The 104,892-nt window shown below is 39.1% G+C and overlaps 9 protein-coding genes, 1 long non-coding RNA gene and 1 other non-coding gene across 16 annotated transcripts in view; 5 read left to right on the plus strand and 6 right to left on the minus strand.

The window, feature by feature from the left end:
* Positions 1 to 3,449: 3,449 nt before the first annotated feature.
* swap70b (switching B cell complex subunit SWAP70b) lies at positions 3,450 to 35,692 on the minus strand. The gene is made up of 12 exons (XM_038705823.1): positions 35,522 to 35,692; positions 32,846 to 32,986; positions 21,942 to 22,115; positions 20,135 to 20,362; positions 18,194 to 18,340; positions 17,490 to 17,598; positions 16,586 to 16,767; positions 12,450 to 12,557; positions 10,666 to 10,832; positions 7,947 to 8,145; positions 7,364 to 7,460; positions 3,450 to 5,325 (listed from the first exon to the last, which is right to left on the minus strand). Exons 1-12 carry the CDS (start codon positions 35,615 to 35,617, stop codon positions 5,207 to 5,209), a joined length of 1,767 nt encoding a protein of 588 aa, XP_038561751.1. The 5' UTR covers positions 35,618 to 35,692; the 3' UTR covers positions 3,450 to 5,206.
* LOC119893577 lies at positions 12,511 to 13,986 on the plus strand. The gene is made up of 2 exons (XR_005442821.1): positions 12,511 to 12,594; positions 13,621 to 13,986. It is a non-coding gene; the product is annotated as an uncharacterized LOC119893577 (long non-coding RNA).
* Positions 35,693 to 38,837: 3,145 nt separating the features above from the next.
* Positions 38,838 to 45,466, minus strand: wee1 (WEE1 G2 checkpoint kinase). Its single transcript, XM_038706520.1, has 10 exons — positions 44,491 to 45,466; positions 43,588 to 43,802; positions 43,114 to 43,180; positions 42,478 to 42,650; positions 41,752 to 42,020; positions 41,469 to 41,558; positions 41,272 to 41,357; positions 41,002 to 41,172; positions 40,492 to 40,637; positions 38,838 to 40,004 (listed from the first exon to the last, which is right to left on the minus strand). The coding sequence occupies exons 1-10, from the start codon at positions 44,977 to 44,979 to the stop codon at positions 39,848 to 39,850; spliced, it is 1,863 nt and encodes a 620-aa protein (XP_038562448.1). The 5' UTR covers positions 44,980 to 45,466; the 3' UTR covers positions 38,838 to 39,847.
* Positions 45,467 to 46,139: 673 nt separating this feature from the next.
* On the minus strand, positions 46,140 to 57,828 carry znf143b (zinc finger protein 143b). 2 transcript variants are annotated; one of them, XM_038706543.1, is made up of 15 exons: positions 57,698 to 57,828; positions 56,117 to 56,232; positions 55,169 to 55,357; positions 54,834 to 54,914; positions 54,104 to 54,300; positions 53,700 to 53,768; positions 53,503 to 53,619; positions 53,251 to 53,326; positions 52,757 to 52,882; positions 51,752 to 51,931; positions 51,181 to 51,408; positions 50,411 to 50,559; positions 48,768 to 48,920; positions 47,682 to 47,810; positions 46,140 to 46,484 (listed from the first exon to the last, which is right to left on the minus strand). In XM_038706543.1, the coding sequence occupies exons 2-15, from the start codon at positions 56,220 to 56,222 to the stop codon at positions 46,401 to 46,403; spliced, it is 1,884 nt and encodes a 627-aa protein (XP_038562471.1). In that variant the 5' UTR covers positions 56,223 to 56,232; positions 57,698 to 57,828; the 3' UTR covers positions 46,140 to 46,400. The 2 variants fall into 2 exon arrangements, with proteins under 2 accessions (XP_038562471.1, XP_038562470.1); XM_038706542.1 differs by having other exon boundaries at positions 46,348 to 46,484; positions 56,117 to 56,229; positions 57,698 to 57,717.
* A 1,696-nt stretch (positions 57,829 to 59,524) lies between these two features.
* On the plus strand, positions 59,525 to 62,851 carry LOC119893085 (nuclear receptor-interacting protein 3-like). Its single transcript, XM_038705014.1, has 7 exons — positions 59,525 to 59,825; positions 60,589 to 60,762; positions 60,946 to 61,028; positions 61,112 to 61,251; positions 61,348 to 61,400; positions 61,615 to 61,703; positions 62,128 to 62,851. Exons 1-7 carry the CDS (start codon positions 59,658 to 59,660, stop codon positions 62,150 to 62,152), a joined length of 732 nt encoding a protein of 243 aa, XP_038560942.1. The 5' UTR covers positions 59,525 to 59,657; the 3' UTR covers positions 62,153 to 62,851.
* Positions 62,852 to 67,020: 4,169 nt separating this feature from the next.
* cunh11orf16 (chromosome unknown C11orf16 homolog) lies at positions 67,021 to 69,969 on the plus strand. Its single transcript, XM_038706969.1, has 4 exons — positions 67,021 to 67,195; positions 67,685 to 67,915; positions 68,505 to 69,020; positions 69,669 to 69,969. The coding sequence occupies exons 2-4, from the start codon at positions 67,783 to 67,785 to the stop codon at positions 69,890 to 69,892; spliced, it is 873 nt and encodes a 290-aa protein (XP_038562897.1). The 5' UTR covers positions 67,021 to 67,195; positions 67,685 to 67,782; the 3' UTR covers positions 69,893 to 69,969.
* akip1 (A kinase (PRKA) interacting protein 1) lies at positions 69,963 to 73,889 on the minus strand. Of its 3 annotated transcripts, none has more exons than XM_038706970.1 (5): positions 73,720 to 73,889; positions 71,695 to 71,890; positions 71,516 to 71,590; positions 71,291 to 71,431; positions 69,963 to 70,394 (listed from the first exon to the last, which is right to left on the minus strand). In XM_038706970.1, exons 2-5 carry the CDS (start codon positions 71,854 to 71,856, stop codon positions 70,245 to 70,247), a joined length of 528 nt encoding a protein of 175 aa, XP_038562898.1. In that variant the 5' UTR covers positions 71,857 to 71,890; positions 73,720 to 73,889; the 3' UTR covers positions 69,963 to 70,244. The 3 variants fall into 3 exon arrangements, with proteins under 3 accessions (XP_038562898.1, XP_038562899.1, XP_038562900.1); XM_038706971.1 differs by having other exon boundaries at positions 71,312 to 71,431; positions 73,720 to 73,884; XM_038706972.1 differs by lacking the exon at positions 73,720 to 73,889 and having other exon boundaries at positions 71,516 to 71,615; positions 71,695 to 71,874.
* A 463-nt stretch (positions 73,890 to 74,352) lies between these two features.
* Positions 74,353 to 78,080, minus strand: rpl27a (ribosomal protein L27a; the record flags this gene model as incomplete). The annotated part of the gene is made up of 5 exons (XM_038706069.1): positions 74,353 to 74,527; positions 75,857 to 76,031; positions 77,045 to 77,120; positions 77,206 to 77,269; positions 77,928 to 78,080. Coding segments are annotated over 5 exons (597 nt in total), but the record flags the coding sequence as incomplete, so codon positions are not given.
* Positions 76,513 to 76,642, minus strand: LOC119894484. Its single transcript, XR_005442945.1, has one exon. It is a non-coding gene; the product is annotated as a small nucleolar RNA SNORA3/SNORA45 family (small nucleolar RNA).
* Positions 78,081 to 79,640: 1,560 nt separating the features above from the next.
* LOC119894418 lies at positions 79,641 to 87,537 on the plus strand. Of its 3 annotated transcripts, XM_038707156.1 has the most exons (10): positions 79,641 to 80,038; positions 80,139 to 80,184; positions 80,328 to 80,519; positions 80,703 to 80,839; positions 81,912 to 82,095; positions 82,194 to 82,792; positions 83,775 to 83,898; positions 84,198 to 84,272; positions 84,985 to 85,136; positions 85,848 to 87,537. In XM_038707156.1, the coding sequence occupies exons 2-9, from the start codon at positions 80,158 to 80,160 to the stop codon at positions 85,105 to 85,107; spliced, it is 1,461 nt and encodes a 486-aa protein (XP_038563084.1). In that variant the 5' UTR covers positions 79,641 to 80,038; positions 80,139 to 80,157; the 3' UTR covers positions 85,108 to 85,136; positions 85,848 to 87,537. The 3 variants fall into 3 exon arrangements, with proteins under 3 accessions (XP_038563084.1, XP_038563085.1, XP_038563086.1); XM_038707157.1 differs by lacking the exon at positions 80,139 to 80,184 and having other exon boundaries at positions 79,642 to 80,038; XM_038707158.1 differs by lacking the exons at positions 80,139 to 80,184; positions 80,328 to 80,519 and having other exon boundaries at positions 79,646 to 80,038; positions 85,848 to 86,567.
* Positions 87,538 to 95,515: 7,978 nt separating this feature from the next.
* LOC119894267 (ras-related and estrogen-regulated growth inhibitor-like protein) overlaps positions 95,516 to 104,892 on the plus strand; it is a 9,698-nt gene continuing 321 nt past the window's right edge. The window contains exons 1-5 of the mRNA XM_038706931.1: positions 95,516 to 95,796; positions 98,009 to 98,065; positions 98,844 to 98,917; positions 100,149 to 100,297; positions 102,662 to 104,892. The exon at positions 102,662 to 104,892 is cut by the window's right edge and continues 321 nt beyond it. Coding sequence (XP_038562859.1) covers positions 95,745 to 95,796; positions 98,009 to 98,065; positions 98,844 to 98,917; positions 100,149 to 100,297; positions 102,662 to 102,947 — 618 coding nt within the window. The 5' untranslated portion in view covers positions 95,516 to 95,744 and the 3' untranslated portion in view covers positions 102,948 to 104,892. The remainder of the gene's footprint in view (positions 95,797 to 98,008; positions 98,066 to 98,843; positions 98,918 to 100,148; positions 100,298 to 102,661) is intronic.

Raw genomic sequence — 104,892 nt, forward strand, 5'->3', positions numbered from 1 at the left:
CATTCAGGTGTGTAGTGAATATGACTGCAGGTGTGCATTGAGATGCATTTGTATGTGTGTGTTCACATCCAGGTGTGTACGCTATGCATTCATGTAGGCATGTGTGTGCGCATTTGCATATGATTTATAGTAGGTAAGTGTGTATGTGCATGTACTTTTACATATATCCACAGTAACCTCTGACCTATGAGGATAAAAATACCAATGAGATGTCAGAGTGTCACCTTTAGCTTGGCTCTTTGCATTGTCAAAAGATATTTATATCTGGAATGAACAATTGAGAAAGATGGGTTTGATTTCCCCGCTGTGGCCTTGGGCTCGGCCTTCCTGTGGGTGCAGAGTCAACCTCAGTCAGATGCTCTGATTGGAGCCAGATCCTTTGTCCCAGATTCCGTCTTGCACCCTTAAACCTCACGAAATCTCTAAACTAAAACCTTCAGTCATTGGTGTAAGTCCCACATTACACAAATCCAGCTCTAATGTGATCTTGTGAAATGTCAGGAGGGGGATACGGAGAAGTTTGCTGGTGGACAAGAGGGATGACATGCAGGGGAAATAAGGTTGAAGATGAAATTCCAAGCTTTTTACAGTAATAATCGCTGTAGTTGGTGTGAAGTGGAATGCTCCAGTTAATTCCTCACTCTCTGGACCCACTTTCTGCATTTATCATTTTTATGAGGCGGAGGAGGACATCTGTTTGTATCGTTGACCCTTACTGGAGTTCTCCAGGGACCTTTTAATCTTCCATAGAGCTCAATAAGGTGAAGATGTAGTGATATGCTATTTTTGTGTACTCTTTCCAGATGCTTCCCTGAATACTCTTAATGCGGCCACATTGCACTCCTGGGGTCCATGAATTGTCATAGGCGATACTGCGAAGAAAGTTAAATGTTGTGCAGGCATTTTATTTTACTGTCCCAAGAGCACCCCTCTGCTCCGTAAACCTCCACAGGCCCTGGGGCTACAGAGAACCCCATTCGCTGTAAATACCCAGAATTCCTAAAACTTTCGAACCCTATATATTATAAATTCCTCAGACACCTTCAGACACTTTGTAAATTCAGATGCTCTGGTACTCGAGGGGGTAGTGAGACCCCTTAACCCCGCCATGTCCTTATTTTCTAACCAAACCCCACCACTGACTCACTCTCACATTCACACACACACACACACACACACACACACACACACACACCCCCTGCGATGGATTCCAGATCGGGAATTTAATGCATTTCTGTTTCGCATTACATCCCAGGAATGCGGCACGCGTGCCACAAGCCTCATAACCTCAGGCTGATGAGTGTGAGGATGTTTAAAAGAGAGAGGGATGATGGGATACAGACGCTGCTGGGGGTTGTGGGGGTAGCTGGGAGGCGGGGGAGTTGACAGAGCGCATCCGGCGCGGCACTTGGCGTTAATGACAGGCCATCTTGTTGCATAAAGCAGTGTTAGTGCAGCTGTGGAATGTGCCGAGCGCATCTGGAGTGCAGATTTTTGGGAATGTAGTTTGTGTGTGTTTGTTTGGTCTGTCCCGTCTCACTCAAATTAACGACTGTTGCACGATACGAAGAGAGGATGGAGTGAATTAACTTTGTTGGGGATATTTTGACAGGGGGCTTATCTAAAAGTGGAGATTTTACAATGTAGTCTGTTTTGCATAATGTTTAGAGACTGTTTTCAGTCAGAATACGCATTTTGAATCTTTTCAGGATTAGACACTCATTGTCAGGTTGCTTGAAGGGAATGAAAAGTTCCTGACCTGCAGATTGACCACAGTGAAGCACTGCGTGACAGTTAGGTCATGGTCAAACAAACTCCAAATAATTCTCAGTTTGAGTTAACATGCATGGAGCATCTTTGTTGGGAAGTCTATTGGCATACCTGCTTAGTTCATCACAGGAACGTTTTATTTGTTTCATGTTATTTACTGTCTTATGAAATTAACTTCCCTGTTGGTACTCTGAGCAGTAAGCAAACTAATACAGTTTTTTTTTTTTTATCCAAATCATGGTCAGGTAGGTCTTGACAGCAAGGATGAAATCAAGATCGTGATGTTGATAAGAATAATTTTCTAATATTGATACATAAGAATATCACTCTGGAAAAAATAAAAACTAACATATCATTATATTGTCACTTGGTATCGAACCTCAATTTGTTTGAAGCTGTCCGAAATGTATCTGTAGATCCTAGTATAAAAAGCTTGTGTCGAAAGCTTGGCTAGATTTGTAATCTTGTTGTAATAAAAAATCTTGACACTTATTTTTAATGATAATTAATAATACATTTTCTTACAAGTCAATAGTGATGTCTTCATATCGCTGGTAATGTCTGACCCAACAATCCAGAACCCAAAGATTTTCAAATCCTCACATTTGAGAAGCTGGAACCTGACGATGTTTGACGTTTTTGCTTCTTAACTGATTGAACCAATTTATCGATTATAAAAAAATAGTTGGTGCTTCAACACTAATCTTGTTTACATAAGCGTTCATCAGATAGTTGCAAATCTTGTACGCCATAATTTAGAAAAACAACTTTTATGTTTCTCTATGGAAAAAAATATAATTTTGGTATTGTAGCCAAAACTCAGGGATTGTCACACTAATGTAAAAAAAATGTTCATATGATACCCAGCTCTAATCATGACAATATGATTAAACTGATACATGATGATATTGAATTATTGTCCAGCCCTTGTTGTCCATAGTAGAAAGAGCTTTATTGCCAAGTAGTATTTTACACGTATGAGGAATTTGCTATGGTGATTAGGTGCTAGACATAAACTATACAGTTGACATAAATAGATTTAAAAATATATAAATATGGAATAAACAGATGCAAGTTAATGGCAAAAAAAAAGGTAAAACACAGAAATGGCACATAAAATACTTTGCATACATTACAAATACCCCCCCAACATCCTTAGTTTGATAATTAATAGTTTGTTGCACCGTCCACCTGTGATTGGCGGGGATGTTTCATTTTCTGTCTTTATTAAACTTCCTCGCTTGTCTTATCAGAGACCAGATATTACAGAAAGAGGATGACAATTTAATTACACATTATTACAATTACACAATTATAGGACAGCAAATGATCCTGATGATACTGCCTGTATCATGCATAGCCAGACAGGAGACAGTGATCAGCTTTATTTTGGAAAAACGAAGGTCTAGACAGTGAAGTCATGAAAATGAAGTCACCATTTCCCTTAGCTCTTGCCATTGTCTTATTGACAGTAAATGGTGTTCTCCATCAGAAATACTGTACTTTTGTAACATGTCATTGTACTGATTTTGACGTTTGTTGCACTCTACCGCCATCTGGGGAACAAATGAGGTTTGAATGCATTTGTAAAAGTGCAGCTGCCTGTGGATTTGTGTGTAGCACTGTATGTTTGTGTAAGTTTTTAATGTAGTTTTAAACAAAATAGTCAATACAGTTAGCCACTTGTTCAGCATGTTTATTACATAATTCAGTCTTCAGCTTTTTACATACGGTACATATATATATATAAAACACCAAGTTCAGGACTCATGACGGCATCAAAGGCACTGATTGTGACAGTACAACAACACAGTACAAATGTTCTGCAGATAGCATTCCTGTTTGGAGTGAGACTTTAGCAAAATGCCCTATTTCTGACAGCATTCACAAGCAGGAAATGTTTAAGCCAGTTCCTTAAACAGGTATAAACCTAGGGCAGACAAACCAGAGAAAAAAGCATTTTGATAAAAACAATAAAAGATTTAGTAAATTGTACATGGTATGGTGTTATATTAGACGACAACTTTGTTTAAAGATAATTGACTTTACATTAAACATGTCATCCTCAAGTGCTTAACTTTACGGAAAACAAAAACTCTGACAAAACATTGTTAAAATGTGTTTTATTTTTTTTCAAACATGTAAAAATGGTCCCAAAGGGTTAAGAGGAAAATAGTCACATGAAAGAGAGTAGTAGATCTTACAACTTGGTAGGTGTGGTTCACGCTCTCTTAACATTATAACAGCGTGAATCTAAAACATGGTCAAGCAGTTTGCGTTGGACTGATTAGACTCTAGTCAAAAGTAGTGCATTTATTGTTAAGACAGGACAAAGTGGAAGAAAAAGATAAAAGGTATTTTACAAGACTTAATAAGCTGCACATCTTAAAAATGAATAGATTTAAATTAAGTATACTGTTAGCTTTTAGCCTTGGTCAGCTATTCTATACAGGATGTGAGTGTCCACTGTTCATAGGCTGTGAAGTACTAACAGCGTTGTAAAAAAGGGACTTATAGCTTCTATAGTGAGCTGCCCATTGGTCCTACAGAAGACCCGAAGGTCTAAGTAGATGGAGTTGTCTTTTAAAATTTGGCCAGCTGCTGTAGTCAAGTCAGTTTTATTTGTACATCCATATATCGCAAATCAAGATTTGCCTCAAGGGGCTTCTGGCCCCCCCGTCCTTAAACCCTCAATTCCGATAATGGAAAAACTCCCTTTTTAACAGGGGGGAAAAAATGGAAGAAACAACATGCAATAGATGTTGTGTGTACAGTGATACATGAGGATATACAATATCGCTGTACACTTTATTGTAATATCAGGGCTGGTGTGTCATTCAATCTGCTAGCACAGTAGGTGAATATTGGATCAATGCTAAGCCACTGAAAAATAAAGAAGGCCAAGGCACCGTTTAAATGTATTTTCCTGCTCTGTAGCCTAAACTGTCTGTAATATACTCTACCTATGGTGGTTGTTAGGGTTGACCCAACCTTGCCAAGTGAGCTCTGCTGCCTTTACAACTTATTTTACATACTGTACACAGTTTTGGAAAAAAAACTCCCTTTAAACACATCACCAATCTACATTTTTAGCTGCTTAGTTATACAACACCAAGTAGCAAGGCATAGCAGTCAATATATTTAGCAACAAAGGAAGACACACATCTTAACAGCAAAGCTATTTTTCCTGGTGTTATCACGTCAGCACTTAGTATTTTTGTTGGCTGCCTGCTAGAATTAGTGAACTTTAAGGTAAAAATGTGAATTGAGTCTACTTTAATCTATGGTGACTAACAATGACAGACTTGTTCAAAGGTATACCAATACACTTATCAGTGCTGGCTCATACTGAGCAATTATGCCACTGAAAACCCAGTTACCAGCAGTATATTCCAGCTTCCCTTCTGACTTGTAGACATGTTTAAGGTTCAAGGCTCTACTGGGCCTGGGTCGCCTGGTTCTTCGTCTCCTGCCACTTCTTCTCTCTTAGACTGAGCTCTGCATCAGAAAAGGCTGCTGGGCCCCAGTTGGTGATCCGCTGCTGTCCCTTGGAACCTGGAAGGGAAGAGAAAGGAAAAATTCACCATAGTGGTAGGAATATTTCATTCAAGGTGGACCATAACCTTCAGTTATTCACCTTATGTGCAATTATAATTAAATAATTAAACATGGCTTAACATGTGTGCTCTATGACTGATGTAATGAAACTCAAAAGTGATGTCATGTTGCACTAATCACAGCAGCAAGTTAAGCTTAACCACTGGAGGTCAGCAAAAACAAGAATTTGGGATACTGTGAAAGGATGTCGTTGTACCATGTGAAGCTCAATGCTCTGACTCAGGTTGCTGTGTCCAGCTGGAAAATGTAACTGTTTTTGGTAATCATGGCCCTTTAACAAAGCAGGATGTTGTTTGCAATTGCTTTTGGGGTAATTTCCTTTTTTTTTGGATACATCTCTCTCATTAAGTTTTCCTTTATATTTTTATTTAACTCCAAAATGCTATAGTTGCTCCCTCCGGTTTTAAATAGAGGTCAGGCTCTTAATCATTAACCAGATGTAAACATACAAATGTGGCTGAGAAACAAAGGTGAGCGCCGTTATGGTGATAAATCATCCATAAATGCTTCAGTTACTTTGCAGTTATGTTTGGCCTTAAAAGTAATCTGCACTTTAGGTTTCAACTGAACATGAGCGTACTTATCAGATGAATTGTTGAAAGTGTGCTGCAATTTAAATTTCTTAAACCTTCTGGCCCCAAAAGAGTTTGGACAGACTGATATGTCTATAGAGTAGTCATCTTACTTTGTAGTAAACAACATTCTGAATATGAAGCCTCCAACCAAAATATCTATGGAATTTAGATATCTCATTGTTATGTCTTCTCCCTCCAGCATTTTTGCTCAGCTGTAACCAGCTTTGTGGGAGCAGACCGTAGCCTAAGAGAGTATGACAAAAGAGTGTCAGGTTTACAAAGAGCCAAATTGTTTCTCCTCGACTAATTTCACTAATGAACTCTACTGGGAAATTAGTAGGAAGAAGGCGCCATTAAATTTATTCATGGCAGGAGTTGGTTTGTAGCTTTGGGGGGAAAACATTTCAAGCAGATCATGCTCTGAAACTCTCAGACTAAAGCTGGAGATGTTTACAGTATTTTATTCTTTTGCAATGTTTCCCAACAATTAACAGTGTAGTAAAAGTCAGATAATGTAAGAATTTATCATGGTTGCCAAGAGACACTCTTCAAATTGGTCCTCCCTGACGTAGCACTTGGTCAAAGGTTGTCCGTGTGTGTTACTTTTAGTGTGTGCAAGCAATTGTCAAACCACAACAATAGTTCAGTGATATGTTTGTGCTATTATTAAATTATTTAAAGGAACTATTCCATATTTTGTCCTTTAAAACTGTCGGCGCCAACAAACCATGTGCTAAGAGGATTTAATAAAGCGTATTTTAAAGAAGAACCACACACTTCATTATTATTCTTTTGCACCGTACACATAAAGTATTATTGAAAAAAAGTTAAATTTCTCTCCTTCCAGCTTATTAAATGTGAATATTTTCTGGTTTCTTTAGTCCTCTATGACATTAAACTGAATATATTTGGGTTGTGGACAAAACAAAACATTTCAGGAAGTCCTGTTGGGCTTTGGGAAACACTAATCAACATGTTTTACCATCTTCTTACATTTTATAGACCAAACCGCTATTTGATTGATCGAGAAAATAATCGAACAGATTAGCCGATAAATGAAAATAATTGTTAGTTGCAGCCCTAATGTAATGCACTTTGAATTGGCTTTGTCTATGGAATGTGATATATAAATAAATTTGCCTTGTTCCTGTACTGGCTATTGTCTTCTGCATTACGTGTTTGTGGCCTTGCATTTTGAATCCTGCCCAGCTTTACTATTAAAGCCCTTTTAGAAATGGAACAGCTGTCTTTATCTGTCCGAGGTGCATGCCTGAACAGGGCTATAGAGTGGCAAATACATTAAGTCTTACCCCTCAAACAGTCCTTTATGAAGATTAATCTGCGTGTTAGAGTCCGTTCAAAGATAGAAGTACAGACAGTGGTCTGTGTGCTGTTGTTACCTGGTTGAATGAGCCTTAACAAGCCCTCGTGTTCAGCCACCTTGTGCTTCCAGGTCTTGGTGTTGTTGGTTGCGTCTTCCAGCTTCTTCATGACCGTCTGGCTCACACAAGGACAAGGAGAGGGTTTTTCTTTTATGACAACACTCTGAAAACCTAATTTGTTGCGGTATACTTTATCAACAAATACAATTTAATTAGTATTAACTTCTTTGTATGGTTTTATGGCTAAATAGCTGCCTCCCATTCAGCAGTCATACAGTGATGCTGTGTCTTTACTGAGAACTTTTGAGAAGTTTTTTAGTAAATGTAAACCGATTTCCTCAACATTGTTTACAGTTGAGTTCCCAAACATCACCAGTAAGCTGGGAGGACATTTTCAGATTTTGTGGTGATAATGTGTGTGTTCCTTTAACCAAAAACAGGCATCTCTCATTGTTTTTCGCCTTTTATACACTATTTAATAGATTACCCAGCCCTGTTCAACTGAGCCATACTGTTGTATACTTCATTGTAAACTGATTTAGAAATGTCTCTTGTGGGCTACTGCGCGTCCCCAAACCACCACCACTTTGACTGCTCTGACCTGGTACTGCTCCAGCGCCCCCTGCCTCTCTATCTCCAGCTGGTCCAGTTGTTTCATTGCTGCCTGCAGGGCACTCTCCTTGGCCAGACGTTCCCTCTCCAGCTCCTGTTTCTCAGCCTCTGTCTCTGAGATGGCGCGCTGCTGCCGCAGGTGGAACTCCTCCAACTCTGCCCTCTTTGTGGCCTCCTCCTCCAGCAACCTGCTCCACACAAAAATTAACTTAAGTGAGAATAATAACTCTGTATAATATGTACAATGTATTACAGGAAGGCATCTTTCTCGTTAGGGACATTATTAGCCGCTGTGCAATCCCCAAATTTTTACAATTCCCACCATCAATCCATACTGTGGTAGCTGTGGCATTGAGTCAGCAGATGGCGCTATATTACCATTGTGGACTGTTTTTAAAATTATGCTTGAAGTAAATGTGACTATAGATTTTACTTCTGGATAAATGTAGTTTGTATTGTTTATATTCTTTATCAAAACATGCTTTATATAAAAAGGCAGACAAAAATTTTAACGCTTTTTCAAAAGGCAGAATCTAAGGCCATCATATTTGATTAAAATAAAGTAAATTAACATTTAATTGTTTTTTGACTGCATTCATCTTGCATCAAAATATAAACAGAAAAACTTGGGAAAGCACCTTGCATACAGGAGCTACAGTGGTGCTACTGACAAAATGTACAACACACAGAAGTCAAGTTGGCTCAGTGCCCAATATGATATTGAATATTTTACTTCAAATCTCCTCTCATTATCTCTGTGATTCCTGGTGGGCATGTTTATAATCTATTTACTATATGTCTATGCACAAGTAACTCAAATCGGCCCTTAGCCTATCATCAAGCCTAAATATCTGTAAACTGCTTTCCACACGTTTGTAAGCTTTACTTGAAAAGTTCAGTGTGGTAGAAGACTAAATGGCCTATGTTACTGATTGCTGTCTTTTTAACAAAGTGGTTTAATTTGAGCACAGTGGTGACATGCTCACTGCTGGTTAGTCAAACGTAAGGTGGAAAGTAAATGTCAGCAGAGAGGAAGGAAGGACAGGGGAGAAAATGTGGTGTAGATGGAGAGAGAGGGAAGTAGAAGTTGAATGTCTGGCTGCCTGTGAGGAGCAGACTCAGCACATGTGGCTGCTTGTAGATGGTTTCATGCTAAAGGATTAAAAGGTTCAGTGTGTAATATTTATGATAATCTATTGACAGAAATGCAATATAATATCCTTAGCTATGTTTTCAGTGGTGTATAAAGAGCTTACATAATGAACCATTATGTTTTTATTACCTTATAATGAGCCATTTGTATCAACATACACTGCAGGTCTGTTACATGGACATTGCCAAGTTGCGTCGCCATGTTACTACAGTAGCCCAAACAGCACTACAGAGCGCATTTCATCACTACGTTGAAGCATGGATCTAAGTTACTTCACTGTAACTTATGTGACCCACATAAAATACAATAATGCAACATAACGGCGCAGGACAACAACACAGTAGAAGACCCATTCACTACAGTAATGTTACTTACTGCGGCCTAACTGTTAAAGTGTGTCAACAATCTTATTTATACTATTCAGCCTAGCTCACTAGCTGTTTTGTTATCATCCAATACATTTAGCTGTGCTGCATTGGTGAACCTACGGCGAAAGATAAACAGATTGTAACGTTACTGAAAAGCAGACAGGCGAGCTAACGCTGTTGTATCATGTCTGCTAAATGCAGTCAATGTAACGTTATCATGCAACGAGCATGGATTAGTTAAACCTCAAGCTGATAAAGATATTTAATGTTGCAGTGGGAGTTTAACTGATTTTCCAGCACGTTGTGTCTGTCTATAGCCGCTGTCACACTGACTTATTTTGCGGGAGTATTCAATATGCCAATATACTGTAGTACTTTCTGTCTGAGCTGGAAACGTTGAAGTAACAGACCATTAATGTGTCTGTGTGAAAAGCCACAGCCGCATGCCGGTGTTTCCGCGTTGATTGTGGGAATCTTTTGTGTGTTGGCACGGCACATTATCTCTTCCATTTTGTTTTCAGCCACAACAAGCTGTGTGAAATATGGTCTTTCTTAGTTTCCCATGCTGTTGTTACACAAGTATTTTGTTCACTTGCTGCTAAGTTTTATGTGCAGTTTTGTGTGCCAACTTGAAATGGATTGAAAACCACGTGCAAAAGGCTCAAACTGTCCCCGTCTGATTTTTTTAGAGTGCAAAGAGGGCAAATTTAGCCTCAATGTAATAAAAAGGTGTTTTTATAAATGTGTGAATGGCAAAACAGTAGTTGTGTCATCACTGAAATTTGTAAGCATGTCACTCGTAGCCACATCCAGTCAACCAAGATTAGAGCAGTTTTCTCTCCTTTGTGATTAAGTTTAGATTATTGTGGGATTTTTAGTCACCTTAGTTTGTTCTTTTGCTAGTATTAACATATTTACATTGAAAAATGTTGCATTGTTAAAGTAACCTGCTGGTTTCTAACAACAGAAAGTATGCTTTTCTCAGCTCCAACTCAGTGTGCCCTAAATAGAGACCAAGACTTTAACAAAGTTTCATCTGTAAGATTACTGAATTGCCTTGTGCCAACATAATTTTTTAAGTTGTTGAATATAATTGTGCACAGACACTTCTCAAACAGACCTATTTAATGAAAATGTTTGAATCAACATCGCAGCGCTTTGCCCTCCTCCACTCTTCATTAACTGACCGTGCCTGCAGCTTGCGGACGACCTCCTCGTCCTGTCTAGCACGCCTCTCGTCCTCCAGAGCGTCCTCTAGTTGACTGTACATGTGCTCCAGCTCCCGAACCCGCTGCAGGTACTGCTCCAGCTCAGTGGACTTCTGTGCCACCTGCTCCTCTACCTGCTGCCGTACCTATTAAACCAAGAAAGTACAGAACAATACTGGAAGTCAATATCAGATTGAACAGTTTTATTCCATAACTAGTCCTAAATTAGCAGCTTATCCTCAAAGTGACTATTTCAGCCCAGCCTATGTTAGGTAGGTCATGTATTCTGGTGCTCTTTGTGAGCTCTTTAGCACTGTGGTAGTAGGTGTAGAAGTACAAAGGTGCTAAGGTGTTTATGAATAAGCACACACCAAAAATGACCAACATTAGCCAGTTCTAGCTTTTTGCATTTTATTCCACTTTGAATTGAATAGATTTGGGTTTTGGACTGTGGGTTGTCCAAACAAGCATTTTTTTTTTTTTTTTTTACTATTTTCTGATATTTTATAGACCAAATAAATCATTCTAAATAAAATAGTTATCAAATTAATTGCTAATGAAAATAATCGCTCTATGAGCTGAATGATTTAGGGATGTAGTTTGTATATTTGTAAGTTAACTTTGTACCGTTTTCATTCATAAACGTAATAGTAATAGATTTGATCAAACTCATGTTGTCTCTTCTTGTAAACAGCTGATGGGGAAGTCAGTGAAGAGGAAAAAAGCTATAAAGTCACTGATGGATGATAAACATCATCCACTGGTGTGTTATACCACTTCCATGCTGTGCACTGAGCATGTCAAGATGTTATCTCCTAACGCAGTGAAGCACAGTGTAGATGCTTTTTTGGTGGTTACATTTACCAAATGTACCTTACAGTAACAAGTACGTATCTGCAGTTACAATCAAACAGCAAATTCTTTTAATGAGCTGAGCTACATTGAAATACTGTATTATTAAATGTGTAGTGACATTAACACTCAAAAGGACTTGTCTGCTGTCAGGTTTCAGCTTTAAGTGACCTTCACTCTGAGCTGTAGTGTGTCTTAACTTTCAGTCTATATTGTCTGTGAAGATTCTCAAGGTCATCCAGGTCATAGTTATCCAAAGAAGGTTAAAGTCGAGAGCAACTGGACTTGGTTGAAGATACTAGGAGACATTTTGTCCCTCATCCAAGGGACTTCTTCAGTTCTGACTGACTGGTAGGGAAACTAAGCTACTGAACCTCAGTGGGGTCGTTTGGTAGGATTGTCGATATCGCTGGTTCGTTAGTGTTCCTGGCTGCTGTAACGACAGTCGTTATGGTCATTAGGACTACCGTTGGCATCCTCACCTGAGGCCAATAGGTTACGTTTTTTGAGTTTCCTGGGAAGTGATGAAAGAACCACATTGTAATTGTTCCTTGACACCTCTTTCAAACCATCCATCTTCTCTGTCTAAAATGTGCACCTCTTGGTTCTCAAACGTGTGTCCTTTGTCCTTCAGATGTAAGTAAACTGCAGAGTCTTGACCTGAGGAGTTGGCCCTTCTGTGTTGTGCCATATGTTTGTGTAGTGCTTGTTTAGTCTCCACAATATACAGGTCTCTGCATTCCTTACTGCATTGGACCGCATACGCTAGATTTCAGTCTGTGTTGTACTTGCACATCCTAAGGAAAAAAACCTCTACAGTATACCAAAAAGAGTGAGTTGTATTTGAATTGCTCCTTCTCCACCACTTGTTCTGATGTAATGACTCGGGAAGATGACAAGGAGTGGCATACCATTTTCTCTCTCTCCAGGTCCATCCTGTAGCGGTCCTGGAGTTCAGTTTGGGTCTGAAGACGCCTTCGTTCTTCTGCTGCAGCATCAGCTGCCGCCTCCTCCAGAGCCTGGCAAAAAGAAAAACAGATGGCTATCAAAAAAAAGGTCAGATACTCCCAGTAGATAAAAGAGCCTGTTAACAGGGCGGCATCCTTAAATTCAGGTTAGATATGTTATAAGAAATATGGTTATTTTAGTTTGAAGGCCAAGAAGCAAGCTGTGGCCCACAGCTTACCTTTAAATAGGCATTTAAAAAAAAGAAATAGGGATATCTAAAGAGATAGGCAACCTCTAAAGAGGAACTGAGAGTGAACATACGTAGTGGCCACTGCTAAAATAGAAGTGCATATTGAAAAAGAAACCCCCTGAAAGATTATCACTGTAAAGCAGCAAGTCAATTTAGGTTATTTTCTGACAACAGATTGCAATTGAATTGTGGTGGATGTAAGTCTAGGGTTTCTTACCTAAGAAAACTATGAGAAGTTTTAATCCTACTTATAAAAGGGAATTGAAAATACACTTAAATTTGCTTCAGTGTTTGCGATCTGATAGTCAACCTGCTCCTCTATGGAGATCTCTCCAAACTTCACATTCATACACACAACTCACTAAACTCACTACTCAACTCACCAAAATATCCATTATTCACCGTGTTCTCATTCCACTTTTGAACAGCAATTACGTGAGATTAACTCAAAAGTATGTCTAGAAACAGATCTTTAACACACTCCAGACTGTAAATCTTTGTACAACACAATGTGTCACAACCTCACTTGGCCACTCTATATTTGACACTGTAAAGCAAAACAACCTTAAAATGTGAGAGACCGGCGTGGTGTGTAAGTACAACAGAAAGTTAAGACATTTAGCAGACGTTTGAGGTCTCCAATTGCCTTTCAGTTATTTCAAATTTTCTATTTTTACAGACTTGTGTTACCCAGCTGTGACTTGTCTTAAGACTGCGACCGTCTACTACCGTACTTATAGCAGCATAGTGTGAGAGCCAGAGTGCCTATTGTGTATGTGTGTGTGTGTGTGCGCGTGAGCCCAGCGACACTGCAGATGACCCAGTGTGTCTCTCTCTCTCTGTATGTGGCTGTATATGTGTGTGTCCATTGTGCATTCATGCAGCCATCTATGTGTGATGGGACTTTCACCTCAATGGCAGATTGTTGCGCATTCATGGGAGAGCAGCAATGTCTCAAACAAAGACAAAGCCTTGTTCTCTGCTGCACTGTTTCTTGCACAACTACAACGTGAACTAGTCTGACTGACTGTTGCTGCATCTACCCGTCTGTCACAACCACGCTGATGGCTGCAACATGTCTTGTGCTGCACTGTACGGTCAATGTATTAAAGGGTAATATCCTCTGAGAAGATTTCTTTGATGTTGTGAGCTAAAAGTACGCTTTTCTAGACATGTTAGATGTAAGTGGAGACGGAAAATAAATCTCTCTCTAAATAATCTAAATAATAAACATTCCCCTCCCCCCCCCCTTTCCATTTCAGATTGCTTTTTGTGATCACTTTTAATCACACGCATCACTATATTTCACATTTTAATTATTTGTTTCTTCCATCTCCCATGGTAAAGCAGTTCATTTTGATATCGACACTTGAGAATGATTGAAAAATCCTGCCAATTATTTTCAGGTAAATGTGATTAATAATCCAGGTGCTTATTATTATAGCCTTAGTTGTGTGTAATTATAGCTGTGCTTGCCAGTGTACAAAAACTTAAGCAAATTTTTTCACCTACTCTTTATTGACAGGTCTAAAGACTACAGTAGTGAAGAAGGCAGAAGTACTGATATGGGTATGAGTCATTAAGGCCATTTATTTATGGCATACTGTGGGAAATGAGGTTTGTGTGTCCAGTTTCACATTGTTTGAGATCTATAAGCTATCCTTACTACTTCATAGCTTCATAACTTTGACAAAAAGAATACATATGAAGACAAATTGTTTTACTTTGAAGCAACTAATGTCCTAACCTGTAACAACTACAGTGTGTTTCAATCAACTGTATGACATCAGCTCTTTACTCATTGTGAAGCTGACACTTCCTGTTAACCTCACAGCCATTTACCGTATTCACAGGAACCAGCCTGTCGTCATCAGCAATTAGAGAATCCACATAGACACTGAATTTTAACACGACCAGTCAGTTAGCAGTGTGAACAGACAGGAGTGGAAGTCAGGTTTAGGGAGATTTACTGGAAAAACGTGTTTAACAGAGACTTATGATGTCCCTCTGTCCCCTTCCTGGTTCAATACACATTCCTCTGTTTGCAGCAAGTGGCAGACTATTCATCAGCCGGAGGCCACAGGGTGGAGCTCATCTGTTATTGGTATTCATGAGCCAGAAACATGTTTCAGAGAGCCACTAGAGTTTTTAGGTGACCCACTTTAATTGTTTTGTAAAATGCAAGTGTTGCATAGTATATATATATATATATATATATATATATATATATAAGAGCTTTACAATACACGTTACTCAGTTAACTCGTCTTGTATTTGTTATTTTAAGCTGTGACATTATTTATGGGGAATGTTGTCGAATCAGTTTTTAGACTTTGTTTAGTGACTAACTGGAGTACACATCTGTTTAGCAAGAATATTTCCTTCTTTTGATTTCCAGAATTAACAAGCTCAGTAGAAGCAAAAGATTTGATGATGCTGTGACCACGTGTTTGAAGGTTTATCAGACGCCAAAACACTGCACGGAGCTTTATAATGTTATAAGAAGGGAAAGTTATCATGCCAACAACTACTTACTATCTTATCACAAGGTAAACAGTAGAAATACGGTGTCCATGTTACAAAGTAATCTACCAGGAAATTGCACTAGCCAAACTTTGATTGCATTGTTTTTACAGCGAAGTGTTGAGCCAGTGGCATCACCACTGAATTGTCGAATTAAACTCATGCAAAGAAATGAGGAGGCCGCATTTTTTCATAAAGGGCTAAAAGTCGGTCTGAACACGGTTGTGAGGATTGACCTTGGCGTAGAAAAACAGACAGAACTCCTCTTCACAGTTTAAGGTTCTTAATTGTGTATCTGAGTACAAAAGAAGCCCTGAGCACAGTGGATGCATAGAGATCCCATGAGTTTACGTTCTAGCTGAGGAAGCTTTCCCGATAAAGGAACAGAACAGACACTTTGTACCCAAACAGCTGAGTCAGCTAGGAAAATAACAACATGTGTGTCTTAAACACCCACGCATCTTTTCAAACTGCAAAGACACTCAAAATAAATTTGGAAACAACATGTCTTCTTCTTCCAGGTCACTTCATGCTTGGAAGGGGAATGCCTCCGCTCCCTCCTGTATTTTTTTTTTTTTTTTTTTTTATTGAGTCGGATGCTTTCTATTTTTTATATTTCCTTTATTATTAGAATATTATTTTATTCTCACAGGTTCAGAAACACCCTCTGGGAGAATCCCTCAGGTTTCATTCACTAACAAATTCCAGTGAATTTCCTCCTAGATGGCTCTTTCCTTTTGTTCCCCTTTTGCTCGTCACAATAGAAAATTATATAGACATTTGTGTTTATAACTGTGTAAAAGTTGTGCTCTATTTTCATTGCCAACCCAACTGTTTGTTTTGTGTTATTTGTCTTGGAGTGGTTTTTCTGAGCCCCTTATCTTTGTGTTTGTTTGGCTAAAATTTTTATCTCTTCAGTGTTTTTAGTCACGGCAGTTTAATACAGTTTTTTTCCTTTTTATCAAGGTAGGTATTGTTCATTTTAATAACTCTACAACTGGCGCACATTTTCTTTCTTTGTCCAAATAAAAAACAACATGTAGTCAGGACATCCTTGACAGAGTCAGATTACACAAAAGTAACGATTGCTGACACTCACACTAGACTGGAGGATAATCTGTCCAGTATGCACTTCTGTTTGCATTCCCACATTATGTTGACAGGTCGTCACAGATCACTCCAACCCCTCTCATGTCAAAGAAACACTTCCACTCCACCCTGAGTTATTTTTATATTCATGCCACAAAAGGAACTGTTAATGCACCAGACGTTTCCTGACCAGACTGGATTCAAAGAGCAACATTTAATGTGTGTGTTTTCTCCTCACCTTCCTCATGTTCTCAAGTTCCAGCTGTTTAGCCTCATTGGCCGTCTGCAGTTCCCTCATCCTCAGCTCCAGCTCCTCCTGTTCAGCCTGCTGCTTCAGTCGCAGCTCACGCCGCTTCTGTCGAGCCTCGCGGTGCGGCGCCGGCCGCCCCTGACGCAGCAGGCTCACACAGGTCTGAATGGCTGCGAGGAAAACATGGAGACGTAAAAAATAGTGTTGTGATTTCATTCAAAGCTGTCTGTAAATGACGAGAAAAGAGCTGTGACTTATTTTTAATAATAATGTGTCAAAACAATTGTGACAAAATTTAAGTAAATAACTGGTTATCAATAGCATTCATATTAGAACTGAAATGAGAAGTTGTTTAATAGATTAGTGGGCGGACATCAGTTCTTCTATGTTTGTCATGTATGACTTGTAAACTGAATATCTGACTACAAAAGTGCATATTTAACTTTTCTGACATTCTATTGAATAAACCAATTGTGAAAATAGTGAGTTACAGCCCTACTTTGTATCCTAACAGGACTCATGTAATGAAGAAAAAAAAAACAACACAGGATTTTATTTCTAATTTGGCTCTTAGTCAAAATTGTAAAACTAAAGTTTTTGTGGAGTTTTTAAAACTGACTAAAATGCGATATGACAAGAATTTTGCATTTAGACAATTTCCTGTTGAGATTAATGAAATATCTTAACTTGACACAACTCAAATGAAAACGTCTTATATTTACAGAGAAAACCAAAGCATTCGCTTTCACTGAAATGCAGAAATGTGTCTCTTTAAAAAAAACATCAGACAGTGCAATCCATGAAGTGGGAATGAATGAGACACAGTAATCTCATTGTCACCACATTGGAGCTTATAGCTTCAGAATTTATTAATGATTATCCGATCTCTCACCCTGGATCCATTCCTGCTTCTTCTTCTTGTCCGACACACTGATTTCAAAACTTTTTTGCGACGACTTGATGAGGAAGAGACACTTCTTTCCCTCTTTATCTTGCAGAGGCTGCATTGAAAACAATAAAAATGAATTATGCCAGCTGATCAATGTGAGCAAACATGAGTGAAGACCACGATATTCAGTTGCACAATCAATATCTACAATTCAATTTTATTTATATAGCGCCAAATCACAACAACAGTTATGTTCTTATGATATCTTTTTCAGAGCTTTCAACTGTACTGACTGTGCCCACTGTTTAATCAGCTAGGAAGGCAATAAAATGCAATACTGACCCCAAGGTCAAAAAACAAATATCTGTATTTGTTTTTTAACCTTCACACGATTATCTTCTCTACTGAAATTCTCACCATGACTAATGTAAGATAACACAGGAATCGACCCCCTAATGATCCAAAAATGTATTTTTAATGCCCAACTAATCACTATATCTGTTTAGCTAACATAACTGTACGGTTGTAAAAACACACGATTTGATTGACCTATGATACAGCATCAGACATGCACTTTAAGCTTAGATTTTCAGGCCTTAGATTTTGTCCACCCTTGTTTCAGCTATTAAATTGATCACTACGAAGGTCATGAGTTCTCACAGATGTAGAAGAGTTCTCATAAAAATAACAGAACAGCAGGTTCTTGCCTCCACACCGCAGTTTCCATCCAGTAAGATTTCTCCTTTCAGTTCGGCCAGGTCCTCACCGACATAGTAGGAGATGGAGTTTGGCTTCAGCACGAACCAGCGCTCCGTCCAGTTCTTCCTCTTGTGACCTTTCTTCATCATGTAGCCCTGCAGAGAGAAAGGAGGACATGAATCAGGGTAACACAACCAACCTTTTATTTTATCCCTCACGCAATTGTTTGATGATTTCATAAGAGATAACCGGTCTACTGGAAGCTCCTATTGGTTTCTGTGTTTAAATGTGTTGGTTGCATGTGTTCAGTGTTATGTGTATTTGACGTTTTTATTTCTAATGAACCAGGTGAAGCCATAGACAAGTTTCCAGAAATGTATCTTATTTAAACCAATAAACACTCTGACATTATTGACTTTGTTATAAAAAAGGATAATTTAGAGACTGGATTCCACATGGGATACTAAATATTAAATCGAGGCCCACAATGGAAATAAGTTTGTAACTTTTTTGTTATCCTCAACAGTTCTGACAAATGAATAATGTCACTCTGGAGGCATCTTGTTATGCAAGATCTATCTTATCTTAATATTTTTTTTTTTTGTCTCTGCGTGACCCCAGTAACACATTCATGCATGCTTTCACATGAAAATATACAGCCCTGCCCCACATTACCACAAACTCTCACTTCCTTATTTTTGTATATATTGCAAAGGGCTGTTGTAACTTTTAGAAATTTCTTCTATCATCAATCCACCTGTGTCTGTCTGTTTGCCTTGATAAAGTGTTTGATGAGCCCCTTATTTTATTTTTACACATCTTTAAAAACAGGTCACAAACATAGTTTCAGTACAAATGATTAATAGGGATTGATTAATCAATTAATTAATCAATCAATCAATCAATCAATCAATTAAGGACAGTGTATGTGTGATTGAGTCAAAATAAACTACAGTGTGCATGTTCATGGTAATGAAGGAACAGGTCACCCAGTGCATCAGTGTGGCTCATTGCTTTTTAATAGTTTTTGGATCAGTGGAGCTCTATGCCTTATATCAGACTTTGGATACACAAATAATACTTCGTTGTTGATTTTGGTCTTTTCATGGGGTTTGTTTTGTGTTTTGAAAATGAGAAAAATACAGAATATCACCAGACTCATCCTTTAACTGAAATCGAATTTCAAAAGATAAATTATTCAGCAACATCCACACACTGAAGATCTAATTATGTATCCGCTGCCAAAGACAATCCTTGAATATAGATGAACACCTGTTATGTGATTTATAGTGCGTTCCATTTGTACTCTGAACTCTTTTCCACCTTATTTCTGAGACCGGAAATGACAAATGAAACGCTCCCCCGATGTCGGAGTTCATGCTCATCATCTCGGTCGAACTCAAGAGGACCTGAGTTCAAAGCAAGATGGCTGCGAAAAGCATCGACTGTAGTCAAAGCTGTGGTATTAAAGTAATTTTTTGCACTTTTGTCTTTTTTGTGTCATTTATTAAGTCGTATACACAAGACTGTCTTACCGTTCCCTATATGCATGTTGCTACAATCCTGTTGTTATGCAGGAAGTACCACATATCAACCGGTGCTGCTACAACAAAACTGGTTGAGGTGGCCTTGACTCATCGTGTGGCAAATGAAAGACATCCAACTCGGGGTTCCTTGTTCTTTATATGGCGTTAAGATTACTTGACCATAATATCACAAAGACGCACAGTGTGTGCCAATAGATAGGGGGAAACATTAAGCAATTTATTTTTTTAACGACATGATATTTTCTGTGGTAAATCTACCCCTGTTATCCCTGTAGCAAACTGCATTTGTGGGGCATGAGAACGGAGAGCTCACCAAGCGTAGCGACTAAAGAGATGGAGCTTAGCGAACGATCAGTCACAGAGACTGTATCAGTGTTCTGTCTGTACATGTGTGCTGCCCACCTGTTTGAGCACGTCCAGGATGAGCTCCTGGTAGACATCAGTGATGCCCATGGAGAGCGTTTGGCGGTCCATGCCCTTACTGAAGTGACCCGACCCCACCAGGCTGATGAGCTCCCAGGCTTTCAGACTCTCCTGGTTTGAGTTCAGCTGCAGCTTGTAGTCCTCGAAACGTTCCTCCACCCAGCTGCCCCCGATCGCCTCAGTCAGCTTATGCAAGAAGTACTCAATCTGTGCATGGAGACACATGCAGAGTTATAAACAAGAGCATATGAGTGTGCAAAGACAAAGCACACACCATACAAACAGGCAAAATAGAATTTTTCCTACTTTTTTAATAAAACATACTAGTCATTCAACTATTCATTCATATAGAAGATAACTGTCCCCCTCCTGTATTTATCCTACTGCTCATCTCAACATGGGTGCATATAAATATACATTTCTCTTGCATATAATCTTCCTGTGATTCAGCTCTGTTTTATACCCAACAATAAATCTTCCAGCGTTTGCAAAAGAACAGGAAGCTGGAAACTTCCTTTTCTGCTCTTGAGCAACGGACGTTTTCAGTTGACCAGTTACTGTAGCAGCAAAGCGCCACATACACATAGTACAACTAAAATCCAATTCTGAGTTCACGGCTGACCTGAGCTTAACATGAACAAGAGCCCATTTAAGTGAGCCGTTAACTGCAGTGGGAAGTTAATACAGGCAACCAAACAAATGCTGGCTAATTTGAGTAATTGATAACATTTACATCAATAACTTCCCCCATTTTGTAACCAACCATTTCAAAGACAGTTTTTTTTCCAGAGTAACAACGTAGCAGACAGTTAAAGGGGAAATTGCTTTCTATACAAGTCAGTAAGCTGCAAGTTTACACGTTGGTACCCAGCGATAGTGGATTAATAAGGACCCTCAACAATGGACCTAAAATCTTCCTCTAAAATCAAAAACAGAATTTTTGAAAGTGTGCAATCCTGAAGTGCAGACTGCAGACGTCACTGACTAGCATTAAAAACGAGGTTTCATGGAAGACATGAATGGTCTAGTCTGAGGTTGTAGAGTATCCAACTATTACTAAGCTCCGTCAGGCTTGTTTACCGACCATTTGGTCAGACCTTGCCGGATCTCAATCAGATAACGTTCTTATCTACGAACTATATTTTATTTCAGCAAAGTTCTTTATTTAACACTGATACACTAAGCTGTTTGGCAAAAACATAAAGAAGGGGTTGTGTTGATAGTAAATGGACATCGTGTTACACTATAAATGAACATATCTTCATTTACTGATGCCAGTGGCTACCACACAAGGTGGCAAAAGAAACAAACTAATACATTCACATACACAGACGGCACAGCCATCGGAGCAATTTGGCTTTTGAGACGCTAACTGGAGGAGCCGGGATCGAACTACCGACCTTTATATTAGTGGATGACCCACTCTTCCTCCACAGCCACCCCTAATATGGTATAATGTAAGGTTACGTCATGACAGGTAACGTCTTGCCACTGATATATTGAACATTTTGAAACAAACGGCCGTAGCCCCTTTTCCTTAAGTGCTGCTGAAGCTTGAAGTTGTGAATTTGTACCAGTCATTTCAGGGCCTGGCTCAGGTTTGTAAACTGCTACATATAGTCCACTTTGTTGAGGGAGCCACCTGCAGTGTTTTAAATCGATCAGTGTAGTGGTTAAAAGATGTATCTTAAAGGAGCCCAAACAGCCAGTTTTTCTTTAACAAAAAAAAAAGGAAAATACCCGTCCGTTGAAGTTGCAGCAGTGAACTACTGTAGTGAATATTTACCTCCTCAGTGACGATGATCAGTGGGTATCTGTCCTCAGACAGGAAGTTGAAGATGCACCAGATCTTGAATGCGTCGTTGTTGGAGATGTACAGCTGGTTCAGATCCAGGTTTTTCCTGGAGCACAATGTCCAGCACATTTTGTTGAAGTCCTGACGATCAAAGTTATCTGTCACCTGTGGCAGAGTAGAACAACAGTGGTGAGTCACAGAAATAAAGAAATCTGAGTCGGCAAACATTCCCCCTGTTGACATTTCCATCAGTAAAACATGCTGGTCAGTAGTTCCCAGCATTTTTGGTTTACCACTTTCAAATCTTATAAACCCTGTATTAAGGGAGGTGTATTAGAAAGAAAAGTAAATTAAATGTTTCCAACACACAATATCCTGAATCCACAGAGTTTTACTTAACATACTGAGCTGCCAGTAATGACCAAATATACACGCTTTCATTTATATACTTTGACAGTATATTATTTACTCCCAGAGAGACAGCACGAATCCTGTCTGTGCAAAAGGAAAGTGGTAAAATGTGGGGAAAGCTTTTGAAAAAGGTACAATTGGTGCTGTGCGGAGAAATGTTCTTCTCGACCCGGTGAACAGGAGCATCTCCATGGAGACTCCTTGCAGGCCGACTGTGCAGTCGTGTGGATAAGAGGAACATCTCGTCCTGCTGGCGAAATGCCACCAGCAACCCCCCCCCCAAACAACCTTAACGCAGTCCCTAACTAAGAACTGATCTGAACATGAAGTGAACCCTGAAACTGAGCTCACCAAGCATCACATTTTTGGCTATTTAAATACTATTAGAATAAAACAATGTGAGAAATGTGGTGCAGCCGTTATACTTGTGGTTTGAGCAGCCAGCGATGCAGAACCTGGTTTCACAATGTTCAGCTGTTCTGCTGCATGCACACACTTTAAAAGATAAGATGAAACATTCAAGTATGTGAGCAGTGATAAAATGCATCATTGTGTGAACACCAGATAAAAAACATTTTACTTGTACAATGAAGAATAGTTTGAGTTTAAGCTAAGATGGCATTGTAAGTTATCAAGAGTGCACTACAGTGACACAGCAAGCAGATAATAATTATGATAACACTACATTGAAGAACAAGAAAAACGACCCTCATTACCTTTAAAATATGGATGTATTACATATTTTCAGAACAACCAGGACTATTTGAAAATGATATACATAATTTAAGAAGATTTATTTGAATTGAACAGTTGCAGTCAGGATTTATGAATAACGCAGGCAGCTATTAGTGAACTCTGTACAGCCTCATTTCCCATTAGGGATAATGAGAAACAACCAAAAGTGATGAATGCCTACGGTCCACAGGGACTGATAGTAAGTGAAATTTAGAAAAGAAAAACACAAATGGTTAAAATTTGACAAAACTAAAAATAATTAGAATGTAGACTCAAAGTCCCCATCACAGGGTTAACATCGTCACGTGAGACAGGAATCCTTGAGATAAGACGGCTGAAGAATGTTGATACATTTGGATGCTACACTCAAAGAAATCCAGTAATTTTCCAAAACCTTAAAAAGGTGGGTTACGCGATTCTATTCCAGTACACGTCTGTCATATTTAGGGAATATCTCCACACAGTGCATTGGCAAAAAAAAAAAAAAGAAAGAAAGTCCACTAGCTATCCATTCTGTGTGTGCGCCAAAAAACTATTCAGTATTTGTGAAGCCTGGACTCTGTAAATAGGAAACAAACAAGTGGGGGCCACTATTCCATCCATGATTCTGTGTCAGGTAACGTTTCCCACGGACATTCAGCTTACTTTATAGTCGGCCAAGACATGCTGTAATGTTAGCTGTAGTAGCAAGAGAGTTGAGTGTGTCACTGTCTAGAACTTGTGTGCTATCATCTTGTCCTCTCTGCATGTTAGCTTTGCAGCATCAACTTTTGTGACAACTGGGTTTGCTAACCCACAACTTAGCTAATGTTAGTTTGAGTCTTAATCTAAATCTGATATTCATATGGTGCTTTGTTGTGTCTTAGGCTTATTATCTGTTTGCAATGTGTCACTATACACTTAAAAGTTTCCATTAAAGTTTCTTTCCTAAGAGCTGAAGCTCTGTGACGTCACATCAACATAAAGCCAAGAAGCTGCCCAATTAGAAATGAACAGAAGACTGACTCAGTGGTGCTCTGCAAAAACAAGTTATCCTGAATTCTCTCACGTCCGTTTAATTATTTTCATTTTCTGTGCTGTGTGACAGAGAGAGAGAGAGACACACATTCAGCCCAAGTGAATGACTGCAGTTGGGGTGAACTTTTCTAAAGGCACACAGGATCTGATGTAAGTCTCTATTGTGCTAACTTGAGGGTGAGTGCTTGTGTGGAAACCTGTGCTGGATGTTAAAAGTCCCCCACCTAAAAATCTCAGAAACAACTTTGCTTGAAAGTTAGCTTTAAAAAGGTTTATAGTTTAGTGCTTCAATTATTCATCTTTTTTCTGTAGTTTAACTTTAACAGTGCAATTCAAGAGGGGAGTATTCATTCATAGATTTGAAGTCATGCCTAGATGTCACTGCTCCCCTGTACAAATTGAGTCATCATACAGCATGTCAACATCTTTACCAATCCAATACATCATAATCTGCGTTTCTACCAAAGGAACTATACCCCGGAACTAGGAACCTTTGGGACGAACTCACTGTTTTTCCACCAGAGGGACCAGGGTCTAAATGTAGTTCTGGGGTCTTCATTTTAACCCCCAAAAAGTACCTGCTCGGGGGAAAGTACCGGTACTTTGGGGGGGGGGGGGTTCTGAATGGGCGAGTAGAGGCTACTAGCTTTAAACATAGCATGTGGACTGTTTCTCTACGACTGCTCGTCTCTTTTCCACCTTTCTTTGCAATCAACAGTCAAATAGCCACACAAGTCTCCCCGATGTCAGCCTGAGATCTTATGTGGGCATTAAATATATTGGAAATAGCCAGCGTGCAGCTGTGTGTTTACGCTGTTGTACGTTTTCATCAGTCAGCAGGTTTTTAGACAGAGCCGAAGTTGGTCTCCTCCTCTCCAAAACGAGCGGAACAGCTGATTACAGCAGGTAGGCCTAATTAAGCTCGTTAAACATCACGCTCCTCCGACGCTCAGGTGACAGAGTCCTGCAGCTGATCTGCACCTCTTGTCGCTGGAAATGTTTTAATAACCTTCCAAACTGTCGCAATTTTATTTTTGTGTTGTCAATTTTATTTTTGTGTTGTCTATGAAGATTCTCAGTCTGGACTTGGTTGAAGATTCTTCAACCAAGTCCAGTTGCCCTTGATTTTAACCTTCGTTGGATATTTTTGTGTTGCTTTCTCTGTGCTGGAGTTATTTTAATAAGAACTTGATGGTTTTATCCAGTTTGTTACCACACATGTCTTGCTGATGTCCGCCTGAGATCGTATGTCAGCATTAAATTTATAGCTGGGAAATAGCAGCCAGCTGCAGCGGTGTGTTTACAGTGAACAGCTGATGGAGTAACGCTAAATACTGGGTCAGAAGTTGTTGTTTTAAGTTATCATCAGCCAAGAAGTTTCTAAATGGAGCCGAAGTCATCTCTTCTCCGAAACAAGCAGAACATCCCGTTCGTCCAACGCAAGCGGACACAGACGTGAGTGCTGCAGCTGATCTGCAGCTTTTGTTGGCTGGAAATGTTTTAATAACCTTCCAAACTTTCGCGATTTTATTTTTGTGTTGCTTTCTCTGTGCTGAAGTTATTTTAAGAACTTTATGGCTTTATCCAGTTTGTTTGGCTACTATTAAATTTGTAACGAACTTTATAATGTGTCTCTACATTATAGCTCCCACACAAAAAAGCTGCTTTAATGGTCGAGCATAGCCTATAGTTTTTCATTATAATCCAGTCAAATCTGATCATTTATAATGTTGTTCATGGATAGTAGTTACAAATAATGATGCCTGTGCATAGCTTTGTATGGCTACAGCCTATGTCAGCTGGTCAATTTGCCTAATCTTCGCAGGTCTTTAGACCACGGTGGAAATGCACACAACAGTGGGCTGAGGGAACCTTTTAGTTCCTTGAAAAGAGATCTGAGGACTTAAAAGTCCCCGGTACCTATGGTCGAAAAGCAGCTATACACAATACGTAATGATTGAGCTGCTTTAACTATTAATAGACATAATGTTTATTTATGTAATGCGTTTCCTTTAAAAGGCTTTCATAATACATTGAAGGGTTATTGACCTTGAAGTTTTTCAAATTACTCCTGCAACCTAGAATACTTCTCTGCTGTCTGTTTATGTGCTCAGTAGGTCCAAAAAAACAAAACAAAAAAAAACAATATTTCCCCAAAATATAAGTAAATACAATGCGTCAAAGTCAAGCTGTCACATTCCTCAAAGCTCAGAATCTCCATTTGGGAATTGTGTTCAGCCGTGTTATGGTTATATATAAATAAGGATAATAGCAGCACAAACTACAACCTCCAAACTGATCATACAGTAGAATCAACACCTCACTTGAGACTTTGAGCATTGCACTTAGTTGAAGTGAATATTTTTCATGGGTGCTGTATTTGTACTGCTTGCTTATTTTTAAACTCTCTCTCTCTCTCTCTGAGGATCAGTTAAAGCCGCTTTCTTATCTTCAAATTCAAACCTGAAATTATGACCTTCATGAACATAGGATTGATAGGAAGGTTGTTGTATAAGACTACATTAGTTTTAGCTAATGGACCTGATAAACCGACAAAGAAGTGCACTGAAGTCACAGTTGGCAGAGCTGTAGACTCACCTATACTACTACTAAAAAAAGGACTTGGTGCCTGACTGAAGACTTTTATATTTTGATGCTGTCATTCTAACATGAACATTTGTCAGCATTGGAATCCATTAACACACCCTTCAGATGTTTTACGTGTGGTCCGACATTTTGTCAGTTTTTGCTGCATTTCTCACAGGCTGAAAGACGAATAAAACTTCGACATTTGTTCAACTGCGGAGTTTTTTTGAAAGATGAAACTCTTAACACTCTGCTCAACCTACAGGTGGTGTATAATACTTCAAAAATTTGGCATGCTGCTGTGACATTGCTCCTCCCCTCATAAATGTTCTGTACTCACATTTCAAACTGCCACCAGATACAGACTCAAACACAACTAAAGTCTAATCTGGTCTGTCATGTTGTTACTCATGCATGATGTTGTGGAGGCTGAAGTAGTCTGTATCATCCTTTTGGTTTGAGACTTGTGGTTTCTAACGATTCAGCGCTGACTGACTGTACACTGGCAGGATGACAGATGGGGAGGGGACAGTAGTTAAGTTGTGAAAGTAGGGTTTGTTATGAAAGAGCAGCTCTTCGTCTAACATTGTTGTGTCATGCTCGTTTTGTTTTTCTTTGTCCTCGTGGCTCGCTGGCTCTCTCTCTGTCTTTTTCTATTCCTCACTCACTTCTTCCATGAGTCTCTCTCTCTCACTTTCTTTCTACACTTGAACAATGAGAGCCTTGTCAGCGCTGCCTCCCCTCCTCTGCCACATGTTCATTAGGATTCAGAAGCCTTATCTTCTGCATCCCAAACCTGCAGAAGCATTTACAAAACAGAAAGTCCACTGAGCAAAACTAAAGTCAAACCAATGTTGTCGGTTTGCAGGACCTCAGCAGGACAATTAAAAGGCTTGTTCAACAGGATTATCAGGTTGATAATCAACTTGATCAAGGTTTTTTATTTTGCAAATGACATCTGCACCAGCAATGATAGGAATGGTTGAGTGTTCAGCAGATTACAACATTGCATGAAATTAGAGTCATTTAAAAAGGAGAAATGAGTAGAGTTTGTTAATGCTCCAAAGCACAAAACTAGCAAAACACCCTGCAGGTGTTGGTGGGGTTGTTGGTTCAACTTCAACAATTGCTTGACTTCTGACTTTTAAAAAAAAAAAAAGAGAGAGAAAAAAAAAAGGTACAGTTCACCCAAATTACAAAAATAAAAATGGGGCAGTTTTTGAAAAGTTGATATATTTTGGAGATTCGTGGCATTATTTTCCTCACTCTAATTCTCACTGGTCTAGCAGTTAGTTTTGGTTTGATTTGTTTATATTTTGATGTATCGGTTTGAGATTTCTGCCTCCACAACAATATAATTCAACAGCAACATCACTTTGTAGAATCACTATATCCATTATATAAGGCCCTGCAATAAATCCTCCCTTCATGAAGGTTATAATGTTCAGTTTCTAACAGTTTTAGTGAGGTCTTGATTCAACTTTGTGGTATTTTGTCCCTGCTGTTTATATTAATGAGGGTGACAGTTTAACAGAACCACAAATGGCAGCCTGCAAATGGCCATACAGTTGAATCAACATCTCTGTAAAACAGAGAAAACTGAACATTATAACTTTCATGAAGGTTCGATTTTTTGCAGGACTGTTATATTAGACGGCATTAGTTTTAGCTTGGTTAACCTAATAAAATGGCAACTGAGTGTACTGAAGAAACAGATTCTTGAGTCACAAAAACACAGCAACACAACATGCTGCAATAAAATATATTTATAAAATAGCAACAGGCAGGCCTTTCATGGCCACACCGCTTGGATATCTTATTATTAGACCTATAAAATGTAAATGGATGTTGTCTATGTAGAAATTATTAACTTCATTCATCATCATTTATTCTGCATGTCAGAATTAAGGGACCTGAAAGACAGAAATTGCTTGTAAAGACTTGCAGCTTGTCCTCAAGACTAAATTATACAAAATATGGGAAACAATGCGATGTTTAAGTAAAGCAGGTCTGCAGCTGGTCATTGTGATGCTCTCTCACTCTCTAAAACACACACGATTATGGTATTTCAGGGTCACAGAGGATCAGTTGTTTCAGTGGATTGCGACACTCCGTCAAACCACAAAGTGCTGAGTCCTGAGATTTTACGTCATTTGTATCTCTGCTGCCGAATCAACAGTCTTCAGTGTTTCAGTGTTGAATTTCTGAGCTCTACAATCACATCTGCGATTGTCTATGTCCTCAGATAAAATAAAATGCTCGTGGTGTGCTTTTTATTTTACTGACGAGTGAAGTGAGTCAGTTAGGATGACACACATTCTTTGTCTAGCATTACTTCTTATTTGTATTATTAAACACACACAAGGTGTAGCTTAGGTTTTCTGGTTTTTATTTTTAAGCATTTTACAGTACTTCGATCTTTTATTTAAGTAAATAATAGAAATACTTTTAATACTAGTAATATTTCCAAAAAGTATACTTATGGAACCAGAAGTAAAACTATTCATTAAGTAGAATGGCCCACTTCAGAATGATGTATTTTATATAATTGGATTATAGTCTAATCATTGGTGCATTACAGTGTGAAGGTAACCCATAATAATAAGATATGTTGAATTATTAATCTAAAATCTGCAAAGTAACTAAAGTTATCAAATGAATGTAGTGAAGCAAAAGTACAATATTTCCCTCTTAAATGTAGTGAAAGTATAAAGTAACAGAAAATGGTACTTGAGTAAATGTACTTAGTTCCTCTCCACCACTGATTCCTGGTTACAACACATGCAAACAGACGCGTGTAACTCAGGTTTTGTTATTGTTAAGGATTTCGGTTTTTCTAGACTAGCAACTCTATTCATGTGTAAATTAAGATTCCTGTCATCCTGCTTTTTGAGTTTGTGGTTACACACACGCACATACATACACAGTTTCCTTGTGTGACCGGGTGGAGTTTCCTTAGGAGTGAGAGAAGTTGAATGTACTGAGCGACGCCCTCGCTCCCCAGCGGCTCCACTTCAATGGGTGGGTGGGATGGTCGTGCAGGAGTGCGTTTGGGAAAGTGTGTGTGTTGGAGAGGTTATAAATGTCTGCCCATGACGTCATGTCTCTCTTCCTGAACCTAAATCCACAATGTACACTTCCTTAAAGACAAGTCCCTGTTAAAAAATGAACAAAAGGTGCTGAACCTCTTAATGTCAGCGATCCACCAGGGGTCTGTCAGTACAAACTCACACTGACTGCATTTTGGGGAAATGTGTATATAAATCATGCACAAGGCATGTAGAAGATTTCCATTTGAGAGAGAGATGCAGCTCTGAAAAACATGAAGTCTTGGGTTTGAAGATTTCAATCAGAGTAACAATCATGTAGCTGGAGAGCAAGACAATACTAGACGTATACGATGCGTCACACACAGACCGAACTGATGCACTGTTGTTGGCTGTTAAACACGTCAGACAACTTCTTTTTTTAAACTACTTACTATCTTAAGAGTCATGAACAAGGAACTAATGATGTAACTGAAGAGCAAAAGAAACCCCAAAGTTGCTCAGACATTGCTGAGTCTTTTGAGTCTTCATGGAACAGAAAAAAAGGCAAATCATTTCTGGCTAAGAAAAAGTTTCACAGCTGACCATGAGATTGCTGCCTGCATGTTTGATGTTGACAAAATCCTACAGGGTAAATACACTGTTAAGATCTCCAAGTGTCAAAGTGTTATTGTGTCTCAGATTTATCACAAAATCTGAGACACCAGTACAGCACTACTCCATGATGTCACATGCAAAGCGCCACAACCCTTTGGACATCACAAAAAGAATTTGACTCTTTAGCTGATAAAAAAAAAATTAAGACAGAATAACCTTGTTTATATCTTGTAATAGACTCTGCAAACTGCAGATCATTCAACACTCACACACTACATTGTGTGCCCCAAGAAAAAAATATAGATTTTTACAGTGTTTTTCATCAACTCGACACAAAGTTTAAAAAAACTGAATTAAATGTTATTTTAAAAAGGCTTTTAAAAACTTTACTTTATTGTTCCCTTATATTTACTGTTTATCATATTTCAGCTCACGATTAATTTGCTTGCTGCTTTAAGATTTACAGTTTCCATTTTGTGATTCATTTAAAGCCGGCTGGTTAATTTAAAAGACAAGTTGGCAGTGGAGCTCTGTTTGGCCACAACCTTTCCAACACATGGCAGGTGGCCAATCAGAGCTCCCGTTTCTTCTCTGTGTTGGATTTAATTAAATGTTTTGATGGCACATTGCTCAAGTTAAATAAAAATAAAAAAGTTAAATTTAAAAGGCTATTGAAAAATTACTTCATTACTACTCCATTTGAAAATTAAATAATACATTTATTTTTTAAAGACAGAATAAGAAAATAGTATTATTGAAAATTATAACAACTTTTTTTTGCTCTGCTCGTCAGTCAAACGCATAAATACATTTATCTTACAAATGCATAATAACTGATTATGATCCAACACTGTAAAAGTCTATAATTATTCGGTGGCAAACTCTGAACTCCATCTAATTATTTATCTAATACAAAAACTGCTGAGAACATGGAATGACCTTAAAAACTATGTTTAAAACAACGATCTTTGACCAAGCTGCTGGACTAAAGATTAGAAACCGTCAGCGCTTGTAGAAGCAGCAACCCGTAGCGCCAAAGTTTTCACCTTATTCCGGCTTTATTGCCGAAACATGCATTACCTCTGACAGAAATATTTGAAAAATCATTGAAAAAGTTTCAATGATTTTTTCCTGGTTTTTGAATTAAAGAGCAGTTGATCCACCAGATCAACTGGACCAGGCGCCACGGTGGTGTTCGCTCAGAGGAGATGAAAGAAAGCCTCAATAGGAGCCAAGTTGGTCCAGCTTTGACTGAAGGCTTCACCTAAAGATCCAGTCTGGACAAAACGGGACTCAGTTTGACCAAACAACGTTAAATCAGACACTGCTGTGCCCACATCTTCAGAGACCTGCCTCATCAACACAGTCTGGCCAAGCACTCAGCAGGCGATCCGTGTTCTGAGCTGTCAGCGCAAGACTCCAGCAAGATGAGAGGAGGCTGTGTTTTACACAGATGATGCTTGGTGCTTAAGCACAGTCAACCTTGAAAGTCACATGGTCTGAAAAGACAATTACTGGCTTTGTTTGCTGTCTGAGCTCAGTACAATGTCTGATGGACACAATAGAGTGTGTGTCACCAGCACCGCAGTGAACATTTCATCAGCCGTGCCTTAAATGAAGATTTGCTGCATCATCAGACAACAGATAACGTTTCAATGGAATTCAAATGAAAGGGAAAAAAACAAAAACTTTTGGACCAATCAAATTCCTGAACTGTAAGTCAAGTAAGCCAAAGTGTTTGCTGCAGTATTTATGCACTAACTCAACTTATAAACACATTTCACCGACAGAGCTCGGATACTTAACAGATTATGCATTTACTCTTTTTAAATCATTTGAAAAAAAGCCATCATTTACTGCCTCAAAAAGAAACATGTAGAGGAGGTTGAAGCTACGTATTTTTCCATCTTAATAATGTTTGCAGAAAGCCCCCTCGCCCTCTGCATTACACCCCAAACAAGCTCCCACAATCAGAGGTTAGGGCAGCTTGCCTGAGAGACAAAACCCAGGGCAAAACAAAGGCTGTAAAGCACTTGCTGCTCCTCATGAAGCTTCTTGCTGTGAGCACAAGCTAACAACTGCAGCCTTTTCAGTCCTTCTGTATTTTTGTTCTCCTGATTATGTATCCTTGTCCATATAAAGAGATGAATAGTCACTTACAGCACAGACTGGTGACTCACTTAGCCTAAAACAAATCTCTGATTTCAAAACCATGGACCATTATTTTCGCCTCTGTTATGTGGTTTGTTAATTATAATATACTATCACTGAAGACTGCAGACCTTGCATCTCCAGTTATGGTGGCGTTGATCAATACTTTATTAATCCCATTGGGGGAATTTGCCCACTGCATTTGACCCATCTCTGAGGTTAGTGCCTTGGCACGTCATGTCATGGGCAATGGAACATGTAAACTTCTCACAGACGACCCTTGCATCTACTCTGTCGGGAGTGTGATAGTACTATGAAGTGTTATTCCAGCAAGAGTCGGTGTAGGCTGACCTTATCCAGGATGAACTTGTTCAAGTACGGCATGTATCCCTGGGTGGAGACGGGACCCTCATCGTCGTCTTTAAAGTGCTCCTCCAGCGCAACAGGGTCATGCGGGATCTTCATCACTGTGCACAAGTTGTGGGACAGCACCTGGAATAATGGGAAAAATCTTCTATCATTGATCATATAACTGACTTTTTATTTTAAAATAATCTGCCACTACGTTCAATTAATTTCATTTAATCAAGGTTTGAATGAAGGTGCAGTTTTACCTTTCACCTAAGGACTTAGGAGAATCCTACTAGAGCCATATTTGAGGAACTCATTTTGTAAGAATAGGTAAATATTATAATCAGTTAGATGGTCAAAAATATTTCTGTAGCCCTTGTTCTATTGAAATTTGATGCGTTACATATCTTGCATAGATGCCTGGATTTCCCCAAAAAAGGAGGACCTTAAAAAGAGTTCTCTAGATTTTCATTTTGTAGTGGATGCGGCTGACTTTTAGTCCTTTAAAACGACCGAGCTCCAAAACCGCTGGTCCTATTTTCCATTATGCAACTCCACAGCAACTTACAGACGCCCTCACTGCCTGGTTAATTGGCTGTGTTATGCTTGATATACACTATATTGCCAAAACGTTTAGGACACCCCTCTGAATCTTTGAATTCAGGTGTTCAATCCCTTTAATGGCCACAGGTGTATAAAAATCAAGCACCTAGGCATGCAGACTGCGTCTACAAACATTTGTGAAAAAATGGATCACTCTTAGGAGCTCAGTGAATTCAAGTCTCGTACCGTGATAGGTTGCCAACTGTGCAGTAAGGCCATTAGTGAAATTTTCTCACTACTAAATATTCCACGGTCAACCGTTAGTGGTAGTATAACAAAGTGGAAGCGATGATCAGCATAAACTTTGGAAATGAAAGAAATTGAAAGAAGTTGCCTGATGACATTTCACTGTGACCTTATATGATTGCATGTGACGAATAAACTTGACTCAAAAGTACATGAAATATTTACCTATTCTGATAAAATAATTAGTTCTTTAAATGTGAAAAATGTGACGTGCTCCAGTAACTTAGTGCTACTTCTTATTTAAATCCCACCCTTGGATATTTGGGTATATTTCCATCCATGAAGTCCAACACGTGTCTGGAATGACTTTGTTGATCAATTTGTTCCAGTGAACTCACATTTTGTGATTTCCCGTATTTCCCAGTTTACCTTTTGACGTTTGTTGCATTCAGATGACATGGGTCGACACAGAGGGGACTATGTAGACAGCAGAGTGTTAGCAATAATAACCAGTCAGAGAAGAGGGAGTTCCACCTCTTTCACAGCTGAGGAAACCGGTCGGTGTAACGACTGTTACGACTGAAAGTATTTCAAATTCAGAAGCTGCTGACCTCAACACTTGACCTTTATTGTTGATTTTTGCTGCTGCTGCACAATGTTTGGCTGTCACAGAGCTTGAAATATGTGGGTGTGCCATGAAGTTGTGTACAACATAGTACTTTACTTTAGTGTGACCATTGATCCAATTGACTTCTGATGAACAATTATTTAACTTGTTTTCCCTCTAAAAAGCCAGTAAAAGGTGACATATCTGACATGAATACAGGTCAACGATCCTGAGAATAGTTTGCTGACATGGAGCTTAATTATCATGTTAACATAACAATGATCACATATGAGCTCTATGGGCAGATTATTCAGTACTGTACTTAACTACAAATTTGAGGTACTTGTACTTAGAATCTTCTTTTCATGCCTCTTTATACTTAAATTGTGTACTTTTTACTACACTATATTCATTTGACAGCTTTAGTTACTCTACAAATTAATACAGATTTTGGAACACATCGATGATACTTGGTGCTCAAACAGCCAAGATGGACCAAAATGTCAGACTGTTGTGAAGATGAAACTTTCATACTATCATCTGGTTGCTGCTGTTTACATTAACCCCAGATGCAAATTGAAAAAACGCACTGCGGAATGTTCTGGGTGTACCGGTGTGTGCATAGCATGAAGGGACTACAAATCTCGTTTCGTTATGCAGCCTTGTGCTGTATAATGACAAATACACAACTTTGTACTCAGATTTTTTTAAACAAACCAAACAATGTATTTATTATTCGAGAATATAATTAGCAGAATAACCCATAATAAAAATAATCATTAGTTACAGTAACGGTAAAATTCTGCTTTAGTGGACGAGAAACACTAGGCCTACTCTTATGATACAGTGGGTTTTACTGGAGTAAAAGATCCGGCTTTGTTATCTCTGTTTGCATCACTTTAGCATGTCTGCATTGTCATAAAGAGATTTAGGGGCTGGTGCTGTGATGCGGGTAGTTTTAATATCGGAGATTAAATACTATTCTAATTACTTCAAAATAAAAACTTAGTTTAATCTTAGATGGTTTTACTTCAATAACAGTCAAATGCAACATGCAGAAGTCACATTAATCAGAGTAAAGACTACCAACAGGTGCGTCTCTGCAGCTCCTGTCGCTTCACGCGCACTTTGTGTTTTATCCCACAAAGAAATTTGGTTCAACATAACTGATCATTTTTAAATGTACACAAAAGATACCAAACGCTGAGACTACAGTGATGGGAGTTTCCTGCTTAGCCAAACACAAGCTCCTAAACAAATGCGTAAAGTAGGTAGATTACCTTCAGCTGAGATTTGGAGACTTTCCCGCTTTTGTCCACGTCCAGTGCGGTGAACGCGTGCCAGATAGACTTTAAAAGTTCGTCCCGCAGGGCCATGATGGTGAACTTAAACTTGTCTCTTGTGGTTGGTGTCTGACTCCTTCCTCTCACGGTCTCCGAGTGTCTGAACTGTCTCAGTTGGAGACCATGAGGAAAAGTCACATGACGCGCTGTCAGACACTTTTTTCTGCCTGATTATGATTGAAGAGCTGCAGCACCGCTCAGCGAGAGAAAAAGCACGCACCGAAAACTCCTGTCTGCGTCATATGAGGAGTGTGTTTTATGTCCATATAGATTTTAGCCCTTCAGCCTGTTTTACAAATCAATTCTGGATCACTCACACCTTTAACTCCTACAGAGCTCAAAATAAGTTCCACACGTGTACAGAAAGCATTTAAAATACAGGGGAAAGTGAAAATGCACAAGTGGAATCATATCAGTATAATAAAATGCAGTACACAAAGCGCAGATGATCATCAAGGAAAATCAGCATCTCTCTAAATCAGTTTCAACTCAAATTGAACATGAAATCCTTCATGGAGGGAGGATTCACTGCAGGACTGTTGTACTACATCAGATTTAGCCAAGTGTCAGCCAATGTAAGAAACAAGTGGCAAGTGAGTGTATTTATTTACCTTATACCTGATATACACTGCTCAAAAAAAAAGGGAACATTTAATAAATCACACATCAGATCTAGATGAACGAAATAGTTCAAAGTTCAAAATATTTACTGTTTGTTTTATAATTTGTTGAGAACAATGGCCAGTGGAAACTAAAATCACCAACTGACTGAGGGCTGGAATCAATCAATCACCTGCCTGTATGCACTCATGACAACATCTGGCTTGCTCCTGATGAGAGGGTGGAGGGTGTCCTTCCTGGGGGATCTTCTCCCAGACTTGGATCAGGGCATCAGTGAGCTTAGCAGTGTCAGATCCACCAATACATAATGTCCCAGAAGTTCTCATCTGGATTCAGGTCTGGGGCCATCTATGGGATCAATTACTTTGTAATCCAGAAACCGCCTACACACTCGCATCGTCCTGCAACAGGAGGAACCCAGGGCCCACTGCACCAGTCTGACAATGGCTCTGAGGATTTCATCCCAGTACCTAACAGCAGTCAGGTTACCATAAACTAGCACGTAAAGGTCTGTGCGACCCTCCAAGCACATGCCTCCCCAGACCATCACTGACCCAACGCCGAACCGGTCATGCTGGATGATGTTTCAGGCAGCTTAGCGTTCACCACGGCGTCTCCTGACTCATTCAACATGTGCTCAGTGTGAACCAGCTCTCAGATGTGAAGAGAACGGGGCACCAGTGGCGGACCTGCCAATTTATGGTGAATGCCAATCGAGCTGCACGGTGCTAGGCTGTGATCCCACTAGAGGACGATGGGCCTTCATGCCACACTCATGGAGTCCGTTTCTGACAGTTTGGTCAGAAACATGCGCACCACTAGCCCGCTGGAGGTCACTTTGTAGGGCTCTGATACCGGTCCTGCTGCTGGTTTGTTGATGCTCTTCAACGGCTCATCTCCTGGTATCTCCTCCATGCTCTTGAGACTTTTGAGCAAACCTTCTTGCGAAGCCACGTATGGATGTGACATCCTGGAGGAGCTACCTGTGCAACCTGCATTGGTTGCAGGCCACCAGTAGTGATAAGGACACTCGCTAAACACAAAACTAGAGAACAGTCAGAAAGGATAAGTAGAGAGCAATTGTCTGTGGCCACCACCTGCAAATTTACACCAAAATAAGTGACCCTGATTGACACTACTTCTTAACTGGACAGACTGATGTCCCTGAAGTTAAACTGGCATGTTATACTGTAATTATTAAGTGTTCCCTTATTTATTTATTTTTAGCAGTGTAGTAAGTAAGGTAAGGTAACTTTATTATCCCCGAGGGGCAATTTGCATTACAGCCAGCAGTAACAAATATATTTATCAGACCACAACAATAAACACAACCACAGTACAGTATAATTTAAAATTGAATTTACAGGGTATTATAAACAATGGTGATAACAGCCGGGATGAATGACCTTTTTAATCTGCTTGTTCTGCATCGCGGCAGACTATATCTGTGCCCGGATGGCAGCAGCATAAATTCACCCCACAAAGGATGACTGGGATCAGCCAGGATGGCTCTCGCCTTCTTCAAGGATCTGACCTTAAACAGGTCATGTAGGTCATCTTCAAGGGTGTGCCAACAATTTTGCTGCATACCTTCACAATACCTTGCATGCGATTTTTCTGTTTAATGGAAAGTGACCCGTGCCAGCAGATAAGAGGAAGTGAGAACGGATTCAATAAAACAGGAATAAAACATTTTCATAAAAACAGTGTCAACATTAAAACTGCGAAGCTTACCAAGAAAGTGCATGCGTTGTTTTACACACAGCATCAACCTGGTACTCAAAGCACAGTTTACTGTCGATCACAGTCCCAAGATATTTGTACTGCCGCACTAGTTCAACTGGCTGGTTGTCCATTACAACAGGGGAAATGACGGTGGGGTTTCTACTGAATTCGATGCACATCTCTTTCGTTTTTGCCACATTAATATTTAAAACAGAGGATTTACACCAATCAATAAAATCCTTCACTACAGGACCGTGTTCAGGGTCATCACTACTGAGGAGGGACACAATGACCGAGTCATCCGCAAATTTAATAATGTGGCGCCGTTCATGATGGCTTTGGCATTTATTTGTGTATAAAACAAATAACTAGTTAAAATAGTGATGTTTTCAATGTGGCCCAAGACACATCAAATTTGTGAATACTGACTCTGTTGTAATGTATGTGTGTTAACCAAACTACTGTAGATGCAGCACTTTACTGCACTAAATAGCACTTTAACATAATTAAAGTGTACTTAATTTCATAGAATGGCACTTTACTGAATAAACATCACTTTAAATCATATAACCCGTCTACAAAACTGTGGTATCTTTTAGAATATGATTCTGAAAAAATTGTGGTGGCGCTTAAATTCTGTTGTATCATACATCTAATTTAATGTTTAGCCGTGTTACCTTGTACTTTGTGATGAGCTGCCGGGGACTACAGATGTAAAATAGCCATCGGGCTAATTCTGGCATATTTACATTGCTGAAAAGCTAAGATATCAATTAATATGCACGGTCCCCTTTAAATAAATAAAATAAATGTGTGTGCTGACGACTAAAACTCTTTAATAGGACAGATTTACGGTCTTTGTGAAGGGGAGTTCCTTCTATAAATCACAAAACCACACAGAACAAAGTGTAGATGGTGAGAAGTTTATTAAAAGAACATATGTACAGGTTACAACAACGGTTTTGTGTTAGAGGTTAAAAGAACAAGATGAGGAATACCTTTCTAAACAATAATTAAAGAGGAGCCTCATGGAAGGAAAAGACACCTAACAGAACACATGAGAAAGAACAGGACAATGATTGTTCTAATGCTACAGGCAGGGTTGGCAGCACCAATCAACAGGGACAATTGAAACAGTACAGATCGATGCTAATGAGTTAGCTCACTGGTGTTTGTACTTCAAAACAAACTGATGATTTTCCGTAAATGGCATGATCCATTTTGTTCTGACCAGAATCATAAGACACTAAATGGGGCGGAAACGGAATCCTGCTACTTGAAAATAAGAGCCAATAACCTCTAGACTGATCCAACCTGAAACTGGCCAAACCCTGATACACACAAAACATCAATAGCAGCAGGTTTGTTCTTTCTTTAAAAAAAGAAAAATTTGGCAAGTTCCACGTGTTGCCTCCAAAGTGCTCCATTACACAAACAGACACAGTCAGTCCTCAGATCCTCTGGTACCCAGCATCAGGCATTTGACAGGCAGTAAGGTGCGCACGCCTACGGCAAGTACATTCGCACTGAAGAGAGCTTCAGTGCGGGTTTGATCCGCTGCCAACAGGCTTCGGCTTTGTCGAGGGAAGTGCAAGGACAGAAACGGAGAGAGCGCCTGACGTCTATGCAAATTCAAGGAATGACAAAGTGTAAAAAGGTACAATGACTACCTTTGAGGAATGACAAAAGTCCATCGGAAAAAGGGCCGGACTACGTTGGCAATGAGAGTCTATCGACATGAGTTCCAGTTTGGTGCGGCAACAGTCAACACCTTTGATTGGGCGGAGGAACCCAACACCACAACTGACAAGGTTCTCCTCAAAGAAAAACAAAAGAGGTTGTTTCATCTCAACCAAGTCTGTTTAAAAAGGTCCACGAGCCTTCGTGTTTCACTTCCTGTCAGGGTGGATTAAAGTCTTAGTAGATGGTGAGGCTGACCGACCGGTTCATCTTCTTGCCGATGAGTCTGGAGGTTCTGGGGTTCGCCTGGACCGTGGAGCGGGTCAGGATCCTGTCGGTGGACAAAACCTTCTCTTCTGCTGCAGCTCTAGCCATCTGGGCCTTCTTCAGCTCCCTGAGGAAGATAAAGGAAAACAGTTAAGCATTAATGAGACCATTTTACATTAACATTATTTTCATGATCAATTAATCTCCAGTGGTGCTGCTACTAAACACTAAAGTCAATTCACAGATTTAAAAATGTATTAATATTCCATATAACACAATGTGATTCAGATTATCACATAAAACAAGGAAATTAAGAAAATTAGAGGTGCAGCAAACAGTTTGTCAATTAATCTAACAATTTTCAATTAATCGTTTAGTCTGTGTTAGAAGAAAGTGTCTTATTTTGTGCCTTAAAAGTTTAGAAAATTTTACCATTTTTGCTTAAAAATGGCTTACGTGAATATTTCTAAGAAAAAATGTTGCTGATTAATTATCTGAACAACATTTCAGCTTTACAGAAAGCTGGAACACAGAAATAATAATTGGTATTTTTTTTTTTATTGTTTAAACAATTTCCTCAAACAATATTTTTTTCTGCGCGGTTCTAAACTTACTTCTGGAGCAGTGCGTTCTTGAACTTCTCTGCATTGAGCTCAACTCTGAGCTGGTCAGCGCTCATTCTGGCAGCAGTGAGGAGCACCGGGTGTTTGATGAGGTCGGACGTTGATGGTCGTCTGCTTTGATCGGGGTGGATCATCAGCTGAAAGAAAAAAAAAATAAAAATAAGATTAAGTCAATGAAAAGGAAAAGCACAAACCCGTCAGCCTGTAGAAATGACTCAGTTTATTTAACTGAATTTCCTGTTGGTCAACTAATCGGCTCAGCACCAAGGATGTTTCCATTAACTTACTTTTGTTCAAATAAATGAATTAAGTTATGTTATAGATCCCTTTACCAAAAAAATAGTTAACATCTGCTTTAGGGGCTTAACCCAAAACAATTTCATGAATTTAGAAAATAAAATGCAGACACACTGACAGGAGATAAAACAAGGCCCAAATGACAACTCCAGTCCTCACATAGCTGAAAGAAAGAGATAAAGCAAAGACAGACTTGACTGTTACCTTGAGAAGACTGAGAAACTCTGGAGAAAGCACTTGGGGGATGGCGGGGAGTTTGCCCTGTCGGATCTCGTGCCATTTGTCTCCGTTGGTGGGAAGAGGCTCCGCCCCCGAAGCGCTGACAACAGTCAGAGCCAGAGCAAAGATGTCCGCCTTCGTCAAGTTACTGTAGTCCTACAAAGAAAAATCACACAAATAAGGAGAAATATTAGGACCCCTGTGAAGCTCTATCATCCCAAATTTAAAGGCAGTTTTTAAAGCAAGATGACAAACCTCTTGTAAAACTTCATTGGCCAGGTATCTGCTGTCGCCCTCCTCCACTTGTGGATTGTTCACTCTTGTCACATGACCAAGATCACCTGGAGAGGGAGCACATACAGTACAGATTTAAGCAGAGTACTTTAAAAAAAAAAAACAAATCGCTCAAAATGAACCACAGATATTACACAAAAACTGTTGAGGTAGCTTACCTATTTTGTAGACCGCACTGGTGATCCGTCCGTCATCGTCATCACATTCATCGCAGTTGGCTAAAGCCTTCCGTGAAATAAAGATGTTGCCTGGGACAAAGATGTTAACATTTCCATTAGTTTCTGACCAGAAAACATTGATGTTAAGACTCAAGCTCCAAGTTGTGTTCTTGTCATTTTGATGCACAAGCTAATAATGTCCAATTCCTCCCTTCAAAAGGTCTTTACAAATATACTTATCTCTACTAAAATTACTATCATTATAACATCCTTAAGTACTCACTGGGCTTGATGTCCATGTGTACCAGAGAAGTAGAGTGGATGTACTTGAGTCCGCGTGTAACTTGCAGCAGCAGATCTTTCAGCTCCAGCTCGGACAGGTAACTGAGCCGCCTGTAGTTCTCTGCGATGACGTCAGATAGCGTGCCGCCGTTGCAGTACTCGTTCTGAATGAGCATGTGGTCGTCCTCGGCCCAGGCCGAGTAGTAGCGCACCACGTGGGGATGTTGGCCGAGCACAGCGTGGGCATACACCTCCCGTAAGGCGTTCTGTCTGCGGAGGAGGGGAACAGGTTGTGTAATTAAAGACACGCCTGGTTTTGTAGGTAAAAGAAAAAGGAGCCTCAGTCTTTCTAATTTAGCAAAGGATCATACAGAACACTGAGGGAGAAAGTCAAGATTTAAAACATCACATCTGACGAAATTACATCAGCTTTAGACCATTTTCAATTCTTGTCCCTTTATAACATAATTCAACTCACTAAGACCTAACTTAACTACGGTCTTGTCCCCCCCATCCCCATTTTTTCTTCTTGCTCAATCACCATTGTTGTTGTTCTTGTTGCTTTCTTTTATTATTGAACTGAAATAAACAATTTGAATTACATTTTATTCTAATATGCTGAATCACTTCACACTTTGGACGCTGGACTTCAGGTAACAACAAGTACCCAAAATAAGATTGCAATCCTTTTGTAAGAGTTTTTCAGATTGTTATAAACTCAACTTACTCGTCTACTGATCCTGCCAGAGGTTTCTTTGATCTCTTGATGGCATAAATGCAGCCATCGATTCTCTTCACACACTTGAACACAGCACCAAACTCCCCACAGCCGATCTTCTCCAGCTCGAGGAACTCTGAGGCGTACCTGGACATCATGTTGCTTTCCATCATGGTGATTCTCTAAAAAAGGGCAGAAGAGTTTTACAACACATTTATTAAAAACATTAAAATAGTTTAAAGCTATTAGTTTCCACTTGCTTTACAACAGCACATTGGAGGTTTCCTCTGCAAATTGGTTTGATTTAATCCACATATAAAATTATGTAGAATAGTGATTTTGTTCATATATTTTGCACTTAACAAAATATATTAAATTATAAAAATAGGGATGTAAAAACAACAATTTTAAGACATCAACTTGCACCCTAGGTAATTGTATTATGTCTTTTAGGTTTTCATAGGCTACATATCAGTTAACTGACTAAAAAAAACAATCAACAGAATAATAAATAATCCAAATGCTGCTGCTCTAAAGCAAAGTTTTGAGCTTTCTGCAAAATGTTACAAGTGCCTACTAAACTAACTATTTCCCTCAATGTAAAAGGTATGTGTAAATAATGCAAATAACATGAACATGTATTACCTTTGATGGCGGCAAAACTTCCTCCTCTCCCTCACCGTCACTTGCCTCCATGTCTTCTCCACAAGAGCTGACAGATCAAAGACAATAGAGGCTGTTGGTTAACATTCTGTACAGCAGGGGGCAGCACCTGGGGCTGCACAGGCACATGGCAGAGTTCACCACTAACCATGAGGTCTTGGTTCCCTGCCAAAAACCCCTGGCTTTAGTCAACGGCTTTAACGTATCTGGTTATTACAACAATGGGTTTGGTCTGTGTTCAAGAGAACAGGTAAAAGTTGTGCAGCACAGCTCTGACTGGTGTGATTAACAGCTTCTGAAACATTATTAAACAAACTGACCAGGGTGGGAAGTATGCAACCAAAATATTGACTGCAGCATGTCAACTCCTCCAGCCATTTTGAAAAAGCACTACAGTATGCAAATGTTTTAGGTACAACATGTTTTGGGGATTTCATCAACATCTGTGCAACTTACTCATTCCAGTGCGACCGCTTCCTGTTGTTTCTCTGTTGTGTTGCAGACTGGATGAGGAGGGAATCGGGTGTGAAGGGGTTAAAGTTGACCAGAGGGGTCTGCTGTCTCCTGTTGCTGTCTGTGAGTGACTTTCCTGAAGACTCTACATTCTTGAACAGGGCAACTCTCCTGCTGGAGGATCCTGGGCCGGAGGTCCTAGCTCTGGACAGCAAACTCTGGGGGGGGGGGGGGGGGCAGATTTATTGTTAATAAAGTATAAAATAAATTTTAAATGGAGACTATATACTACATGAAAAGGCTAATTAACAAACAATATGATTGATAGCTCCTGAGTAAAGTTTGAGGAGTATCTAAACTTGGGTGCTTGTGTTGTGTAATGTAGTAATCACTGATAAAAAAAAAACATGCCCAGACATAAAAACTCCAGGTGACCAAATTATATGGCTGGCTGACTACAGTGAGACCATTATGCAACAGTACAGTTGTACTTTAAGTGGGTCACTGTGGTTAACTGACACAGCATAACTATCCCCTGGATTTAAAAGAAAAAGAAAAAAGTACCTAATTGTTTGTGCAGTCTTGGTTTTAATCAGATTCCAGTTCAACATCTGATCCAGAAGCAACTGAATCAGTGACTCAGATACATTGAGATATTTCCATAATGTGTTTCACTCAAAAATGTTCTGTGAAGTTGTTTTGCAAGTACAAACAGCTCAAGATACTTTGAGATATTTAGAGAAAACATTTTTCTACTCTAAAAAAAAAAGGGGAGTTTTTTTTTTTTGCAAGATTACATGAGCTGACACAAAAAGTTTGCAAACATTATTCAAGTAAATCCTGCAACTGATCTCAAATAAACTTTAGACTGAACAACTGATATGTTTCATATCAACAAATACAAACCTTTGGCGTGTGCGGTGTGTCAAAAAGTCTGAGTTTTCTGAAGGTTTTGTGTGGAGGTGTGTCGGGACAGTCTGGGATCGGGGAGCTGGATCCTTCCCCGTCGTCCTGGATGTATGACCGCTCCGGTGACCCTCCGTACAGCCGAGAAGTTTTCCTCGGTGAGGGCGAGCAGTTAGCGAATATAACGCTGCTCGGTGACCGAAGGTGGGACGGGGAACCAAAACTCTCTTCGTCCCACAGCTCCACGTCGTCGTCCCCTCCGGACTGATTCAGTGGACTGCTGCTCCCTTCCAGCCGTTTCTCGACAGTGTCCCGTCGCGCAGGTGTCGGGGAATCCATCTCCGTGAAGCCAGACTCTCCTCCGGTGCTGTTGTTTACGTCCTCAATGGGTTCGTCTTCCCCGTCGCTGGATATAAACTGTAATTTTTGACGAATTGGGCGATCTTTCGGGGACGGTGATCCGTGCCGCTGGCGACTGTAGCTCGACATTTTTCAGGATTTAAACCCCGGCTTCGTCGACGTGAAAAATCACGCGGTAGCACCCCGACTACTACTGTTGTAGTAGTAGTAACGTTAGCGTTTCTCGCAAAAAAAAACAACACAAAGCTAGTCAACTTTTAACTACCTTGAAATGAAGGTATCGATTGAAAAAGAAAAACGTATCCAAAAACGTCTAAGAGACGGTTAAAGCTCCGCTAGCATCCCAGAAAAAGTTAACTTGTTTGCTACACGCCCATCCAACGCTGAGAAATGGGGCCCAGACTAGTAGAAGGATTCACCGTAAGAACAACGTCCGATTGGTCTTAAAGCTATAAACAAATACTACCGGGTCCAGTCGAGTATCGGTATCCGTCACCACCTTGTTGATTGCTCACCGACACAGAAACACGTCTTCCCGCAATAAAACCATACCAATGTTTACCAAAAAAAAAAGTTTGAATGAGTCAGGAGCTGTCCTCTTCCTATCACGCGCGTGGCAAAGGACTTCCCGCGACCGTTGGTCACATGTCCCAGCGCGGCCAATCAGCGCTCGTCTCGAAATTTTGAAAGCTGGGCGTTCCAGAGAGGTTTCGGGAGGCGCTTACGTCATCGGTGTCTGAGTGGCTGAGCAACAACATGGCGCGAAGGCGTGCTTTTCATCTGGCCGGCGGAGTCACACTATTACATTAACTTCGAGACAACGCACCCATTATTTACACGGCACCATATAAACATGTCAAAGTCTAAACGGGGTATAAACTTCTTTCCGTTCAGTTTACGACAAAATAAGCCAATTATTGAATAGGAATGAAACCGGTTTCCAACCACCAACCTCAAAATCATCTGAATGAGACCGAGCTAAATTTAGCACCTTTACCTTTCTTTAAAGTATAACACTGCATCTTTTATAAGATGATCATATGGTTTATTTTAAATAGTAACTGTAGCTGTCAAATAACTGCAATGGAGTAAAACATACAAAATATGGAGCTATGAAGAAAAATAGTAAAAGTGCCCCCAAATTGTACTGAAGTATAGTTAAGTGCATGTACTTTATTAGTTTTAATCACTGTCTAAGGGGGACATGCACATTTTCCAATTCATGGTGGAAAATTTGCAAACTGAATCAACAGGTTGTTTCACAACAACCCTCAATTAATCACACAATCTTTTTTTCCTTCTTTTATTAGAAATAGCATTAGCTGTACACTGCACTGTGCACCATAAACATTATAAAGCTTTCTTTTGCCTCTCCCATTTTTTTTGGTTGAGGGACAAAATAGCATAGCAGAACTCCAGTTATCAAAATACTATTTACACATAAAAGCTTTAATGGAAAAAAACCCATGGAGGAAGACTCGTGATTTCTCTCATCGATACAGTCCAAGTGAGATGGTTTTAATCCTATATTATAGTTCATAATGAGTCCATCAATCATCCAGGCCCGGTGACTCTCCTTGCTGTATTCTTGATGCTATTCTGATGGCTTCCTCCAACGAAGGCTGATCACTGAGCTACAGAGAAAAGGAAAACAATGCGCATAATTCAAACATTGATTGACATACTGATAACCACTGTTAATCGATCACCACTACGGATGTAATCTATTTACTCTGCCACCTCTTTAAAGGACAATACCACCTATGACCGTGTGTTAAAGGTTGCTGAATTTCCTTAATGACTGTCACATGGTGGTAAAGGAGTGTTTGCTTTGTAATTAACATGACAGAAAGAGCAGATGGTGGTACGTGAACAACGTCAACAGTGCTTTTCAGGATAAATAAAGGTTGGTCATCTGATCTGCAACCTTTGATGCACACGTAGCCCCTCAGGGGTTTTTAGGCCTGACTAGTTAATATAGTATTATAATTTCCTTCTGCTTGCCTTTGTACTTGTATCAAGGCAAACAAATAAAACCACAAATACAAATTTGTATTACAGGATTGACTTTATTTTTTGGCAGAACGAGTGCTGGTTATCATAAAAAATTTGAATTACATGGAAACTCACACATCCTGTGATGTTTAAGTTTTGGTTTAGTTTGATTCCTATTTAAATGCAGCAGCAGGAGGGCAACAACGCATCTACATCCCCTAAACTGAGCTCCACCTACCCATGAGTTTTAGTTAAGCGTTTAAGTACATAGCTCAGTAGGGTGGGATCTGGGGAACTTAAGTACCTGAAACTCCTGTCAGTTTCAGTTTGAGCAACAACAAAATTGATCGATGAAGAAATGCAGATGGCAGACTCTGTAGAATCAATATCTGGAACCAATCCCAGCTGACATCGGGCAAAAGGCACGGTACACCAGAGAACCCACGCAGACAACATGCAAACTCCACACAGAAAGGCCGGGGTTTGAACCCACAACCTTGTTGCTGTGAGGCAACAGTGCTAACCACTGTACCACCGTGCCGTCCTAGAATCAATATTCAAGATGTATCAAATATTCTTCTTTATAAAGTGAACTAGACAAATTCACATTGTGAAAACCCCTAACCAGTCGAGGCAGATGGCTGCCCACCCTTAAAAGATTTTCCTTGCCTCTGTCGCCTAGTGCTTGCTCATGGTGGTGGCTACTGTATATGAAAAGTGCTATCAGAGAACTGTTGTTATGAATTGGCGCTATATAAATAAAACTGAATTCAACGGAAAATTAATTGAAACTCGCCCCATCAGTCTATTCAGTCTTATGTTGTCATACTACTAACCTGCACAGCAATGTGAGTGCCGTTGGATGTAGCCAATAATGTGACAGGATGAAGGTCATCCTGTTCTTGGCTGTAGGCTGCCTCCTCCACAGTCTGAAATGAGGCCATGTCGGGTGTCATGATGGCCACCTGAGGGAGACAGAGACATTGTTCAACAAATCAACCACCCGCTTTGGTGTTGGCTCACAAATCAATTAGCAGCCACATCTGCCGCCATCGTGGTGGTCCAGCAGTGTACTAATTGTGCACCATGTTGGATGTTCAACAACCACGCTAGAAATGGGAGAAGACACCAGAAAAAGATGTTGAAGATGTGGTGTGGCTGTTAATTTGAAGTAAAAGTGTCTGGTCTTCGAAGTACACTTTTCAAACTGAAGTTAGTGTACCGGTGTTTCCATCGTTTTTTATGCACATTTTAAGTATCGCATTATAAAATGTTGATGGCAGCAGCAAACTTTGAAAAAAAGTTTTTATGCTCACTTTAGGTGGGGTTTTTGCCTTTTTCAAAAAAAAAAAAATTAATGCACTAAATGGGAGATGGAAAAACATTTGCCGAGTAAGTTCTGACATAGCGAACATGTAACTCTAATGACTGATCAGCTGTTTCCGCTGTCTGCGTCATCTCGGATGTTCTCGTAACGCGTGAAAACATGGCTGTTAACAACTTGTCCACTTGAAACACATTCCTGAAGACCTCTCTCCATTTTTCTCAGAGCTGTGGCCCTCAGGTTCATGCGACTTGTTTATTACAGCCATGTGTAAAATCAACTACTAACATAACTACGTTTGCCGTAGCCTGGTTTATTCGCTCCAAACCAACCGATGGAAACGCACCTAATACACATTTTAAATGTTTTTTCCTTTTTTGCGACATTAAGTTTGCTTAAAATTTGCATGTCAATCAGATGCAAACATGGTTTGTGATACAGTAAACTCTCGTATTCCTAAGTTTCAGTCTTTTTATTTCCTTCTGAAGTAAATTAAGTTAGGCACGAACACGTCACATGAAAATACACAAAAGCCTTCTATACAAAACTCCACACATTATACATTACTCTAACATTTTGTACTCGGGCAGTTGTTTACCTGTTCATCTGAGCCGTCTGTTGTTACCATGGTAACTGAGTGAGAACCTTGCGTTGCCAGTTCGTGGGCTGGGATGGTTATGGTTGTGCCTTCTTGGGTTACCATGGTGATTGTGCCACCCATAGCTTGTAAGTCTGCTTCAGAGATACTGACCTGATGCGAGACACAGTACAGAGGGGGGAACATTCAGTTTCACAATAATTCGGACGCAGAACTTTTGCTACGTTTACGCCTCCCGTCCAGACTAAAAAAGTAAATCCGATGACCTAAAATGGAGAAGTTTGAAAACCATGTCGACTCCTGTTTTTACTTTAAACGGGTGCGGAAAATGATTATGCAGACACTCACATTTGGCTTCCTGATTAGGTTTTATCAGTCATGCAAAGCAAAATCCTGATGCAACTGACAGAGTTTATGTTTTGGTATTTTAATTAAAATATTTGTACTGTGCAAATACCAACATAATAGTTCCACCTCGTTGTCAGCACCACGCAAAGAAATTGCTGGTGTGGTTCTTCGTCTGTAGTAGTACTTTCCACCATTTAGCCACTAGATGTGCATTCTCAATCATTTTAATATAGATGGAGATCAATTCTGATGCACAGATAAAATGCTAGTGTGGATGGAGTAGTGTTGTAGTCAAGACCGCCCAAACCAATGCAGCCTTTAATGTCCCCATGAAACCAAATAGATGAAGTGTTAGTGTTTTTATATGATACTTCATGTGCAATCTGTCACTTGTATGCCAGTATGTGGCCCAACAATTACAAAAAAGTAGTTTTGTAGGTATTCTTAATGGTATTTTAGAGTTTGCCATTTCCTGGAGAGAAAATATGTTGATGACTCATCCTGCACTTAGGGGTGTGTATTAATTTAGCATCCAATAAAATGCTTTCTCGATTGTTATGACTCCGCCAGAGCAGAGTGTTTCTGCTTGTTAGAGAGGGACGCCCCTGTTCTGGCGGCATATGGTAGCTTGTTCCACCATCTGACACCACGATGGTGAAACGAACTACCACATGCCATCAGAGCAGGGGCGTCCCTCTCTAAATTCAAGAAACTCATCTACTACGAGAACACTTCGTCTTATAACACCTCTAACATGCACTTCCTGTGCTCTTCTTCTATCTCCTTACAATCCTGTTGTATTGATTGCACTATTCGTTTACTCTGACTTCTTTCCCTAGGTATTTACACCTAGGTATCGATGCTGTACGCGCTAATATCTCTAGTATTGATTGCTGCTGACTAGTATCTATTGTCACTTGTAGATCTCTTACTTTATAGCTGTGTTTTTGGTGCTTGTATGGTGTTCCTCAAATATTAAGTTGCACTGGTTAAAACCATCTGCCAAATGCCAAACTTTATATACTGAAGTGAGTGAAACTGGGTTGTATTTCATGGAGAAAAATATTGGTTTACCCATATACTGGTTTTCCCTCTGATGTCCTCCGGCTGCTCTGCCTCAAACGTCGATGATTCACCGATTGACAGATAGCTTTACTTGTTGCTAAAATAACTGCTAACTAGCTGATGTTAGACATTCTTCCAATGACATTTTTCTTTTAGGTGGTCCCATATCAACTTGGGCTCTTATTGGCAGATGTATAGTTCATATTTGTGATGTAATTTTGTTCAATTACCTGCTGTTGCGTTCCGTCCTCCTGCGTTACCAAGGCCACGTGCTGTTGACCAACCATGTCCGAGCTCTCCACGGGCACCTGCTCCGAGCCGGAGTCATCTGCTTCAACCACTGCTGCCGTATAGCTGACGTTTGGGTCATCAATGGCATCTGAATTGAGATTGAAAGACGTTGCTTGTCAGTATCTGAGACAAGCCTATTCATATGTAATTTCATAGTTTCATTCTGTGTATTTCTCCTGTACATTTTCATGCTGTAGTTACTTTAGTTTTATATTTTCCTTTCGTATAAACATATTTCTGCTTAATATGTTATAGTGGGATATTTTATAACATCTCATTTTAACTAAACTCTAATACATATCCCAGTGTTTCTTGTTGATATCACTCTCATTTCTCGAGAGTATCATTCAAGTAGGGCAGCAACAATTGATTATTTTCATGAAGAATTAAAGTGAAAAAAATCCCAACTTCACATATTCCAGTTCAATTGTTTTGTTTAATCTGACAATCAGTCCATATTCTGTTTATTGTAAGATATGACAAACTGTAGCATCAAATAGTCACATTTGAGAAGCTGGGACCTATTATCAATTAGTTAGCGATTACACTGTCAGTTATAACTATAAAAATTAGTTTTCATTAGCAAAAAATCTGTCAAATATAATCTCAATTACTCATTACTCAGTTCTAAAAAACGTTAACAAGTCTTATAGGCTATATATTTATATATATCTATTTTATACACACACACACACACACACACACTGACCTGTTGGAGGTTCAAAGTAGGCCTCCTGCTCCTCCTCGATGGGCTCTGTGTCGTTGTGGGCAGTGCGTTTGTGCATGGCGAGTGTTGAGATCTGTTTGTAGGTTTTCCCACAATGGTTGCAGTTGTAAGGTTTGCAGGGTGTATGAACCACATGGTGTTTGTAAAGGCTGGAGTATTCTGTGAAGCGTTTTTCACAGCCAGGCACTGTGCACACATATGGTTTCTCTCCTGGACAAGCAGAAATGTAGTTAAGACAATGGGAAACATGATTTTAATTATTTCATGTTATTATATCAGAAGTTTCAGCCTTTATTGAAATGCTGAAGTACTTGTGACCAGTTCTTTCTTGTAAACAAATTGTACACAAGCAGAACACTCAATGCTGGAATCTTAATGTATAATCCATATTTATATCTGCACACAGTTGCACAAGAACTTAAGAAGAACTACATGCTTAACTTTAGGCTCAGTACAGGTACGACACCAAACTACAGTTTTAATGACCCATTACAAGTTGGTAGGCCTGGGACGGACAGAATGAATTGCCAGATTATGATGCAAAAGGACTCACCAGTGTGTATCCTCATATGGTTTTTGTAGTTGGTGGCACTGGCGAATGACCGTCCACAGCTTGGCTCAGAGCAGTAGTACGGCCGTTCTCCAGTGTGTGTTCGGATGTGAACTTTGCGAATGTTTGAGGTGGTAAACGACCTGCCACAGCCTTCCACCGGGCATTTGAAAGGCTTCTCTCCTGCAGACAAGAAGTTGGATTTCATTCCAGTTTTAAATCGCCATCATTTCTCAAAACTTATCACGTGGGTCTGTTGGTATTTCTTTGCATTTGAAAGGGGTATTTTAATTTTAAAATTTTTTATTCTTGACTGTGAATTGATTGTTTCAAGTGTTTAACGTCACATGTGCTGGCATATTCTGTGAAATACATTTACATTACATTTACTCATTTAGCTGATGCTGTTATCCACTTACAATTGCTATATATGTCAGAGGTCACACGCCTCTGGAGCAATGAGTGGAGAAGTGTCTTGCTCAGGGATACATTGGAGGATGTGTCACAGTGGGGGATTGAACCCGGGTCTCTCGCACCAAATACTGTATCTCTCTCTATTAGGCCATATTTTTTTATAAACAACAAATGAGATTAAAACTGCAAAAAGATCTTTCAAAAATAAACAACAACCCCCCCCGCATGCTTCTCATGACGACCATGTGCCTGAAAACCCCTCTAGTACTTTAGTGGCTTTGTGGAAAAATTCAGCTCCACATATCCAGCTAACAAAACCTTGTGCTCTGTTCAGTCAAGTCTGGAGGCACTGCAACCCAATCTGTGTTTCAGAAAACAGTGGTGCATGACTCTGGCCTGGCAGTTTGGACCAAAATAGCATCATTTGAGCTGTGAACAAACTCCTGTATTAAACAAACAGCTCTGAGGCTAAGAAGCAGTTATCATTTCAGCTCCCAACAGTGGCAGTTTAACCTTGTATGACACATCCATAAGACATTAAAACACGTTTCAGGCATATGGCACAACAAATTATGATTCGTGCCGAGTGTGTACCTGTATGAGTCCTTGTGTGCTTTTGAAGGTCTCCGGAGGTTTTGAAGGACTTCGAGCAGTTCAGCTCTTGACATCTGTATGGCTTCTCCCCCGTGTGTGTGCGCGAGTGACTCTTCAGTCCATACCCTTAAAACGCCATAAAAACAGAAATTGAAAGTGACATTCAGTTATGCCTTTATTCCTGGTTAATGGACTTTTTTTAAATTATCATTTGTTGATTTGTTGTAGCCACATAAGAGCACCTCAAGCCAATTTTATTTTGATATCAAAGTGTTGTCAAGAAGGTGACTATGGTAATTATATCATTTTTATCAAGGTGTTCAATGAAAGCGTCACAACAATCAACATAGAATTCCAAAATAATTTGCTAAAATGTCCCGACGTAGGCTGGATTTCTTTCTGCTCTGAATTACACCATCTGGCAAAACATTTAATAAATATGACATGTTTCAAATGAAGTGGCCGAAACTGATAACTGAATTCTTCACAGCTACCTGTTGCAAATTTCTTCCCACAGCCAGGATAGTCACAGATGTATGGTTTATCTCCAGTGTGGGAGCGCTCGTGTACCTGCAGGACACAAACAAAACAGTGTAGCAGTGAGGCTGAAACAGCATCACATGAAGGTGCTGTAAGGGAAATATTTTCTTCAAATAATCCCACACTTGAGGCACAAGCACAGCAACACAGCAAAACCTTTATTTCATTAAGACATATATGCGTGTGCACACAACACCCACACTTACCTTAAGATGGTGGGCAGTGGTGTACAGCTTTCCACAGCCCTCGTATTCACAGCGGAAAGACTTCTCGCCTACATTTGAGCCCCTTCCTTGCCTGTTGTCTTGGCCCTGTAACACAATCTGAAAGAAACACGAATTAGACGAAGGAGAAAAAGTCATGAGGAGAAGAGAAAAAAAAAAATACAGAAAAGATCCTCTACCCGCATGTGGACGCCATTGTCTGCTTCCACTCTGCCGAAGGACCCCAAGGGGTTCTCTATATTCTCCACCTGATAGGGTGGAGAAAGGACAATTTCTATTAAAGTATATGATTTCAGAATTATGAACATTTACAATTAAGGGAAATGTAAAGAAAAAGACATACAGGTGTACATCTGCAAAAACGTTGCACAAGATGAACAATGGGAAGATATCAAAATGTTATCTATATTATACAGTCTATATAAGCACATGCTTCCCAATATACTGTCTATTCAGATTGCATAAATAAACACACACTGGGATGGAAATGCTGCTAATGGAACATAATTTCCAGTTTTTGGATCTTGATTCTGTGTCCTGTTACCACTCTAGTGCTACACCAGTATAATGATGTATATAATACCTTGGTGGTGTACTGTTCCAGCACGCTGATGGTCTCCGGGTCAATGGAAGTGGCTTCGGTCTGCAGGTCTGCAATGGTGCCGTCAGCCTGGATGGCCAAGATGGTGTTGGACTGGGGCATGTGCACTGTGTGCTGGATGTAGGCGGTGCTGCCGTCCTCCAGCTGCACCTCCTGCAGGCCGCTCTGGTCATACGTATCTGCACCGACACAGGGAAAAGGATGTTCAGTTAGCGAGAGAGAAACTGAATGAGGAAACTGCTCCGGTCCAGTATGAAAAATGACATGGCTCAGGGAGGATGGATGGTTTCTTACATGAGCGAGAATTATTATTGTATTACACATTTCTGGGTCTATATCATATTTCTAAACATTGGGTTTTGGTGTCACTCCATCAGAAATGCAACAAAGACCAATTTCTAGATTCAAGACACTGGATGTTGTGTTTAAAGTAAAGTGTGCCACATGTTTATGAACACATTCCAATGTAGTGGTCTACCAATATGGGTTTTTCAGTGGCTGATGCCAATGCTCTTCATCAAAAATGACTTGTAGAATGAACTAGATATTACCAAGTGATTAAACATAGCAATGTAATTTTAATGTTTAATTACCTTGATTGGCCATTCATTTGCTGATGTGTAATATGGAGAATCATTGAAATGAGACACTTTACATTTGTTTACTTTCTAAGAAAATCATGCTCTGTTAATCTGATTTAAATATTTAGTACCTTTGGGTGTATGAATGTAGGCTGTTGTTCCATCTTCTAGCTGAACTGCCTGTCCGTCTTCAAGCTGTAAACTGTCCCCTCCTACAACATAAAAAAATCATTAGACACAATGACTTCACCAACAGAAACATCTGCATAGCTTAATTTTCTGGACATCTCTGTGAATGTTTTCAGTCCTGTAAGAAGGCATTTTGTCATTCAGATGAAATACAAATAAATTATTGCTTCCCATCATCCCACACACTGAGGCAGTTTGCATTTTACTAGACAACCGAATACAACATGAATACTGTTCTCTCTGTCCTGAGATATATTACCAGGGATTTCTGTTTTACCTCCTTTAGGCATCGACACATGCTGAACGTAGGCAGCAGAGCCATCCTCCAGCTGGATCACCTGGCCGTCCATGATCTGTCCATCTGAAAAGGACGTTTTGGAGTCGTGCTGGATGTACGCAGTGGATCCATCTGCAAGCGTTACAGCCTGCAGGCTCACCGTATCCATGCTCTCCATCTGATCACCCTCTGGGAAATGAATGGACAATGACAATACCTTAACTGCCGGCTTAAAAAGTAAGAAGATCATGTTGATAAATCCAACTTTCTCTAAATGAGGAACTCACCAATGGACTTTACTCTTTTAACTAAAATAAATCTCAGAGTGTCTTAATTAGGATGTAGTGAGATGTTTTTTTCTATTGCATCCCCTATTTGGGTTCAAATACAGTATTTCTATGGGACTGATCACATCCCATCAATTCCCAAGTTATGGTTATTCTTGTAAAAAGTCTAGTCTAGAAGATGACATCTGATGAACAGTGTTTCCTCTATGAGCCAATCACAGTGCCGTAAGTGGGGTGGTGATGGAGCAGTGGCTAAGACACTTGCCTTTGGTGTGAGAGACCCGGGTTCGAATCCACTGTGAGACACCAATGTGTCCCTGAGCAAGACACTTAACCCCTAGTTGCTCCAGAGGCGTGTGACCTCTGACATACTTAGCAATGGTTAGTTGCTTTTGGATAAATTAATTATTATTATTAAGTGCAACATTTCCTCACTTTATTTGTGGACATTTGTCTCTCAATTCACCTTCAGGGTTAATATTTATTGTCTGGTGTACACACACTTATAAATAATAACAGTTTACTTACATAGCACTTATCAAAATCAGCTATTACAAAGTAGTTTACAAAGGGCAAGGAAAAAGGCAATAAAATACATAGTAACTATGTCTTTTATATTTACTTTTCACGCCTCATAATGTTTAAAGTAAGGGGAGCTCACCTGCTACAGTCACGGCCTCTGTCAGACAGAGAGTGACCGGCTGCCCGTCTGCATCGTGAAACTCTGCCATTCCCTGGGAGTCCCGGTTTATCTGAGCCAAGAGCATGCTTTAGCTGCTGTAGGGACACACACATACACACTTGAATCCCATACTTAGTGTCCACAGGTCACAGAGACACACTGACACAAGTACTGAAGATGGAGATACTTTGCGAGAAGTGAAAGCTAGTGATGCCCTATTGACAGTAACTGGGGTGTAGCCAACATTCATAAATTATTTCCAGGGCCAAGTTCACAATCAAAGCTTTAACACATTAGGAATTTGCAGCACATACATACAACTTTGTAATGTTACACACTTAAAGTTATGGCCTCCCGTTCAGGTAATAAAATAGAACTCAACTCAAGACTAGGGCTGAACGATTTTGAAGAAATATCTAATTGGATTATTTTGCCTGATATTGCAATTGTGATGCGATTCGACATATTAGAGGAAATTATTTACATTGTAAATGTAATGTAGGTAAGTCTGTAAAATATGATGTGAACGCAGGGACATATTTGAAGCAAGACTATATTTCATTTAAAATGGTATTTTGACACACATTTTGCCTTTTACTATATTGCTATATTGGAAATTGCTGTAGACCATATTGCAATTTAAATTAATTGTTCGGCCCTACTCAAGACCCTAATATCGTGTCACTGAGCTTCGTGGTGCATATTCTCAGGCAATTATTCTATTAAGTATAACAAACCTGTTAACAGACAAAACCCTGTGAGTTTTGGGGCCCCTGGGGCTCTCGGGACACCTGGGGATAGATGCTACTTGCTTGTGCATTTGTTCTCACTCAGGCTTTTTGTGAACTTATTCGAGATATATTTGACTTTTTAAGAACATTAATGCTCACTACCTGAATAGGCTCTTATTCCATCTACTGTCACCGATGCTCTGTTTTTGGCGCTTGTTGATTTGAATATAGCATTAGGGGCTAACGTTAGCTAGCTACGATGTAACGGTAGCGCAACTATGACTTGCCACATTTGTCACTCTGCAATGAAACATTATCCAACAATCGTAGTGAACAGGCTCTGCTGTAATGCTAAACCTACTCAGTTACCACACTGACAGCATTGTTTGGATGTCCAAAACACCTCACACCGGCCGTGGGGGGGTTAGCCAACATGCTAACAGCGTTGCTAACTACGCCAACCAGCGCTGTCACGACTTTTTAGCGGTTATCAGCAAACTGTGTCTTAAAGATTGTCTTAAACGAGAGTGCAGCGATGTAAAGTTGGTATGTAAAGTCTATGCTGAGCCTGTGTCACCTGCCGGGCTAGCTAGCTGTCTCCATGAAGCTCCCAGCTCGTCTAACTAGCAACGCAGTTACGAAACAAGAACCATGAGCTAATTAATGATAACATAAGCATTTTGACTCGGTGGGTGTCAATTTTATTTTTAGGGTAAAACAGTATTTTCCATTCTTCTTTTCATTCCCTTGCAGCAGCCGCGTCACTCCCTCTCCTAGAGATGGCTGTGGGAATAATGCATACTGGGTAAAAACCAATTTATATACTAACCTCCGAAATTTCCAACAATTCCTCCTGTTCGACCACCATGCACCAGTGCAGGAAACGCTTCGCGATGTCCACACACCAGGAACATGTATGACAGCATACTCCTTCACGCGAGGCACCGCCTATTCCAAAATGAGATACGGTGATTGGTTACAGTGACCCAATCGCCCACTTCTATTCGTCAGCCAGTGTGCCTATCGTTTCCTACCCAAGCCTGTGTTTCTGTTATTCAGCATCCCGGGCCCCTGGCAGACGCCATTCCGCGTCGGTTTTCGTATTGTCTCGGGCTTTTGACTGAAAATGCGCTGCGTTGTCGTAGAAAATAAATATTTATGCTTCAACATAAGACGCCAGTCAACGGACATAGTGGATTTCGAGTCACATTGTGCCACAGGATACGGTTAGATTGGTTTTTCAGCGAAATAAACAGCCACTTGTGGGGATATATTTCGGCATCCATGTTGAAAACAAGGTCGTGTGGGAAAAAGAAGGGGAATCTGGGCAATGCAGTGAAGAGATGCTCGGAGGGATGAAATGTCTTGCTGAAATGTCACAGTACAGACTACACATCCGAAAAAAACAAACCCAAAGCATCGTCCAAGTAATCCAACACAGGACTTCAACTCAAGATAAATAACCTGACATTTTCAGGCTTAAATGTATGAACAACACTGTCAGTAATAATAAAATAGTAACAACAAATCTATTCAGGACACTATTTCTACAATCATTCATTTTAGTAGACCCGAGCAAACAAAAGAGAGACAAACTCATTTTGTTAAAGGAGCAAAAATATAAATGGAGTTCATTTCCAAACATTCATCTTACTAAAACAAATAGCCTCTTGTAGATGCAGATAGATAGATTCTATCTACACAGCTAATAACCTATACTGGTATGTACAGGTACTGTAAAGATAAGTGTGTGTTAATAATAATCATATTTTTCTTTATATAGCACCTTTCATTTAAAAAAAATGTAATTCAAATCTACAGAAAACAAAAGATGGAAAAGAAAAGAGCAAAAGTTACAATTTAATCAAGTGTTGAGATTTATAAAGAAATATATAAAGAAAGAGGAGGGACGACAACGACATAATAATAGCATAATTAGAAGTAAAGTAATTGTTGCAGAAGTGTAGAACATAGGGTAGTAAAATTAGGTTCTAGGTAAAAGCAAACATAAAATGATGAGTTTTTAATAGGCGCTTATATTTATGTCATTTGTTGCCACCATCCTCACGTTAAGAGAAATTGTATTCTTTAGTATTGTGTTTATTAAATGTGCTGTGTTTTCTGCAGCTATAAAAAAATAAATTATAAAAAATTCTTAATAAAAAAACAAATTTAAAAAATAATAATTATGTGTTCAGATTAACTCATTGCTTCAATATCTCAGTTTGAGAAATTGTATGTTATCCCCAAATAAGTTATTTGTCCTTTGTTATGTCAGCATTTGTTGTCTAACATCTTTGTTGAAGTGTAATTGAAATTCTATAAATGTATATACAGTTCTTACAGCATCAAATGTTAAATACAGGGAGATTTAGTGTCTCACTTTCATCACATTGGTGAGTCAGGCTTCAATAAAGTGATGTAGCTTATTTGTTTCTGCTTTATGCTATCTGTTCGTAAAACATTGCAAGAGGAAATGATTCTGTGGTCTACAACGCTGTCAACACTTCCTCACAGATGGATCAACCCTTGTGTTACTCTTAATTCACACATTCAGAGGAGGAAAAATGTCAAATCATTTTCATTTGCCTCATTTTTTTTATTAGAGTTTTTATTTTGAAGGTTTTGACCAGAAGTCGTGTTGTTCACCCGTGTGACTTGACTACCTCCTGTGACAATGGGGGTGTCTCCTCTTCTCTATTAGCCTGACCTCATCATCGGGGATTCCTTATTAGCCCCAGTTGTGGACAGACTCCCACAGCCTCGGTCTGACTCAGATACCCGCCGACATGTTCACAGGGATGCGGACAGAGAACAGGGGGGATTCGGGGGTCCTGGATGCTGCGGCTCTAAGGCAGCAGAGGAGGCTGAAACAGGCGATCCAGTTTCTCCATAAAGACTCAGCCGATCTGCTGCCTTTGGATGGACTGAAGAAGCTCGGGACATCTAAACAGGGGGTGTGCCTCTTATTATAGGCCTTACATTAGGCTACAGAGTAAATGTTATACATTTTTGGGTTTATGCTTTACAGGCTGTATCGTGATAGCCTATGGCCAACCGAATCCACGTTATAACGATGGGGGTCACTTGAGCTACTTAATCTACCACGAACACGTATTATTTCATTATTTAAAATGTAGTCCATGGAGTGGTAACCTATTTAAAATATACGCTATACAAATAAAATAAGATGTCTAAAAAGGGCGTTTCAAGGAAAAATAGGTTATAGCTAAATGTTTCCACACTTTTACTATTAAAAAATAAAGTCCCACAGTGAGAATTCGACCTTAGGTATTGCCAGTGGACAAGAGGCTATTTTTTTAGTAAAATAAATGTTTATTTATTTTTTGCCTCTTTAAAAAAGTATTCTTAAAAACCTGTGAACATATGAAATTAAGTTTGTCTCCCTTTTGTTTGCTTGGGTCTAAGTTTCTAGAAATGGTGTCTTGAATATTAATTAGTTACTATTTTATTATTACTGACTGTTGCCCATACAGTTTGCCTGTAACTGTCATTTAGTTCTTATGTTGTATAGCCTACATATTAACTTTCAACATCTTTTCAATTTATCTACATGTTTGTAGGCACCGAAAGGTCTCATGGTCATCATGTCAGCGTTTTACAGATAATGGGTAGTTTTTTTTAAAACTCCAGCTTCACAGGAACGAGAAGAGAACTTGGCCACGTTTTGTAACTGTATTGTTTTTATTTTTTTTGCAGCAGCCACACCACATTCTCCAGAAGCGCCTGCTGGAGGCCAAGATGTCCCGCGGACGGATAAACATGTGTGGAGTGACGCCAAACAATGGAGGGGTCCTTCTGACTCGTGACCATTTAAATTCACATGAGGATGAAGAAGAAGAGGAGGAAGGTTTCATTTATGTGCCCTGCAAGGTGAGTGGAAGTTGGTTTCAGGTGCTTAACAATAGATTCCATTACAATTACTTATAATCAGTAATGGAAGACATATATCTGTACAAGTATCTCCAATCAGAATACTGTACTTTATTCTTGGTAAAACACATATTTTTTTAAATTCAGAACAAGGCTTTTGAAACCTCTCCACCTTGTTTACAGTGTTTAGGGCAGGAGGTGAATGTGCTGATTGACACCGGCTGCAAACTGAACCTGATGTCCTCAGTAACTGTGGAAAGATCAGGGTGAGATGCTCATTATCTGTCAATTTGACTTACAGCAGGCTACTTTCTGTATTCAGTGAGTAATTTTTTTGTCTCACTCAAAGTTTGAAAGAGCTGGTTGAGGAGAACAAAACGGAGATGGGTGGCTTTCCATTTCAGCGGAAGTTTTGTATTAACGGACACATCAAAGAACTCAGCTTAAACATTGGGAAACTCAGAATAATGTGCTCCTTTGCTGTAGTAGGTAAGAAAGAAGAATAAAGCTGATATTAAAGAGTACATAGGCACTTTTAAGTATTATGTTATAACATTATTGTTCACCAATTACATTTATTTGCAGAAAGTAACAGACCACTGATGTCCCTAGGCAACAAGACATTAAAGTCACTCAAGGTAAATCATCTTCCCAGGAGGAACATTTAAATATAATAATGAAGATTCAAAGCTCTAGATTACTGTAACTAAGAGACATAATTACTTTGATAATTACTAGATCCTTACCACTAGTGGAGCAAAATGAGTAAAAATATGGCCAGAGGAAAGGCCATGTTGTGACCTACATGTACAGTAAATGTGTGATGTGTTGGTACATCATCTTTTCTTGCAGTGTGTAATTGACACTGACAAGCAGATGTTGGTGTTTGGGACAATGGTGAGGGAGCAAGTTCAGTTTGCCAAAAAGCCATTCAATGAAAGGTAAGATTGTATTACATTATTTGCTGAGATTGCATGTCCTTTACGTCCTAATTCAGGGCATCTATACCCTGAATTATACTCCATACACAGACCCTCAGTTCCACACAATCACACTTATTTAGAATGGTTGAAATATAAAGACAATATCATCAGCTGGCATTGCATGTTGTGCACTGTTGAAAGTAAACTTTTCATCATCAGAAATGCTGCAAACCAGTGCAAAGTGCATTTCTGTTGCAACACGTTATATTATTTATATTTGGAAATGTTCCTACAAAACACATTTATTTGAATCAAAAAATGTAACATTCATCGGCAGAAAGACAATTATTGGACAACGGACACTCGTGAAGTTGTGAAAACCAAATATTCTACAAATGAATCTCACCAAGCACCTTTCTGCTCCTTCTGTTCTTCTTTTCAGCTCCTCTGACTTCCATGACCAATGATACTGACCTCCCTTCTCCCCAACACACACAGTGACCAAAAGCAATAGAATTATTTACTCTTACAACTAGATGCCTCATCGTGGAACTTCACATTTTTTTAACCACATAAATTCTCACTTTCTCTCTGTTTGTTTGTTGCATTCATGTGTCAGATAATCCACACTGACTTCACTCATTTTAACATCAAAGCAGCAGTTAACCCAGCAGCTGCTCCTCATGTAGCACTGGCAATAAATAGCATTCTTGTAGCCTAAGTATGATCATGTTCAAGCTGTCACTATAGTAGTACATGTTGTGCAGCTAGAAAACAAATTATGAACAGTACTTGCTGTAGACTTTAAGATTCTGATAGAATTGTGATTTATAGCTCTTGTATCCTACAAATTAGTACTGTTCTGCCAGACATAGTAACCTACATTTATAGCTGGAAATTAACCTTGGAGAACAAAGGTTGGAGGGTTTGTATTTCACGTATGGCTGATTCGCTTAGCACAATCTGTTGCACACAGAACAACTGTTTATCTACTGTATTTTATAATGTTGTAAATGTATTTTCTATAATCCAAAACATGTTTGCATTGAGGTCACTGCCTTTTCATGTTTACAAAATGATAGTGACACTTGTGATATGTTTTATCACAGGACTGTAGCAAAGCAGAGCACTGAATATCAAATAAAATCCCAAATAAATGTGAAATATTTTCTGTTTTTTTGCATAATTTTTCAAAAGGAAATGTAGCACTTTGGACAATATATCATAACTAGCCCTTGTGCTATTTTATATGAGAGCCATTTATGAAACTGGGCCAGCCAAAGGTAGTGTGACACAATTAACGCTATTGGTAACAAGTAAAACAGAAGAAATATCCTGACACCTGCAGATATCAGTGTCATTTCTCACCCCTGCATATTCAGGAAGGGATGGAGAGCAGCTTTAATTGCTCAGCTGATTAACTACTTTGATGGTACCATTGCAACTGTGCCATCCATGACAGTAGTGTTTGGTAACTACCCCTGCAGCTGATTGGCAGGCAAACAGCCCCTCTAGTGGCCACAAAGAAGACTTACTTGGACTTGAACATTTCTCCATGGAAACCAGCATCAACAGTGAGGCGAAGTTGTCCTCTGCAGCTGACTGTGAACAACAGAAAAACTGCAGGTAAAGTTCCCACTCACTTTATCTGTGTAACTTTCAGATCAAAGAAAAAGTACAAGAAAGGCGTCATCTATTTAGCTGCTTCCTTTACAGAACATAAAAATATTAATTGAGTTCCTGTTATTATTATCAGACAAAGGAGGATAAGTTCTAGATGTGTGTGCAGAGTGTTTTGTATTGGTGGATAAACATTTGATAGCAAAGTGTTTTATGCTCTCACAGAGACTCAACAAAAAAAATGTGAAATGAGCTTAATATAGTAAAACAAGTTTTAACATAACAATTTAGGGGAAAAGAACATCATAACAGCAGCACAAAGTAATATAACTAAAGTAGATAATCACATTTTAATAAAGACAAAATTAAACTGATTAAAATGTGCAACATATTTAGATACTTAGATGAACCAGTTTATATCCTTTTGCTGTAATAATTTTTCTTTTTTGTTAAAGGAAGTGAGCATGTTTCAAGAGAAAAGATTAAATATATTTGTATGTAATGCTAAATCTGTAAGTGCACCCCACATTTAAGTTCACATGGAAGTGAATTTCATTTTCATTGTTATGTGTAGAAAACAAGCAGATATTTTCAGCATTGCTGTGTTTTGTAAAATTGCAACATATTCAGTTTTTTAATAGTCCTAAACATTCCACGTTATCCCTGTCTTTCTCTCTTTTCCAGTTATTCTCAACTATTAAATGATGCAAAAGCCACTGAATTTAAAATAAAATTTCCTGACATTATTGCGGCACAGGGATGGCTTTCAGGCAGACGGTGGCTTCTGAGGCAGCGCTGATTCCGTTGTTTCTTGGCAAACAGAAGTGCAACGTCACTTTTGTCGTGGACAGTTCAGAGAGCATGAGACCTGTTCTGGGGTCAGTGAAACAACTGCTGATTCAGACCCTGCTGAACAAAGCTTTGCTCAGGGACTCTCTCTTCAACATCATCACATTCTCAGGCAAGGTGAGGTTGGATGACATAACAACACCAACATCAGACATAATGCACACAGAAAGGATATTACACCTCAGAAGACAAGGAAAGATGTCTATGGTCACTCTAGAGGTTGTATTGTTCATTATAAGCAATTTATTTGGCCAAGGAGCTTCCAGGAAGGAGAGGGTTTGTCATCTAGGAAGTATTATAAAGATTCCAAGTCAATTTGATCATCTGATTTCTATGTTGAGACAAAAATATTGTCCTAATGGTGTTGCCATAAAAAAGGTCATGGGTTCACCAAAACATAGGATTCTTTCTCTATAAGAACATGAACATCTACTGTAAATCTCATGAAACCCAACCTTTAGTTCTTGAAATACCTTGTGGGAAAAAGTCTTGCCAATGAAATCTCATGTCCAGACAGATAAGTTCCAATTTTTCCAAGTTTTGAATCCTAAACAAGTCATCATTCACCCTTCACCAAATTTAAGACACTTAAAACTATTTTAACAGTAAAACAATTGTTATAATACATTTACAGAAATAAAGAACACTGCTTTAAAATTTGTATTTATTAGGCTGCTTTCGCAGAAAATTTACATTTTGAAAGCAAAATTTGAATAGGTGAGTCTTGATATGTTTTTCCTGTGACATAATTACAATTATTTCATTCAATCACATGTAATTTCTGAGCCAAGAGAAAAGGCTAAAGTCTATTTGAAATCACTGATCAAGTGTCAAGTCTTGATTTTGTCAAGTCAAATCGAAAGTCATCAGATTAATGACTCGAGTCTGACTCAAGTTTTAGTCATGTGACTCAAGTCCAGTGTTTTAATGTATATAATATTTTTTTAATATATACAATATAAATTAAAGCCTATAATGTTTTATATGCCATTTATTTAACAATTTGCTGTTTTTTCACCTGCGAGTCAGCTGTTCCTTAAAGTCACTGATTTTCTTGTTCTACTTTGCAGTTGAACTGCTGGTCCCACCACATGCTTCCCTGTGCTCCTGACACAGTGTACATGGCTCTGTCCTGGATTCACTCCATCAGCTGCAGCCCTGGCAGGGATCTCTTGGCTGCCCTGCGCATGGCGTTCCCTGACCCCGCCTGTCACGCCATCCACCTGCTCTGCACGGAGCTGCCCGACAAGCCGGAGGCCGTGCTGACAGCCCTGCCTGCCCTGGCAGCTGGGAGGCACATGAACGTCTTCTACCTGCAGGACTCAGGTGGACCCCTGGACAGCGTCACTAGAGACTACCTGCAGTTTCTGACCCAGGCCACAAGAGGGAGTTGTTATGTGATTCCTTTGGGTTTTAATGGAGAGCTGGAGAAGGTATGGCTGAAACCCCCCCACCGAAAAGTGGTTTGTTTTAATATTGATACTCCTATTGAACCCCAAGACAGAAATTTCCTCTTTTCTGACCCTCTTGTACCTCTCAGAGAGGTAAAATAGAGAAATCTACAATTGCACCCTTGGTGCTTACAAGAAAATCTGTAGGCTTTACCTGTCACCAAGTAAGGTGCCACAAAAATCCTCATGCTTTAAACATCTTCCACATTCAAATAATGAGTCCACATAGGTTTGAGTGCTGGGAGAATCTATACTTCCATATTTGAATGCGTTTTGTAGAGCTTTATTATTTGGTTTGTCTTCCAGCCAATCAGAGACTTTGATACACACTGACCTCACTAGACAGGGAGGAGTTCAGTATACTCATGAGAAATATATCAAGAAAATACACTCAAAGAATGAATGATGGAGGAAGTATTCTGATTCTTACTTAAGTAAAGGTAACAATACCTTTATAGTCTATATATTATGAAATTAACTTAAAGTATGAAAAGTACTTAGTATGCAGAAACAATAGTCCATGTAGGTGTTTTACTATATGATGTTTCTGGATTCATATTACTTCTGCATTAGTGTGTATTTTACTGCTGTAGATGTTTAAGGTTGAGCTAATTTTAACTACTTTATAAGCTGCTGGGTAGTTTGATCTACAGCAATGCATCATATTTGATAAGATAATCATAGTTTAGAGCGTCGCTGTCCCGTGAGAACCATGTATCTCTAAAAAGTCTACTTTTCATGAGTTCAGAAAAACAGCCGTGTGTTCAGCTTTGTGACAATGCATTTTCCAACTGATTCAAAGGGGGCGGGGTTATTTTAGCTTAAGAAGTAGGAGAAATTTCTCAAGTCATAAAGGAACACTTAATTTGTTAGATTATCAGAAATGTTAACATTCAAAATCACTGAATTTGGAGATCCATGGTTTTCGCTGGGCAGGAAGGGATATTTCTATCTGAGAGGATAATTTGACATATTTGTAAATGTACAAATTACCTATGGATTTGTTCAAAAACCTTAACCCCAACACATCCCATCTACAATAAAAATGGCTTCACTGTGAGGTCAAAGGTCTAACAGACACGGCTGTGACTGAGTTTGTGTTTGTGTGTTTCCATGCATGTTGTCAGGTGGTTCCACTGTGTGTTGCGGAGAACCGCTCATTAGTGCCAACAATCACTCCAGTTAAGTGTTGCTGTCCATCCTCTTCAGTCTTCATCCCACACAGCATGTCAACGCCTCCGCTAAGGTTGGTTTCTATGGTCGCACATTTTATCAATGCAGTGCAGACAGTATCTGCTAGGTAGCAGATGATGTTTATGTATTTAGCATTTGACCTTACATGCAGGCTAGTACATCTAGGTTGCTGTAAATAAAATAACATACCTGCACTGAACATGTGTAACTCTTCAGCTGTTTCATGGCGTCCCGTGGTCACTCAGGTGCAGTCTGGGTAATTCCTTCCGCCCGGTTACCTCCTACATGCTGTCTGATCAAACCCTGAGTCCAGAATTCTTTCCAGGATGCAGAGTGCTTGCCAGGAGGGAGGTGGATGGCCTCTACTACATGGGCACTGTAATACAGCAAATACAGGTGAGAGGATACTTTATATACATATAGATGATCATACAGGCATGTATTTGGACAGTTTCTATCTCTACATCAGCACAGTGGATTTGAAATCACCATGAGGCTTTAAGGGTGTTTAAATCCATATTAAGTATAAAATTTTAGGAGAATGCCACACATCACTAATAAATCTACAGCCAAAGCATCCATGGTATTTTTGGGTGGCAAAAAAGTAGAAAGATTTGACACCAAATATTTAGTATAATGACTTTATTTAAGTGTAGTTTAACTAATACTCTTTGCCTCCTAAAGTTATACCTCTACACAGTCCATCTGTTGTGGATGTAAATGTGCTAAAGCTAAAACTGAAAGTCATCAATCTCGTAGTCATTATTCAATTTCAAATCCCATTGTGCTCGAGTCAACTAAACAAAGAATGTGTCCAAATCATTACAGACTGCTGCATATTCTGACTCGTAAAGGAGACATGTCTTTCCCTGTGTCAAAACTTAGGGCCGCATAGGAGTTTGGGTTGTAGACTTTGACCATTCAGGAGGCGCTGCTTTTTGGGGTTGACCTCCTCCCAGAGGCAGCTGGTTTGCTCCCTCGACATGTTGAACCACACAAGAGCTAGCACACATTGTCTGGTACCTGGTGATACTGTCCTTTCGCCTTGGGAGCCAGATCTGAAGAGATACGGTCCGGGGAGAGTGATGGCCACACAACGTAGAGATTGTTTTGGAGGTAATAGTGTATGTGTGTTTACATTTTTACAGCCGTGTTGTGGATTAAGAAGATTAATACCATGAACTTCTTATGTAAAATTCCAGTGTCCTTTTGATGTGTTCATCATGTGAAAAGATTTCTTAGGGGGGAACCACAAGCATCATTATTTATAACAATTTTTTTTAGTATTGTTTTAAATTTATCTCACCAGTGTGTAAAACTGTGTTGTAGTGTGTGTTTTTGAGGGTGTTGTGTGTCCTGTCTGAGGGCAAGTTTGGAGAGCTTAAATTTGGACCTGAATATAGGACGTTAGAGGAATTGGGTGAGAAGTTGTGGATTTGTGTTTAGAGTTTTGAGAAAAAGAGGCATAATTTCAAGAAATGTGTTTAAGCAATTGAGTAATTGCATTTCCTTTAGGTTTCACATTTGTTGAAATTACTTTTATTATTAATCTTAATTTTAATAGTTCTACATAAATGGAGACAATGTTTAACTATTATTATTTGATTGTAATTACCACAAAAAGCACAGATTAGCACTAAATTTATGTAAAATTCTAAAATCATTTTTCTCAGTAGATCACTCTATCTCTTGTTTGGCATTGCAGTCGATGGTGTTACATGCCTCCGGGTGCTGATGTGGAACAGGTGTGTGTCACTGGTTCCTGGCGGCCTGGTTTTGCCCATTTCAGCTTCTCAGCATGACAGAATAGTCAGGGAGCTCCAAATCCCGACATCAGCCTCCAGTCGTTGCTGCAACTGGCTTTGTGCTCGCAGCTCCTCCTGCACTCCCCGGCTGTTCTGCACCGACCGGTGTCCGTCTTCTTCTTCCTGCTGTTCAGTCACAAGTCACTGGCCAGGCTCATTTCCACCAAGTTATAGCTCAAGCTGTGGAAGAATGGATGGATTTGAGAGGGCAGAGCAAGATAAACAGGTGGACCTCAAAGACACAGATGTGGGGAAAAGTGAGGTGCCCTTTTCCTCCACCTCCTCCTCCTCATCTCTTTCTGAGGATGAGACCAGAGCAATGTTTCCTCCTGCAATGAAGCTGAGAAGTAAACAACAGCGTCCCCCATGGAAGTACTGGAGGCGAACTGGGCCAGAGCCACAACACAGACAGCCAGGTGGGAACATACATCCTGGTCTTAAAGTGGTCTGGTCTTATATAGTTAAGTTTATTCACAATACATTCATAAGAAATAAGGCAGATTTGTGAAAAGGGACACCCTGGTAAGCTATTTGAAACTTGTATATAGAGGCCCAGACACTAAGCAAATAGTAGACATGTATTTGAACAATTTGTCTAGATAAATACTACAAACAAATAAAGCACATGCAATCTACAGTATCATTTCTAACCTAACTTCAGAAACTCCTAAGAGCACCCAAATCCTCGATAAACATCTATGTCACCGTAACGATACGTTTGAGACATTAGATTTAACGTAAAATTTTATAAAGGGATCATTGTCAAGAGCTACATCACTGTCATTGGTACGAGTGTGTGTGAATGGGTGAATGAGAGGCAAATTGTAAAGCGCTTTGTCTGTTAAGGGTCCATGCATGAAGTAGAAAAGTGCTATAAACGTACAGTCCTTTCACCATTTAACAATCATGACTAGTTTTACACCACAACCGGAAGAGGGTGCTATTCTTCCAAACAGACATGACCTTTTATAGTAAGTTGCATGTAGCATAGAGAATGTAAAAAGTAACAGCATCAACTCCCATAAGATCAAGTCATGTTGATATATTTCTGTATTTATCTGCAGGGAATGCAGTGCCAAAGAGGACATCACAACCTGTAAGATTTAGCTCCTCTGTCCCACATATCAGCTCCTCGCCCAATCACAGCTCTCTGTTTCAGTCGCTTGCTGGTGCTAAAGGAAGAAGAGCAAACATCAGAGATGTTTTTGGAACGACCTTATTCAAACCTCGACCACCAATGGGACTGAAGCCTTTCTCTGGCAACAATACAACTTCTGCTTACACTTAATACGTCTGTGTGTGTAGAGATAAAAACCTCACCATATACCTATATAAAGTTGGAATAAACAAGCAAGAAACTGATTTAAAAAATACTTTATTTTAATACAGTGGTGCGGCATTAGTGCAGGTAAAATACTGTGCATTACATGATGTTCTAGGGCAAAGTTTGGACATACAATCTTCATAAAAATATACTCAAGTAAAATGCAGTAACAATATGGCTTCTCAATATGCAGCAAATTAAAATGTTCATAGCTAAATAAAATGTAAACTTGCAAAATCAGTGTAAAAACACGCAATAAACACACAAACAGCCTTAACATTGCTCAGTTTTGTTATTGAGGTTTAAGGGTGAGGTGTCAGAGATCAAAGGTGAGGTTGATACTCTCTCCAGCTTTGATGCTGACCAGTTGAGTCTGCTGCTGTGACTCTGGCATGCTGGCAGTGATAGCGTACGTCCCTGGTGAAAGCTCAATGTAGAAATCTTCACCTGCCGCCGACACACGGCCCTGAGAAGAATGAGACTTGAATTTAAAAAAAGATTTTATTTTACTTTTTTTCCCCAAGCAGCAACCAACACAGCTGGAGAGTAAAGCTCACGTGGAAGCACTGTTATGTTCACTTGAAAGCAAATAGAGGCTCCAAAAAAATCAGCGGTCGCATAAGATTCAATTAAAAAAGCCCAAAATACAAACTGGATAAAAATATTTCTACTAGATGTCTTGAACTCATTCATTTCACTTCTGTTGATGTCTGTCTGGGTGGTTGTGACACTCACTATTTCATTTAAGGGCATTTTATGTTTTTGAATGCATTATTGATAGGTGTAGCCTATCACAGTCAACTGCAGCATTTTTGGTGTCGTATTTTAGATTTAATTGAATATTAGTTTTATTTAATTGGATAATCCAAACATTTTTTTGCAACACACTGATCATGAACCTCATCAGTCTAACTTTAATATAAACTATATCTTTAGCACTGCACTAAATATTGTTTTACTTGCCATCTTTTTGCAGCTTTTAGCTGCCTGCTATGGTTTGCTGTTCTGTATAATTAAGTCCAAACAGCTCTTAAAGACCATACGCAGTCATTTAATGCACACAAGTTTTTTCTCCAACCCATGGTGCAGAGCAAAAGAGGTAAAGAACTTTGAATATTATGTAATAACATCTCAAAATTTTTTTTCCGGGCTTGGAGGTCCAAAATAATTCTAAAAAGATTAACACTATTCCCACAGGATGTCAATTTTAGTTATGGGCAATTGTTTTATAACACAAACTGTTAAACTGACAGAGATCTGTTCATTTGAGTCTGCTTTTAAGAGCTTGTCTGCTTCCTACTGATCAACAGTCACTTTTGACAGATGAAAGCTGCATATGAGTCAAACAAAAAGTTACTTTACTTTGCTGTATGGAGCCCTTACATGTTTTCTGGTTGACAGTGCAGGTGTTGTCATCCCAGCAGCTGATCGTCTGTGAAACCTGGACACATGACTCCTCTCAGTGTCAGTGGGCTCAGTGCAACAGTCAGACTCATAAAACCTCTGCAGCACAGAGAATATTCACATTTTAATCTCCAGGTCTGTTGCTAAAAGCATAGGCGTGCAGGCAGGTTAATAATCACTGACCTTGCACTGATAGGTTGTTTGTTCCATGAACTGTGCGATGGTTGCAAAGACGTCATCAAGCTCTGTGTGTGTTCTCTGGAAAAGGACAAGAGCATGAGAACTGAGAGAAGATGAGCAGAAATGAGCCACAGCAAATGAGTAATGATAAAAGGGTTAATATTCAGAAAATGTGCCTGTACCTTAACTGCTGGGATTTGTATGTCTTCATCTGTAGTGGTGGGTGTCTGGGATGCTCTAGTGCTCGTCCAGTCTACACTCCGCCTGGAGGCCCGCTCCAGCACCTCCAGGCCCAGACTGGCAGAGCGCCGCAGAGAAGACTCCAGCCAGGCTTGGTTAGCCATGCACAAGTCGAAGTTAAACTCAGATGCCCTTCACCTGAATGGACGAACAAGCAGAGAGCACTCAGTAAGTTTCCTTTAGCTCAAAGTCCAACAGACTAGAGGTATCTTACAAATATACTTGTTCTTTATAATGATTTGATATAGAGCCAACACAATCAACATGAATGACAGGAAATGAATCAACAGTATTAATAATGTGCCATTTTTAAAGCCAACATGCCACAACTTTAGTGGTTCCACCTTTTTAAATATGAATATTTGCTAGTTTTATTTGTCTTCTATGATATCAAACCTCATTACGTCAAATTGAACATCTTCTGGACAAACCATCATTTTGTTTACACTCACCTTACAATCTTTATATTTATTAGGGCTGCATCTAACGATTATCTTTATTTATTTATTTTTAAGCCTGCCCCGGCCAGCAGCCTGGTATGCAGTATGACGAGCTGGATATCATGTTGTGCGAGGCAGATTTTACTTTAAATTAAATTAATAACTAAAGATTATGATTATTATTATTGATTCATTATTATTAGTTGTTTGGTTTATAAAATGTCCAAGATAAAATCCTCAAATGTCGTGTTTTGTCCACAACACAAAGATATTCTGTTTACTGTCATAGAGTAAATAAACCAGTAGATATTCACATTTAAGAAGGTGGAATCAATTCCATATTTATATATTTCCACATTTATTTATTTATGTTGACTGTATGTTTGTCTATGTGTAGCACCTTATCACCACAGCAAATTCCTCCTATGTGTAAAACACTACTTGGCAATAAAGCTCCTTCTGATTCTGAAATCAGAAAATTTTTACTTTTTTTCTTAAAACTAAACTGACTCAAACCATTATTCAATTGTCAAAATTGCCGATTAATTTAATAGTTGATTAATGATTAATGATTGCAGCACTACCATTTATGGACCAAATTAATCGTCATATTGCTAAAATAATGTACAGATAAATGGATAATAAAATAGTTGCAACCCTAATTTGATATAAATACAGATGTAAATTATTTCAAACAGTATAATAGCAGTAAAATATTAAGGTGTATTTCTTAAAGAAGCTTAAGAAGGCTTAATTTCAGTGCCAATCTCTTGTCAAGGAGCAATAGAAAGCATCCTGACTGGAAATATCACTAACTAGCATGGGATGTGCACGGCCCAGGACCGGAGGGCTCTGCAGCGGGTGATTAAAACTGCTTAGAAAATCATTGGTACCCATCTCCCGAACATCAGTGATACCGGTGAGGTGCCTGCAGAGCCAAAAGGATACTAAAGGACAGTACCCACCCCAGCCCTGTTCACCCTGCTGCCTTCTGGGAAGACACAAAAGTTTCTGCTGCCGCACCAGCAGACTGCAGAGCGCCCCCCCCCCCCCCCATTGAAAATAGTTTATTTATATTTAACATTTTTGTGATTGCTTTTGTATTACTGTACATTGTCTGCTACTTGACAGAAGGGAGTTACAAACTCAATTTCACTTTACAACATGTTTGATGGTTTAATTAACATAAACCTTCTCAGCAACTTATGTATAGACAGAGATATTGTAGGTTTATCAAAACTACAATTAAACATGTATATAGTGCAATGAATGGTGGCATACGGCGCATGCGTAAAGATTAACGCCCCACTGACCCACACCGGAAGGCTGAGGGTTTGTCACTTTTATCAGCAGCTACTCACTTTCTCTTCTCAGCAGTCGGCTTCACGGGCTTCAACTAAAACACCGAAATGTCGAACCATTACAACCGCACACGTCACGTTTTACTCACGTTTCGTCATAACTTCAGTGTTCCACGCGCAGTCAAACAATTCTCGGGTGAAGTGAAGAGATTATCTACTGGCTTACCTGTTCAGCGCATGGACAGCTGGGCGCTCAGCGAGTAAACACAAACATAAATCCAGGCTTTCAGAGAAACCGACGCGTCTTCAGTAAACCTGCATGTAGCGCTCACTTTTAGGAACCTCCTCTTGCTAAGTTCAGCTGTCACAGTCAGGCTGTGCTACTTTCAAATGACAGCACAGGAAATCCTGCACGTAAAACCCCGCCCATCCAAACACCCACAGTCATGTGATGTTTCATTTCTCTCTGATAAATAGTAAGGAATTGCATCACGTCAATTGTCACGCTTTTCCAAGTATACAGGCAGGTTATCATTTTTCCCCACCTTTTTTTAAAAGGACACGTTTCAGTCCAACTCACTGCTGCTCACCATATACATTGGTCTCCAATTTGGGGTCCAGGACCTACCAAAGGCTCACAAGACTAGGGGGTTATGAAATATGAAAAGAATGAATAGTCATACTCAGAGTGGTCGTCAACATTTAACCACATCCTAATAATGATTTAAAGTTAAGACTAAGTGTCTATATCAAATGAACATGCAAAATTACTGCTGATATGTTCACAGAGCAGAAGCTCAAAATGTACTACATAACATAACTGCAATAGAGGCATTTAAAATGAGACATGACAAACATGTTTCTTTTATACAGTTTATTTTCCCAACAACACACTGACAGGAGCATTAAGCCATCAGCACACAGGCTCCTCCCACTGCCTTAATCTTCTCCTCCGCCCGTCGGCTGAAGAACTTGGCCTTGACGATCACAGGCTGCTTGGGCAGCTTGCCTTTGCCCAGAACTTTGTAGTAACCCTGCAAAATAAAAAAAAATAAAAAAAACACTATTAGTACAACAAGATAACCCCTAACTATATCTGCAGAGAGAGCACTTTATCTGACAAATGCTGATTAACTATTTCTATGCACAAACAAAAAGTCATGTTCAGCTGTGCTCGACAGGAAATTGTTAAATCCACTACATTAATCTGCATTACATTAGCTTTGTTAAACCAATCTGCTTAAAAAGACTGAACCTAGAGGAAAGCTCATGATATTTTGGGTTACATCAAACATCTGAAAACCTAATCTACTTGCATTTGTTAGCAATTCAAGTGGGGACTCTGTTATTGTTCCATTTACTGTCCATACATTTCAATATGGACTGAAATATACAGACATTAGAATGAATGAATGATTATGGCACTGCAAGAAAATTACTATCAAAATTGAAGAATTCACTTTTGAACAAACCCAACTTAGGAAAGACATTTGCCACATGTCAAAGATGAGAACACCGATAACAGTGCATCCAGTACAGCAAAAGGTACTAGATATGTTAAGCCTAGTTTAGCTCAGAGACGAGGGCCAGGGAAACGGTATCACCCGTGAAGTAAATACAACTTTAATAACCCCCCAAGGATGTCTTAAAGTGTAATGTCTGTAAAACCAGATTGGTTTTACAAAGCTAAACCTGGGCCCTACTGTCACATGTTTAGATTCGAAATGAACAGTAGGCACAGAAAGTTTTGGAATCTATGCAGAAGATGGCTTCAGCCAGAAGCCACGACGCATTCCTTTGGGGTAATTTTTCCCATCAAAATTACATCCACAAAAAGTGCTTCTCAGACTTGAGGTCTTTATCATAGAAAGGACCCCTTCGAGTAACACCCCTTCTGTTCATAGAGGAACTGCTAACGAGACCTAATCACAATCAACTCCTCTCCCACACTTAGAGCGAAAATGTTCGAGCAAGACTTCTATTTCTAAGGGTGTTATTTGCAGCGATCTCTTCCATGAGACACCTGGTATAATAGTCTGAGCTCGTCCGTGGCAAAAAGCAGCACTTGTGTGGATGTAATTTCAATGGGCTTAATCGCCTGGCTAAAGCCATCTACTGTACAAATTCCAAAACTTTATGTACCTACTAGTCATTTTGACACCAACATAATGTATTCTTTTCTACAAAGCTAGTCAAAAACACCCTACTTTCATTGGGCTGTGATTAGCTACCACATTGAGCAAATCAAGACGTGCAGAGTTTGGACGTTCAGGCTCTAACTGACCCGCCACCATTGCTTTAATGGTGTTGAAGGCCGGAGGCCAAACATCTTGCTGGTAATGAAAATATTGGCCAATACTTACAGCGCGCACAGCATCGATGATGGGGGCAGGTCCTTCGGGCTTCTTGCCATAGTTGACCCTGGTCTGCTCGCTCACCAGAGTCCACAGCTTGTCCAGGTTGATGGTGGGGCAGTGGGTTGTGTTCCTCTTCAGGTGGTAGTGTCTCATACCCACCTTACCGAAGTACCCCGGATGGCTGAGGAAACACAGGAAGGTCAGACAAAAACAGTTAATTGCTGTCTAGGACACAAACATTGACCCTAGGGCATAAGCATTGTTGGCTGTGTTAAAAAAAACTAAATAAAAGGCGCTGCTCCACTTGTAAAGCTCCCTCGACAAAATACTGAACAAGGGTGTTAAGATTCCTATTCTCAGCTTATTCTAAATGCAAACATACACATTGCACTTTTTAAAACGAAAGCAGCATCGAAATTAACCTGAATACTGGATGCCCACTTTCAATTTTGCACATTTTAAACTGCCAAATTATACTGGTATTAAAAGCATACTACCCATTAATGTACAACATAATCAAAATGAACCAAAGACACAACCAGTTTAGATCCATGTCACTTTAAAAGCGTGCATCATATTTCTAAGCTACTTTGGCGTTTTCTGTCCAATTTTGATTTGCTGTGATCAGTCCACTGACAGCAGTATGAGATCATAGTACAACAGGTTGTAACTGCCCATGTGGCTGACTGGCCTACAAAAGAGCCAGTCGGTGAATAGGACCAGTCTTCATTCTAAGAGGACTCTAGCACACCAAGACAATGATTTGTGTCAAGATGAGACTCTAGTCTCTACAACAAAAACACTGACTGAACAGCACCAACACAGCAAGAAAACCCAGACCAAAAGACTACAGATAAACGTCCCAATGTACCATGTTTTAATATATTGCAGATCAACTTAGTTATCTGCCTTTAGTTACATAAATATTAAAGCTGATTGATGATTTCACAGATCTGCCATTTGTAATTCAAACCCACAGGTATTGCTCTTCGGATCATTACCCAAAACTATTAACTGAAACTTGGCATGTATCAGAATACCTGTGGATGTAAATGTGCACATGGATTATTTGCATAAGAAATTGTTTAGCACATATACACAAGTCTAAAAACAGGATGTCAGCCCATTGGCTTACTGTCTGGACCCCCTTTGCTCAAAACACATCAACAGAATATTAGGTTGTGCAGCACTTACTATTTGTCGAAGTTGATTCTGTGGTGATGCATACCACCAGCATTACCACGACCTCCAGGATGCTTTCTGTGCTTGCCTGTGGGGTGGACAAGGTAAGGTTAACTTCATAGTGGCACAATACTCCACATCTAACTTACTAAGACCACAAGTTTAAAACTTACCAATGCGACCATGTCCGTGGCTGACGTGTCCTCGGAGCTTCCTGGTCTTGGTTTTCTTGGTAGGCTGTCAAGATAGGTTTGATATTTGTTAAAATAGATTATCTGGTAAGCTTCAACAATCCTGTTGCTATCATTGCCCGTGGAGCTAGCTGGCATGCTAATTCGTTAAATATCCTCTGACTTAAGAGTTTATAAACTGAATTTTACGGATGTTAGCAGGTTGTTTTATTCTTAAAAAGAAGTAACACCGCACGCTTAAAGCCACCAATGTACTTATTAACGGACTGCTTTCATGCTGCCTAGCACTGTAGGAAGCTAACGTTAACAGTGTATGCTAATTCAACTGCTTTTACCGGCACTTTTAACGCATAGCTCGTCCAACAGGACGTTACTCCCAGGAACGTTTGCAGTTTAAACTGTGACTACCTATGTTACATTCACGACGAGTACAGAGGTTTTGTGTATGCGGTTAAAATGTGTCAGTAACTACGGACAGAAAATGCTGGCTGACTGCTCCAGCCATGGGCCGAGGAGAGGCAGACAGTTAAACGCTCACAAATTCCTATAATGTAAATAAATCACAGTAAAAACGTCCAGTAAGTGACCGTAGGAGATGAATGAACTGCTACCCGCCATCTGGTGGTATTTTACTGTACGAATAAACAAGGATGGGCAAAGATTTAACCCAACATAAATGCACAGGTTTACATGATAGCACCTACCATCTTGGAGGCTAGTTGAAAGAGGAACGGGATTTGGAAACCACGCGGTTTTGTGCGAGACTTGACTTCTAGCAAGGGCTCTGGCAACAACAAACATTGCAAAGAAATCCACAGCGACGCCCAGTGACCTATACAGTCTATGCCAGTGACGAATGACAGAAATTAGTGAGTTAAAGTGAATTATAAAGACTGAAAACAATAGCCTACTAGTTATTTAGCAGGAGTTTTATGAGGGGAAGATGTCCCATTTTATTCCATTTTTACTAAAAGGTAACAGCAAACATGGGATTTCGTTATGGAGCCCACAGCGAGTAACAACCAGCTAAAGTTTACCACACTTTTAAATATTATTTTACCTTTATTTAACCAGGAACTCCCATTGAGATCTTGTAAAATCTCTTTTACAAGAGAGACCTGGCCTAGCAGCCATACAGAAACACAACACATATTACAATGCAACATATAGGCCTACAACATGACAAAATTTACAATGAAACAAAAACCAACAAACAAAAAGAACAGCCAAACACAATGGCCAACCACACTGATCAGTTGATATACTCCAATTATTCCATGCCCAGGGTGCATAGTAGCTATGAAAAGGCAGTTTTCCTGGAGTAGCCCACATTAAAAAGCAACCCTGAAAGAGCCTTCCTTATCTTCTCCTGTATGTATGTTAGATGGGAACATTTAATTCATAGGGTTAGGGTTATATCATTAAACTTAAATCCCCAAATGATAAAGAATTGGGAAGGTTGTCTTTTATTTCGACACACGTTTCAATAAAAGGTGAAAAAACAGTGTTGTAAATGATAGATTTTGTTTTCTAAGATTGTGTTTGTTTTTAGTTCCTGTCTCATTTATTAATTATTATTTGTCAAGATATGCAGTGTTATTATTGATGGTTACAGAATAATCCAAGCAGTGATGACTAAGCACACATAATAATAATAATAATAATAATGTATATTTTATTATAGAAATTTTTTGTTAGCGCCTTTCAAGTCACCCTAGGACACAAAATGAGGTAATACAGAGAAAAGAGAAAAACAAGTAATGAAATCAATTATACATAATTCTGCATACTACATCAAACTTTCCAAGGAAATTTGTGATTGTCAGTCTGCGCTGCCATTTTAAAATGTTTACACTGTTTTAGTCTACAGTGTAGATGTCATTGCTTCTGTTAGAAAAATACCGCCACTTATCCTTGAACAATGACATTACATCTCTTGACACATTCAAGTAAATGTTATCATGAAATATGGAGTATAACCTTCACTGACTGATAAGTTTCCTGGAAGGATTTCTACCTTATATTAATAATAATTAATTCATGTTTTTTTTGACAGAAGTGAGTTTGTGGTTGTTATTTGACAGAAGTAATAAAAAAAATCAGTTACATATGGTGGACATAGTAGACTATATGATAACATGTGTGGGGTCTATTTCATGGAGTCTAGTAAACCTAGTTAATAAAGTTAATAAAATAATTAGAAAGTTATGAAATCATGAATAAATTGATTGTACTGCATCATCAGGTAAGACTGCATCTGACAGAGTTAAAATTGATTTACATACAGTAGATTTACATACAAAATGTCTGTTATTCAAAGCTCAAGTCAACTTTACAGCCTGTAACTTGTCATTGGTCAGAATTAAACCACTGGGAGTGAACTCTATTTTATCTCCAACTGAAGAAAAGACAAACTCCCATAACTGAGCCTCGAACGGATTCAGCTTTGTCAAACCTGTAAGGGAATCTTTCCAAAACGATTCAGTAATGGATTTGTGTTTGTTTGATGTGACGTTAGTGTAGTTTTTCCTACAGGCTTTAAGCCTGGAATCCCCCGGCTACTGTGAGAGATGCATCACATCATTAGTTGTGAAACACGATTAATAGGAAACGCTTGCAGTGACTCTAATTGAACAGTGCTGAAATGTCAGGGGGCTCTGCTCTCCACCAATCAAATCATCCACATCCCCCTTGATACTGGACACATGGAACGGTGCCATCCCTCTCATCCTCATCTCACATCCACCTGGAGACACATTCAACTGGCTTTCTGAAGCAGACATCTTGTTATATCAGTGCTTAAACTCACATTCAGGTAAGGAACAATTACGATGCAACTTAAACCTGATTCCTGCAAGTTGTTGATTTTCTGTTACTAATCGTTATGTACATGTTTTCATTCATTTGGCTTTTAGAGATATTTTTCCTGTACAAATGAGCAATCCAATTCATCTTAAAATGGTACTTCCGCTGCTTCTTCTACTGCTTCTGTGGTGTTTTTCTGTTTGTTTTGATTCATGTGTTTTGCCGTCAAACACTGAGCACACAGGAGATTTAAAACCAGAAGCTTCTTCTGTGTTTTCTCCTTATTTTTTCACCCCAAGCGGCTGGATCTCCTGGAGATGGCAGACCTGCCTCACAGATGCCATGGCAACTTTCCCCAGAGGCGGGCCACCCAGTTGCCACGGGTAGCCAAGTGTAGAGTAGGCCTACAGCTGGGCCTTAAGGGCATGTCATCTGAGACTGGTTCAAATTCGGCAACAGCAGCAGAGGAGCCAAGCCTCCCAGCAGAACACGTAATACAGATACAGGGAGTGTATAAATAAGGCTTTAATGATTGAACAGAGGGTTATCACAACAGCTGGAGGAGTTTTACAGTGTTAAGAAAGGGGCAGACGATTGTCAAAGGGTTACTTTTTTATCAACTATTGTTACGATTAAAATAAAATCTAAACTAAATATCTATTTTTTAAAAACAGCCCTGCAGTGGATTCTGTGAGATGGAAAAGGAGTCAAACAGGTCTTGCAATGGAAAGACCAGAACGATCGCTCCTTCATCTGAAAAACGACATGGACGACCTGGAAAAGATGTAGCAGCTTTATTGAAGAGAATAAGGTAAAATAAGAACAATACAAGGAACATGTTCTCCTAACAGAGAAAAAAACGTATTAAAAGGAATAGTTTGATATTTTCGGAAATACACTTACTTGCTGTCTTTCAAGAGAAAGATGAGAACATTGACACTAAAGATAGGAAACAAGGGCAAATAGCAAGCCTGGCTCTGTCCAAATTTAGAAAATCTGTCTACAGGCATCTCTAAAGCTCAGGAAGCAACATTTGGTATGATAATTATTGAGATGCACACATAGTTATGTTTATGCTACATTGGGTGTATACATACATGAATGTGTTTTTTCATGTTTTTTTTAGTTCAGATGGTCTCACATTTTTAATTGCATACAGACTGTAGTTTCTACATGAGGATATGCAAGGTAGCTTTGTCCTCTGTCCCTATATGCACATGCCCCCAAAAAACATGTGCCTCGACAGTTTGTTGTTGAAGGGAGTTATGTGAATTAACTTTTTCTTGGGGAACAACAGTTTATCCATCCACCCAGTACTTCTGGAATACTGCCTGGCAACCTCATGGTGCACCACATAACTGTGGTAAGTCACTGTGTTGGTCCGCCAGATATAGCTACAGCACATAACTTTCCCCTAAAACCATAAATTGTCCTTTTTACATTATTATTTGTGCATTCAACAAACAAGCTATGGCATGTGAATTAGTGAACTTTAGAGGTACTGGCGGGTGTATTTTTGAGCTTTGGGGAGAGCCAGTCTTGCTCTTTCCCAGTTTACAGTCTTAATGCTAAGCTAGGCTAATCATGTTCAAGCTCTAGCTTCATAAACAAAGACAATGAAAAAAATAAAAAATTGAATTAAAGAGATAAGAGTGGAATCCATCTTCTCATCTAACTCTCTGAAAGAAAGCAAAAGAGGGTATTTCCCAAAAAGTTGAACTATTCCTTTTAAGATGTTATATTATCCAAGTTGGATAAAACTCCAATATCTCTCCAATGTGAAAAAGATTTTTCCACATACCAGAAAATGTGGTGCAATTAGAGACATAGGACACTATTGCTTTACTTACAAAAAGTCAACCAAGCCTTCATTTATTCCACAGGATTCACCCAGAGGCCCAAAGGATTCTGGGTAATTCCTGCATAGCTGTAGTGAGCTTGGAGCGTCTGAACTTCCAGTCTGTGTCCTTATCATTTCTGCAGCCTGTGGTTTCTCTGGTACGACTGCCATGCCAAACACAAGCCAAGCTCCTCAGTGATGTCTCCAGCTTGGACCGTCCTCAACAGGTACAGAGCTAAAGGTCTGGACACTTTATGTGAGTCAAGGATTAGCATGAGCTCCCTTTTATGGTGATCACTTTGTTTCTCCTTGTCTCTGCCTGCAGAATGGAGTCACTCAAAATGAGGCAAAGATTTTGGAGATGAGAGAAGTGTCACCTCAGTCTAAACCAGCAGATTCGTCTGATTTCAGCCAACCAGAAACCCCAACCTCCTGGACTGAACCGTACTGTCCTGATAGCTCCCCCTCTGAAGAACCAGAGCAGGACTCAGGCTTTGACTGTGAATCTAATCCAGATCAGCCGTATATCTTGTTTGATTCTGGATGTGATGAATGGGACCCGGATGCCAAAACTGATTCAGAGACATTTTATCTGGATCCAGATGTAGAGATGGTTATCCAACTGGATCCAGAACCAGAAGCAGAACAGTATCAAACCCTGGAGCTGGAGGATGAATCTGAAGCTAAATGTGAAGTGGATATAGTTGAATTGGACGACGATGAGGATCAAAGACCCGATCTTTGCTGCTCACAGGATGAGGTGGACTCTATCCAGCAGCCTGAACCTGCAGCAAGGACTGAGGAGGTGGAGAGTGAAGATTTCTGTGCTGTGTGTCTTAATGGAGGAGATCTGCTCTGCTGTGACTGCTGCCCTAAAGTTTACCACTTGGCCTGTCATATACCTCCTCTCATCAGCTTCCCAATGTAAGTAATGCACGGACACCCAGTAGGCAGGCTATGTATACGGTTATCAGCTGTGCACACGGACAATCAACGCACTCACTTGACTCAAGCTAATGGTTCCCCACTCTTTACAGTGAAGCAGTGTCTAGCTGCGACCACATTTGAGCAGTTGTGAGCAGGGTTAGGTTACTTTATGACATTTAAATACATTTTAGAGGCTTGAAGAAGTCAAACCATTTAGTATTTCACAACAAAAAGCAAACAATTTATGCAGCAATGTTTTTTGTTTTTTATTTCAGATCTTTTTCATTTAATTTTAACAGTTATTTGTGACACTTTGGGGGGATTCTGATTTTGAGGTAGGGAACCTTTAGGCAGGGATACACATATGAAGCAATGTGGGGTTTGTTGACTTTCTCCAGGACCTGTGGAGAGGAGAAGGAAGGCAATTGAACCACAGACCTGATATTGTAAGCCTTATACTCATTACTGGCCGACCCACCTGAGCTACAGTCACAGAAGATATGTATTAAGTTGATATTTGTTTGTTTATTGAGCCTACTACACACCAGAGTCTCCTTTAGGCATTTGCAACAAATCTATGGACGTTTATGTTGGAGATGTTCTTCTGTCTTGCACCTATAAAGATACAGGTGGTGTTATATTTATAAACTTTTTTCAACAGTTATTTTTGGCCAGACAATACTGAGCATGCTCGGGGATGTGGTTTCTAATTCACACTGCTTTATAAGTTTGATGAGCTGAGAGGAATAAACTACAGTAGCCGAGTTTATTGTAATAAGGTAATACCACCCAAATTTAACTTATAGTTCGTTTATGAATTTTTTTATTACTAGATAGTGGCATTCTGTGACATGAGGCTTTGGCTACACAGACAATAGTTGTTTGTAGGAAACATTACTTGATTTTGGTCTTTTTACGGGATTTGTTGAAAAAAAATAATAAAACATTGCAATGAATGTTTTTTATGTGTGTCCCACAGAGGTGACTGGGTGTGTACGCTGTGCAGAACTGACCAGGAGCCTGTGGAGACCTACGACTGTGAGAACATGCAGTCCTGTGGGGGAGTCAAAGCTCCCTACACACTGTCCAACCAGGACCAGAGGGTGAGCTGTAAAATCCCTTTGGTTTCTGCGCTGCTGTTTGACCCTGATCAGATGTAAAATTACAAATTTCTTTTCTTAACTAGGGTGGGAAAGGAAAAGCAGGTTCTGGTGGGCAAACAGTCATGAAATTCACTCACTGTACTAATAGTCAACTGAGAAAAAAAACAATACAGCAGCAACATCACTTTAATTTTTCTTTCTAACAAGCTGTTTCCCAGACGTCGATACAGTATCAGCCCATGAGTAGGTGAGCAGATGTTTTTAGTGACTGTATGTCTCTGTGTGTGTTTCCTGTGCAGAGGTGTGAGAAGCTGACTCTGCTGTTGTACTGTCACCAACTCAGCGCTCCGTTCCATGAGCCTGTCAGCCCTATGGTCAGTCCAACAGATTTCCATTAAAAATCTATACTTTAACATGTTTATCTTATAGAAATCCCATCAAATAAATCCCCCTGACAGTACTGAATGACAAATATCAGTGCAAAACTGTACAAAAATAACTAAATGATAGCCTTTATTTAAGAAAATTACAGCGTGGTGTAGTTAGTTAATTCTTATTTTCATGCTATGACACATATTGGGCCCATCCTATATGGGGGTTATATATCACCATTATTGGTTAAAGATACAAAAAATACAATAACAAAAATCAACATTACATGTCTAAATACAAAATTTCAAAATAGTATACAGCAAATATTATGCATCTCCTTTTCAATATCTACCATATAAACCTAAAAAATAAATAGTTAAATAAATAGTAAAAAAAAAAATTTTTTACCATGAATTTATTATCCCAATAAATGGCTTTTTTCTGTAAATCAAATGGAACCAAGCAACTTATTAAACATAATTTAGTTATAATAAAGGGAAGACCTACACTGCTGGCCTCATTTAAAACTCTGCAGGGCAGACGCAGCACATTGTATGGCAGTATGTAATGGTAATAACAACCTACCTAAGAAAACACTGGCTTAATGTACTGTATATGTAAAATTTTCCATTTAAATTTCATAACAAACCGCAATGTTAAAATCAAAACAATCTCTACAACAACAATGATCTAATCTCCGTGAATGTGCTCCAGGCCCGAAACTACTACCAGATCATCAAGAGGCCCATCAACCTGTCAGTGATCCGCAGGAAACTGGACAAGAGCAACACCCTCCACTACTTCACCGCGAGCAGTTTGTCGATGACGTCCTGTTGATGTTCAAGAACTGCGCTACGTTCAATTACGTATGTTTGTCATAAGGTTGTTAGAATCTGAGGGATTTGCCACTTTAATCTAATTTCTAGTGTAATTTAATTTTTTCTGCACTGTAGCCTGTGGGAACAAGTTCCACATGTAACAAAAAACTTCACCACCTTTCCACTTCGATTTCTTTACATAGAGACTGCCAATCAGGTTGTGTCCATCTGCCAGTAAATATTTAATCTCAGGTGACATCTCTAACATTCATCAATACCTGCTAAACATGCTGATGTTTAGCAGGTAAATGCATTCATCATAGCAGGTAATGTTCGTCATAGTAGCAACCTTTGCTGATTACCACTAAACAAGTGCAGCTGAGGTTGTTGGAATGTCGTCATGTGCAGGTGTTTCTTTGTTCACCATAGTATTGGAGAAATTAATTAAAAGTCAGAAGTCAGTATGATTAATCATCTAGAGACCATAAACATCTACCAAACTTCATGGCAGTCCATCAAACAGATGTTGAGGTATTTCGGTCTAGACCCTGTAATGCCATTATTACCACATAAGCAGTCTGATCTTAAAATGGTCTTGCTCCTTATTGGCCCAAGATCTGCAAAATATTTACTAGACTTACAGTGTGCAGGCCTGTGAAATAAAGTGACTTTACTAGAGTGAACTAGCCTGTTATAAGTGAAGTATCCCTCGATAAATAAAGTTTAAACTAGAAAAATATTTTTCCTCTCCCTTTTCAGCCAGACTCAGAGGTGGCCCAGGCCGGTCGAAACCTGGAGGGGTTTTTCTTGAGCAAACTGAAGGAGATATTTCCTGACCGGACATTCCCATCGGCCAGCCAGGACAGAACAGACAGAGCTCGCCTGCAGTGGTTTAACAGGAAGAGGAAGGAAAACAACAGGAAGAAGAGATACGTCTTTAGTGGGAAAAAATATTACATGTAACTTTGTAAGTTTAAACATGAGTTATATGCTATTTGCCCTTAAGTCTTTTAATTAATGGAGAACGTGCTGAGGTGAAGCGCTTTATTCCAAAATCAAGATGTTGATTTTGAAAACGGTTACAAACATTATGTGCTGCGGGATCTAAGCTGGTTGAATCATTTTCATATTTCAGGTATTTTCACAGAATTTCAGGAAGAAGTGATACTGTTTTTTTTATTTGGAATGAAGTAGGATTTCATATAGATCTCATGAAATGTGAATTGAACATTTTCCTGGAGAGTAAAATTGAAGAACCACGTTTGAAGAAGATGATTTTTTAAAGAGGTCAATCTACTTCTTAAATGTACTGTATGTTTTATTAAATTTGTGACTTACATTGTACTTCAGTTAACTCTTCTAAGCTTAAATTAGGGCCTCAGGTTATCCAGGTATATGTGGTAACATAAGCATGGAAAAAACCTCGCACCTGGTTGGTTCTCCACTTTTTCATAATATACACATTTTTCACTTGATTATTCAACAGAGTCCGGTGTATTTTTTCCTTTATTCGTTGTTACTATTTCAGAGGGTTTGTAAATGCTTATAAAATCAAACTACATAACACTCAAAATCCATCAATCAATGACAAACAGAGAGAACAAGTACAAAGAAAAAAATATAGGCTATAATATAACACATAATTTCCCAATCAATACTTTCTTTAGTCCCAGACCGTTTCAGACACTCTTAAGACCCATTTTGTCTGGTTCGTTGGTACGTTCTTCCACTAAATACAGATGACAGTTATGTTATGAAGTTGTTGAACTCTATGTGGACTGACCTTGAATCTTATGTTCAGAATTTGCATAAGAAGTTGAGAAAGTGCAGCTTTGATTTGTTTAGGAATTTTGCTAAACTGAATTTGTAGTTTCTTATTTTCTTATTTTAAATTCTGATTTTAACATGAAATTTAATTATAAATAAGATCAAATTCTATACATAAGATACAAATAAAGTTTATATCAGTCAAATTCTGATAGGTCAAACTGTAGCTGAAAGACAGAAAACATATGTATGACACCATAATGTGAAGGCAGCGTTTACCAATCACTAGGCTGGGAAATGAACAAAAGCAAATAAGGACAAATAATGCTCTTGTAAACAGGTTGATCGTTTATCTACTGTATCTCAGGTAACTGCTGAATGAAGGGGAACACATTTTTGTAATCTGCAAAAGTACAGTTTCTTTTAAATTACAGTAAGAAATGTGTCCCCCACACCTGCCTCCCTCAAAACAAAACACATGTAACCTTGTGCATATTATGAAGAAACATGTTAGTAGTTACTTAAATTCTTACTTACTTGCACTTAAATTTTTTTTGGTTTGTAGTTGTTGGTCAATGTGCTCCTCCAGGTTCCTGCTGTTGCTACACACAATTCCCCCACCAGTGGGCGTGCTTGTGTCTAAGACCTTATATTGGAGCCAAATAAAGGTTTGAAATTACAGTATTTGCAGTGAGACTTAAGTTGTTTTCATCACCTCACAAGATGACAGCGACACATGCTCTCTGAATGACATCATACAGAGCAATGTCATTAAAAAATTTAAGGTGTATTAAAATGTTATTTTTAAAACCTGAATTCAAACAGTGGTAGGAAGTATATATATAGTAATATATATGGTATATATAATATACCAACGTATACAAGATAAAGTGTCTGATCAATATCTAAAATATGACTATTTCCACACCAACCAGCTAAAACATTCAAATGGTGCGTACACAGTTGGGTATTAAACCAATAATATAACAGAACACTCTTTCAGGTGTGCTTTAGCTGCTAATATACAAATGGTGAAATTTAATTTGTAATGGAGTATTTATATAGTGTGGTATTGGTACTTTTATTCAAGTAAATACTACTACTTCCTCCACCACTGTTGAATTGTTTATCCCTTTGTAATGTTTTATGTGTTTTCTCCATTATATAAACCAACAAACAAATAATTCAATTACCAAAAATCAGTATCAGAATATATTTATTTGGACAGTAGGAATCTACTGCAGTGTACCACTGATATCATGATAAACTTTCACTTTCATGTTATAATGTGGACGTTATCCCTGCCGGTTGCCTGTAGATTGATCTGGATTCCTGGTTCAGAGTGGTAGAGTACATCGGGAATCAGCCTGCACCTGAGCTTAGGCCTCAGTTTACTTTGTGGCTTCAAACATCTTTCATTCCTCTTACAGGCCTCCACCAGCCAGATGGTTAATGTTTTGTGTTTTGTTTGTGCACATCACACACTTTACTCATTACTAATTCATTACAGTCCCTGATTAACCTAGCGTAATAATTTTTTATTTTACCCTCACAATTAAGCTCACTATAAAGTAATGTGTGATTCCATTTTTTTTTATTGAGTTTGGGCCAGTTCGTGGCAAACTGGCAGTTTGTCTGTGTTTTTACCCTAACAACATACCAACCTATTGTGTTTTAATGAGCAAGGTTTGTTGTTTTAATGGTAAGTGTCACATTTAGCCTTTCCACCCAGCAACATTTCTACTTCGTTCCCCAACATCGACTGTATATACTGTAGTTCCCCAAACGCGTTCATTGCCATTCTCTACCTGTCCACCAGATGCCCTCAGATTTTTCCACTTGACTCCCTCATCCACCTGCTCATCTGTTTTCACTGTCCCTCATCTGCCCTGCAGTAACCCCTTTTCCTCTAGTCCCCAGTTACCTGACTTCCTTACTCACAGTTTTTCCGTTTTCCCTCATCTGCCGTGCAATGTTGAACCTGCCTATTTCAACTTATTCCCTTCCAGGTCATTAAAGTTGCTTTGTGCTATTACTCTTGAGCCCGATACCTAAAAATAGAAATTAGTCATTATAGCTGACGGTTTTACTCAAAGTGAAATTGCTGTATATGTCAGAGGTCGCATGCCTCTGGAGCAACTAAGGGATAAGTGTCTCGGTTAGGGACACATTGGTGGATGTCTCAGTGGGAATCAAACCCCGCAGTCCCACACCAGAAGCATGTGTCTTATAGACTGAGCTATCACCACCCTCACCCTATCTGTGACCTGCCTGGCTGACCTTCTGCCTGATCCATGGACTGATGATTCTTTCCCTAACCCCTTTTGATAAGTTTGCCTGTTTGTACTGCCTTTCCGGAGTTGACCCTTGCCTGTTATAGAAATGATCACACTTGCATTGTCTTTTTCCTAATTCATCAGGAAGTTTGTGTGATCACTTACCCTCTGGAAATGAGCTACAGGACATCCAGACCAAAATCAGTTTATAAACATCAAAGAATCTGCAGTATTTATGGATTACTATATGAATCCTTTATTAATGATTTGTTAACATTTATGAATGCTGTCAATTGATTAACTTTGGCAGATGGCTTATTAGATATTGACAAACTCAACACCCTTTATTAATGCCTTACTAACAGTTATAACTGCAGACAGAAGGTGGTACAAAAAGGTTTCTTGTAGAAGTGGAATAGTTTGGTATGTAATAAAGAAAATTTCAAACTAACATGAAAGATATCTTGTTATAATGTATAAAGATTCTGCAGTCCTTGGTAGTCTGCTCACTGAGAGTTGTTGCTCTCAGTCTCTAATGGCGGTTTTCAGTTTTCAGTGTTTCAGGACATTTTGTTCTTCCAAGATTCAGGTCTGCATAAACTGTGAAACAGGAAACAGTATAAAGTGACTGCTTTCTGAGAGTAATTGCCTTTTGAGCCAAAAAGCTCTTACTTTCATACACTCTTGCCAAAATGTTCTTATATGAAATATAATCTATCAAGAAAGCTGCACCATGAGTGCTTTTAATCGATGAACCCAATAAAAGACTTTCAAATGGACCAAATCTGTTGCATCCACTGATACAACACTTTGGCCATAAACACTACATAGGGTCTTTAGATCTGTGTGCACACCCAGATCTAAAAACTGACAACTATTTAATGAAGATATACAGAGAAACATGAGAGGGAGCTTTCAAGGGCCAAAAGCCTTGTGGTTAATGTTAAGATAAAATGGGGGAAATTGACTGTGAGATGTTTTCAAAGGGAGGTTTATGTCCCTCTTGTGTCTTTTAAACCCACTTTATTCAGTCCAGTAAGCTTTCTTTTCCCCCTCTGTTCAGCCTTTCTTCCTCTCTCTCTTTTTTCTGTGTTGTAATGTGCAGATGTTTCATTTTAGAACATCAAAAGCCCGCATGTAGCTCCCCTCTCACTGTCTGGAATTGGATGAATCACTAATACACACAAAAGGAGGAAAAGACAGATTCTCCTCTGGCAGCAGCGGTCTTCTTTTGATATAAGACCTACATCTAATGTTTAGACCAAACTCAAGAGCAAGCATTAGCTTAGGATAAGATTAGACACATGATATATTTCATTCATTGCTTTGGCACAGATGCCTAAGATGTACACGAGAGATCTGTTGGTGCTCTTTGTGTTATTTAGATTCATTCAGAATAATTTCCTCACTTATAGTCTTGTGAAGTTGTTGCACTGTTTTCTTGAATTATCATTTTTGGGAGTGGGATAAGTGTATGATGTTTTCTTTGGACAGTGTTGAGAGCAGAGCTGATATATAGCTTACTGTATCACCTTTATGTTTTATTAGCCATGTTGGGGTATGAAAATTGGCTCAGTAAAGACACATTTTACTGTATTTTTGACACTCTGGGATATAACACAAAAAGAAGATAATGTTACACATAAATTTTTGTGTTTATCTTGAGATTTGCATGGTTTAAAAGCCATAGACCTCAAAATAGATTAAGCTCACCTTCAACGCACCATCAGTCATTTAATTTTAACATCTTAGCTATGGAAACACCTTGAAACATCTTCTCTGATGCCCAAATTTGGGAATCAAACTTCAGGAAGGAAGTAGAGGAAGAAGAAGATTAAGAAGAAGAAGAATGAAGGGTGTCCATGTCTTTTGGGTTGGACAGCTGCTGCCTCTGCAGTTCATCAATCCATCCTGTGTCTGCTACACTGAGGATGCTGGTTCAGTACAGCAACAGGTTCAAGGTGTTTATGTGAATTTGTGAAGGGAATAAATAACTTTAACTGAACAAATAGGGCTAGAATTGCAATTTTAAATATCAAAGTCATTTCTCAGATAAGATGTCCTCTGTCAAAATGATTGATGGCTGCCATCAATCATGTTTTACATACATCCTGACATTTCTTGTGACAAAATCAAAGGTTTTTACAGTTTTCTTGTATATATAATTTTAAGGCTGAGTTAAAGGGTATTTTCGTTATTTTTAATCCAGGACCTATTTCCATATTTTTGTGGGTTGAAATGACTAGTAGGTACAAAAGGTTTTGAAATCCGTGCAGTAGATGGCTCCAGCCGGCTTCAATGTATTCTTATTGCGCCCGTCAAAATGACGTATCAGGCTGGCCACCAAATTCCATTAACATTCAGTAACAGTTAAGGGTTTAGTTTTGAAATGGCATCTTCCGCTTGGCTAACAGCCATAAGGAAATCTCCAGTCCAACATTACTTTTCCCATGTCACACATGGAAGATAATCTCATTTCACAGAATAAACAGAAACCATTCAGACAGATTCCTAGTGCACAGACGCTATGTAATGATGTTGCTGATGTGCGTGGTGCCCTTTGAAGTTGATTTGTTGAGTGTTTTTTTGGTGTGTGTGTATATGCAGCTGGTGAGAATAATGTGTTTCTTGGTGTGTGTAGTTTTGTGGGCACATGACGTCGTCCCACGTGAAAGCCTCTTTGCAGCCACGTGTTGATCGGCTCAGGAGAAATGATCTTTCCCTCTCTGCCTGATTAAAAACGGCCGTGGATGGCTGGACCTTCCTCTGTTTATTCACCTTGGAAGTAAAACACAAGAATTTGGTTCTGATTTTATTAAATTGTTTTGTACAGTTTTAGCATTTTATTTTTTCTGATCCAAAGTGCATGCAGCTGATTGAGGTCAAGTGTTTCAGCATTCAAAGCTGATTAAAAATCTTTAGTGATTGGGACACACATATTTTCCTAATATGCAATATCAATCCTTCTATTACTCCACATTCCCCTTTATTCTGATGAGCGAGTCAAAGAAGTGACGTGTTGGTTATTTCAGTCCTCATCTTTACTCGCAAAACGTAAAGTTATCTGGTTCCAATTATTTTGATTCATACACACTGATTTGCAGGGTAAATGATATCTAAACATAACAGAATGGAAAGAGCATAATTTAGTAAACATTTCAAAAGCCCATTCAGTCTGCATGTCGTGCATTTTGAACGGCTTTGGACGTACATAATGTGGTCTGTCTGTTTCCATTTCATTGCAGCTTTTGTTTCACAGTTTAAAAGGTCCAACTCCATGAAGTCAACAATAAGAGAGTGGCCCAATCTCCAAAAAAGGAGGTTTTGAAACATTTCTTCACTCTCAAATTAATTGACAACTTTCTTGATGCAAAGACTAACATGTGGAATAATGTACTGTATTTATAATAAACTGTAAAAGCCTTGTTTACATTCGTAATGTTTGAAACGATCAGGCTATGGAAATCCTAAATTTTGGGGTTTGTCATTCCAAACATTATAATCATAATGAAACTATGTAAATAGACTAAAACAACCCAAAAATAAGACTTAAAACATGTGCCGCCAAGTCATGACAGCCCTTTCTAAAGTCAAGTGATAAAATTTAAGACTTTCTTTTGGAAAAGGATCAGTGACTTTGCACATAAACAGATAGATCATTACAGATAGACGGAAGATCAAATGAAGCCAGTTGGGAAATGGGCCCAAAATGCCCAGAACAAGAGGGTCAGGGGGGACAAAAATGTGGTTTTAGTCTAAAGAATATTCATTTTGTTGGCTGGCTTTAGTGCCTGTGAATTCGAAGCTACTGGAGAATGATTTATTGGCTGCATATGCCACATTTTGTGTGGTGGCTGAAGCTGAAAGAAATAGATTGCTTGTCTGAATCAATTCAATTTGATGTCAGGAGTATGACTGATGCCTTGATCAGTGTTTTTATTGGTGGCCTTCTCATGGTTTTACTTCTACACTGCACTCAAAGCATCAACTTTACTATATTGCTTCAGTCTGGTGAGCTGTGACGGTTGATAAAGTACATAACCAGAATCATCAACATTTTTTCCTTATCACATCACTGCCTTCCCTTCGTGAAAATACATAGAGCAATGTCAAAAAATGTCTTTCCTCTGTACACTATACTCAACAACAAGTTTACAGATGTTATCAAAGACAGGTTAACAATCACCCCACCACCAGAGGAAATAAAAATGCAATTTCTTGATTTGAACTGAACATCATATGGAAGGGGCAGCAGTCCCAGTGGATAGCACAGTGGCCTCACAGCAAGAAAGTCTTGGGTTTGAACCTTGATAGTAAGAATATGGACGGATCGTTCATATGGAAGCCTATTTCTGCCAGAAAAATACTGTTGTTGGGAACAATAGAAATACTCATATTAAGATGTAACTTTGGGAAATTATGCTTCAAGTCACTGACTTAATTTAATATTTAACCATGACCACAACCAACCATGACCTCATGACCAAGATCACGATCCCTAATCTTGCAAAAGTGTTGACTACCTAAATATGACATAAAAAATCATACTCAATATATATATATATATATATATATATATGTCACTCAGTGAAGGTTATGAAAACTTTTTCAGTATGAACATTCAGATACGTTCATTACAAACGTTTCCTCATCATGTTGATGCAATTTGGGATTTATGTTGTGTTTTTTTTCCTTTTATTTTCAAAGTAAAGATTATGAGATATTAAGAGAGATACTAAGTTATCAGATAAGTCAAAATATAGATTTTTTGTATTAAAATTTTGACTTAGTATACAGAAATCTGCCCTAGTAAATAATCTGTGTATGGTTCGTTCTTTCATTAGGAAAAACCAAAAAACCAAGTTGTTTTTTTTGTTTTTCTGTTTTAAAACCAAAACAGAAAACAAAGGAGCTTTGTTTTGTTCTTTCTTTGACCGGTGTTGCATCCCTACTGGTTTTCAAACTAACTGGCTGCTGTAGGGGAGAGCGGGGCACAACCTACACCTGGCCTGTTGTTTGCAACAGCAATGGTTTGCGTCAGGCTATATACAGTCTATGGTCGGGCTTCATCCAACCAGAGAGAATGATCACTGACGGTGACCAAGCAACAGAAACACCTCAGAATTTGCCTTAGAATCCCCCGGTTTTTAATATTTCTTCAGTATCAAATTAATTCAGTTATAGTTGTGAGTGCATCCAATGGTACACAGCAAACATGAACTTTTAAAATAGTTGTTAGTTAAATCGGCAAGCTGTATGTTAACGAATCACAGATTAAAAGGTTCGGGTAATTTTCGTTCAGGTTCTACACTTCTCCCAGCTGACCTTTATTTTCTTCCCGAGAAGAATTTAGAAAGTTTTGCGGCGCTGCGGAGAGCCTCCAGCTGCAGTAGACACATGGATTAGGCTATGTGACCACTGACTGTGCAGTGCGCCGGTTCCACTGGCAACACAACGTGTATTAGGTCTACTGGCTAGGAAGCGGGGCGCTGGAGTGTACAGGGTGAGGGAGAGGAGGTCACGGGAGAGACCTGGTGTGCTGCGGACTGTCGGTGAACATTCTCTTTGGTTGGATGAAGCCTGAAGCAGACCACAGCTGTTGTACAGCAGCCAGTTAGTTTGAAAACCCGTAGGGATACAACACCGGTCATAGATAGAACAAAACGCAGCTGCTTTGTTTTTCCGTTTCTGTTTTAAAACAGAAAAACAAAAAAACAAAAAAACGATTTGGTTTGGAAATTAAATAACCAAAGAACAAACCATACACAGATTTAAATCTAATAAGTTTGATCAGTAGATCAAAATTTTGATAGATTATGACACAGCATCAATAACATAAAAAAGTGTTAACCATGTTTTAATTGCCAGGATATTTTATTTGAAGTGGCGAATATTGTAGAAAAAGCTGTTGTCAGTGAATGTTTCGCAGACACTTTCTGGATTCTGTCTTTTTTAAGAGTTTTAGGTTGTATTCCTTTTACTTATATCATAATTGTTGTTTACTGTGAGTATTTTTATATTTCTCATTCCCAGTATTTGATCAATTCATCAATTCATCTTTACCTTTTCATTCTGGGAATGGGCCTCCATAATATTAAACTATGAAAAATGCCACAAATGTCCATAGTTGGCAGCTGGACTACATTTACAGTGCCAGAGTTGGAACAGCACAATAGGTTTAGTCAGCCATGACCTTTGAGTAACCTCTCTGTAGGAGGGGTAAGAGACAGAAAAGAGAGATATATAGGTGCAAGAGAGGAAAGAAAGCAGGAAAACAGATGGATTGGCAGAGAGTAAAGAGTGAAGACAGTGCTTTGTGGATTCAGGAGAGAGAGAGACAGAAAACAGACAACAGAGAGGTGTGAGAGAAAAAAGCTCTTGGCACACAAACAGATAGAGAGAGAAAAAGTGGGCGCTTGTTTCCCCCCCTCTCCTCTCCCTCCAGCTTTAAAAAGTGAAACAGCCCTTTGAAGAGGAAGAGAGGGGGGCAGTCCTTTACTCCCATCCAGCCTGGACTGCACGGAGCATTTAGTGAGCCGACCATAACCCAGATACCAGACACAACACAAAGCTGCGGCCAGAGAACCAGCTGAGGACCTGACAGAGCACAGGCATGAACGACATCAAGTTGGCCTTGCTGGGAAGCCAGGGGGCTGGGAAATCGGGTGAGTGGCTGGAAGTGATGTTTATTTTGAACAGAGAATACCTGTGGTTTTTCAGCCAGCATTTCTGCACTGTGTATGATGCCATTTAAAAGTTATATTTGTTACTTTCTTTTTGACACTGGATGATGGTTTTTGGTGTATAACAAATCACAGTTTCATGCTTGGAAAACTTCTTTATACAGCATACTGAAATAGTATATACCAGTTTTAGACTTTCTTTGAATACAAATACCTGACTGGTACAGTAGTATCTATCATTTTTGATGTTGATCTTCTAAAAAACCTCCAAGTAATTTCTCAGGACCTCTGTGTGATACATTATTTTCATTATTGATTGATCTATTTTCTCCATTAATATAGTAATCAACAAAACATCACAAAATAGAGAAAAAGTTCCCAGAGTTCAAGGTGACGTGCTAAATTATATTAATTTTTCCAGCCAACACACCAATATATTTGATTTACAATGTTATAAGAATGTTTGACATATTTGCTTGGAAAAAGATTTAAACATTCATTGCTTTTTCAAATGGTTGCAGATTAACTTTGTACTGATCAACTAATCAATTAATTGACTAATCCTGCTTGGTTTCCCCTCCAGACATTCAAATTAAATTTAAACTAGTCTGTCAACCTCAGTCTTTGTTATGATGCAATACCACACACTTTCTGAGGTGGGTAAAAATACTAAGTGTGATTACCTGAAAATGACTTCTCATCATATATTTATGCATTATTCAACATTTGGGTGGATTTAATCTTCATTAAGTAGTGACTGTATGTTGAATAACAGATGTCAATAGAAACAGGTTCAGTGTCTCATTGTGTATGAATGCTTTACAGAAAACGTTGTAGATGAGCCGGTTTGGTTTATGCTCAAATGAGATGAGTGTGAGGTTGATTTGATTTAGGCTTATATTTTACTAACTCTCCAGAAAGGTGACATGATCTCGGCTATGGAGGCTTTTTTAACCTTAATTTATCCAGGACTTTTACATTATGTTGTTATTACTGCAACAGTAAAGGCCTGCTGATACAGCTCAAACAGTAACTGGAACACACCAACGTCTATTAGTGTTAAATAGCGTACGTTTATATTTATTTTCCTAATTCTCATAGAGTAGAGATTTGTGAATTGAATTTTGGATTAACATGAGTCAGTGCTGGCAGCTAGCTGAAACCTTAGATGCTCAAAGAGAATTAAAATTAAAATACACTAAACTAAACTACATGTACTGGTCTCCTGAAGATAAAGACTTCTATCTTAGGCTACCTGGACATCGCTGTGGGCTAATTTAGCTTGTTACATGTTAAGCTAGGGTAACCTTAACTGTTTAAGCTGTATTTTTTCAACTAGTAACAGACATAAACCTTTGCTTTCACTGGTTTTATGTTCCAGCCCCCCCAAAACAACAGTTTATGTGCCCATATCTTGAATCTGCATCTGGTTATAGGACCCTTGTTGCTGCTTGGGATCTTGTTGCATGTATCAGTGTTCAGTTTCTGTGCTGTGTTCAAGCCTCGTAAAACAATGGGTCTCCGTTCTAGCAGCCTGGCACTGAAGCAGAACTGTTACTGTGGAGATTCTGTAGCCTCTGGAGGCTGCATGTGTCTATTTAATATGTTTTTCTGCTCTTTTCTGTTGCTTGTTGCTTTCAAAGCACATTTCATATTGTTTTGTTTTAGTCTCTGAATGTTTCAATGTTAATGTGAAGAAGGCCCCAAAATAATTACTACTGTGTCCTGTGTTTTGAATTTCATTTCCATTTTCCAGAATGTGTGCATGAGTAACTAGATGAGCCATATTCATATTTATGTGTCCCCTCTATAACCCCCGGATAACCCCTTCAGAGGCCCGTGACCACCATGAACAGGCTTCCAGAGTTCAGCACTTGAAACTTCAGCCCTTAATTGAAACTGATTGTCTGTGGGACCAAAACTGGTCAGTGTTTTGTAGCTCACAGTCTGGAGGTGAAGCAGAGGGGGAAATATAACCAATAAGCTTGCCAAATATGCACACAGGCCTTCCAGAAAAGCCATGCAGCCCCTTTCATGTGAGCCTACAGTTTAACTGCTCCAATGCCAGAAAGTGTTGGCACCATTGTGACTGCGTCAGTGAATGAGGGTCATTTTCCCTACCACTGCCACCTGTGAGGGATGAGAGTGTAATGATGCCATAAGTCATTTTGTTGTTTTTTTATGTTTCCTCCAGCTGTCCTTGTGCGGTTCCTGACCAGGCGCTTCATTGGTGAATATGCCTCAAACGCCAGTAAGTGTTTCCAGATTTGATTGTGATTTAATGGCGTTTGGTTTTGGTCCCAGTTTAACAGAATTTATCTTCAGACATCATGAATGTTGCTATTTGGTTGGTGCTGCATAGATTTCACCTGAGCAACCATGAAATAATTCATAATACCTTCTGAAACAGCATAATTCAAATTTAAATCCAATTACTTCTAGTGCACCATTTCTTAGTATTAGACATTTTGGTTAATTGTTTTGTTTGCCACTTGGGTACAGTAGAACAAGCTGTAAATGAACGTGTTAGCGAACTGTTGCACATTAACCCACAGCTAAATGCACATTAGCATTTATTCTCAAATCCTGGGGGAAATATCCGACTCTTTAGCTGCTAAATGCTCTTTGATAATGGTGAGAATAAACAAAAAGTAAATTTGGGGGCTGGAAAACCAAAACAATGAGCTGAAAGATGGTAAAAAGCTATGTAGAGCAGAGGAAACCTGCACAGCCGGGTGATAATTCTTTGTGGTTTGTCACTTCAAGCAACACCTTTTACCTTACACATAGTCATTTAATTTTCCATTATTAATGCAAAAATACTGATTATTGCATCTTTAAAATCCCTAAATAAACCAAGCTAAACTCAAGATTAGAGAAAAAGGTAACAAAAAAGCAATATTTGTATGATTAAATGCAAAACAAAGAATTTCTATTAATTTACCATCAGTCAATATTGTAATCATACTGTTTACATCTTACTGTGTACTGTCATGCTGTTTTATTTATGTTTCTAATCCTCATTACAGATTCCCTGTACCATAAGAGGCTGTCAATCGATGGCAGGCAACTGAATTTGGAAGTTTTTGATCCTTGTTCTCAGGTACACCATATCATTAACACAATATTGTCATATTATTTCGGAAAACCTTTTATTAGAAAAGCAGAGCCACAGTAGTTTTTTTCCTGAAATACTTTTCTGTTTTGAGTTCCTTGATTTCCTCCCTCATTTCATCAGGTGGACTGGAAATCCACTCTACTTTTTTCTTTGCACTTAATGGATTGATGGACCTGACACTGGATAAGTTATATAAATAGGAATTTGAGACTGATGGCTTATGTCTTTTCAAGAAAATACATTAAAGACATCCATATGAAAGTAAAATTTCATATTCCAGTATTTGTTTGACTTGTGATAATCATCACTTTACAGGCCAGACCTCAGCCAATATTTTATTAACCTAAGGCAATAAGTCAATAAATCATTCAGTGTTGGTAGAAAACCTCCTATCTCCAAAATGTAATGGGTCAAGAGAAGTATGGAAGAATTTTCTGAATCCCTCAAAGATGATATAATCCTTCAGCTGAGGTAAAAACATAATAATTGTTTTGCAGCTACAAGCATTTCAGATAACAGTAAAAACTGTCCAATCTTCAGTTTACTGGGTAAGCGGCAGTACATGTCCCTGACCTTCAGTGAACCGTGGTCAGATCAGATCTTCAGTTCTAAAGGGTTTATGAGAGTGTCCCAAGGCGTTGTGTGCCAATAGCTGTCTCTTTGAAGGAAACAGCCACATAATCTGCTTACTTCTCTTTCAGCAAGACGAAAGACCTGATAGGTATTTTACTACAGAGCTAGTATTTTATTGGAATACCCCTTGGCTCAGCAGAACAAGAGCCAGTCATTCTCTTTGTCAATTAAACTCACTGTAACGCCCCCTTTCATAAGAAGCACTGATTCGATGTCCTGCCCTTCTGACCTGGGCTTCGTAAAGAAACTTTAGAGTCAATAAAGAGAAAGGGATAAGTGAGTTATTACAGTGCTGAGGCATTGCTGTTTGAGGGCGCAGACATGTCCTCGGGCCTCTTGTCCTTCCGACACTGTTCATTTCTCCTCAAGGTCACTAAAACTTGTTGTCCTGTTCTCTGTCTGCACGTGTCTGCATGCTAATGTTGTTCAGGGTAACAAGAAAAAGCAATAGAAATAGTTCTTGGAGAAGAGGGACAACAGTAATTCATACATACATAGAATGAAGTGTCCCGTGAGAAATTCCATCTTGAAGAGCTTTCTCATTTATGAAAGGTAAAAACACCTCCATGTGTATTCTTGGCAGAGCTCAGAGGCCAGGTGTATACTGGAGGAGCCGGTGGACTGGGCAGATGGCTTTGTTGTGGTGTACAACATCAGCGACCGCACTTCCTTTATCAATGCCAAGAACATCGTGCGGCAGATTCGGGAGGCACGGGCAGACAACTGCAAAGGGTCAGTTCTAAGCACAATGAAGTTATATTATTTTGAAGTAACTCGCAGAAGGACAGACACTGAGCCTCCCCATTCAACAAGCCACTGCTGGGTTTTTAGGAAGTTGAGACATGGTGGATAAGAGTCACTGTTGGAAAAACATTTCAAAGTATTTCTGAAGAATTTGACACATTTGCAAGATATGTACTAAAATGACTATGTTTTGATGTTAAAAGAAAACCTCATCTAATTGAAAATGCCAAATAGGAGCAAATAGAAACAGCAGTGGTGGAGTATTAAAATTACTCAATGCAGACAAATGCCCCCGTGATTGTTATATTATTATACATTATATGATTAAATTATTATTACTAATACATTATTGTAAAAGCAGGATTTTACTGTTACAGTTGGTTGAGAACTGCAACTAATGATTATTTTCATTGTGGATTAATCTGCTGATTATTTTCAATCTTTAATCAATTGATTGTTTGGTTTGTAAAAATGCACATGCCCAAAGTGACACCTTCACAATCCTTGTTTTATCAAACCAATAGTACAAACTTGAATATTCAAATTAGTCCTCACATTTGTGAAGCTGGAACCATGAAATTTGTATTAACCATTTTACTATTTGTAAAATATTTGTATAATCTGTTGGGTAGTTAAATTTATAACAAAATTTCTAAAGTAACTAGTAATTAAAGCTGTCAGATAAATGCAGTGAAGTAAAAGGTACAATATTTCCCTCTGAGACGTAGTGGAGTAGAAGCAGAAAGTGGCATGAAAGAAAGTAAAGTACAAATACCTCAAATTTGTACTTACGTACAGTACTTAGGTAAATGTACTTAGTTATATTCCACCAGTGAGAAACAGTCTTGCTTTTAGCTTGGTTTATAAGATGATTTAATTAATACTGGTTAATTATCGCATTCAGTTCTTTAGTGGACGAGAATTTAAATGCTAAGAAATGTTTACAACTACTAAATTATCACAAGGTCTGTAAACGCGATGAAAAAACAAAACAGAGTATTGTTGTCCTACTTTCTTTGAAGCTGAACAGGGATCCTCACAGTCTTTAGGGAATGCTGGGAGTCCTGACTGGGCCTGACAAACACAAACTGATAAATGATTCATGATGACGAATAAGGGATTCACCGCACACGGACAGGCCCCTCATAATTTTGGTCTGCTGGTAAAATTGGCCAACCACATCCATCAGGCTGCCTGTCATGCACCCTGATAACACGGAGGGAAGAGATTTATTTTGTCAGTGACAAGTATTTGAGTATAAATGTAGATCTGTGATCAGTAAATCTTGATTCTTTTAGTATATTTTTTTCTTTATAAGATTTTCTATAAATAAAATCCAATCAGCCAAAATAGAAACAGAACCTGTTTTAGGGCATTTTTAGGACTACATTTACACAAAAGCAGTCAGCAGATTTATTAGCATAAGTAAATGTACCACAGGCTTGCGTGATGGTGTGGCAGGTAAGGGACAAAACCAGGTAACTGCAGGGCTGACCAGAGAAGTGGGAACAGGTGTGTGTAGGTGGGACAGAGAGCAATGTAGAGTGCTGGAGTGGAAGTACTGTACTTGACCTTTTTGAGGTACTTACACTTAACTTTAATTACTTTGCAGACTCAGATACAGTGAAAATATAATTAACAAAAATAATTAAATTATTTAAGGTGAATTATTATAGATTAAGCCACCTTTACGAGCTGCAATTTTAAAGTGATGTACACATTAATGCATCAATAATTTCAATCCACTTATATAATAAGTAATAAAATGGCCCATTAAGCACAATGAGAACTTTTACTTATGTATATTTTGAATGCAGGACTTTTACTTGTGACAGAGGATTTCTACACCGTGATATTGCTACTTTTAATGAAGTAAAAGTAAGAGAATACTTCCACCACTATAAATAAGAGAAGTAAACTAAAATTGAATATCTGTATACAATATGAGTGACTATGACACATTAAAATAAATGGCACTGATAAAATAAAGTTTTAAAATAAAATTATATATAAGTCATGCAAGTTTATATACTATTTTAAGTATATATTCTGTATTTGCTTCTCCTCAAAACTTCATTGAAGCTATACAGGAATTAAGTTGACGTGTTTTCATGGCTGCATTGTCAGATTGAATGATAGTTTTCTTTATGATCATTTTATACACAAGAATTACATTTAGTGACTACAGAATGAAAAAAGTTCTGTGAGTTTGAACAAAGCTTGTGTCCAGTCCAGAGAGGTTTAAAATAAAATCATTCCTCAGCAGAGAGTACTTTTCTATGAAACTGATGCTTTTATTGGCTCCACACTTTCTGCATCTCACTGGTCCACTTTGACATGTCTCTGTTTCAGGGACACGGAGGTTCCTGTGTGTCTGGTGGGCAACAAGCAGGACCTGTGTCACGCCCGGCAGGTGCGAGAGGACGAGGGCCGCTGCCTGGCTCAGGAGAACCGCTGTCACTTCCAGGAGGTTTCAGCAGCCGAGAGCTACCAGGACATTGCCAACCTCTTCACCCAGCTCATCCGGCAGGTGATGGAGCACCTCAAGTACAGAGCAGACCGACGACGGTACAGCGGCTCCAAGTCTATGGCCAAGCTCATCAACAATGTGTTTGGCAAGAGAAGGAAGTCAGTGTGACAGTTCCAGTGAAGTCAATAGCTATTCAGCTGGAATGGCTGGGATGTTATGTTTGGACCCATATTAAAGGGAACTGGCGAAGAAGTTACATGGTGGGTCTTAGTGTTTAGTACATACACTACACAGCGGTCCAAACATTAAACCTGCGTCCACACTGTGAGCAATTTTCATAGTTGGTGGGAAGGTTTGGATGGTGTCTGTGGGTCTACAACATTTACAGATAGACATTAATAACCCTCTTTGACAAGTTTTGTGGTTTGACTTGGATACATTTCTCTGCATTGAGTTAAGTCAACTTTTTAGAAAAGGACCTATTGTGTTATCATGTGATTAAAGTGAAGCATGTCATTGGTTTCCAACCTCAGGGTCAGGAGCCTAATAATAGTCGCAAGATGATTAACAGGACAGGACAGCATGAAAACCTTAAAGATGGGCGACGAGGATCCACTTTCTCCTACTGAACAAAGATTAAGCCAGAATATTCTGGATATGGGTGCTGCTGACTTGCGCTGGTGATCATTTGGACCCAGAGTCTGTGCAGTAGGCTAGTGGTCGGGGTGGGAGCTGCGTAGCCTTTCACGGTCTCGCCCATAGGCTACACCCCGCCAACTCAATTGCAAGAAGGGCTCAAGCATCAATCGTGATGTATAGCCCCCCTTTAATAGCATCAAATAACTAGGCTAATCAAAACCAACCTTATCAGAACTTGAAGATAAATCAACCTGATAAGGAATAGCTTACCTAAAATTACAGAAACTATCTTTGGGAAAAATGTTTTTGACGTGTAGCCTTTGATTTTTTTGTTTGGCTCCCATTCTTAACATGAAGGTGGCAGGGTTTATGACCTAACCCATACCTCAGCCAGCCACCAGGGGGCAATAAAGATGTTTTGGTTCCCCCTCAGCGTACCAGTATCAGTACCTCAGCACCACATATCTATCATTTGATCCTGTACTTTTGTGAGTATTAACAAATTATTCTTTGAAATAACTTGTTCCATTTAATTGCCCTGAAAAACTACACAGGATGTTTCACCTATTCATACAATGCTGGTGATTATGTGGGGTTGTAAAACTACCGATAAGAATGATAAAAAGGAAGATTGTCCCGCTCAGGTCAAACAAAGCTATAAGGACAATGTCAATCAAGCACAGTCTGCACTTGCTCACACAGTCCAAAAACACCAATGGTGTGTAGCGCCTCAAATTTTTCAAATACAATGTTTATTGGTGTGTTCAGTCCGTTGTAGCAGACCTTTGATTAAATGTGGCCTAAAACTATCAAAGTTATGACTAAAATCAATAAATGTATTAACTTAATCAATCACTTAATCAAGACAAGTAATGTCATCCAGAGCCAGCTTTCATTTCTTAGCATGTTTTGATATAGACAAAAAGCTACAAACCTTCCTGCTATTTTCTAAGCATAATCTATTGCTGTTGTTTTTTCACATGACGCTTTGATTGGTTGTAATCAGCTTCTCCACCATCTTTTACTCGTCAGACATATATTTTTTATTATTATATAAAATCACAACATGGAGGAATGCAAGTCTGATAAGCTGTTAGCGAGTCATGATGAAATGTTCAGCCAACTTTTCTCCACCACAGTTTGCTCTGAAACTCCCTAATCAATGTGCTCACATTATGAACTCAGGGTTACTGACTGTCCCTGTTGTTGGCACTTAACTTAATGAACATTTTATGTATATATATATATATTACTGAAATATATATATATTTATCATAGTAATGCTACTCTTTGAAAGAAATAGTTTATTTGTTTGTTTATAGTTGATTATTATACTGTTGATTGTAACATGTCTTACTCTCTCTATATTTCCATATGGTAGCTATGACTATACAGAATCATTTAAATTCATTACATTAATGTATGTAACCTTTTTATCTGATATATTGTGCTTATATTAATTGGTAAATTGAAA

This window comes from Micropterus salmoides, unplaced genomic scaffold (genome assembly GCF_014851395.1).
Source record: "Micropterus salmoides isolate LMB-PRFRI ecotype aquatic unplaced genomic scaffold, ASM1485139v1 Ms_hic_scaffold_8, whole genome shotgun sequence".
NCBI classification, from domain to species: domain Eukaryota; kingdom Metazoa; phylum Chordata; class Actinopteri; order Centrarchiformes; family Centrarchidae; genus Micropterus; species Micropterus salmoides.

Excerpts from the sequence above, each read along its gene's own strand:
- akip1 (XM_038706970.1), bottom strand. The coding sequence starts at position 71,856 with ATGGCTAACCAAGCCTGGCTGGAGTCTTCTCTGCGGCGCTCTGCCAGT. Across the intron at positions 71,591-71,694 it reads TACAAATCCCAGCAGTTAAG|AGAACACACACAGAGCTTGA; the intron begins GTACAGGCACAT and ends GTCCTTTTCCAG. Across the intron at positions 71,432-71,515 it reads AAACAACCTATCAGTGCAAG|AGGTTTTATGAGTCTGACTG; the intron begins GTCAGTGATTAT and ends TCTGTGCTGCAG.
- znf143b (XM_038706543.1), bottom strand. The coding sequence starts at position 56,222 with ATGCTCTTGGCTCAGATAAACCGGGACTCCCAGGGAATGGCAGAGTTT. Across the intron at positions 55,358-56,116 it reads AGAGGCCGTGACTGTAGCAG|AGGGTGATCAGATGGAGAGC; the intron begins GTGAGCTCCCCT and ends TTCATTTCCCAG. Across the intron at positions 47,811-48,767 it reads CAGACGGCTCAGATGAACAG|GTGGCCATCATGACACCCGA; the intron begins GTAAACAACTGC and ends TGTCTCCCTCAG.
- LOC119894418 (XM_038707156.1), top strand. The coding sequence starts at position 80,158 with ATGAGCAATCCAATTCATCTTAAAATG. Across the intron at positions 80,520-80,702 it reads CAAGCCTCCCAGCAGAACAC|CCCTGCAGTGGATTCTGTGA; the intron begins GTAATACAGATA and ends TTTTAAAAACAG. Across the intron at positions 83,899-84,197 it reads TGTCCAACCAGGACCAGAGG|AGGTGTGAGAAGCTGACTCT; the intron begins GTGAGCTGTAAA and ends TTTCCTGTGCAG.
- cunh11orf16 (XM_038706969.1), top strand. The coding sequence starts at position 67,783 with ATGTTGAACCACACAAGAGCTAGCACACATTGTCTGGTACCTGGTGAT. Across the intron at positions 67,916-68,504 it reads ACGTAGAGATTGTTTTGGAG|TCGATGGTGTTACATGCCTC; the intron begins GTAATAGTGTAT and ends TTGGCATTGCAG. Across the intron at positions 69,021-69,668 it reads GCCACAACACAGACAGCCAG|GGAATGCAGTGCCAAAGAGG; the intron begins GTGGGAACATAC and ends ATTTATCTGCAG.
- LOC119893085 (XM_038705014.1), top strand. The coding sequence starts at position 59,658 with ATGTTCACAGGGATGCGGACAGAGAACAGGGGGGATTCGGGGGTCCTG. Across the intron at positions 59,826-60,588 it reads TCGGGACATCTAAACAGGGG|CAGCCACACCACATTCTCCA; the intron begins GTGTGCCTCTTA and ends TTTTTTTTGCAG. Across the intron at positions 60,763-60,945 it reads TCATTTATGTGCCCTGCAAG|TGTTTAGGGCAGGAGGTGAA; the intron begins GTGAGTGGAAGT and ends CCTTGTTTACAG.
- swap70b (XM_038705823.1), bottom strand. The coding sequence starts at position 35,617 with ATGGCCCTGCGGGACGAACTTTTAAAGTCTATCTGGCACGCGTTCACC. Across the intron at positions 7,461-7,946 it reads GGGCGCTGGAGCAGTACCAG|ACGGTCATGAAGAAGCTGGA; the intron begins GTCAGAGCAGTC and ends TGTGTGAGCCAG. Across the intron at positions 5,326-7,363 it reads GTTAAGGCTCATTCAACCAG|GTTCCAAGGGACAGCAGCGG; the intron begins GTAACAACAGCA and ends CTTCCCTTCCAG.
- wee1 (XM_038706520.1), bottom strand. The coding sequence starts at position 44,979 with ATGTCGAGCTACAGTCGCCAGCGGCACGGATCACCGTCCCCGAAAGAT. Across the intron at positions 42,651-43,113 it reads AAGTTTTGCCGCCATCAAAG|AGAATCACCATGATGGAAAG; the intron begins GTAATACATGTT and ends GCCCTTTTTTAG. Across the intron at positions 41,358-41,468 it reads CAGTGCGGTCTACAAAATAG|GTGATCTTGGTCATGTGACA; the intron begins GTAAGCTACCTC and ends CTCCCTCTCCAG.